The sequence below is a fragment of the Artemia franciscana genome, chromosome 3 (assembly GCF_032884065.1).
Source record: "Artemia franciscana chromosome 3, ASM3288406v1, whole genome shotgun sequence".
Lineage (NCBI taxonomy): Eukaryota > Metazoa > Arthropoda > Branchiopoda > Anostraca > Artemiidae > Artemia > Artemia franciscana.
In genome coordinates, this window is record NC_088865.1 from 43,149,933 (window position 1) to 43,284,543 (window position 134,611).

General features: G+C 35.4%; 3 protein-coding genes across 3 annotated transcripts; 1 reads left to right on the forward strand and 2 right to left on the reverse strand.

The window, feature by feature from the left end:
- Positions 1 to 20,601: 20,601 nt before the first annotated feature.
- LOC136025292 (tetraspanin-2A-like) lies at positions 20,602 to 62,040 on the reverse strand. The gene is made up of 5 exons (XM_065701178.1): positions 61,881 to 62,040; positions 52,660 to 52,857; positions 40,825 to 41,004; positions 31,685 to 31,870; positions 20,602 to 20,837 (listed from the first exon to the last, which is right to left on the reverse strand). The coding sequence occupies exons 1-5, from the start codon at positions 61,947 to 61,949 to the stop codon at positions 20,742 to 20,744; spliced, it is 729 nt and encodes a 242-aa protein (XP_065557250.1). The 5' UTR covers positions 61,950 to 62,040; the 3' UTR covers positions 20,602 to 20,741.
- Positions 62,041 to 67,759: 5,719 nt separating this feature from the next.
- On the forward strand, positions 67,760 to 81,406 carry LOC136025541 (uncharacterized). The gene is made up of 3 exons (XM_065701569.1): positions 67,760 to 67,827; positions 71,515 to 71,845; positions 80,842 to 81,406. The coding sequence occupies exons 1-3, from the start codon at positions 67,760 to 67,762 to the stop codon at positions 81,367 to 81,369; spliced, it is 927 nt and encodes a 308-aa protein (XP_065557641.1). The 3' UTR covers positions 81,370 to 81,406.
- An 8,362-nt stretch (positions 81,407 to 89,768) lies between these two features.
- Positions 89,769 to 120,845, reverse strand: LOC136025293 (heterogeneous nuclear ribonucleoprotein H-like). The gene is made up of 10 exons (XM_065701179.1): positions 120,649 to 120,845; positions 118,121 to 118,282; positions 112,120 to 112,254; positions 107,055 to 107,193; positions 103,328 to 103,476; positions 102,204 to 102,269; positions 93,397 to 93,539; positions 92,158 to 92,277; positions 91,202 to 91,278; positions 89,769 to 89,890 (listed from the first exon to the last, which is right to left on the reverse strand). The coding sequence occupies exons 1-10, from the start codon at positions 120,740 to 120,742 to the stop codon at positions 89,848 to 89,850; spliced, it is 1,128 nt and encodes a 375-aa protein (XP_065557251.1). The 5' UTR covers positions 120,743 to 120,845; the 3' UTR covers positions 89,769 to 89,847.
- Between the last annotated feature and the right edge of the window lie 13,766 nt (positions 120,846 to 134,611).

Consider the following 134,611-nt stretch of genomic DNA (forward strand, 5'->3'; position numbering starts at 1 on the left):
TGTCGCAAATTCTCCCTCACAAAACAAATCTTCCTTCACATCCAAGGTGTATCACAAACTTTTTATTTTCATCTATATCTTTTCCTGCAACTGAATCTTGGTTTAGCACATTCTCAAAATGTTCCACCCATCTCTCTTTAACTCTTTTCTTATCACAAATTGTGGCCCCATTCGTATCTTTAACTGGGACTAGCAAGATTGACTAGTCCCTCTCAATTTATTAACATCCCAGTAAAATATTTTACTATTATGTCGTCTAGCTGCATCTGCCAGATCCTCAGCAATTTTATCCATGGCCTTCACTTCACATCTCTTTAGTTCATATTTTAATGCTTTCTGCACTTTCTTTAAATTCCTTGATCGAGCTTAAAATCCCCTTCAACTATCTCTGAATTTTTTTGCTTAATACCCTTACCTTCCATAATAACCATATATGGCCTAAGGGCATAACTTACAATGCCTGCCTTGGGCCATGGGGAGAGGTAGTTTTGACACCGGAGTTTCTTTTTACCTTGGAACTATTTTTAACGAAATGGCCGGCCTAATTTTTTATCAGGAGATTTTGGGGGGAAAGGTTGGGGGGACCTAGTTACCCTCGGATCACCTTTGACTCTTAAAAATGAACTAGAACTTTCAATTTTCAATCAAATGATTACTCTCTGAAGTTCGTAAGAACATCCCTTCCATGAAAACCACATATGCCCCCAGTAAATAACTTACAACGCCTGTCCCCGGGTCTTGGGGGGTTGTGTCAACACCAGAGTTTTATATGATGCATTTGTGGATAAAAAGGCGTTGGGGGAGGGGGTTTAATTGTCCTCTGATCTCTTTTGACACTTTAAAAGCGAGCTAGAACTTTCAATTTCCAATCAAATGAGCCCTCTCTGAGGTTTATACGATCACCCCTTCCATCAGAACCAATTTGCCCTTAGAACATAACTTACACGACCTGTTTTCGGGCCCTTGGGTGCTGTGTTGACACCGGATTTTCTATCATCCGACCTTTGAACTATTTCTAACAAAATAATTATCTATAAAAAATTATCTGATGCATTTGGGGGAAAAAGGGCATGGTGGGGCTAGTTGCCCTCGAATCTCTTTCGACTCTTAAAAGGTGAACTAGAACTTTCAATTTCCAATCAAGCAAGCCCTCTCCCAAGTTTATACGAGCATTCCTTGTATAAGAACCATATATGCCCCCAGGGCATAACCTAAACACCCGCCCTGGACCCTGGGGGGTTGTGTCGACACCACAGTTTTTGTTATATGACCTGTGGATTATTTTCGACATCTCAAATTTTTTATTGCATGCATTTTGGAGACGAGACATAGGGGGGGGGGGGGGGTGGAGATGCCCTCCGATCACTTTCGATGACTCTTAAAAAGGTAACTAGAACTTTCAGTTTCAAATCAAACAAGCCATCTCTGAAGCTTATACGACCAGCCCTTAAACAAAGCCTTATCTTCCCCTGGGGCATAGCTTACAACATTTGCATCCGGGCTATTGGAGGATGTGTAGACCCCGCAGTAATTGTTATTTGATCTTTAAATCATTTTAAACAAAACAGTTATCTAAAAATTTTTATTGGATTTGCATTTGTGGAAAAGGGGCCTTGGGGAGGGGGCTAGCTGCTCTCCGATCACTTTTGACTCTTGAGGAGAGTACTAGATATTTTAATTTACAATCCAATGAACTGCTTCCGAAGTTTAGAAGATCGTCCCTTCCATGAAAATCTTATATGCTCCCAGGGCACATTTTACAACACTTCCCCTGGATTTTTGGGGTCTGTTTTATCCGTGGAGTTTTTGTTATATTATCTTTGGTCTATTTTGAACAAAATGACTATATAAGAAAATTGAGTGGACACATTTGGGGAAAACAAGGTTGGAAGGGGGGCTAGTTGCCAAGAGATCACATTTGACTTTTAAAAGGGGAATTAGAAAATTCGATTTCTAATCATTTGAGTCCCCTCAAAAGTTCGTACAGCAACCCCTTCCATATTAACCTTATATGCCCTCGCGGCATAAATTACCACCCTTCCCCAGGTTCTGGGGGGATTGTTGACAACGACGTTTTTGTTATCTCATCGTTAGACTAATTCAAACAAACTGGCTAATTTTCATTGGATGCAATTGGGGAAAAGAGGCTGTGTGTGTGCGGGGGGGGGGGGGGGTACGTGCTATTCGTTCCCTTTTGACACATAAAAAATAACTAGAGCTTTCAATTTTCAGTCTAATGAGCCACCTTCAAAGCTTATACGACCACTCCTTACATAAAAACCTAATACAACCCCGGGGCAAAACTTAAAACACTTAACCTCGGGCGCTGGGAAGTTGTGTTGACTCCGCAGTTTTTGTTATCCAATGTTTGAATTATTTTTAAAAAATGGCTATCTCAATATTCATATTTGTATGGGAGGGGGCTACCCTCAGATCTCTTTTGTCTCTTTAAGACGTGAACTAGAACTTTCAATCTCTAATCAAATGAGCAATCTTTGATGTTTATACGAGTTTCCCTTCCATAAGAGCAATATATGCCCCCCAAACAACGCCTACCCCAGACCCTGGGGGGTTGTGTCGATACCGGAGTTTTTGTTATCTGACCTTTGAACTATTTTTAACAAAATGGCTATCTCAAAATTTTTAAAGGATGGGTTCGGGAAAATACGGGCATGGGGGAACTAGTTGCCATCGAATCTCTTTGAACCATTAAAAAGTGAACTAGAACTTTCAATTTCCAGCCAAACATGCCTTCTTTGAAGTTTATACGAGCATCCCTTCCATAATAACCATATCTGCAAGGGCATAACTTACAACGCCTGCCGTGGACCAAGGGGGGGGGGGGGTAGTTTCAACACCGGAATCTTTTTTTATCTGACCTTTAAAGTATTTTTAACAAAATGGGCGTCTCAAAATTTTTATCGGATCGGCTTAGAGAAAAAAGGATGTGGGGAGGGGGGAGGAGGCTAGTTGCCCCCAGATCTCTTTCGACTCTTAAAAAGTGAACTAAAACTTTCAATTTCCGATCAAATGAGTCCTGTCTGAAGTTCATGCGAAAATCCCCTCCATAAGAGCCATATATGCCCCCAGGGCACAACTTACAACGTCTACCCCCTGACCCTTCGGGGGTTTTGTCGACACTAGAGTCTTTATCTGATACATTTGGGGGAAAATTAAGTTGGGGGAGGGGTGGGCTAGTTCCCCTTAGATCTCTTTTGACTCTTAAAAGGTGAACTAGAACTTTCAAAGCCGATCAAACAAGTCCTCTCTGAAGTTTATGCAAGCATCTATTCCATATGAACCATATATGCCCCAAAGACACAACTTACAACTTGTGCCCTGGGCCTTGGGGGGTTGTGTTGACAGCAGATTTTTTGTTATCTGAACTTTGGACTATTTTAATAAAATGGGTGTCTCAAAGCTTTTATCGGATGAGTTTGGGGAAAAAAGGGTGTGGGGGGCTAGTCGCCCTCGGATATCTTTTGCCTCTTAAAAACTGAATTAGAACTTTCCATTTCTATTGAAAAGTCCCCTCTCTTAAGTTTTTATGAGCCTTCCTTCCATATGAACCATATATGCCCCCAGGGCATAACTTACAACGCCTGCCCCCAGGCCCTGGGGTTTTGTCGGCACTAGAGGATTTGTTATATGACCTTTGAACTATTTCTAAGAAATTGGCTGTCTCAAATTTTTTTTCTGACGGATTTGGGCAAAAACGAGCGTGGGGGGCTAGTTGCCCTCTGATAACTTTAGACTCTTAAAAAGGGCACTAGAACTTCCAATTTTCGATCGAATGAGCCCCCTTTAAAGCTTATACGACAACCTCTTCGGTATAAAGTACCTCTGGGAAAAAATAAATAATAATAATAACAAAATATTGGAGCCGTATGGCCTTTATAATAGGCAATGCTATAGCGTTGCTTCAGATTTCTCGTCATTTTAAGTTTGAATCATTATAGGACTTTATTTCTGTCGTCTTAAGCTTTAATATGACTCTTTACTTTTCTTTGAGAAGCTTCTTTTCCATTGTTTTTATTATTATTATTATTAACGTAAACTAAATGAGCTCTCTTTTTCGTAGCATTTTTGTGAAAACTTTAAATTTTGATTTAGTAATTCGCACTCGACGGGTTGATAGCATTTAGGGTGATCCTGGGCCTTCTACTAAAAATAAACAGAACATAAATATAAAAAAGAGCGTTTTCATTTGAAAGTACAGAGGCACATTAAAATTTAAACAGAAGTAAAATAACTCCTTATATGAGAGTAGCTTCCCTTTCCTTAACCCCTCGCTCTTTACCATATAGTTTGAATTTTTATCCATATTCTTTACAAAGACTGCTCAAACGCCAGGACAGTTGAAAAAGAATAAGAAGCATTCTTAAAGTACTGTGAATACATAGCGTGAAGAGTGGGGGACTGAGGAGTGAACAACCCCCTTCAAACCTTATTTCATTTCAGTTCGTTTTATTTTTAACTTCACTTCTTTCTTTTATATGAAAAAAAACAACATTTTTTTAATTATATAAGAAGAGGCCCTTACGTTTCAAGCAAACAGATGTATAGAATGTGCTGGAAGGTACCTGGATCAAATACGTACGCTGGAATTTTTAAACCCAATTCTTCTTCGTTCCTCGTCTATTGTTAGAAGTAAAAAAAAGGAATGAAACGTAGTTACCAACACACTATGTAAAACATTGAACCAGGAAACCAGCTAAAAAACAAATTTATATAGGAAATTATTTGTAGGCCTACAGGTAACAGATTGAATGTCCAGTGATATTCCGATAATGAGTCAGCCAGTATCGACCTCAGCATATTGCAATAAATTTCAGGTCTCACCAAGGCTCATTTTTGTTAAACTATACATATGTTTAATGAATGCAGAAATTTTACCATCGATTATGACATGTTAAATGTACTGCTATATTATTCGAGTAATCCTAGAAAAAGATATCGCAGGCTACATATTTCCAGGAGTTATAACGTTGAGAATGATCTTCAAGCCAGATAAAATATTGTGTAGTGTATTACAATATTTATAAGATGAAGTCTTTGATATGTTGCTATCAATGCTGCTTAAGCCACCTCCTATAACTAAAATGGTAAAGCGACCGAATAGAGTCTAAAATGTTGAGAAAGAATTATTGGGTAAAAATAAGGGTCGTTTGGAAAAATCAAATCCAGAAAAATGTACAACACCTGATTCCACATATTAGGCACCAGCATTAATGTTACCTTCACCTATTCGATCAGATGATGGAGCACAGGTAAAATGGCACTTCGAATGGTTCATATGCTTGTTTCTCACTGAAAAGGAATGTATTCTAAGGATGTGAAAAAGTGGATGCAAAAAGTTCAAATGAAACAATGGGTGGCTCTGAAGTATATGATGGCTCTGGGTCACGCCAGCCAAAGGAAGATTCTGCAGCATTCAAAATAATGGCGATTTCTAGTGGCATTTTTTAGAGATTTTCGCCTTCTTTTATCAATGTAAACTTATCTTCAGATTGTCCCCTTCCTTCACGAAGAATCTCTTTCAGTATCCTTGCCAGACAATAATTTGAAGAAAAAGCTGTGATGACAAACTGCATTGTTTTAAAAACTGAACACTATTATTCAAGGCCGTATTCAGGGGGCGAGTCGGTTTGGGGTTTGAACCCTCTCTCTCCCCCTTAAATGTTTTTCTGACTCATAAAAGCGGAACGTAAATGGATATAAACAAGTTTTTTAATGTTTTTTGTTTTTTTTGTGTAAGACCCTCCCCCCAAAAACTTTTTGTTTAAAACACTGCCAAAATAAATCCTAGATACGGCCCTGCTATTATTATTAATTATTTATTTTTGTTCTTACGACAGGCAAGAACAAAACGTGATGTAAGAATGAGAATTCCCTTCTTTTTGGTTGTATCAAGAATTATTTTTACCTTTTTCTTTCTTCGCTTTCCTACCAATAACCAAGGGCTTGATTTAAAGTAGATAATTAGCTATAAAACTTATTTGTTGCTGTTTATTTTTGGATACTGTACAAATTTATGTATTTTTTTCAAAATTATAGTAAGAAGAAGGAAATTCTTCCTCTTCCTTACCGACTTTTTAGTAATGAGAAGGTTAGCCGAACAAGTGTATTTACAGGTTGGCAACCTTACTCACAATGCAGAATAAATAAAAGGATACGTTTGGCAATTCAACTACATTTTTTTCTGTCTTTAATAGACGACTTTTTTCTGGTAAGTATTCCTCGGACAGCTGGTGGTAGCGAACTGTAGTAAGGAGCGACCCGGCTTAATAGTAACTGAAACTCTAAAAAAACGAAACTTCGATACCAATCATTACATCAAAAGAATCGCATTTTAATGCTGATTTTAAATACATAAGTTTTATCAAGTTTAGTCACACTCATCAAAACATTTTCATAAAATTTTAACAAATATCACACCACCAGATTCAGCGTATCAGAGAACCCAAGTTTTGAAGTTTCAAGCTCCTATCTATAAAAATGTGGAATTTTGAAATTTTTACCAGAAGACAGGTCACGGATGCGTTTTTATTTGTTTTTTGCTGTTGTTTTTTCCAGGGGTGATCGTATCGACCCATTGGTCCTGGAATGTCACGAGAGGGCTCATTCTAACGAAAATTAAAAGTTCTAGTACCCTTTTTAAGTGACCAAACAACAACAAGCTCATTTTTTTCGTAGAATCACTGGATCAAAATTTTGACATAGCCATTTTGTTCAACATGGTCTAAAAATTTAACAACAATGTCTTTGAGGACGACTTATTCCCCCACAGTCCCCGGGAAAAGGGCTGCAAGATAATAACTTTGCCAATTGTTTACATATAGCATTGGATATTAGGAAGTACAGTGATGTTGTCAGGGGGATTTTCCTGGTTGGTGGGTTGGGGGGATGGGTCGAGGGGGTTAGGTGAGAAGATCTTTCCATAGAGGAATTTATCGTGGGGGAAGAGCAAATTAAATAAAAAACAAGTGTTTTCATTAGGAGCAACATTAAAACTTAAAACGAATAGAAATTATTATGTATATAAGGGTGTTCTTCCCCTCCTCAATACCTTGCTTTTTACGCTAAAGTATTTTTAGTAATTTCAAAAGATCTATTTATTCTAATTAATCGGCCTTTATGATTCAGGGGTCACTCTTATAGAATTGGCGAAAATTTCAAAATTTAGTGTAAAGAGCGAGGTACTGATGATGGAGCAAACCCCTTCGTCTACGTAAGAAAATACGCGAATATAGAAGTTCGTTAAGTAAGTTAATCATTTCAGTAAGTTACATATATTTATTACTAATAAATACGTTCGTAAATAAAACTAAAAGTTTTAGTGGCCTTTTTAAGCAACCAAAAAATTGGAGGGCAACTAGGCCCTCTTTCCCACCTCCTTTTTCTCAAAATCGTCCGATCAAATGTTTGAAAAAGCCATTTAGCCAAAAAAGTAAAATTAATATGTAAATTTCGTTTTAAATATTCATGTACGGTGAGCCAAAATCAAAACCAGTATTAATTCAAAACCATTCAGATATTAAACTAAAAAACAGGTTTATTCAACTGAAAGTAAGGACCAATATTAAAACTCAAAACGAACAGAAATTATTACGGATATGATGCGGTTCGTCCCCTCCTCAATACCTCACTCTTTACGCTAAAGTATTTTTAGTAATTTCAAAAGAGCTTTTAATTTAATTTAAAAGGGGACAATCCCCTTTCAGATACGGAATAATTTCTGTTCCTTTTAAGTTTTAAAGTCGCTCCTTACTTTCAGTTAAAAAAAAAACGTTTTTTATTTAATTACCCAAAAGAGCTGTTGTGTTTAGTGCTTTTATGCTTATGCTTGCTGCTTATTATTTTCTGATTGCTACTTGCTTATGTAGTTTTGCTGCAGGTCGATTGGCTTAATAAATTAATCTACTTGGAAACAATACATGGTGTCAGAAGCTTCAGAAATGGAAAATCTTCTTCCATGCCCATCATTCAACTGGGAATCAGCCAGTCTACAAGCATGGACAAAGTTTGAACAGCATGTAAATCTCATATTCAGTGGATTACTGAGTGGGAAGAATCCTAAACAACAATGTGCATACCTTCTTCTTTGGCTAGGAGAAAAAGGACGAGATGTCTTTAGTACTTGGACATTAACATCAGAAGAAAAAGACAAACTTGAGGTGTATCTTAAGAAATTTAAAGAGCACATTGCTCCTATGAACAATCCTGTATTCGATCACTATAAATTCCATAAATGGGGCCACTTGGAGCATGAATCAGTTGAACATTACATTATAGCCCTCAATGTGCTTGTCAAAGACTGTGAGTTCACGGACAATTTTGAGAAGGAGATGGTGAGAGACAGATTAATATGTGGACTGAAACAATATAGAATTCGAGAAAAACTGTTATCCCAAGGTGAAACCCTTACTTTTGACACTGCAGTGACAATTTCAAGACCTTTTGAGACAACACAATAGCAGCTCTTGTCCATTTCAGCCATGCCCTTGTCACCTACAACAGTAAAGGAGCCAAATGTAAGACAAGAATTAGACTAGGTAACAAGGCAAAATAAGTATGACCACCCCACAAAAAGTGAGAAGTGTTACTTCTGTGGTGGGGCATATGACCCAAGTCACAAATGTCCAGCAAAAGGGAAGTCTTGCTCCAAGTGTGGAAAGACAAATCATTTTTCTCGTGTCTGCCGTAGCAAGCCAGTAGATAGTATTTATACGGAAGGAACTGATGGAAATCAAGAACAAGAAATCTATATTGATACACTACTTATTGGAGCCATAGCTGATAAATCAAGCCAACTGACTGTGGCTATCAAACTGAATCATTCAGCATGGGATACTCTATTCAAAATTGACAGAGGAGCCAAAGTAAATGTTATCCCAAAATCTATATATGACAGGCTTAAACCCAAACCACAACTAAACAAGACAAGCCAGATCCTTGTATCTTACGGAGGAGCTCACATTCCAATTGCTGGAGTATGCTCTCTAAATTGTAGACATAAAAGAACTGTCAACAAAAAGTACAGTTTCTTGTAGTTGATACACATTTGAACCCAATACTAGGATACCAAGCATCTGTATAAATGGGGCTTGTGAAGGTAGCTACATATATCTCTTCCTTATCTACAAAGAAGAGTGTTCAGAAGAACCCAATTCACTAAGAGTTTGATGACGTCTTTGCTGGGATAGGTAAACTCCCAGGTAAAGTAGAGATCCATGTAAAAAAGAATACAATCCCATCCATTAATCCTCTCAGGAGAAAACCTTTTACCTTACATGAGAGGGTTAAAAGCGAACTGAACCGCCTGGAAAATTTAAACATCATTGAAAGAGTGGTGGCTCCAACCGAGTGGGTTGATTCAATTGTAGCCGTAGAAAAGTCAGACGAATCGTTACGTTTATGCTTGGAACCAAGAGAGCTTAATAAGTCCATACAAAGGCCCTATTATCCAATGCCAACTTTTGAAGATGTGGCAGCCAAAATTCGTAGCCATAATAAGGTCTCTAAGCTTGATGCAACATCCAGGTATTTGATGCTGACATTAACTGAGAAGTCTTCACTTGTCACAAATTTCAACACTCCATTTGGCAGGTACAAATACAAAAGAATACCGTTTGGATTAATAACTGTACAAGACGAATTCCAGCGAAAGATAGAAGAAACCTTTGGCAACTTGAAAGGTGTTTGCGTCGTTGCTGATGATATCCTTGTATCTGTAAAAGATGAAGAACATAATGAGAATTTAAGGAAAGTCCTAGAGAAGGCCACAGATGTTGGAGTAAATTTTAATCCAGAAAAATGCATATTTTGATCAACAAGCGTGCAATATTTTGGACATCTAATCACTGCAGATCAGTTCTGTCACTTACTTGAAGTACTTTTACTGGAAGTACTACTTAAGTAAAATTTTCCATTACTTGTACTTGTACTTAAGTAAAAACTCTAGGGTGTACTTATTACTTGATACTTAAGTAAAATAACGAAATACTTATTACTTAAGATACTGTTAATGCACTTGTTTTTCAAATACTTTACCTTTGACATGAAATTTTTGTGTGTGTGTGCGTTGGCAATGTACAAGAAAACATCACCTTTAGATTTAGAGCAAACTCAGATATAGCTTTTGTGTGTCTGTGCTTTGGCAATGTACAAGAAAACATCACCCTTTAGATTTAGAGTAAACTCAGTTATAGCTCCATGCCCTATTTTTGAATATGAAATAAGGTATTTGTTTTTGAGAAAAAAAATTATAGTATGATTATCACATGGTTTGATTTTTGTTTAAAAGTTGTATAACAAAGAATATTATAATTATTTCACAGTTCACTGGTCGACAGTGAGCTAAAATCCCTTGTTTTATGCTAAATGTTGCATACTGTAGTCCATTTGGGCTTATATTTCTGACATTAGTGTTTAAGTTTTGTCATCGTTAACTGAACCAGATTTCTACCATTTCATCATCTTCAGGAACATATTATTGGTAAAATTACCAAAGCTATGAATCTTTGCCCATCTAAATGTTGTCTGCAATACAAAAGTCTAGGGAATTCTAGCTGGGTCCAATGCAGTGGTATTTTGTCAAATTTGTTCGAGTAAATTCATGTATTCAGAGTATAGCGGGAGAACCGCCAGTCAGATTTGTATTGAAATTGAACTATTCGGATTAAAATTGAGCTTAATTAGGGTGATGGGGCTTTAAGTGTTAAAAAAAATTCGAGTTTAATTTAATTCACTGTAACTTGCATGTAGAGATAAATTTTGATGAAAATTGAATAAAAATGCCTAAGACTATGGTATGCATTGAGTTCTGGGATGGAGACCCAAGCTTAATTAAAAGTTGAGTTTTTCATTTAATTCAGTGTAGCTTGCGAGAGATTGATGGATCTCAGTGAAGCTTTTGGTTTAATTTAGCACTAGCTTGCAAATGGAGCAACGGATCCAAATGAAAGCTAGACCAAAGATGACTAGGATCAGGGCTCATATTGAGCTCTGATATCACAAGCCCTATCTAAAATAGGGCAAGGGAGAGGTGGTTTCAAGCTTTACGAAAATCGAGTTTTCCTTCAGTTTAGTAGGGCCTATAACTACTTCCACCCATGGCTTGCCCAAAGCCCGGAAATAACCCTTTTCCAAAGTAAGTCACACTGAAGCCAACCTTCAACCAAGTATTCCATTCCCAGAGAAAAATTACTTCGTATGGCACTTGGTATTTACCAAGTTGGAAAAATTAGATCGGGTCTTAATTAAATTTGATATTTAAAAGGATATCATGTCTCGGAGCTCTTACTTTAAACTCTGACCGGATCAGGTGACATGGCAGGGGGAAACCTAAAATCTTGGAAAATACTTAGAGTGGAGGGATCGGGATAAAACTTAGTGGGAAAAATAAGCACAAGTCCTAGATACGTGATTGACATAAACAGAACGAATTCACTCTTGTGGGGAGTTGGGGGGAGGGTTAATTCTGAAAAATTAGAAAAAATGAGGTATTCTTAACTTACGAAGGAGTGATCGGATCTTAAATTTCATCGGATGAAAATTCATATTAGAAATACCTCGTAACTCAGATCTCATGTTTTAAATTCCGACCGGATCCAGTGTCATTGGGGGAGGGGGAAATCTTGGAAAACGCTTAGAGTGGAGTGATCAGGATGAAACTTGGTGGGAAGAATAAGTACAAGTCCTAGATACGTGATTGACATAACCGAAATGGATTTGCTCTCTTTGGGGGAGTTGGAGGGGGTGTTAATTCGGAAAATTACAAAAATTGAGGTATTTTTAACTTAAGAGCGGATGACCGTTCGTGAGGTATTTTGAATTTGATATTAAGAAGGAAATCATGTCTCAGACCTCTTATTTTAAACACCGACCAGTTCTGGTGACATTGGGGGAGAGTTGGAGAGGGAAACCGGAAATCTTGGAAAACGCTTAGAGTGGAGAGATTGGGACGAAACTTGGTGGGTAGAATAAGAAAATGTCGTAGATACGTGATGAACGAAACCAGACTGGATCCACTCTCTTTGGGGTAGTATGGGGGGTCCAGTGCTTTGGCGAGTTCAGTACTTCTGGACGTGCTAGGACAATGAAAATTGGTAGGCCTGTCAGGGACCTGCACAAATTGACTTGATAAGGTTGATTTCCCCGATTCAACCATCTGGGGGGGGGGCTGAAGGGAGAGGAAACATTAGAAAAATGAGGTGTTTTTAACTTGTGAGTGGGTGATCGGATCTTAATGAATTTTGATATTTAAAAGGATCTTGTGTTTCAGAGCTCTTATTTTAAATGCCGACCAGCATTAAGCCTCTGATTTTTCTATTAAATTTTATCTGTTGATTCTTATAATTTTGCTAGAGCTCATGCCATATGAGCTCTTAGCTCTTGTTTTATTCCTTTTTTCTCAGAAGATTTTCGACTTAGTCTCATGGTTTTTGCCACTTCATGGTGTGAAAACTGCTGCTAGAAATAGATAGATTGCAACTTCTGCCGTATTGTCTTCTAGTATATGTAAATTTGTGCTTGCATCGTGCCTGCGTCCCCTTAAAAAATCTGTTTCTTACGGTAATATTGGTTTGTCTTCTGTTGCATACGCTGACACCGTTCTTCTTGTTGCCCGGACTCGCCGTGGATTGCTTTTCAATTTTACTATATTAACCAATGAACTATCTAAGATTGGACTGTCAGTTAATGCGTCTAAATGCGAGTATATTTGTTCTAATAGCCCTTATGCGGTCGCTCCATGCGTTGCTGGGACTGCAATTTTGCCGTGTTCTTCTTTAGTTAGTTGGCTTGGTCTGTGTTTCGGTCCAACACTTTCCACTACCTTTTCATCCCTAGTGAATCAAGCCGTGAAAAACTTACGCGTCGCTTACGGAAGAATATCCCACAACAAAATCCGTTACAACCGCAACGGTTTGTGCATGATTTATAACGCTTTTTGCGCCCCTATGCTTTTATTTTTATCACGCATGGCTCATCTGTTTCGTAAGAAAAATCTCCATACTCTACCTGCGGCTTATTTCAGATATTGCAAATTCCCCCTCCGGCTTCCTAGATGGCACCAAAACAGAAAAATAATTGCTCGATTTGGTTCAATAGATATGCCTTCTTGGATTCGGTCTTCCGGTGATGATTTATGTAAAAAGACTATCTATTTTATTCACGTTTACGACCCTCTGCAGCCTTTTTTCCATATTGATACTAGTTAATTAGTCCACGTTGTCTTTTGTTGGTTTGAATTTTTTCTTGCTGTTTATCCTTTTTGTTTTTGTTTATTTATAATACTCCATACTTTGTATTTTTTATACTTTTACGGATAATAAAGTTCATTCATTGATTCATTCATTCATTCTGCAGTTTGACCAGCCGTATGGAATGCGTCTAAGTCAGCGGGCTTGCTGCAGGCCCGTGATTTCAGAATATATGTTTGTAGGGAGTTTTACCGACCATCTGAATTGATTACACAGCTTGCGGCTTGCTTGAGTGAAAACCAGCCAAAGGATATAGATGCCATACTTTTTCATAGCGTGTCTGAAATTTAACTTGAAAACTTGAGGCAGTTTCCTTGTAAAGGTGCCGAGGGCGAGACATGTCATCAATTGATTTTTGATTATTGAGCTTTGATTTCTCTTATTAAAAAAGTCTGCAACTGACTCACTTGGCTCCTTACTTTTAAATTTGAGTTTTTTTGCTGCTAAGGTTTTTACTTATTGAATCAGAGAATGAACTACTTTATTACCTTTTATCTGTTTTAAAGCCAATCCAAAGTTTATTTTTCTATTTTCAATATTTTTTCCACCATTCCGACATGTTTCAGAATAATCCTGTATTTTTTCAAACGTGCCAGATTTGACTGAACACTAATCGACAGAAGTTTAACTCTATGTGCACTGTATTAATCCTGTCATGTGATCTGTCTGATCCAATCAGAAGTTTTTTGACTGCACTTAATTGTTTTGATAGTCTTTTTCTTTCAAGCCGTTGTGTTGAAAATTGGTTCAGATTTTTTTTTTACTTCGTTGGGTGTCTTCCAGCCAAACAAGGGAAAAAAAATTTTTTTTACCTTTGCCACATGTTTCAGAATAACCGTGTATTTTTTCAAACGTGCCAGATTTGACTGAACACTAATCGCCAGAAGTTCAACTCAACATGCACAGTGTTAATCCTGGCATGTGATCTGTCTGATCCAATGAGTAGTTTTTTGACTGCACTTAATTGTTTTGAAAGTCTTTTGCTTTCAAGCTGCTGTGTTGAAAATTGGTTAAGATTATTTTCTTGGACTTCGCTGGGTGTGTACCAACCGAAAAAGGGAAACAGTTAAAAACGATAAAACGGAAATTCTGGTTCTTGATTAAGATTTCCAAGAGAGGAATGACAGGGGACATTTTATAGGCAAGGGAAGGGGCTAAGAAGCCTTCAGAATGGCTTTGAAAAAGGTAGCATGGGCTTTATATTAGAAATATATATATATATATATATATATATATATATATATATATATATATATATATATATATATATATATATATATATATATATATATATATATATATATATATATATATATTTATATAGAATAAATACTTGAAGTAGTACTTGAAGTAATGCTTAAGTACAATTTTGGCAAGTACTTGATATTTGATACTTAAGTAAGAATTTAGAAAGTACTTATTACTTGATATTTAAGTAAAAAAAACAATGAGTACTTAATACTTAATACTTAAGTAAGAATTTGGAGTACTTGTTGCAGAGCTGCTGCAGATGGTATCAAACCAGATCCTTCAAAAGTTCAAGCCATAATTGAGATGCCATATCCATCAAACAAAGACGAACTGGCCACATTCCTTGGAATGACAAACTTTCTTTCAAAATATATTCCAAACTTATGATCTCTAAACTATCCCCTCAGAGAGTTGGGAAAACAAACTGTCTTTGATGGGACCAATGATCATCCAACAGCAATGAATAGAATCAAAACTTTGATCTGTAGTTACCTTGCAACTTTCGATACTAAGGCAAAATCTGTTGAGCTGAAAACCAACGCTTCCAAGCATGGTCTTGGGACAGAGTTGAGCGTAGGTAGAAAAAATGTTACTTTTGGATCAAGGGTTCTCACATCAACAGAAAAAAACTATTCTCAGATTAAAAAAGAGCTATATTCTATCCTCTATGGCCGTAAAAAATTCCATCAATTTGTCTATGGGTGGAGAATCATTGCACATACAGATCATAAGCCACCGGAGGCTATATTGTCGAAACCACTAAGCCAAGACCCTCCTAGGCTCCAAAGAATGATGATTCAGCTGCAGCCATACGATATTACAGTTCTATATGTTAGAGGAAAGGACTTACCAGTTGCAGACATACTGTCAAGACTGCATCCACCCCACGTTGATGAAGAATGCTTCTTGGAGATTGAATTCCATGTTCACTCTGTTATGAAAAGTATCCCAGTTAGTGATAAAAAGATGGGGCTCATCTTGGGAGAAAATAAGAGAGATCCAGTTATGATAGAAATTACCTCAGTCACACAAAAAGGATGGCCGAACCACCGACACCAGTGTTCTGCTAGCATGCAGCCTTACTAGAATGTTTGAGATGAGTTGTCCAACATTGATAGCATCATTTTAAAAGTCAATAGAGTTGTAATTCCGAGAGCATTAAAAAGGGATATTCTGCAGCAATGCAAGTAGCACACCTAGGGATGCAGAAAAGACAGCAAAGAGCCAGAAGCTCCGTTTACTGGCAAAATATGAATTCAGCTATATAAAATCTGATCCGGAACTGCGAAACTTCCGGCAAATTTTCCAGAAATAATCAGAGAGTACCACTTATATCAACACCATTCCCACATCCTTGGGAATACCTGGGTATTGACTTTTGCAAGATCAAGGCAGAGACTTCGTAGTAACCAGTGACTACTATAGTCGTTTAACAGTGATTGAACGAGTCGAACCGGCAACCTCCTCAGAAGTAATAAAGAAGCTCAATGCCCATTTTACTAGATATGGCGTTACAGAAAAAATGCGGTCTGACAACGGACAACTATTTACATCGGATGAATTCCAGTCCTTTTTTCAGAAGTAGGGTATCCAGCATCTGACTTAGAGTCCGAATATCCCACAGTTTAATGTCCATGCTGAGGAGGCCGTGGATATAGCGATTAGGACTATGCTAAAACCTATAGAGTCCAATACAAGCCTCTATCTTGGTCTTTTAGAATATTGGAATACTCCAATAGATGGTGAGGCATCACCTGCCCAGCCTCTTATGAGTAGAAGTTTAAGATCTATCCTTCCCTGTACTCGGCAGCAATTGGAGCCAAATAATGTTCCAAAGACAAAGTCACTCAAAGCCAGAACTAGTCAACAAGAAAGGCAGAAGCAGAACTATGACAAGGCTTCTAAAGATCTAATAGAGTTGAAAGACAACCAACCCACTTGGATCAAGCTATCAAAGGAAGCTACACATTGGACGAAAGGTGTAGTGACGTCGTGTGGGTCTCCAAGATCTTACTTTATACAAGCCGAAAATGGTAGATTTTGTCGCAGAAATCGGGCCCATTTGAAACCACGGTCCAATGCTAAAGGTGACAATGCTCAACAATCTTCAGGATTCACAGGGGATAAGGACCTTCGAGCAGAAATTCACCCTCCTGTGATTCAATCCTCTTCTCCAAAAAATGTTGCTCTAAAGACTCCATATAATTGTAGTACCGGAGAAATCTTCCTAGACAGCCCCTACAGAGCCCCAAGAACTCCAACACCCCCTCCAGAAGCAAGCAGTAAGAGCAGAAACGGAGAGGATTACTCACGACCCTATATGACAAGAACTGGTAGAGTGGTTAAGACAAGGAAGATAATGGACATTTAAATTGTTCGTGTTTTGTTTTTTCTTTTTTTGTGTGTGGTTGCTTTTGCAGAACAATTATTATTGTGAAAGATTGGGGATGTTGTGTTTAGTGCTTTTATGCTTATGCTTGCGGTTTATTATTTTCTGATTGATGCTTGCTTATGTAGTTTTGTTGCAGGTCGATTGGCTTAATAAATTAATCTACTTGGAAACAATACAAGAGCCATTGAATTCTGTAATGAAAATTCTACAAAAAAAAACTGGTTTAAAACTCTTACAAAGTATATGAGGCCAGCAGGTCATGAGAACTTCATATTTGTACCTTGTGCTGAACTAATTTATGCAGTAGACAAAAAACTCCACCTTTTAATATAATATTAAAAATGTAAATTAATTCAACATGTTCGTTTATTAATTCTGCAACGAGTCTCGGTACATAAGTCAAGCATAATAAAGTGCAGCAACTATAATGAATAAAAGGCTAGGTGATCGTTTACTGGAAATTAATTAATCAGTAAACTCTAGAAAATAACTATTTGTGTGAAAACAACACTTTAACAATATTTCAAAACATAAAAAGATGAATGATATTTCCTCATTTTTTTACAAAAACTTCATATGTGTGATGAAATTAAACGGGATTGTTGGGCTACGGTTTAGTAAACACATCATCAGATTTCTTTTACCTGAGTTTTAGGAGAAGATGTGGGGGAGGGGGGGTGGTAAAAAGTATATATTTTTTAATTATGGAATAAAACCTAAATGGTCCTTGACTGCAAGGGTCAATTCTGAGCCTCTTTCCCATTGGTTTTGTGCCCGCTAGTACAGTTGTTCTTCTGAAGTCTAAAATTCACACTGAAGTGATCTTCGAAAATTATTTGGACAGTAATTGTTATAATGATTAAGTTGTGTTTATTTCAAGGCAGTATTAAAATGGGGTTATAAAGGTTTAATCCCCCCACCCTGTGCCACCCCCCCCATTCACCCAAAATGTTTGCTCGGCTCTTAAAAACGTAACAAAAATGCATAAAAACACATTTTTGATGCTTGTTTTAGGTTTTACCCTCCCCCCTGAATAAAAGTGTAGGATATGGCCCTGACTCATTTTGTTTTTACTTTTATTGCCTCATTTACTTTGCTCATTTACTTTCATCGTCTCTTCAACTACTGATCAATGTTAAAAATAGTGCTTCTGTTTTAGGTCAAAAGTTGATTTTCCCATCGTAGGCAAGTTTTCTAATGTTATAATTAGGAGCGAAACGAAAAACAAGTTTCAATTTTCTAAGCAATAGTAGAACTTTAAAATTTGAGATGGCACCTATCATACCGCTTTTCCATCTTAGTGCCAAATGTAAGAAATGAAACAACAAACTCAAGGGAAACCGCAAACAGAAATGACTTTTAATAGTAGATGGAATAACTTTAGACCCATGGAAAGATGTTTTGGTTCGCTAATTTTTCTATTCAATATTATAAGAAAATTGGGTGAAGGGCCTGTCGTTTAGCTTAAGAACGTTTTGATTTTGTTATACCTATAATTTGGAATTTGTGCCTCTTTGTTTGGCAGCTACAACAGAACCTTCCGCTTAGAAGCAGAATCAAGGCTGATGGAAATGGAACATTGACGCAGCAGTGGCAGATGTACCAATGTACCATAGACTATATAACTCGCAGCAATCCACTGGATTCTTGACTGTAGGACAAGCTACAGCCAATTTTTTTGGCTTCAAACAGGATATGCGCACAAATTTATAAATCTTAATTTCATATTCATCAATTCACTCTGAGATATAATATTTCCGTAAAAGCCAGAAGGGCTAGACATTATCATCTTATTACAACACACTAAAATAGGCTAGCAAGGGGTGTTAAACTGTGTAAATCTTAATAGTCACTTATAAAGGAACTAGATCTAAGAAAAAGTGGTCTTTTTTAGTTCTTTTCCAACTTAGGTAAAATATGGCAGGGCTGAAAGAATCTGCATATACGGCATCATGGGACGTCAAGGAGCGTGGCGTCATAGCGTGACATAGGGAATTAGCAGGCCTAAACAGACCGTTGAGGAACCTTACGTAATTTTTTGGTGTGTTGTGCTGCTTCCCAGAAAGGTAGTGTGATGGGGGTGGGAACCATTCACCGGGGCAGCAACACGAAGACCATTGCTTATTACTGTTTCACCATATTTAATTTTTTGCACCAAATGCAAGATTGACTATAAACAAAAATTAATTTAAGGCTCGGGCTGTTTTCTCACTTTATGTTTTTCTGACGCAGAGGACGAGGTGCGGATCAAAAATTTAGCGATTTTTGCATGGTCTGGTCCAAAATCACAGAAATTTCCAGATTTTGGTGTTATTTCCATATAATTTACCTGGGGGCTCTATTTCAACAAACTTGATACTCCTCCCAGAATGTTTCCTTTCATTATCTAAATAAGCTCCTGCATGTGTAATTGACTCATACCTAATTTTATATGGTTTAATTGCTAATTAAAATGAATATTGACATACTGAAAAAGTTGGGAAACTTAAGTTTTGGGAAATACATTTCCCTGAAACAAAGAGGTATTGACTATAAGGCTAGTAAGTTTAGGTCAACTTCCAGCCCCTTTAATCTATTAAAAAAATTTATCTTTATTTGATTAGCATATTTTGCATTGCCTAGCATAAAGGAACCTCCCAGGCAAAATGGCACGGACACTAAAAGCAAAACTCCCATAAATATTATAAATTTTTGACTATCAACTATGTACGTTATCTTTACAATGGATATAAAACAAACAAATTCCTTTTGCTAGTGTCAATACAGATATTAAAGGCGTATTTGTTCAACTGATAAGACCAAAATGCGTCTTACTTTTGCCAGCGATTCAAAATTATTGCGACACAATTTTCGTTATGTGTCATGGTTTCAAAAATTTATCTATTTTCTACCAGGCGTCATCATAAAAGTTCGTAAATGTTCGGCTACTTTTCCCTGATAATTTCAATCATCCAGTCAAGTGCATGTTTAAAAATACATGAAGTATGGGATTGAGAAAGGTTACTCTTATAGAAATTTTCACCATTTGTCGCAATTAATGATACAAAATTTATCTCATTGAAGATATGACATACAGGCTTTAATTATGGCCAAGTAAATCTGTTTCAGTATCTAGCTCAGAACTTTATACCATAATTTCATCTGGTAATTGTATGATATACCCTCTGCAGCTCAAGTTCTTCATGCACTATAAACCGGTTTCTTTCGCTAGTTTCTTTCAACTTAGCGCGAGGAAAGAAAAAAAGAAGGTACAGAATAGATGGGAAATATATAATTTAGGCAATATATCTGCACATTAGGGGGCGGGGTAAAGTATTTGGACAGTGTGATGTCCGAAAACAATTCAAAATGTCAGAAAAATAAATGAAGCAGCTCTTCTCCTTTTCAGATTCTCCTTCGACAATTAAAGTTGTCCGGCGCTTTTTTTAGAAAGCCCTATGGATTCACCATTGATACTAAAACAATAATTTGCTTTGGTTCTAGTTTTATATCTTTATATACTTCTTTGCAGTAAAAAATCTTACATTTCAAAAATTGTTTTGTTTTGTTTATTGATTTGACAATTTCAGCTATTAAAATTTATTCCAATCCAGCTTGGTTAAGTTTTAGATTTGTTTGTGAGTTGAAAGTGAACTGTGACACTTTCAGACAGAAGAAAAACAACAGTTCCTAGTCAAAACTAAAACGAAAAAATTAGATAAAATGACTCAAAATTATTGACACAGTAGTTACCATATATACAAAAATATAGCAAAAGACAAAACCGAGAAGTTTCATAGCCTTAACTTTCAAGGTGCAAAAACCAAATTAAATCAAAGACGGGTGAGACACACTCACCCTTTACTTGAAACTCTTTTGTAATTGGTTTCTCCTCTTTCTACTCTTCTTATTAAACTCCTCATATGAAACGCAGAGAAGGCAGCAATCACCTACAAAGTTAAGATGAATTTGACAAATATGAAAAATTATACAGTTTTATGTAGCAGAAGAGATTAGTATTTGAATTAGATGTCGGTTTGAATTAGTATTGGTGGATAGTTGAAATATTTTTCGTATCACTGGCTTTAAAACTAGTTACTAAACTTCACCTGAATACCCCTTCGTCTTCTTGGAAAGTAAAGTTGAAACATGAATGAACATTGTTGGGTAAACAATGAACGAATTTCCTAACTTACAGCCCTTATCCTTAGGACTTTACGGAGGTCTCTATCATAAATCTAAAAAAAAACTACATAAAATATGAAATGGGAATAAATTTTGCCACTGATTCTAGGGTCTTGGAATCTCATTTGGCGATGCTCATTTTTCCATATTTCTTTATTCATTTTTCTTTACTAGCAGAGGTTGTTGTTTTATAATTTTTGGATTCAAATACAAAAAAAGTGCAAAATTATGAAAAACAATTGAAAATAAAACGATGATATCACAAAAATACTCTCAATAATAATCTAAGAAGTTTTGATGTCCTTTTACTCAACAAATTTATTATTTAAATATGCAATTACTGCTATGTTTTACGCCTGGCTATTCTATTTTTTTTTGCGCACCACTCAGAATCCAACGTTCTGACTAGTGATGATGTGAAGCTATTGCTACTATTTGCAATTTGCAACAAAAACTCAGCAATTAAAAACCAATTACAAAAAAACTGTCGTCCTGACCCAAACCAGAGCAAGCGGTCCCAACCAAAAATCCACCACTATGTCAGGGGGCCATGTGCCCCCCTGACGCCCGCCTGCTACTGTGAAGCTATTCATACAATAATTCAAATAAAATATTAAATATGGATCAGTTTTTCCAACTGATTCTCCGGCTTTAGAATCTGTTTGGTAGTGCTGATATGTTCATCTTTTTTTATTCCTTTTTATTTATTAATCAAAGAAAAAAAATTTCAACTGAAATTAAGGAGCAATATTAATACCTCAAACGAAAAAGAATTATTACTTATATGAGGGGGATTTTCCCCTCCTCAATGCCTATCTTTTTACGCCAAATTTTGACGTTTTGTTCCTATTATTTAAGAATGGATTTTGAAACAAAAAGGCGGTTTAATTAGAACAATAAGCTTCTTCAAAAGCTCTTTCTAAAGAAAAACTTTAGTGTAAAGGGCAAGGTATTGAGGATGAAGGGGGGCCTACCCCCTTTATATGCATAATAATTTTGGTTTGTTTTAAGTTTTAATGTTGTTGCTTCTTACTTTCAGTTAAAAAAAAACTTGTTATTTTTTATTTCATTTCAGATCGTTTCTTAAATAGTCCAGGGGAATCCCACTTTGGGCAATGGAGCATTTCCTTTCCCCAAGAAAGACTTTTTCTTGAAAATATTCTCTCATTTTCATCCCCCCTCCCGTCAAGAAAAACTCCACCGGTCCTTTTGTTTCAAAAGTCATTCTTAAATAGTTGGAACAACAAGTCAAACTTTAGTCTAAGGAGTGAAGTATTGAGTAAGGGACGACTCCCTCATACTCGTAACAAGTTCTGTTCGTTTTAATTTTGCTTTTTACTTTCAGTTTAAAAATAATTCTTTTTAATTCAATTTTCATTAGAGGGCCCTTTATTGTACAAACACACTATTTTCCTTTAAAAAACGTAAAATTTAATCCTGATGTTGCCCTTGCGTTCAAAACCAACAAAACCAGAAACAAACAACACAATGGTGGTATAAAATTTTGCCAGCATTGAAGGTTCCGCTGAAATCACATTTTCCCTGTTAGAGACATTCTCTGTTATGAACCAAATGCGGGAAATTGGAGTTCGGAACATAATCACGAATTTTTAATCATTACAAATTCAAAAACTATGATACCTCAAAAGCAAGAACTAATTTAAAAAAGCGGTTTTAAGATTTGGATTTATCCAAATCTAAAAAAAAAGTAATTTACTCATGAAAAGAAACTTACATATGATCTTAAAATTACAAAAATAAAACTTTTCAGAAAAAGTAAATTGTAGATTTCGCTTCTGTTTTGAAAATTTATCTATGGCCAGCTTTTCGAAATTGAGCTCTTGTACTCTAATTACAATACACCAATGAATACTTAATAAGCAAAAACTTGAAAGGCGTTCTTCACTCATAATGCTCCTCATCCACGTTTGTAATTACCTCAGGGTACTAAAAGATCTCTCCAAAGTAAATACTGTTGGTGGGAAGGTCGGATGGTTAACAAGGGCTCTCATAATTGAAGGGGAAAATGTAGTTTCGGAGATGTACTACAACTACTGCTGAACATAATTTGCACTTTACTGAAAAAAGTAAATATTAAATGTTTTTACATTTTTAACTTTAAAAAATCAATTCATTATTATCATTTTAAGGAATAAAAATCAGCATATACATATTAAACTGATAATGTACATTTATTTGTATTTTTGTCAGTAAAGCGCAAATTTATATTCAAGCCTTAGGAGGCATCCTAAGGCATCCTTACCCTCACAAAATCTAGATTTCCTCTCAAAACCATCAAGGGGGGCCGTCAAGCAAGGACACTGTCTTTGCATCATTCCAATATATGCGCCATTGCATGCAAGCAAATTTGCAGCAATTTTCTATGAGCTGGGCAGTTAGAGAGGCTATTGGTTTTATAGAGCAAAGAATCCCCGTTATTTCTCGAACCCAAATCATCTGAAAAGTTTTCGCTCTTAGAATTCAAATGGTCAATAGTTGAAAATGGTAAAACACACTTGAATAAAATACGTTTTTTAGATTCCTTTTTTTTCCCAAATCTATTAGTAAATTGATTCTGATACAAAAATTGATTCTGATTTTAATATAGTTTCCTCCTCCTCAAACAGCACTTTCCATATCATAAAATGTACGATTTATTAGTATGTAAGGGCATACACTTGTAAGAGGATACATCTCCATCTCGAGGCTAAGGTAGAAAAAATTGCCACCCATAGAAGCGTTTTAAGATTCACTTCACGATCGTTAATGCACCAATGCCGATTATGAATTTGCTAAGAAAGTTTTGGCTAAGGGAGGGTGTAAGAATTGGGGGTATTATCCTAAGATATATCTGGCGAGGGATGCATTGGAGATGTATTGGCGTTGTTGGATACAGTTTGTAACATTGTAAAAACACAAAAAAAATAATGAGGAATTTGGATCGGATTTGTAGCATTATTTTTAAGATCCTCATCTGCTGATGGATTTAATTTCTAAAATCAGTGATGCAAAAATAGGTCTGATCACCGACGTTGATCAGTACTTATTTGTGGAAAGATCTATGGTTCCCAATTTTAAGTGAGCACGTTTTTCACGGAGATCCTCTTCTAGAGACTGACCCGACTGGACAACGTGCCAGTGAAAACTTGAATGCAGTTTTCTTGGATATGAATTCCCTTTATCCGTCAGCAATGTCTCACTTCTCTTTGCCATATGGGATTTACAATTTTCTGGACAATCCTTCTGCTCCAAATTTCTCCACCGTTACTGTTGTTGAGGAGACTGGACCACAAGGATGGTTTTTAAAATTATTGGTGAAATACCAGTGGAACTTCATAACTCGGTAAAGGACTTTGTTTTGGCGTGTATAAACAGACAAGTGCCCAGGGATTAATTAAGTGACTATAATTTATCTTTGGTAGAGGATGGGGGTATACACTGGACACCTTCAAAACAAAAGCTTATTGCCGAACTTCATCCGAAACTGAATATTGTGAAACATCACGTTTTTTGGGGTGGATGCTGGCCAACGGCTTCACAAAGATTCTTGAGTCTCCCCAAATCGATCAAAAGCCATATATGAAGTCTTTTATTAACACTTTTGTCAGTAAACGGTCGGAGGCAAAAACAAAGATCAAAAAAGACATTTTTAACCATATTCTAAATTTGGCCTTTGGTAAGATATGCAAGAGTTTGCGCAATAGGAGTCGTTGCGAAATGTGCCCAAACGAAATTGCTCGCATCATTGCAGATCTAAATTTCAAATCGTTCACGATCATGGATTACAATATGTCCTCAAACATAGAAAAAAAGAAGTGCGAATTTAAATAAAAATATTGCCACTGGCTGTGTCATTTTAGAAATTTCGAAATAACTCATGTTTGAATTTTATTACAATGTGAGTAAGCTCCAATGGCCGGAAGAGAACAAGTTAAATTATATTATGGGGACACCGAATCATTATTGTTAAAGGTTAAAACTGAAAATTTATTAGACGGTTTGGAAAATGGTGTGAATATTAGCCCTTGAATGGATTGAACCAACTTGGACGAGGCCATTTACCTGGAGCTATATGAAGTGCCGGGCCCCAAATAAATTGTTATTTTTAAAAATCTGAGACAGGGAGCACCTTAATAGCCCACGGTGTGTTTGCAGGTCCAAGGTTTTTTTGTGTGCAACACACAATGACGATATCAAGTAGGTCTGGAAAGGGGTGCCATCATACTATAATTCGACATGAGAGTCTATAGGAACTGTGTAGAAAATAAGGTAGTTCCAAGAGCGAAGTTCATGGCAATTCGCTCTTTATAAATTAAAAACTATACAGTTTGAGTAGAAGAAAATACCATGTCGACCATATTGGATAATTTGTGTGTATGGGCAGGTGGTGTGTAGGTATTACCACACAGTCACTATCTTACTTCAGATCGAGACATATGTCTAGCGTAAAGATGGCGTCTCGGTCTGAAGAAAGCCAAATAGTTGGTGGGAAGTGGCCCCCCTTTTTTTCTAGGCTTTTTTGTATATATTTATTTAAATTTGCGCAAAGTGAAATCGTTTAAAAAGTGCTTAATATTATGTTATTGTTTTACATGCTGTCATTCAACCCCGTACCGCGCCTTCTGGCCACCGTTCTGGCCACCATGCCTTCTGAGGCTGTCCCAGCTGCTCCATTCGGTGGCATATTTAAGTATTTTTACTGTAAATATATCCAAGTGCCTATTTTATGTTGTTTTCTCCAAAAAAATTATAGTGTATTTATTTATGTATTAAAGAAACCATGCATTCTATATTTTCACTATTTATTCAATCGATTGAGGTTTGGTTCGGTTAGTTGTCTTTCGAAATTGGAGGAATACTTAGCAATTTTAAACGCCATTCAGATCATTGCTTTCCAACCATCAATATCTAGCAAAGCAATACTTTTAACGAGAATAATACAAAATCGTCTCATAAAATGTTTTTAGGAAATCTGAGAAATTTATGTTATTGCTATAGTGTGCGGCAAGAGTCCTGTGATAAAATAAATATTATTGCACCAGAGATAAAATACATACGGGGAAACAGACATTTTTAATATTATTGAACCATGCTCGTGGCTGATTATTGATAATTTAGCTGAATCCATTGAAGAATGGTCTCAAAATATGTTAAAATTATTCACGGTCCCGTCAAATCATGTAAAACTTCCGTAACTGCTGTAACTCCTGTAACTGCTCAGTAAATGTATGAGAAAACGCTTATTGAGTAGTACTTACTATATCATCTATAGGATTGTTCGCGACTCAAGTTATCTTATAACTTTAAACAAGCAAATAAACACCACAAAATTGAAATTTTTACTTTCGGCAGAAAATCAAGCTACTAATGAACCTTATTGAGACATTCTATTAGACCTTAATCAAAACACAGCCAAAGAGTTACGTGTAGTTACAGATATTTTTGATAATAAAATTACTGTGTATCTACGTGTGAATAGCAAAAAAGGCTATTCATCTTCATCAAGACACTGAAAAAGCTACTTGAAAATAGACATTTATATTTCATCCTAGTTAATTCAAAACCATGGCTTAGGAAAGCAATACTAAAAAATAGTATAGAGAATTGATTCATTAATCTACTATCTGAACTTAGTTTAAATTTAACTGAAGGCAATCTTCAAATGTCAGAAGATGTTAGGCAACAGACAAAGCAATATCTTTCACTTGTACGTGCCCTAGCTTGCAAAAAGAAAAGAAAATATTTTAGAAGTGAACGGCTTATTCAAGAGGATGGTAGTTTCTTTTCATTGTTACTGCCGATAATTGCAGGAGTTGTAAACACTATTCTCTATAAATGGCTAAGCCCCTCTATGGCGATTTGAATGAAACAAGCGATTTTTGGACAAAAACCTCCCCAGCCATCAAGGTCAAGAGAAAGTATGAAGTTGCTCTTATTGATTGCATTCTCAAAAATACGTATGATATCATGAGAAGATCGCACATATGAGATTAAAGTAAGACCTCATGATCAGCAAATCGGCAGTGAGGAATGGGTTGAATCAATGAACTCGGGTGAATATCCATTCATCACATTACCATAAAAGGAATATGGTAGTATGACTGATCTCTGTCGTGTTATCAATAGATAAATCTCTGTTCGTAATAATGGTGCATTCCACTTTAACTATTCAATGGAACAGGGCAAGATTTATATTAGTTCTCCCCTTGGCAATAAGAAGGTTATTCTCAATGATAATCTGTGTTTGTTTCGAAGCAAAATATAATTAATGGTCGAAGCACTGGAAGCCTCAGTGGGATAGAACGTGTTATTTTTGCAGGCTATCCCCCTAGCTTCTCATTATACAATTGTGTATTCCTTTACACTTCCTTTGTCAAAACATAGAGAATTGGTAACACCAATGTCCCTCTTCTAAGTATTCTTGAACAAAAAACCACTTATGAACACATTCACCACTACAGTATAAAGCACCGTCAATATATTTCAGTCAAAGCTTCGCATTTGGGACTCTGTCAGTTAACATTAAGAGGTAGATGGAGTGATCCTCTAGCAATAGCAAACTGTTTTAGGCGTGATTACTTGTTATTTTTGTCCCATTCTATAACGACATGGTTAATAGAAAAAATATTTTTGTTTTTCCTGATATTGATTGCTATGCTGCTACTCTTGGACCACAACAATTGGGTCATGAAATGGACTATTACAGGGCCTGTTTAAATGAATGGATGATCATTAATGAAAAGGACTATTATACGGCCTTGCTAAGAAACATATTGCACTTGTTGCCATGCATTTCGCGTCTTATGCATTGCATGATTGGGGCTCCGGAAAGGATTTTAAAGAAAGTGTTTCACAAAATCTTAAGTTCAGCGCACGATGCCTCTGTGAGTGATTGAAATCAGACAAAGTAGAAAAGGTTTAAAAAGGGCAAGAAAAACCTCATCAATGATCAGTCTTATGTTAAGCCAGAAGCGTAAAACATCACTCTTGCCATCAGCAATGCAAACTCATCGCCAATACTCCATGAACAAAAACAACAAGCTGTGAGCTCTGTTGCTTTGGCAATTGAAAAATTAAGAGCAAGCGGAAATAATGTCAAATACATAGTTCCTCATACAATCACGACTCAACGACATATTGCTACGGTTACTCGTACCTACACTGATTCATCATTTATCTATGTAAACAATCCTTCAAACTTGCCATGTTTTTGTACATAGTACCAGTGCCGTTGGATCAGGGGCAAATTCTTCACATAAATTTAAATTCTGCTCTACAACTTATCTTTTAATAAATCCTACAGGACCTTATATAAATTGACCATGCAATCTCTAGGCCGATATCCACAATTATTTGACAGTATATGTCAGCATAAACAGTAAAACTTAGATATTTTTGCAAAAACTCACGATATTGGATTTGTCCGGTACTCAATATTTGACCACTGTTGAAACGGGGACTTTATTCTTAGAGTGTACCTTTGCCGAACCCTTTGAGAGAGTATTGCATTAATCTCATTAAATTAATTTGAAACCAGTTGGAGAATTACCCCTGAAGGTAGTATTCTATTAGACTTGGCACCATGAACACAAATCAAATAATCAATGTATTTAATTTGGATCCTTACATGTCCAAATACAAATCCTATTGTATACTCTCGGATTTCCTTGACCATATTCAAAGTATTAACAAAAGCCTTTTCATTGTTAACAGTAGCCCTAAAACTCTAAAGGTGGTGCATTGGCTATGCATCTTTCAAAAAGCGAAAAATATTGAATTTTGTTTCTCTTGGCCTACTGTACAGGTTCTATGCGCCTCACATTAAAACCTTTCTTGAGCGAAGTGAAAAATTTATTATTCAAAATTGAATTCGAGTACAAGGTTTATCAACCAAAAGCTGTGGTTTTCATGCACTATTATATTTTATTTTTCGACGTTGCTTGTATACTTATAGTGAATTTCTTAGCACTTATGGTGACGATCCTCGATTGAACGACTTTCCAGTTGAAAATAATCTTTTCTACCTGTATAATATAAATTTTAGTGCCCCAAAATTAGAGTGATTTAAAAACTTTTTAAATTTATTTAATAATAAAACTTGTGTGTAACAAAAGCTTTGTGTCCTTTAGATTTCTACTTCCATGCATAGGTAATCGTCTGAAAAGATAAGTAGCGGCAGCTCGTCAGGATTCAACTTGTATTCATCTTGGCATGCAAAGTCAGGGTAACATTTTCTAAAACATACTGTAATGGCATGCAAAGTCAGGGTCACATTTTCAACAACATATTGTAACTTTGTTTTTATTATATCTCTTCGTAAATTCAATAATATTATTTTGATTCATAATATAGAATTGACCTGTTTCAGTTTGGCCATTGAATAGATGTCAAATACAAAATTATCATATGAAGAATCGCTTTTTGTATGCATATGAAGAATCACTTTTGAAGAACAGCCAAATAAAAGTCTATAGGTTTATAATAATTGTAGCCTGTATCTTCACAGCTATGTTGTAATAGCCAGACTCGTTTATTATTCAAGCAATTGAACCGTAGACCAGGTTTGCCTACGAAAACAATTTAAAACTACGATACCAGTCTCTTAGAAATGAACTGGAATCATATTTAGGGTTTTTTTTCAATCGTGCGAGGGTAAATATTTTCCCATTGGTCACATTTATCATAGTGAAAATTTTAGCATAGGAAACCTCTAGTGCGAGAGTCACAAACCTCTTCAAGACAGGAATTACAGTCTTTAATTGGAATTGCGTATCTTCTATGCAATTTACATGGAATACATAATCCACACTTTTCAATATAGTCATCAACAAAAGTACGATTCTCACAGGTTGACCAGCTGGCCAATGTATACAAACATAATGGACATGTGTAAAATATTATCAATTTTGACTGTCTCACTTCCAAAAAGAAACAGACTGGGGAAAATAAAAGTCTTCTAGGAGGAGGAAGAGTGACGTCACAAAACCGTTTGTTGTTGCCTTGCAAAATTGCCACCTAGGTAGTGGTTAAAAGCAAAATCACATTTTGTTTTGTTTCAATTAATATATCAAAGAATTAAATAAATATATCTGGGCCACGATGTAAAAGTTTCATACAATAGTCCAATGATGGAGACTCATTTCTTATAATATCGTTAACCATTCTTTGAGAGAATATTTTACTTTGAAGAAATAACTCTAGAAAATCATCATCTAAAATCAAACATTTTCCAATTTTATTAGATTCCGTATAATTTGGTGTTTCTCAAATTTACTCATTTTTAATCATGACACTCTCACCGCCGATTATAGACTAAAAATAGATTTCGCATGTAACAAACTTACTCCTTCTTAATAGATTGAATCAGGTTGTCATCAATATAATTCACTAATGTATTTAATTAATCTTGCAATCTTTGTATATGCATCATATCCACTTTTCCTGCAAAGCATGACTGTCCTTCCAACTAGAATTTGTTTAATGATATAAAATATCGCGCAAACATTTCGTCCCATTCTACGGTTAGCTGGCAGCTCCTTGTAATTTTCACTGTAGCATTAGCTCTCTAGACTTCTTTTTGCTACTTTTAGCACCTTCAATGTGCAATTGAGTAAAAGCATCCATTACTAAGGTATCCTTGATACTGACACACTGAACTCTTTTTCAATACTGAAGCAAAGTCACGCAAGATTGTGTCACCCTTAACTCCAATGACGTAAGAGCCACCTGAAAATGTTCCTTATGACACACACTTGCGTCTTGAGGGGCTAGTAGTTCTAATATTTTACTCCCTATCTGGCTTGTTAAAATCATTGAGGGAATACTACTAACTTGTATAATTTAATCATTGGTATTGCAGTTTAGGAAACTATTATCAGAAGGGTATATTGCCAAAGGTGAGTATTTTAATTATTTATTAGTTTATTGAAGACATCTTCTTTTGTGTTCAATAAGTGTTAACTAGGACATTCAACCAAAAGTAAAGAAATTAAAATTTTGAAAAAGTCCCAGAAAGGCATGTGGGCTATTTTTTGTGAATGGTTTTTGGTGTTATTTCGTCTATTTTTGGTATTATAGTTCGACTAAAAGGCTTTAATTATATTATACTAGGGCTGGAGAGGATATTAAATAATATTTGTAAATTTAAAGAGATGTACAATGAAATCATGTGTCAGTAATAATTAATTGAATAGGTTTTCTTGGATTAATAAGAGGTTGCAAAAGGTTGACAAACAACCAAAACGAAAACAGAATCTATTACATTTTATCAACTGGCTTTTATTCTCAAAATGGAGCTATAGAGCTAAACAGCAAGGTTTTGTTCTGTTAAAAAAAATTATTTGCTGATTAGTTTTTAAATAAAATTAAAGTAAAACGAGTATTCAACGACTGAGAACCATCTTTTTTCCGTCGAATTTGAATTCGATGTACGACTTCTATCAAAACTCACCTTTCGTTCTTATTAGCTTAGTGAGTTACTGCTTACAAAATAAACAATCCAAATTATATAGAAGAAGTAAATTACTTTTCTGGAAGAGAAGTACACCCTTAAGAAATTGGGTGTGACGTACCTGACTTCGGGTATATGAGTAAGATTTAAAATTAAAAATACCTGTAAGATGAATAGTGCTAAGGCTACACCAGCCAGGGGTCCTGATCTTGTTGAAAGGTAGTGGGAGAAGATTTCATGGCATCCATATTTATGAACGTTACCTGTGATTTGATTTCTGCATTCATTTGGGATTGGAATATGCACATCCGAGTAATCGTAATACTTATACGAGCCGCAACATTGAACCTAAGGTAAATAACGCTCATTTAAGAAATTTAGCTAGGTTAACTCCTATTGTAACCACAAATTCAAAATAATAAGTTTATTAATCAGAAGAACATAGCGCCATCTATTTTGATTTTTATTTCAAATATTCTCCTTTCCAATTAAACCATCGCTGGAGTTAATTTCTAATTGGCCAACTTATGAAGTCAAAATACCCGAGGGAGACAAGAAAAAGAGAGTAACCATACTAACCAATGAAGTCAAGCCTAAGCAACCAAAACGTATTGTTTTTGCTGAACCTTCAAAATTATCAATGCTGTACCTTCAAGTCCATGAAAACCAAACCGAGGCTATTCTAAATTTTATGAAATGAAAAACAGCTTCTGCATATGTTTTTATTCAAATTTGTGAATATTTTATCTTAAAATGCATACAAAAAAGCAGGGTTATTTTGTGACCTTGCTTTTCATACAATAACTGAGTAATCAACACTCTGAGAAACTGCTAAAATATTCTGACAATACTGCTGGAAAGGTTATAACAAAGAAAATAATAATACATTGTCAAAACAATGAAACTGAATGTGAAAAAAAGATTTAGGTTTTCAGGCAGACGTGAAGAATGGTAGTAATATTTGGTTCAGATTTTTGAATAAAATGATGCAGAAGCAGAGCTTTTCCTCAACTTTTAGGCTACCATTTTAACGCCTTAGTTGGCAACCCCTCGAACCTATTAAAATGGTTTATGCTCCAAAATATTATTTCTTCCAAAAAATGAAGAATGCAAAGTCACGATATACATTGTTTCTGCTTAATCCCCAGTTTATTTTTCTACTTCCTGACACCCAAAATATTGTTGCTTCAAATATACCATATATACAGGCTAAGGCTTTGATACTGTGCCTAAAAACATAAAAACGCAACTTACACTGTGATTTGCAAAATGTAAAAGGCTGAGGTCATGTTACTTTCCCCCCCCCCCAAAAGAATAACATTTATTATAGGCTATATTTTCCGATATTTTCGATAATTCGATAGTTGGAACAAATTGGCTCTGTGTCTCACACAAAAAGACTACCATATAAGCAGTGATTTCCACAAAAACAATGCCTCATTACTAAATGAAAAACTCCACCATTAGAGACATTATGATTTATGATCTCAGTATCAAGGCATAACTTGACCCTACTAAAAAATTAAAGATTACACCATGTTCTTTTTCATATCTTTTAAACTAAAGGATGGATGATTTTAATTACGACATTGCAACTGACACAGCCAACCTGTTCATCATATCTTTTTTTTCTTTGTAATATTTTTTGAAAAAACTCAAGCAGTCCCAAAAAATTCAATTTCACTAATGACCATAATTACTTCATAATTTCTGATCTTGATTCTGCTGAATCTTCTTAGCAGTTCAATGCCACGCTGGTTAAATTTGCCTTTGACCATTAGACAACAAATGAGCATCGCCCAATTGCAACTGTGATTATTCAAGTAGAATTGGCTTTAATAAAGATAATAAAACAATAAAACACAGTCTCCCAATCGCAATTTCGAATATTTTAATTGAAATCAGCTTTAATAAAGACAATAAAACGGCCAACCACCGTCTTCCAATTGCAATTTCAATTCTATTAGGTGGAATCGGCTTTAATAAAGACTATAAAACAAGATACCACCGTCTCCTAATCGCAATTACGATTCTTCAAAGTGGTATCACCTTTAATAAAGACAATAAAACAACCAACCATCGTGTCCCAATCACAATTTCGATTCTTTCAAGTGGAATCGGATCTAATGAAAACTATAAAACAACAGACCACTGTTTCCAAATCAAAATTTCGATTCTTTCAAGTGAAATCGGCTTTAATAAAAACTATAAAACAACAGACCAGCGTCTTCCAATCACAGTTTCGATTCTTTCAAGTGGAATCAGCGTTAATAAAGACTATAAAAAAACAGACTACCGTCTCCCAATTGCAATTTTGATCCTTTTAGGTGGAATCGGCTTTAATAAGAAATATAAATCATCAGACTACCATCTCAGAATCGTAATTTCGATTCTTTCAAGTGGGATTGGCTTTAATAAAGACTATAAAACAACAAACCATTGTCTAGCAATTGCAATTTCGATTCTTTCAAATGATATCAACTTTAATAAAGGCAATAAAACAACCGACCAACGTCTCCCAATCACAATTTAGATTCTTTCAAGTAGAATTCGCTTTAATAAAGACTATAAAACAACAGACCACCGTATCCAAATCACAATTTCGATTCTTTCAAGTGGAATCAGCTTTACTAAAGATTATAAAACAACAGACCAACGTCTCCCAATCGCAGTTTCGATTCTTTCAAGTGGAATCGGTTATAATAAAGACTATAAAACAGCAGACAACAATCTCAGAATCGTAATTTCGATTATTTCAAGTGGAATTGGCTTTAATAAAAACTAAAAAACAACAAACCATCGTCTCTCAATCATAATTTCGATTCTTTTAAGTAGAATCGGCTTTAATAAAGATTAAATAAAAAAAACTAATTTTTTTAGCTGAAAGTAAGGAGCGACATTAAAACTTAAAACGAACAGAAATTACTCCGTATATGAAATGAGTTGTCCCCTCCACAATCCCTCGCTCTTTACGCTAAAGCTTTTAATTGTTTTAAAAAGTAGAATTGTGGCAAAGAGTTAAACTTTAGCGTAAAGAGCGAGGGATTGTGGAGGGGACAACTCATTTCATATACGGAGTAATTTCTGTTCGTTTTAAGTTTTAATGTCGCTCCTTACTTTCAGCTAAAAAAATTAGTTTTTTTTATTTAATTTCTGAACGTTTTTGAATTAATGCATGTTTGGTTTTGGCTCTCCGCACATAAATTATTAAAATGAAATTTGTATATTAATTCTTTTTTTGGCTAAATGGCTTTCTCTTAGTTTTGATCAGACGATTTTGAGAAATAAGGGGTGGAGAAGGAGGCCTAGTTGCCCTCCAATTTTTCGGTTACTTAAAAAGGCAACTAGAACTTTTAATTTTTAATGAACGTTTTTATTAGTAAAAAATATACGTAACTTAAGAATTAACTTACGTAACAAACTTTCATAACCTTATATTTTTATTATGTATACGAGGGGGTTTGTACCCTCGTTAATACCTCGCTCTTTACACTAAATCGCAAGTTTTGTCCCAATTCTTTAAGAATGACCCCTGAATCAGAAAGGCCGTAGAATAAATAGTTGAAATTACTAAAAATACTTTAGCATAAAGAGCAAGGTATTTATCTCCTCCTAAATACCTCGCTCTTTATGCTAAAGTATTTTTAGAACCCCTCGTATGCGTAATAATCTCTGTTCGTTTTAAGTTTCAATGCTACTTCTTCCTTTCATTTGAAAAAACGTTTTCATGTTTATTTTTCATTGTTTTCTTATAGTAATGCTAGAGAATCCTGCGCCCTTGTCATTGAATTTTTCTTCCCCCATGACAGATTCCTCCAAGGAAAGATCCTCCAACATAGCCCACCCCCCTCAGCCCCACCCCCAAAGAAAATAAAATCCCCCTAAAAACGTCTGTACACTTCCCAATAACCATTACTATATGTAAACACTGGTCAAAGTTTTGTAACTTGCAGCCCCTCCCCCAGGGACTGTGGGGGAGTAAGTCATCCCCAAAGACATAGTTATTATGGTTTTCGACTATTCTGAACAAAATGGCTATCTCAAAATTTTGATCCGTTGACTTTGGGAAAAAATGAGCGTGGGAGGGGGCCTAGATGCCCTCCAATTTTTTTGGTCACTTAAAAAGGGCACTAGAACTTTTCATTTCCGTTAGAATGAGCTCTCTTGCGACATTCTAGGAACACTTGGTCGATACGATGACCCCTGGGGAAAAGAAAAAAAAACAAAACAAACAAACAAACAAATAAACACGCACCCGTGATTTCTGGCAAAAAATACAAAATTCCACATTTTTGTAGGTAGGAGCTTGAAACTTCTACAGTAGGGTTCTCTGATACGCTGAATCTGATGGCGTCATTTTCGTTAAGATCCTACCACTTTTAGGGGGTGTTTCCCCATATTTTCCTAAATAATTTTCTCAGGCTCGTAACTTTTGATGGGTAAGACTAAACTTGATGAAACTTATATATTTAAAATCAGCATTAAAATGCGATTCTTTTGATGTAGCTATTGATATCAAAGTTCAATTTTTTAGAGTTTTGGTTACTATTGAGCCGGGTCGCTCCTTACTACAGTTCGTTACCACGAACTGTTTGACTATAAAACCATAGACTACCATCTCTCCATCAAAACTTCGATTCTTTCAAGTAGAATCATCTTTAATAAAGACTATAAAAAAACAAACCACCGTCTCCCAATTGCATTTTCGATAAATTTCAAGTAGAATCATCTTTAATAAAGACTATAAAAAAACAAACCACCGTCTCCCAATTGCAATTTTGATTCTTTCAAGTGAAATATTTCATAAAAACTAAAAAACAACAAACCACCGTCTCCCAATCCCATTTTCGATACTTTCAAGTAGAATCAGCTTTAATAAAGACTATAAAACAACAGACCACCGGCTTCTAATCATGATTTTGATTCTTTCAAGGAAATATTTCATAAAGACTATAAAACAACAGACCACTGTGTTACAGTCGTAATTTCGATTCTTTCAAGTGGAATCAGCTTTAATAAAGACATTAAAACAACAAACCACCGTCTCCCAATCCCATTTTCGATACTTTCAAGTAGAATCGGCTTTAATAAAGACTATAAAACAACGGACCACCGTCTCCCAATCGCAATTTCGTTTTTTTTTACAAGAAGAATCGGCTTTAATAGAGACTACAGTCAAAACAGACCACCGAATCTCAATTGCAATTTCGATCCTTTAAGTGGAATTGGCATTAAAAAAGGCTATAAAACAACAGACCACCATCTCCCAATCGTAATTTTGATTCTTTCAAGTGGAGCGGGCCTTAATAAAGACTATAAAACAACAGACCACCGTCTCCCAATTGATATTTCGATTCTTTTAAGGGAATTGGCTTTAATAAAGACCATTAAACAACAGACCACCGTCTCCTAATTTCAATTTCGGTTCTTTCAATGAGAATTGGTTTTATTAAAGACTATATAACAACAGACCACCGTCTCACAATCGTAATATTGATTCTTTCAAGGGGAATCAGTTTTAATAAAGACTATAAACAACAGACCACTGTTTTCCAATCGCAATTTCGATTCTTTCAAGTTGAATCGGCTTGAATAAAGACTATAGAACAACATACCACCGTCTCCAAATTGCAATTTCAATACTTTCAAGTAGAATCAGCTTAAATAAAGACTTCAAAACAACAGACCACCGTCTTCCAATCGCAATTTTAATTCTTTCGGGTGGAACCATTAATAAAGACTATAAAACAATGGACCACCGTCCCCCAATAGCAATTTCGATACTTTCAAGTAGAATAAGGTTTCATAAAGAGTATAAGACAACAGACCACCGTCTCCCAATCGCAATTTCGATTTTTTCAAGTAGAATCGGCTTTAATAAAGACTATAAAACAACAGACCACCGTCTTCAAATCGCAATTTTGATTTTTTCAAGTTGAATCAGCTTTAATAGACCACCGTCTTCCAATCGCAATTTTGATTCTTTCAGGTGGAACCATTAATAAAGACTATAAAACAATAGACCACCATCCCCCAATAGCAATTTCGATACTTTCAAGTAGAATATGATTTCATAAAGACGTCCCCCAATAGCAATTTCGATACTTTCAAGTAGAATATGATTTCATAAAGACTATAAAACAACAGACCACCGTCTCCCAATCGCAATTTCGATTTTTTTCAAGTAGAATCGGCTTTAATAAAGACTATAAAACAAAAGACCACCCTCTTCCAATCGTGATTTTGATTCCTTCAAGGGAAATATTGACTATAAAACAACAGAACACTGAAACAACAGAAACTAATAAAGACTATAAAACAACAGACCACCGTCTCCCAATCGCAATTTCGATTTTTTCAAGTAGAATCGGCTTTAATAAAGACTATAAAACAAAAGACCACCGTCTTCCAATCGTGATTTCGATTCCTTCAAGGGAAATATTGACTATAAAACAACAGAACACTGGTTTCCAATCGCAATTTTGATTCTTTTAAGTTGAATCAGCTTTAATAGAGTCTATAAAACAAAAGACCACCGCCTCCCAATCGCAATTTCGATTCTTTTAAAGGGAATTGGCTTTAATAAAGACTATAAAACAACATACCACCGCCTCCCAATCGCAATTTCGATTCTTTTAAAGGGAATTGGCTTTAATAAAGACTCTAAAACAATAGAACACCACCTCCCAATCGCCCTTTTGATTCTTTTAAAGGGAATCGGATTTAATAAAGACTATGAAACAACAGACCACCGTCTCCCAATCGCAATTTCGATTCTTTTAAGGGGAATCAGATTTAATAAAGACTATAAAACAATCAGATGACTGTTTTCCAATCGCAATTTCAATACTTTCAAATACAGTCAGCTTAAATAAAGACTTTAAAACAACAGACTACCGTTTCCCAATCACAATTTTGATTCTTTCTGGTGAAACCTTTAATAAAGACTATAAAACAACAGACCACCGTCTCCCAATCGCAATATTGATTCTTTCAAGCAGAACCTTTAATAAAGACTATAAAACAGCAGACCACAGTCTCCAAATCACAATTTCGATTCTTACAAATGGACTTGGCTTTAATAAAGACTATAAAACAACACATCACCATCTGACAATCACAATTTCGATTCTTTCAAGCGGAATTGGCTTTAATAAAGACTATAAAACAACAGACCACCATCTCCTAATCACAATTTCGATTCTTTCAAATAGACTTGGCTTTAATAAAGACTATAAAACAACATATCACCATCCGACAATCTCAATTTCGATTCTTCCAAGCGGAATTTGCTTTAATAAAAACTATAAAACAACAGACCACCGTCTCCTAATCGCAACTTCGATACTTTAAAGTAGAATCAGCTTTTATAAAGACTATAAAACAACAGACCACCGTCTCCCAACCGCAATTTCGATACTTTCAAGTAAAATCAGATTTCATAAAGACTGTAAAACAAAAGGCCACCGTCTCCCAATCGCAATTTCGATTCATTCAAGTCGAATCGGCTTTTATAAAAACTATAAAACAACAGACCATCGTCTCCCAATCGCAATTTTGATTCTTTCAAGCAGAACCTTTAATAAAGACTGTAAAACAACAGACCACCGTCTCCTGATCACAATTTCGATTCTTTCAAATGGACTTGGCTTTAATAAAGACTATAAAACAACATATCACCATCTGACAATCACAATTTCGATTCTTTCAAGCGGAATTGGCTTTAATAAACACTATAAAACAACAACTTCGATAAAAAAGCAACTTCGATTCTTTCAAATGGAATCGACTTTAATAAAGACTGTACAACAACAGACCAGTTTCTCCAATCACATTTTCAATTCTTTCAAGGCTTTAATAAATCTTCTATTGTTCCTCCTTACCATAACTTTCAAGGTAATGGTTCAAGATTGGTAGTGTACTTACTTCATTCATAAGAATTCAAATCATTGCGAAAATTTAAATCTCTCTTCATGTTACCGCCTTGAATGAGTCTTCGTCAGAATCAGAAGTTAATCTTCTTTTGGACGTCCATTGCAGAGGAACTTGTGAGGCAATTGTGATGAAGAAAGCTTCCCTCCTAATAAATTTTTTGTAAACTCTGTCCATGGTCGTCCTTAGAATTCTTCCTAAGCTTAATATTATGCAAAGTAGGAGCTCAGCCGAGATTACAATTTTGGGAGCTAAAATATTGACAGTGGTCAAGAAAGGTTCTCAAATATGAGAACTTTCAACCGCAAAAGACACTGGTTTTTACGGGAATTGTCTAAAGATTCTTAAGGTACCTGCATATTAACTCTATTTCAGAAAGTAAGCTATACAAAAATATTTTCTTATCTGAATTACCAGGGCTATACTGAGAGAAAATCTGAGATAGCCAGGACACGTTCAACGGATGAAAGATAATATATTGTCGAAAATCGTCATTTTTGATGAAACGAAAAGTAGGTCATCTCCGAATGGGAAGGGAAGAAATCATAAGAAAGAATTCAAAGTCAGCCTCCGTTTCGTATTCAAAGGAAGCTGGGGGATGTAAAGAGAAAAGCTATAAACAGATTCGGATGGAGAGGAGCGTCCATTTATGTGCTGGTCTATGGTGGCTTGTTCCTACAGTTATATACTAGTAGTAGTTATAGTAATAGTAGTAGTAGCAGTAATAGTAGTGGTAGTAGTAGTAGCAGTGGTAGTAATAATAGTAGTAGCAGCAACAGTAGAAGTAGTAGTAGCAGTATTTGTAGTATTAGTAGTAGTAGTAGTAGATCGAAAAAAGGAATAACAATGGAAAATACTTTGCATCTTTTTTCAAAACATAATTTCTCCTGTCATATCTGTTACAAGAAATTCCGCCTCTAAATTGAGGGTTCATTTGGGTCTTTCTTACATTAAGGGACTATAATTGTTCTCATTTTTATAATTTGAGCACTTCCAAATAATTTACCCAGTTTATATTTAATATTGTTCAATGACTACAGCTCCGCTTTAACTCTAACTTTATAAAACTGTAACTAGAATATATTGCAACAATATTTTAACACAATAAGGAATGAGCAGATTCTTTTTAATAAAATGAATGTCCTCGAATTTTTTTTCCCCCTTTGTGCCTCTCTCTCTCTCTCTCTCTCTCTCTCTCTCTCTCTCTCTCTCTCTCTCTCTCTCTCTCTCTCTCTCTCTCTCTCTCTCTCTCTCTCTCTCTCTCTCTCTCTCTCTCTCTCTCTTTTTCTCTCTCTCTCTTTCTCTCGCTCTCTTTCACACTCTAAAGTCTTTAACAAACCAATGTCCAAAAAAGATTGAAAATAACTTGCATGTTCTTGTATGACTCTCATTATTTCATAGGCTCTGTTATCCCTCTGTGTCTCATATATTAGCTGATAGAATCTGTCTTTCAACCAAAATGTTCCCTTTGACCAAATAGTGCTATTGTCCAAAATATAAGCAGCGCCAGCCAATTCGAAAATACAAGCAACAATGCAGAGAATACCGTACTAGAATGGATATTATTTATATAGAGATGTTTGGCTTTAAAACACCAAATTAATTTAGTCAGTTTAATCCACAATTAATGAGTAATAATACTAACGAAACAAATAAATCAGCAATAATTAATAGAACTAAACAAAGACATAAATTGGTTATAATATTCAATACTAAACAAATGCGAAAGGATTAATGATAATAACTAAATGAACTATCCAATAAAATTAGTTTACGCGGTAATTACGTTCTAAGACCATACTGGCTATACAAGACATTTGACAAAAAAAGAACGAGAAAATACAATTAAAAAATAACCGAGAACGCGAGGGTATTTTCGGCTGTTGAAAAAACGAAGCGAAAAGACAAACGCAAATATTTCGCACACTTCCCCCAACCTGTCCTTTGAGCGTTGTAATACTGCAGAGGATTAAGTCACACTTAGGAACTTTCCTGCTGAAGTTCGCAGCTCAAATTTAACATAATTTATTTCATTAATTTTTTCTTAAATAGAGCCTGGCTTTTCAACACTTATTGAATAACACTGTCTTGGGTGCATAGTTTGATTTTTCTGCATCTTGTTTTCTCCATGGTGTCAGCATAGCGTTTATTTCAAATGATAATAATATCAGTTCAGTCAGTTCAGTTCACTCGGGTTGAATAAAAAAAAAAATATAAATAGTCATACTCATATACATACAAATATAAGTCAAACTGTAGAGCATGATCAGGAAATTTTTCATTTCCTTTCTGATGAACACTGTAATTTCAGCCTTAAATTTTATTCACAAAAACTAGAAGTTGTTCTTTTAATCGACAAATCGAATATTTATCAAAGGCCATGTCCCTTGGCACCACCTTTTTACTCCTTCACCTCTTTCAGTCACCCATATTTTTCCACCAAAAATCCGTTTTCTACGCTTTGACTTTTTCTGAGAGACTCAGCTACGGAAATTTCCTTCTCACCGCCCTTTACAAAGCTGTCGCTCTGCTTTATACTCTGTAGGCTATACGTTTTCATAAGATTTTCAACATCTTATTTCGTAAGATATAAGATTTAGACTGTTAAAACAAAAACCTGTTCAGCATTTTCAAGCCAAGTCCTGACTAAATGTAAAAAAAAAAATTAAGTTCTGTCTCAGCATACAAACAAGATAATCTAAACTGCAAATTGAATAAATGCAAAAGCGGGTGAAGTTTTGACTTAGTTTTAAAACAACCTAACTGTGTATTCAGTACAAAAACGAGTCATTTCCAGACTTGTTCTAAAAGTGAGCCAAGTCAAAGTAAGCAGTGACTTCCCCCTTAATTTTTAAGGGTAAACTCCAACCGTTGTGGTGGTCCATTCACGCATTATTCTGATTTCAAATGCTTTGTCATTATAGTATGAACACTGCACTATTTTTCAGAGCCGTATTAAATACCAAATGATGGTTTTATTGGAGCATTTGAAGTTTATTTAAAGTTCATTTGAAGTTATACATTATTTGGCTCTTTTTCTGTAATTTAATAGATGGCGCCTATGAAGTATCTTGAATTACATTTCTTCATATACGATCAGCAGTTTATCCTACAAACCTAACTTTTCGATTGTAATTCTCTTCAATATATTGTTAAATCAAAAGTAGTTTAATGTAATATTACAAAATATAATTTTAGTGGAAACGTAAAATTTGGGAGCCAGAATTCTTTAACTCGCCAAATGTCATAAGACCGTTCTGATGTGCAGAAACTATCCAGATATTTCATACATTTTGTTATTAAAATGTAAATACTGCTCCATTTTCCTTTACCATGTTTAAATGTCGAGGGACTGTTTTCGTGTAGAAGTGTATCTGAAATTCACTTAAGATCCCCTTTGTTTCCTAAAGATAAAAACATTTCTCGGGCCGTTGTTTCTAACTCAATAGACAGCGTTTAAGCATTGTCTGAAATTGCAATCTTTCACATACTACTGACAATCAAAAGAAATTTAATTCAATTTTGCTACACTATGTTACATAATATTTAAATACAAATACGTTCTAAGACCTTATGCTTCAAAAGATTAGTTTTTGTTTTTAGCATTCAAATTTCTTCTTTTTCTTTCTCTCCTCTTTTTTTCTGAGCGCTGAGGGCGGCCTGGCAAAGGTCTTTGCTGAAAGTCTTCTTTGTCTTTTTGTTATTCTTTTTTATTTTCATTCACTGAAAATCGCTCTCGGTTTGGTTTCTGAATCATTTTTTCTTCATATTTTTGTCTTGTTTTCTGTCAAACGTTATAGAACATTTTTACATATATCATATTTTATGTAATATATTAAAATAGTATAATATACGATATGGTAGGCTATAATAAAGTCTTATATGCTGGGCTTCGCTTGGGTCCTAGCACTCGGTATGCAGCGGGCTTGTGTATGTTTAATTTTAGCTGTCGCTTTTCTTCTAACCAGAGATTAATATTAACTTCTGCATGATGTTATAGTGTTACCATGGGTTAGATATGACCACCATAGTAAAAAAGAAAAACAAATTTTTACTGAAACTCGTGATTTATCTAGATCTTTTTTTAGGCCAAAAATGTGAGTATGCGAGTTTTCACGAAAAAAAAATATGATTCCAGGGAAAAACACATATTAGATCGTTTAATTAATAAAAAATAAATATGAAGTAATAGAAAAAGGTTCATGGTCGTCAAAAATGCCGGTCAAAGTGGAAATTGATTAACTGTACTAGCAAACTGCAAGTGAAGAGCGACCCTTGTCAATGGCAACCGAAACTTTAGAAATCGAAATTTGGATTACAATTTATCCAACAAATAAATATATTATTTATTTCTTTTATCGATGATTTACATATGCACAAAGCATTAATTATAAAGTTGCTCATTATAAATTAATAGCTCATGAAAGTTCGTATAATTTCTGAAATAGGAATTAGACTGCCCCAGTAAGTGGTACGATTTTGGTGGGAACTTTCTCATAGAATTCAATATGCACAAGAAGAACTTTAAAGGCGCCATACACAAAATGTTATACTTATCATTGTTTCTTATGAAGTGAATAATTATTCATGGGATAATACATTTAATTTCTGATATAGGCTGAAGTGTGCATTATGAAGCCTAAAGAGGCGACAGCTGCTTTGTTTATTTCGAATAAAAAAACTAAGTACGGCTTTTTTCGAAATGTTACTGTGAAAAGGCTAAATTACTATTAAAAAACTGTGTTTAAGTTTGGTGTATTTAGTGGTATTTAGTGTATTTAGTGGTGTATTTCTTGTATTTAGAGTAGCCGTGGTATGCTATTGAAAATGAACAGAAGTTGAATGAAACTAAAACAAGTTTTTAAAATGAAAGCAAAAACGACATTAAGACCTAAATCAGACAGAAATTATCCTGCAAATGAGAGGTTCCTCTCCCTCTTCGATCCCTCGTACTCCACGCTACAATTTCACTTTTGGCCTTCTTCTTCAAAAACGACAGCTCAAACGCAAGCTTGTGTGTAGAGAGCGAGGGTATAGGAAGGGGTAGCCCACTTCATTTACGTGTGAATTACTGTCCGATTTACGAATTAATGTCACACTTTATTTCTATTTGAAAGAGATTGTTTTTTTATGTAATTGCGGAAACAAAGGGACTTTTCCGGTTGATATTTTCACTTCGTTATGTATTTTTTATTTTTCCTGTATGCTAATAATTCGGATACCGTATGTTAATATTTACTAGCAATTTGGTATCGGGCTTATCAGCTTTTACATTTTATGTTTAGAAACGTCTGATGAAGCACAACAGGATACAAATGTATCTGTAGAAAGTGGCACAACAATATTCTATATTTGAGGGTTTCCAATAACAGAGCGCTAAGCCAGGGAGCAGGTGCGTAATTTGCTATGGGGCATGTTTGCTATGGGAAATGTTGAAGTAAAACAACGGTAAAGACTAAATGTTTTATTATCAAGTTTAAGAACAAAAAATCTTCGCGCTATAGAAAAAAGCAGAAAGGCACATCGTAACATTTTAATACTAGTTGGCTAAAATCGTTAATGTACTTGAAAAAAATATTTGTGGTTTTTCCCATACAATATCTTATTTGCCAAACAAAAGGAAAAAACTCGTTTTTCCGTTTGTTAAGAATAAGAGATGGATATTAAGCTTAAGGTATCAAACCCCCCTCAATGCGCATATAGTTATTTGAATTAGTAAGTGAATTACCATCGCTACTCAAACTTAAAAATAATTAAATAAGATGGCTCGTTCAAACAGTTCGTGATAAGGTACTGTAAAAAAGCGGCGACTCGACTAAATAGTAACCGAAATTCTAAACAACGGAATTTTGACAAAAAATAGATCCATGAAAAGAATCAACTTTTAATCTAATTCCAAGTACTATTAAATAATAAAAAAACAATTTTTTTTAACTGAAAGTAAGGAGCGACATTAAAACTTATAACGAATAGAAATTATTCCGTATAGGAAAGGGGATGTCTCCTCCTCAACACCCCACTCTTTACGCTAAAGTTGTTTTTTAAGTAGAGCTGTGACAAAGAGTCAAACTTTAGCGTAAAGAGCGGGGCGGTGAAGAGGGGACTGTTCCTTTCGTATAAGGAATTATTTCTGTTCATTTTAAGTTTTAATGTCGCTCCTTACCTTTAGTTTTAAAAAATGTTTTTTTTTTAATTTAATTTCTGAACGTTTTTGGATTAATGCAGGTTTTGATTTTGGCTCATCGTACATGAATAATTAAAACAAAGTTTTGCGTATTAATTTTTGCTTCTTTTTTTTGCTAAATGGCTTTCTCTAAGTTTTGACCGGATTATTTTGAGAAAAAAGGTAGGGGAGAGAGGCTAGTTACCCTCCAATTTTTTTTAGCTACTTAAAAAGGCCACTTGAACTTTTAATTTTATTTACGAATGTTTTATTAGTAATAAATATACGTAGCTTACAATTAACTTACGTAACGAACTTCTATATTCGTATTTTTTTTCCTATATGAGGGGGTTCACCCCTCCCCCCGTTAATACCTCGCTCTTTACACTAAAGTTCGAATTTTGCTCCAACTCTTTAATAATAACACCTGAATCACAAAGGTTGTTTAATTAAAATAAATAGCTCTTTTGAAATTCTTTGAAATACTTTTGCGTGAAGAGCGAGGTATTGAGGAGGGGACGAACCGTCACGTATATGTAATAATTTCTATTCGTTTTAAGTTTTAACGTTACTTTTTACTTTCAGTTGAAAAAGCTTGTTTTTTTATTTAATTTCTCACTGTCTTTTTAAATAAGGCTGGAAAATCAAGCACCCCTTCATGGAAATTTTCTTCAGCCATGATAAATTCCTCCATGGAAAGATAATCCCACGTAACCCCCTTCCCGTAAACCCCCAACCCCCCATCCCCCACCCACCCACCAGAAGAGATCCCCCTGATAACGTCTGAATACTCCCCAAAAACCAATACTATATGTGAACAATGGGCAAAGTTCATAACTTGCAGCCCTTCCCCCGGGAGCTGTGGGGGATTAAGTTGTCCTCAAAGACATAGTTATTAAATTTTTCGACTATGTTGAACAAAATGGCTATCTCAAAATATTATTTCGGTGACTTTGGGAAAAAATGAGCGTGGGAGGGGGCCTAGTTGCCCTCCAAGTTTTGGTCCTTAAAAAGGGAAATAGGACTTTTGATTCCCATTAGAATGAGCCTTGAACCCTCTTGTGACATTCTAGGACCACTGAATGGATACGATCATCCCTGGAAAAAAATACAAATAAACACGCATCCGTGATCTTTCTTCTGGCAAAAAATACAAAATTCCATATTTTTGCAGATAGGAGCTTGAAACCTCTACAGTAGGGTTCTCTTGAAACGCTGAATCTGATGGTGTGATTTTCATTAAGATTTTATGACTTTTAGGGAGTTTTCCCCCTTTTTTTAAATAAGGCAAGTTTTCTCAGGCTTGTAACTTTTGATGGGTAAGACTATGCTTGATAAAACTGATATATTTAAAATTAGCATGATTATCCAACTTTCATTGTAATTTAAACGCTTTTTCCCTCCTATAAAACTTGTTGAACTTTGGCGTTGACAAGTCCCCCCATAGTTTCAGGGGATAGCGTTATAAGCTACGCATCTTCTCCTTTATTCACATATAGTGTTTGTTATGGGAAATGTGCGGATTTTTTTTGGGGGGGGGGATTTTTTGCAGAAGATTTATTCCACGGGAAGAGTTTTTCAAAGAGAGGGAAGTTTCGGGGGGGGGTCCCCATCTAAATTTTAAACGGGTTGAGAGTAGAGGATTTCCTGGTATTATTTGAGAAACTATCAGAAATTAAATAAATAAAGTTATTTTTTAAATGATATTTAGTTGTAGAAAGCCCCAAAATCCAAGTTGTTTAATATTTAACTGCTCAACTTTAACTACAAATTAATTTGGTAAATGTTTTATATTTTTTTTTTTATGTCTAGATGGTAAGTAAATATAGTTGTTAGTTTTTGGACTCGAAGATGTAGAAATACTCAGAGGAGAGGAGATGAGCCTATTAGAAATTAAATATAAAAAAACAAGTTTTTTTAACTACAAGTAAGGAGCGACATTAAAACTTAAAATAAACAGAAATTGTTCCGTATATTAAAGGGATTGTCCCCTCTTCAACGCCTCGCTCTTTACACTAAATTGTTTTTTATTGTTTCAAAAAGTAGAGTTGTGAGAAAGAGTCAAACTTTAGCGTAAAGAGTGAGGCGTTGAGAAGGGGACAACCCCTTTCATATACGGAACAATTTCTGTTCGTTTTAAGTTCTAATGTCACTCCTTACTTGCAATTTAATTTAATTTCTTATTTAAGTTCTGAACGTTTTTGAATTAATGCATGTTTTGATTTTGGCTCACCGCACAGGAATAATTAAACAAAATTTACCTATTAATTTTTTTTTTGCTAAATAGCCTTCCCACATTTTTGGGACGATTTTGATAAAAAAAGAGGTGGGGGAGGAAGCCTAGTTGTCCTCCAATTTTTGGCTACTTAAAAATACAACTAAAATTTTTTATTTTTTTTTACGAACGTTTTTGTTAGTAATAAATATGCGTAATTTATGAATAAACTTACGTAATGAACTTCTATATTTGTGTGTTTTCATTACGTATATGAGGGGGTTCACTCCCTCGTCCTCGGTCTTTACACTAGAGCTTGAATTTTGTCCCAGTTCTTTAAGAATGACCCCTGAATCACAAAGGTCATAGAATAAATAGTTGGAATTACTAAAAACACTTTAGCGTAAAGAACAAGGTATTATGGAGGAGACAAACCACCTTTTATGGGTAATATTTTCAGCTTGTTTTACGTTTTAATGCTGCTCATTACTTCCAATTGAAAAAAAAATATTCTCTCCCTGCTTTTCTTCTGGAAATTCCTTCACGGAAAAATCCTCCTAGTAGCCCCCTCCCTCCGGCCCATCCCACCCCAATTTGAAAAAATCCTCATGAAAACGTCTGTGCACTTCATAATAACCATTATTGTATGTAAACAATGGTCAAAGTTTTTAACTTGCAGCACCTCCCCTGGGGACTGTGGGGGATAAAGTCGTCCCCAAACAGCCCGTTTTTAGATTTTCGGCTATTATTGTGCCGGGTCGCTCCTGACTACAGTTCGTTTGAAAAATGACTGTTTGAAAAACCTCTTGAATCATTCAAGTCCATTTACACTGAAACGTTCTAAGGTGCAGCTGGACTTGACTTCTTCCCAGCTTTTGATATGATGTATTGGCAATGATTTTATATTGGCTGTATTTGAATATTCATTTTAACTTTAACTCTGCAGTATTTTATATTAAATTATAGGTAAAGAAAAAGCGTAATATAGTGAAAAAAATATATATTTTTGTTAAGCACTAGACAAAGCTAACCACCGAACGAAACTATCAAACTGGAAAGTCATTGGTGGAGAGCTACTCATATTTGCCTAATACTTAAAGCTTTTTTCGTTTTTTCTTAGAAAAAATATTTGTATTATGGATCTGTTCGATAATGCTGTTTTATATTAAGTGGAGATTTACTTGTGTTTGCACAGTGCTTAAATTTTCACAATTTTTTCTAGAAAAAAAAAATAATTTATTTGAGCATCATGGCTGCAACGGTCTATTTTTACTAAACACTAAAACATCAAGAATGTAAAAAGAACATATCAGTGGGCAATTTGTTAATGAAAACAACCAGTTAAATGTAATATTATTGGGCAATATTACTACTACATAATTGCTATGATAATTTATACTAGAATACAAAGAAAACAAATAGCTCTTATTAGGAAATACGCATAAGCTTGACAGTAAACAATTGCAAAAAATTGTCAGATATGCTGTGATAAAATTAGCTTAGCAAATAATTACGAATTTGTTGTTTTTTAAAACAAAATAAAATGAAAGTATTGTACAATAAAAATTATTTCAGGATTTATGCAAGCTGGTTATTCTCTTTAATATTTTAAGTGTTAAAATACTAGAGTTGGATTATCAATTCTTGATATATTGTAAAAACACTATCTATACTTAATAGTTAGAATAGAGTGCAAAAGAAAAACATTCGGACCAGTATCGGTCTCAGGTGGCTTACTGATGTGATGAGTTATTAGTAGTCATAGCTAGTAATGAAAAAATACTTACTACAGGAGGGGATCTAGAGTAAACTTATAGGGAGGAAGCAACGTAAAAAGGGTGCCAATAATTGACCAAACTGAGAAAATTACTTAAAAAAGAGGAAGACACAGAAAAAAGTAAGGAATGAGAGTGCCAGAAAAATTCTTGGGTGATCGAGGTTTCCCTGGATCCGCCAGTAGCTTACTATATCAATTTTCTCCTAAAGGGAATCCCTCTGTTCAAGCTTAAACGAAAGGGGAATCAATATTTGGTATTTGAACATGCTTTTTGTTCTATTTAAAATTTGAATACAATCATGCTAGGATATACCGCTCTAAAGTTAAGTTTGCTAATTGTAAATAGTAGCAAGTCATATCAAAATAGTGGGAAATATTATTACTACGTAACAGACAGAACAAACAGAAGTTAGATTGACGTTTTTAATTAATTTTGAAATTACATTTGTCTTTTCTTTTTATTTAATTTCCAACTTGCATTATATTTTGAATTTACCTTTGAGTTAGAGGTGTCTTAAAACTAAAAGGCTAACCATGGATCCCTTCGAAAACTGAATTAGTATTTTAGCAACACTAATATATTATTGCAAAGGTTGGGATAAAGTTGTTGCAAAATTTTTCTCTTTGCAATGTTCTTAGAATCCCAAAAAAAGATCTTGAAGCAGTTCAAAACTTTTTCTTTCTTTTTTTGGTATACTTAACTAAAAAAAAAATCTACGAATTAGAGTTCCATGTAGAGATAGTTGCTGTTATATGTACATCTATCAAACAGTTCGTGGTAATGAACTGTAGTAAGGGGCGACCAAGCTCAATAGTAACCGAAACTCTAAAAAACGGAGTTTTGATACCAATATAGCATATGCATCAGAAGAATTTAAATTGTATGTTAATTTTAAATATATGTATGTTTCATTAAGTTTAGTTTTACCTATCAAGCTACGATTACCTATTAAGTTACGAGCCGGCGAAAATTGCCCTTTTTTCCCAAAAAAAAAAGGGAAAAGACCCCTAAAAAGTCATAGAATCTTAACGAAAATTAAACCATCAGATTCAAAAGCGAACCCTACTATTGAAGTTTCAAGCTCCTATCGGCAAAAATGTGTCATGTTGTATTATGTGCCAGAAGAAAGATCACGACTGTATGTTTTTTTTCCAGGGATGATGTTATCAACCCGGTGGTCCTAGAATGTTGCAAGGGGGCTCATTTTAACGGAAATAAAAGTTTCAAGTGCCCTTTTTAAGTTACCAAAAACTGGAGGGTAACTAGGCCCCCTCCCATGCTCATTTTTTCCCAACGTCACCGGATAAAAATTTTGAGACATCCATTTTGTTCAACACAGTCAAAAAATGTAATAAATGTGTCTTTAAGGACCACTTAATCATCCACAGTCCCCGGGACAAGGGATACAAGCTATGCAAGTTATATACTGACATTTTCAGGGGGGTTTCTGGTGGTGGATGGTTAGGGAAGGGGGTTACGTGAGAGGATCTTTCCATGGAGGAAGAGAGTTTTCATATAATTCCATGTCTAATTACCCATGATAGGGGAAGAGAGTTTTCATGAAGGGGGCGCTGGATTTTCCAGCGCTATTTAATAAAAACAACGACAAATTAAATAAAAAAGCAATTTTTTTTAGCTTAAAGTAAAGGAGCAACATTAAAATTTAGGACTAACAGAAATTATTACGTAAATGCTGGGGTTCGCCCCCTCCTCAATACTCGTTCTTTACGCTATAGTATTTTTTAGTAATTTCAAAAGAGTTATTTATTCTAATTAAACGGCCTTTGTGATTCAGGGGTCATTCTGATAGAATTAGAAACAAAAATCAAACTACAGTGTAAAGAGTAAGGTATTAACGAGGGGGCGAACCCCCCCTCATATAGGTAAAAAATATACGAGGGGGTGAACCCCCTCATATACGTAATAAAAATATACGAATATAGAAGATCGTTATGTGCGTTAATTTGTAAATTACGTATATTTATTACTAATAAAAACGTCCGTAAACAAAATTTAAAATTCTAGTGGCCTTTTTAAGTAGCCAAGAAATTGAAAGGCAACTAGTCCCCCTCACCTGTCCCTTTTTTCCCAAAATCGTCCGATCAAAACTTTGAAAAAGCCATTTATCCAAAGAAGCAAAATTAATATGCAAATTTCCTTTCAATTATTCAAGTACGGTGGCTCCACCTCCACGCAAAAATCCTGCCCTCCCATGGAAATGTCTTCTAGATAAATAAATCATGCAGAAAATTTACCCTGGACAATGACCATTAACATCTGAACGCGCAGAATTGAGTCGGCAAAGAGAAAGAAAGACACCTCACACCCAAAAAATGTAGTCATACTTCCCAGTAACAAATACTATACGTAAACAATGGGCAAATTTTAAAACTTAAGGAACTTTCTCCAGGGTCTGGGGGGTCTTTTTATCCCCAGAGATAGTTAGTGGTTTTTTTTAACTATACTGAACAGGATGGCTAACTCAAAATTTTGATCAGACGATTTTGAGACAAAAGGCATGGGAAGAGACCTAGTTACCCTTCAATTTTTGGTTTCTTAAGAAGGGCACTAGAACTTCTAATTTCTGTTCCAATGAGCCCTCTCGATATTTTAGGACAACTGGGTTGGCACGATCAGCCCTGGGGAAAATAAAGAAATAAACGCGCATCCGTGATCTTTCTTCTGGCAGAAAATACAGAATTCCATATTTTTGCAGATAGGACCTTGAAAGCTCTACAGTAGGGTTTTCTAATGCTTTGTTTCTGATGGTGTAATTTTCGTTACGATTATGTGACTTTGGGGGTGTTTCCCTCTTTTATTGAAAATCAGGGAAATTTTCTCAGGCTCTCTGCCTTTGTAGGTAGACAAAACTTAATGAAACTTATATATTTGGAACCGGTATAATAATCCGATTCTTTTAATTGGAATACCGTTCTTTAGAGGTACGGTTACTATTGAGCCGCGTCACTCCTTGCTTACACTTCGTTACCACGAACTGTTTGATTTGGTTTTGCTGTTTTAAAAGGACTAATAAGAAAAAAAAACTTACTACGAGAAGAGCACCTCTGCTCTCTCCCATTGCACCCAAGCAACCTATAAGTGGAGCAAGAGCTGCTAAAATAGCTGCTGTAAGCAAAACTGCCGTTCCATCGTGAAAATGACGCATTTCTAGAGTATTTATAAAATACTTGAAGTCCCAATCGGCGTATGCCCAGCATGCCAAGCCAAAAAGGGCCACACCAAGTATCTAAGAGAGAAACTCTTTTAAATAGTAGATTTCTAGATTAGGCAAGCATTTATAACGTAAATGGATTGAAATAGTGAATTTCCTTAATCAATTAATTATTATTTTTTCTAGTTTCATTTGTGGTACCGTTTAAGTTGGGAATACAAAGTTTTTCTGTTAGTTAAAAATTCAGATTTAGTGTACTCGTTGCAGGTTGTATTGGATGGCGAAGCAGATGGATTCTGTGGAGAAATGTTAGTAAAATCTTCCAGGCACCGATCAGCCTTTTTCTCAAGTAATAAGTCACAGAGGTGTCCTTTCTCGGGGAATAGGAGAAAACTATGGTTTTAAGAATGCAGGAAACTTGAGAGAATGGAAACGGTTCTTATCATGAACAAAAATCTCCACGGCCTCCAAGAGTTTGGCGGTTTAGTTTGGACCCATTGGAGCCGTTATGGAGGGCAAAGGGGAACAGCTTTCTCTCCCCAATAATTTTGAGAACAAATTATTATATGGCCCATGCCCCTTGACTCTCCATATGGAGACCCCTCTTGCCCCCCATCCCCAATAAAAATCTGGACCTACGCCAATGGGTAGGCCTGCCCATTCGAATTTAACTATCCGACATAGCCTTCCAAGATTGTTCAAAGCTAACCTAGGCCTACACTTTACAAACTAGATTTGGAATAAGAAATTCTTGAAAACAAAAAATGCCGATTAATTGTCGCTTATAGGGGAATTTTAGCTTTAATTTTGTAATATTGCAGATTAGTCCTGTCAATTATCCAATTTTCTTTGAATATTTCTACTTTTATTAACAAAGTCGCTAGACGTTACTCTGTTAGTGACTTAGTGGTTTTAAATATCTTTCTGTCTCTGGAGATACAACTCTTACAAGATTCTATTCTCTGTGGCCCTGGAGGAGACAGTAGCATAAAAGGAGATTTGATATACAAGACTCATACAAAACTGTGGAAATTATTTTTCTCAATTTAAGTCATGGGGTGACAAAGCTGCACTGTCAAGTGAATTGTGGAAGTCTGGTGTGAATTTAGATACTCCTTTCCCCCTTTTCTTTTACAGAATGATGACTTTTGTAAGATTTGTATTATCTTGGGAGATGATCGACGATTTTTTGCATTTATTTTACTAGCTTCTTTGTTTAGCGAAGCTAAAATAACGTGATCCTTCACTAAATTGAAATTATGATTTGACAGGATTCTCCAAATAACTCTATTAAACTACCACTTGAAGTTATATCTTCCGTTAATTTGATTTCATCGAAGTCATTTTTGTGAGGATTTCCATTTCCCAGGTCTACGATGTACTTCGTAAATGCTTCCTGTTCGGGATCGACCATATATTTTTTCTAAGGGAATATGTTTGAAATACATCCAGAGAAGACCTTTTTTTATTGACATTTCAAGTGTCTCCCTGCAGTTTTTGGGAGTTGGACTGGCAAATGCTATAGGAAATCACCTCCAGCAACTAAAATTTTCCCTCCAAATGGCAAGTTTGGATTTGCAATGGACCGCAACAATTGATCCATATTTTTAAGCCATACTTGAGTAACATCGGTGCTTCGTCAAGCAGAAAAACTTCCAAATGTTTGTCATTTTCATGGGTCTTCATGTTGTCCATTCTATATGGTTCCACCCAAAAACTAAAATTACGACCTTCTATTGCCATCGTATTTAACTTGGATGCAATGCTATGATATGCACGCTTAATTGTAGTGTCTTCAGATATATTAATTCTTTGCGCTTGCCGAATAAAAGTCCCTGCCAACTGATTTTTCAGCTTCGTCCAAAGATCTCATGGATCTGCAGGATTTCCGAAAAAAAATCATTACGAAGAGTATTCGCAATAAAAAAGGCTCCCAAATACACTTTACTATGTTCCTAAATACATATCTTGTCACATATCTTGTAGCATTTCTTATAAAGAATGTGAGGCATGTTTGACTTTTAGTTTCCAAAAGCCCGAAGGCCATTCAAGTGAACCTTTCAGAGAATATTGAGTGGAGTGTTGAACTAAATCAAAACACGTTGTGTACATACGGGTTATCAAAAGGGTGTAACTCAGGAATGACTGAGTATATTAATTTGAACTTCAAGGAAATGAGAAGGGATATGATAAATTGACCAAAAAGACATTATTTGCACGTCGTAACTACTACTACTATTACTACTACTGCTACTATAACCACTGCTACTGTCGTTACTACTACTCTGCCACTAATGCTGCTACTATTACTACTTCAACTACTACTACTACTACTACTTCACTACTACTACTCAGACTGGTGGCTGGCACAAGCCCCCAGAAAATAATCCTTATCCCCCGAAAATACGAAAATTCCCCCGCAGAAAAAAAACCCACGGAAAATTATCCACCACGGAAAATTTTCCCCGGGAAATACCCCACCACCACAAATACCCCCAGCGAAAATCCTCCCTCGGAAAATACCTCCCTGGAAAATAATCCCCCACCCCGTGGCTGGTTGGTCTCCAATCTCTTACGACTTCTAAAAAAGCACTTGAAGTCTCAATTTCTGATCTAATGAGCAGGAAGTTTCTACGACCACGAGGTGTAGGTGTGGATGAGAAAGGGCCATTCCCCCTCCTATATGGAATAAATTCTGCATTTTGGGGTTTAATATTACTCTTTACTTTCATAATAACATGAGAGGGTATTTTATGCGGGAGAGGGGTATTTTCCGCGGGGGTATTATCGGGGAGATACTTTCCACGGGGGGAGTATTTTCCGCACGGGAGGTATTTTCCCGGGAGATTTTACGAGGGGATATTTTCAAGGGGATTTACAAAGGGGAATATTTTCCGTGGGGGGAGGTATTTTCTAGAAGGGGGCATTTTCCGAGCGGGTATATGAACGCCTTAGTATGGGGGTGAACGCCTAGAACCATGGGTGAACGCCTAGAACCATGAAAACTCCTGCTTTTGTACCGAGCGCTACCAAGGCTGAGGGCATTGAAGTCAACATCTGAGGATATTTTGAGGAGAAATCTGAACTAAATCAAAACATATGTGCATACAGATTGTCAAAAAGGCGTATCAGCAATATTTTTGGAATGGCTTACCATATCAAGACTTCCGGGGCATCAGGAAGGGGATCTTCAACTAAACAAAAGGCAGCATGTAGATACTACAACTGCTATTAATATTGCTATTACTACTAATAAAAGACTACCATTGCTACTACTGCTCCTACCACTACCACTACTACTTTGATACCAGTACTATAAAAACTATAAAGGCTAAGGGTATGCAGGTGAAAATCTGACAGAATATTAAGGGTAAATTTGAACTATATCAAAACACACTATAAGCATGCAGATTGTCGAAAGGGCATTTCTCAGGAATTACTATTAAAGGTATTAAGGGTATTAAGTTAGAAATTGCAGAGAATGCTTAAAGGGAAGATCAATTGACCAAAGTGCAAATTTCATGCTATGTAAATTTTACTACTAATGGCACTACCACTGTGACATTTACTACAACACTGCAGCTACCATTACTACTGCCACTGCTACTGCTCAAAACTACTACTTCTATTGCAACTACTTTAAGGCTAGGAGGATTAAGATGAAAACGCCGTCAAACGGGTGTATGAGCAGTATTTTTGTAATGGCTTTCCGTATCATCATGGAACTTTCGCGGCATCATAAGGAGGATGTTCAAATGATCAAAATGCAACATGTAAATGACACTACAGTTGCTAGTACTGCTGCTACTACTGGTACTACTACTACTAATACGACACTAGTACTCCTAATACTTCTTCTTCGACTACCTATAACACCATGATGCTAATAACATCCGGACTAAGATTACGAAGGCGAAAATTTGAGAGATTATTAAAGAGAAAATTTCAACTAAATCAGAACTCACTATCAATAATAGTTTATTTTTGGTCCCCAGGCATTATAATAAAGTGCAGTAACAAAAAAAAATCTTCGAATAATCTTTCGGTTCATATACCTACGAGGCAGATATAAAATGTATTTATAGTAACGGAAATACAGTACTCTGATATCCAACATATTATTAGAATTAAAAAATAGGCTGTTTTTACTGACAGTAAAAGAAAGGAAAGGGTCACAATATATTGAGTAAAGTCTAGCCAAAGCCTTAAGTGAATGTCGGCCATGATTTGGGATAGTTTTAGCATAACATGCTTTAATTTTATTCTTAATGTCTAAAAGTAGACTAGAACGGATAAGTTTAAGAGAGGAGCAAATACTAATCCTAAGCCAACGCAACGCAGCAACTAGCTTAAATGAAAAAGAACCACAACTCAGATCATTACTTCGGTGTTTGGCATTTAAAACTAAATATTCACGCTTTTCACCATTAAATATAAAGACAATTTTTTCGAACAGCTCATAAGCAAACTGAGTCGACTTGACTAGGCTAAAGTTTGAACCTTAACAGATTATCTGAGTGTGCAAAATAACACACATTAATTAGGCCCTTAAGACATGATGAAAAAACATTAGTTAGCACAGGGTATAAATAAATATTTATGCAATAAGCAGAGATTAATGAAAATCTGTACAGTATTTTCGATATTGTATGTCTTGCTTAGCATCTTTTAAGTGAAAATAATGTGTCATTGTTAGTGTTCGCCTAATCCTTACTTTTTTCTTAGGCCAGCAAATATTACAACTGGCAGACCTTGGGTTGGTTTAGTCATTGCGATATATAAAAAGTTTGCCACTTCTTTGTTAGATTTGAGTGACATTTGCCAAACAGTTCACGGTTACGAACTGTAAGTAAGGAGCGACCCAGCTCAATAGTAACGAAAACTCTAAAAAACGAAATTTTGATACCAATAGTTACATAAAAAGAATCGCTTTTTAATGCTGATTTTGAATATATGCGTTTCATCAAGTTTCATTTGCAATGGCATATTTGCCTCAAATTTTCAGGGAATATTGAGGGGAGTAGTTTAACTGATTAATAGTGCTATCTGTATGCAGGCTGTCAAAAGGGCGTGTCTCAGGAACGGATTAGGATATCAAGTAGAAATTTTCAGGGAATGCTAAAAAGGGAAGATCAACTGACCAAAAGGCAATATTTGAATGCCACTACTACTGCCACTAATACTAATACTAATGCTACTACTACTGCTACTACAACTCCCACTACAACTATTACTGCTACCACTACTTTCACTATCACCACTACGAGTACTGCTTCTGCAGCGAGTTCTACCAAGGCTGACAATAATGAAGTGAAAACTGGAGGAAATGTTGAGGGGAAGTTTAAATAAATCAGAATATAATATGTGCTTACAGATTTTCAAAAGAGCATATTAGTAATATCTTTGGAACGGTTCACTATATCAAGCTGAAACTTCCGGGGCATCATGAGGGGGATGTTGAACTGGCCGAAAGGCTTACTGCTATCGATACTGCTCCAACTGTTGTTACTACTACTACTAATAGAACACCACTACTGCTACTACTTATCTTACTACTATCACTATTACTAAGATATTATTAATATTAGGTCTAAGGGTTTAAAAGCGAAAATTTTAGAGAATATACAGGGGAGATTTGAACTATTTAAAAACACACTATATACATGCAGATTATCAAAAAGCGTATTTCAGGAATGTATTACGGAATTAAGTTGGGACTTCCAAGGAATGCTTAAAGGGGAAGGTCAGTTGACCAAAAGGCAATATGTACGCAGTACTACTAATACTATTACCACTGCTACTGCTACTACTACAACTAGTCCAACAACAACTTCGATTGCAACTACTACTAAGACTTAGAGTAGTAAGAGGAAAATATCAGGAAGTGATGAAAGGGAACTTCAACTACATTAAAGCACACTATGGACGTATAAATAATCAAAAGGGCATACCGACCATAGCAATGACTATTTGTATTAAGTTGAAACTCCATGGATTGATGGGGGGATGTTCAACTGATGAAAAAGCAACATTTTAATGCTACTGGTGCTAGTGCTATTGCTACTAATAACACGGCTAGTCCTAAAGCTAGTAACACTAGTAGTCCTACTATTAATACTGTGACTACTATTACAACTATGACTAAATTTGTGAAGGTGAAAAGTTCAGGAAATAATGAGGGGGGAGATTTAAATGAATCAGACCACGTCTTCTGCATGTAGTTTGTCCAAAGGGCGTATCGGCAATATCCAACAACCTTGTGTGTGAAGTCGAAATTTACTGGGTTTGTTGTGGGGGATGTTGAACTAGCCGATAGGCAATATTTGCACCCTACTACTACTACTACCTCTGCTGCTGCAAGTGCTACCACCACTACTACTGCTACTACCGCTACTAATGCTACTGCTACTACTAGTAATGCTGCTAAAGTTGAGGCTACTATTGAATTTAATACTACTAATAAAAATCAAATTAAATTTTTATTTAATTGCAAAAAAAATAAGATAACTGAAAACTATAATTTCATTAACAACCAAGATCATGCAAAAAATTAAAATATCTAAAAAAAAACAATTTTGTCTATGTTCTTCTTTTTCAGTCTACTTCATGCAAACATATGAACGTATGAATTTCTAGACTTTTCGAGAATCTGTTTATTTCTCAGTATTATAATGATGAAAGAGAAATCCCCTAAAATACATTTTGCTTTCAGTAAAGCGCAAATAACAATCGTGCTAGAATTGGGGCACAAAGGGGACGACTTCCCAGTTCAGATACCTATTAATTTCTGTTCGTTTTTGGTTGAATACCAGTTATATTTTTGTACATAATAAATTCGTTATTATTTTCATTTTATATTAAGTCTAATATCTGTTTCTTTTAATTTTCACTTCATTATTCATTATGATTAATATTAGTTTTTTTTGGTTCGACTCAAGAAATATCTTCTTTCTTTACTTTCGTTAAAAAAAAATTGCTTTCTTTTTTATTTAATACTTAAAAAGGACACAAGAACTCCTGATTTCTTTTTTAATTAGCCTTCTACATGATTTTGTTGGACCGTTAGTTCAACATGATCACCCTTGAAAAAAAACCACATAAGACCACATCCGTGATATTTTTTCTGTGAAGAAAAAAATGCAAAATTTCACACTTTTGTGAAATTTGTTCATTAAAGTTTTCATTACACCCTGAATTTAGGCATAACTTTAAGTGGCTCCGGCGCCGTTTTTGTGAATGCTTTGCCCTTCTTTCGAGTATCAGGAAAATCTCTTCAGGTTCTTAGCTTTGGGTGGGTAACTCTAATCTTAAAACATTTTATGTTTTTTAAAGTGACAAAAGTAACAATTAAACATATTAAAAGTACCATAGAAAGTTCATTGTTTTTGTTTATTTATTTTATCAAAACTTTTTTTTACAGCTATGCTTATTATTACCCGATAGTTTTAATTAACAAAAAATTTAGGGGGGGATGTAAAATCTAATTTTCAATTTGTAGTTAGGCGGGCAAATTTGTATTTTTTCAAATTTTTCAAAGAAAAAACCGAAAAAAAGGCATTTTGAGCGAAAATACCCCTGAGAAGAGTATTCGAAGAGTCTACCGAGTAAGGAAATCTAGGGGCTGGGTATGTATCCCCGGTCCCCAAACTGACGCCAATGCCATTAGTATGAGCTGCTTCTTGATTGTCGTTCGTTACCACGAACTGTTTGATTATAATGGGTCGCATCATTTCAAAAGCTTCTTTGGTTCAATCGACTGTAGATAAATTTGAAGTGTCGATAGGTGTATTTAGGATTTAGATATAGTTAAAGTTAAATTCTTACTAAATTTTTAATTAACTTATTTTCAATATCAACACGTTGATGTGTTTGCATTTAAGGAAAAAAGGAATATTAGTAAAAATTTCGCTTTCAAGCCAATGCAGGGAAAACATCAAATTATGAGTACTTCTATCTCAAGAGTTTCCACTTTTGATCTTGAAAATTAGGGAAATTGTCAAGATTTTCAGGAATATGAAATAGATTACCGATAAAGAGCATTTGGGACAAGGAAATGGAGACATTCTTAACTTAAGAACATCAAAGACACTTTTTAATTAAAGGGAGCAGCGCATTGCAAGTGATTTCTGACAAGATTTGTTGAGATTCCTGGCCAACACATTCTATACTTGACATGTTCAATTGATTGGTTAAATTTGCTACTTGCACCTTATTTCGTTCACTACTTAACTCCGTAATATTTTTTTTTAATAATAAGTTTTGTAGCCCCTTTTATGGCTTTTTAATTAGTTGACCCTACAATCCTGCTGACATCTAGTTCGCGCTATCAGTAGCCTACTTTTTTTAGGTAATTGTCAAAATAAATATATTTAGAAAAATGTATAATTAATGTGATTGTGACAAATGATGCTTAAAGCAGACCGCGCACTTCAGCTAATCCAGCCTTAGCAAAATGTCAATCAAATTTCACTTTTGACCAGGTTGACTCTACAGTTCTGCTGACATATACTTCGCGCTATTAATACTTTTTTTATAAAACCAAAAAAGATATTTTTCAAATCTTGGGGGGATCTCCCTTCCCTCCTTGTCCTCCAATTAGTGCCAGCTAAAAATATCACCTTTAGAATACCGAAACCGCTTTATATTATTATGTGTTATGTTTCCATTCGTGTTTTACGTTTAATTCTTTTATATTAAAGAATTATTTTATTCGGGTTCATAAACTTATTGGTCTCATGTTAATCAAACAGCAATAAATTTGGAGGTTATTTAAAAGCATGCAATATCTATAACTTGACTTTCCATTAGGTTGTTTCTACAGTTCCACTGTTCTAGACTTTACGCCATCATTACCTTTTTCGATGATTGAAAATTTAATTTCCAAGACCCCAATAGTGTAATTCAAAATTTAGTGTATTATTTATGTATAAATATTACACTAATATTTAATATTTTTTAGTGTTTATAAGGTGATACTTGGTGTAATTTAATATTAGTATAATTAATATATACAACAGCGCTTAATATTGTAATGAGTCAACTCATCTCAGCTCTTTCTTTGATTAATTGAAGCAGATTAAAAATATATTATTACTTACCACTCCCAAGAAATTATAAAAAAACAAAGCATATTTGATATAGGTCAGTCGACTTTCTGGGGTCGCCATGACTATGCCTGAATTCTAAAGTGTAACTGATCGCTATGTTCTCAGTCTTTCACTTGAGAAACGAATAATAATGCCAATCATTTCCTGGGTGAAGTGTACTTTTCCTTATCGGCGCTTTTTTTGTATAAACTGATTAATGAGGTGGTAAAAATTGCGAAATATGAGGGTTTTATCAAAATGTTAGTTTATGGGGCTTACATTACGAAAGCAGAGATACTGCGTTTTACTACGAATGATTGTGACATAGGCACTAGGTTTGTTTGTTTTATTTTTGTTTATCATCATTTGAAAAGTAGATTTTCTGTCTCGAATGTTTTGAAAGTTAAAAAAAAAACTTTGGTACTTATTTGTTAAGGATGCCCTAGACGGTCAATCATTTTGATCAAAAATTTCTGTCAATCGATTGCGTTTGCTTTAATCAACCTTCAATCAATACTTCAATCAGACAGTTCGTGATAACAAACTGTCGCAAGGAGCGACCCGACTCAATAGTAACCGAAACTCTGAAAAACAGAATTTTGATATACATCAAAAGAATTCAATTTTTATGCTAATTTTAAATATATATGTTTCATCAAGTGTAATTTTACCCATCAAAAGTTACGAGTTACGAGCCTGAGAAAATTTGTCTTATTTTCGAAAAAAGGGGGAGACATCCCCTAAAAGTCATAGAATCTTATTGAAAATCACATCATCAGATTCACCGTATCACAGAATCCCACTGTATGGGTTTCAAGTTCCTATCTGCAAAAATGTGGAATTTTGTATTTTTGCCAGAAGAAAGATCGCAGATGTGTGTTTATTTGTTTTTTTGTTGTTTTTTTTGTTTTGTTTTTTTTCCTAGGGGTGACCATGTCGACCCATTGGTCCTAAAATGTCGTGAAAGGCCTCATTTTAACAGAAATTAAAGGGTCTAGTGCCCTTTTTAAGTGACAAAAATAATTGGAGGGCTACTAGGCCCTCTCACACGCTCATTTTTTCCCCAAGTCACTGCATCAAAATTTGATATAGCCATTTCGTTCAGCATAGTCGAAAAATCTATTAACTATGTCTTTGAGGACGACTTAATACCCCACAGTCCTCGGGGGAAGGGCTGCATGTTACGAACTTTGCCCATTGTTTGCATATTGTATTTGTTATAGGGAAGTATACTGTCGTTTTCAGGGGGGATTTTTTCTGGTGGTTAAGGGGTCAGTGAGAGGGGGCTACGTGAGAGTATCCTTCTATGGAGGAATTTATCATGGGGAAGAGAATTTCCATGAAGGAGTGCTGGATTTTCCAGCGTTGTTTAAAAAAAAATAATGAGAAAATAAATAAAAAACAAGTTTTTCAACTGAAAGTAAGGAACACGTTAAAAGTTAGAGCAAACATAAATTATTACGTATATTAGGGGGCTCCTCCACTCCTCAATACTTCGCTCTTTACGCTAAAGTATTTATAATAATTTCAAGAGAGCTATTTATTCTAATTACACGGCCTTTGTGATTCAGGGGTCATTCTTAAAGATTTGGAACAAAATCCAAACTTTAGTCTAAGAGTGAGGCGTTGACGAGGGGGCGAACCCCCCTCATATACATGATAAAAATGTACGAATATAGAAGTTCGTTACGTAAGTTAATTTGTAAGCTATGTATATTTATTACTAATAAAAACGTTCGTAAATAAAATTAAGAATTCTAGCGGCTTTTTTAAGTAACCAAATTGGAGGGCAACTAGGCCCCCTCCCAGACCCCTTTTTCTGAAAATCGTTCGATTAAAACATTGAGAAAACCATTAAGCCAAGAAAGTAAAGTTAATATGCATATTTTGTTTTAATTCTACATGTACGGTGAGCCAAAATCAAAACCTGGATTAATTCAAAACCGTTCTGAAATCAAACAGTTCGTGGTAACGAACTGTGTAGAAAGGAGCGACCCGGCTCAATAGTAACCAAAACTCTAAAAAATTTTGATACCAATAGCTACATCACAAGAATCGCATATTAATGCTGATTTTAAATATATACGTTTCATCAAGTTTAGTCTTACCCATCAAAAGTTACGAGCCTGAGAAAATTTGCCGTATTTTAGAAAACATGGGGAAACACCCCCTAAAAATCATAGAATCTTACCAAAAATTACACCATCACATTCAGCGTATTAGAGAACCGTATTTTAGAAGCTTCAAGCTCTTATCTACAAAAAATGTGGAATTTTATATTTTTTGCCAGAAGGCAAATCACGGATGCGTGTTTATTTGTGTTTTTTTCCCCAGGGGTGATCGAATCGACCCAGTGGTCCTAGAATGTTGTGAGAGGGCTCATTCTAACGGAAACGAAAAGTTCTAGTGCCCTTTCTAAGTGACCAAAAAAATTAGAGGGCACCTAGGCCCCCTCCCACGCTAATTATTTTCTCAAATTCAACGGATCAAAATTCTGAGATATCCATTTTATTCAACATAGTCGAAAAACCTTATAATTATGTCTTTGGGGACGACTTACTCCCACACAGTCCCCGTGGGAGGGGCTACAAGTTACAAACTTTGACCAGTGCTTACATGTAGTAATGGTTATTGGGAAGTGTACAGACATTTTCAGGGGGATTTTTTGGTTTTTTGATTTTTTTAATATCTGGGGAAGGGGTTGAGAAGAGGGGGATATGTTGGGGGAAATTTCCATCGAGGAATTTTTGTCATGGGGGAAGAAAACTTCCATGAAGGGAGCGCAGGATTTTCTAGCATTATTAAAAAAAATGACAAAATAAATATGGAAAAGCTTTTTCAACTGGAAGTAAGGAGCAGCATTAAAACTTGAAACGAACAGAATTTATTACGCATATGAGGGGCTCACCTCCTCCTAATACCTCGCTCTTTACGCTAAAGTATTTTTAGTAATTTCACCTATTTATTCTACGGCTTTTGTGATTCACGGGTCATTCTTAATGAATTGGGACAAAATTTAAGCTTTAGTGTAAAGGGCGAGGTACTGACAAGGGGGTGAACCCCCTCATATATGTAATAAAAACATGAGAATACAAAAGTTCGTTACGTAAGCTAATTTATAAGTTACGTATATCTTTTACTAATAAAAATATTCGTAAAAAATTAAAAGTTCTAGTTGCCTTTTTAAGTAACCAAAAAATTGGAGGGCAACGAGGCTTCCTCCCCTGCTCTTTTTTCTCAAAATCGATCAAAACTATGAGAAAGCCATTTAGCCAAAAAAATATACACATTTCTTTTGAATTATTTCTCTGCGGAGAGCCAAAATCAAAACATGCATTGATTCAAAAATGTTCAGAAATTGAATTAAAAAAAAAGTTTTTTTTTTTAACTGAAAGTAAGGAGCGACATTAAAACTTAAAACGAACAGAAATTACTTCGTATATGAAAGGGGCTGCTTCCTCGTCAACGCCCCGCTCTTTACGCTAAAGTTTTTTTATTGTTTTAGAAAGAAGAGTTGAGAGAAAGAGTCAAACTTTAGCATTAAGAGCGGGGCGTTGATGAGGAAGCAGCCCTTTTCATATACGAAGTAATTTCTGTTCGTTTTAAGTTGTAATGTCGCTCCCTACTTTCAGTTTAAAAAAACAAGTTTTTTTTATTTAAATTAAATTAGAAAAACAAGTTTTTTTAAACTGAAAGCCAAGAGTGACATTGAAACTTAAAACGAACAGAAATTATTTCGTATATGAAGGGGCTGTCCCGTCCTGAACGCCCCGTTCTTTAGTTTCCCATAGCGAGAATTATGTCTTTTTTTTGGAATAGAGTTGGTGAGGCTTCGGCGTAGGCTGTAAAATTCTTCTGAGTCTTCGTCGCTAATAAAAGAATCTGGTGCATAAACCTGGATGTTGCTCCGGTTCGCAGTCGAACCATTGAGCTGGATAGCAATGATACGTCCGAAGACTGGAGTTGTGGAGATAAGTGATTTCTTTGCTTTCTTTGAAAGAATAATCCTACTCCCTGGCGACGAATTCCATCGTTACGAACTGACAAAAGTAGTGTTGTATTCCCAATCCTTTCAACACCAGTTACTGAGGGATGGGTTTCTGACAGACCAATGATGTCCCATTTATACCTATTGATTTCTGGTACAAGAAGATCCTATTTTCCTTCCTTTGCCAGGGTCCTTACATCTAAAGCTCCTATTGCCAATGTTGTTTTAGGGGTAAAAAGGGGTGAAGGGCGGTCCGATTCAGGATTTATTACATTGGAATTGTAGTTGTGGCGTAGCCGGTCGTCAGGCCATCAGTAATCTTTCCAGTGGAGCCGGTCGTCACTTTGTCGGCTATCCCTTTATCTGGTGACGATAAAAGTACCTGGCAAAATGTGCTTTATCTTAACATCTGCTAGCTAATTTATTATTATTGGTGATATCACGTATAAAAGTACCTGGCGACAACAAAAGTACCTGGCGATATGTGCTTTATCCTAACAACTGCCAGCTAATTTACTATTATTGGTGACATTACGTATAAAAGTATCTGATGACAATAAAAGTACCTGGCGACATGTGCTTTATCCAAACAATTGCTAGCCAATTTATTATTTTTAGTGTCATTACGTATGACAGAGACAAAATCGAATGCAAAAATTACCGTGGAATAAGTCTCATAGACATTGCAGTCAAAATATTTGGGATCATACTCAAGCCGGCTTTCGACCAGGTAGAGGCTGTACTGATAATATCTTCGCCTTTCGCCTCATCATCCAGCAGTTTGAAAGGTACACAATACCCCTGATCTTGATGTTCCTGGACTTCATTGCCGCCTTCGACTCTGTCACTCGCCAGAAACTTTGGAAGATCCTAGAGAATGACGGAATGCCGTTGAAGTTTGTTGAACTGATGAAGGCATACTATGACGCGTCAGTGAGCCGAGTTAGAGTCTATGGCGATGAAACCGAAGAATTTTTGGTTGAGTTCGGAGTAAAACAAGGGTGTGTCCTCTTTCCGACTCTGTTCAATTATTGCATCGATTGGGTGCTTGAAAATGCTCTATCGTCTTATCCAGGAGCGCAGATTGGACAGAATCTCTCACTGACTGACCTCGATTATGTGGATGATGTTGGCCTCCTGTCAGACCCTGTAGAAGCCCAAAACATGCTTGACAGCGTTGTGGCCTGGGCAGACGTGATCGGCTTGAAAGTCAGCACAGAGAAAACGAAATTCATGGCTATTAACCACGACACAGGACCATTCCCACTAACTGTCAACCAAGTTCAGGTGGGAAAAGTCAACCATTTCACATACCTATGCTCCCAGCTTTGTACTGACGGATCTATCGACGCTGATATCCAGCAGAGAATACAGAAAGCGCAGACAGTATTTGCCTCTCTTCGGAAACCCTTATGGAATCGCCGCGAAATCAGTGTCCGAACGAAAGTTCGAATTTACATGGCACTAGTCCGCACCGTTCTCCTTTACGGGTGCGAAACATGGTCGGTAAAACTACAGCAAGAGAATACACTTAAGGTGTTTGAGCATACTTGTCTGCGAAGAATTCTCAGAGTACAGCTACGTGACCGTACCTCCAACGCAAATATACGTCGAATGTGCAATATTCAGTGAGATGTTGTGCTCACTATTAAAGAACGCCGTTTGAAATGGTTGGGCCATGCATTACAGAAACCACCAGAGTACCTGCCTCGCCAAATACTTCTAGTTGAGCCTATTAGCTACTGGAAGAAACGCCAAGGAGGACAGAGGAAGAACTGGTGGAACCTGGCCAAGTTAGACCTTGAAACAATCGGCGGTTTTAGAAAATTTGGTCACAGATGGTCAACACAGTGGCTCACTTTTGCAGAGCAGCTAGCACAAGATCGAACAACATGGTCCAAGAATGTCTCTAAGATCATCGATGCCGGGCGAGGTAGAAACGCCTGATTCCCCCAACAAGTACAAGTACAAGTAAGTAAGCATCTCATTTAAGGAGCATATGGACATGTGTGTATGGACAAATAGTCCCTAACCATCCTTCATTTTATTTTTATTTAAAATCTTACATCTCTTTTAAGTTAAATTAACTAAAAACAAACTACATGTCAAAAAACTATTGTGTTTGATAAATTTAATAAATCTTTTGCGTTTCGTAACAAGTTTATTGACTTTTTCAGCTTTTGTTTTATCTTACATTTTGATTTGCAAAAATTTTTGAATTTTATTTACTATTAAAAGTATATAAGGCTTCAGCCTGTGTAATTTCTTAAATTATTTTAAATTAGATTTGATCAATATGCACATTCGCTTCTATTTGTACTAACTCTGTTATACATATTTTTTTATTTAATTTCAATTATTTCACGAATACTTTGTATTACCCCAGTAGAGTTATTAATTAATTTTGCTGAATGAAACATAATCTTATGGTGTGGAAGATCAAACAGACATTCCACAACTGCTAAATCTGAACTTTCTGATATTTTCTTTTTAAGTCGTAATTCAAGGAACAATATATTTGAATTTTGCAGTGTTGGAGTTTGCTTTTTAGATTTTTGCTGGTTCCTCCCAACAAAATATTTCTACAAGAGCAAGGTATTCTATTTGCACCAATTTGTACGCTTATTTTTTGGAATTGCATATTTGCCTGAATTTACAACAGATCTTGTAGCTAGGTTGGGTTTGAAAGCAAATTTATTTATGTTTTTATTCCTTTTTTACTAGCCTTTGTTAATTTTTTTGTTAAAAATAAGAAAAAAATGTTAAAGATATTTGATTTATTTTCAGTTCCTTATCAATTTTCAATTAATTATTAATTTTCTTGATATTTTACAAAACCAAAATAATTTCATAAGCCATTTACGATTATCAGAAATGAAATTGAAGATACCGACACTCTCAATATCAAACATTGCAAACCATTACTTTCAGACAACACGCTTATAAATGGGTAGGAAACCAAACTCGAAAAAGGCGAAATTATCGGTTACGAACAAGTCACACTACAAAATACCAAAACTTAATTTAACGATTTTTCCAAAGTAACAAGAGTTTGTTTGATTTCTTGTCTGTCGACTTCGTTCATTTTTAACAAAAAACGAGAGTAAAACCCCTTATTTCATCTATGCTTGAAAAATTTACAAGTTGTTGTTACAATGGTACACAATGTCTTTTAAGGATATAGAAAAAAAAGTTTAAAAAAAAGTCCAAGTGTCCGAACGTCCAAGTGTCCAAATATCCGGGTGTCCAAGTGTCCGGTTGCCCGAGTTTCAGAGTGTCCAAGCGGGTGACGACGGAAAGTCAGTGCGTACGGGGACTCCCCGCTTATCCCAATCGGCTAAACCGGTTAAACGCAATTTAGGGCAGTTAAACACATTTGTATCGGATAAACACGACTGGACGCTGAAACACGTTTGAACGGATTTTAATTTTGCATAGAAACCAATTTGGCGCTTTGTTGGACCCGATTTTTGGCTACCCAGTATTTTGTATATACATATATATATATATATATATATATATATATATATATATATATATATATATATATATATATATATATATATATATACATATATATATTAATTGAGCCATTAAACATCTATCCACTATGGTGTGGTAGCCTGCTAACGTTTCAGTAGCTTGCTGGTGAGCAGACGATTTGTAAGACTTTAATAAGGGGGAGACTTTAATGTTAGAATTGAAAAAAGCAGACATGAGCAAAACTGTCAAATCTGTAGATGATAGAATTTGAAAAAACCTATTAAATATAACCAATAGCTTTTTAATTGAGCCATTAAACATCTATCCACTATGGTGTGGTAGCCTGCTAACTTTTCAGTAGCTTACTGGTGAGCAGACGATTTATAAGACTTTAATCAGGGGGCTGGGAGGGGGAGTGTATGGGAGGGGTTCTTGTAAACCTCCAGTTAAGGGTTCTGGAATATAAATATTACAATAGTACCTGTTTTTTACTTCAGAGCTCTTCCACTTCAAAAGTGGCACCAAAAGTGTTGTTTGTAGTGCTAGATCGCGCTTACGAATGGTAGAATTGAAAAAAAGCAGGTAGATATGAGCAATAGCTTTCAAGTGAGCCATTAAACATAACTCTTATAAGTTGTGCAAGCCCAATAGCTCAGCTTCTCCAATTGAGACATGACACCAAAAGTGCCATTCTTAGTTCCATTTGGAACTTGCAAATTGTGGAATTTATAGGAAGAAGGTAGACATGAGCAATATTTTTTATATGAGACATAAAAAATCTGTGTACTGTATTCTGGTAGCCTGTTAGTACCACCCCTTGAGAAATGGCACAAAAAGTGCGATTTTAGTGCCATATAGGACTTGCAGATGACGGAATTTATAAAAAGCGCGTAGATATGAGAAATTGATTTTGAATGAGCCATTAAGCATATTTCTATGATGTTCTAGTAACCCGCTAGGCCTGGGAAAAAAAGAAAAAAAAACGGAAGACAGATCAGTACTACCGATGGAAAAAAGTGATTTTCCTTATTGTTCGAGGCGCGGGACTGTAATTTCCTTGTAAAAGGTCTTCGACCATGCTAATTCCAATAGTACACTTTTCATTTTGATCTGACGCCATTTCTGAGGGGTTTCAGGCTTTTTTCGAAATCATCATAATTTTTTTTCGCAATAGTCTTTTACTTTTAAGACGAAACAAAATAACAGTTAAAATCCTAAACCAGTGTCAGACGGCAATTTTTTTTTCACTAGGGAGTCTTTTCAATATGTATTTTTTTAAATTTAGTTACTAAATTTAACAACTGATAAAGCATCAAAACAAGTGATAGTACACAAACAGCTATGACATCAAAATATTCGTCTTATAAACTGATAAAGACATCAAGTGATAGTACACAAACAACTATGACATTAAAACATTTGTCCAACTTCAGATAACGTCAATCAATTACTACCGAAATCCAATTAAACAATTTTCAATAAATTGCCCATCTTAGTACTAAATTTGAACAAAATTAAAGTTCAGCAAAATTGCAATGAATTACTTCTTTATTTCCAGTGTTTTTTATTGTACACAAAACTTTATTTTTAGAGTTTTAGTTTCTATTGACAAGCGTCGTTCTAATGGCATTTTCTTAAATGCCAAAGATACTGCCACTCCCTCCTTCACCCCCCCATTTTTACATAAAAGTGTAATATTAATATAATAATACGTCAAGAGTTATAATCATTCTTGATAAAACGGATCACTTCAAATATCTCTCAATGAGAGGGGTGAGGGGTCTGAAGTATAAAAAAATTGATTATAAGTTATTTTACCTTGATATGATTAGTTTTTGTTTTGCTTAAGTAATTGCTCATAATAATTTTCTATGACATAAATAAAAGTATAAAATAATAATAACACTTCTTTAATTATAGTAGAACCTAAACCAAACTGCAAAATGTTAAATGATTTTCTATGCTTGATCTAACTTCAAAAAAGATATTACTACTACTAACAAGTCCCTTCAAAAAATCATAAAAAATAATTTTTCATAACAGACGATTTTTAAGCTTCTTTGAAAACCTGTATACAGTGTGAAACATCTGTCTTATAATTTGTTTTTCATTATTAAACTATCTGGCTTTATTGTTAAGAGAAATGCGTTGAAAAATATAAACCGTTATTTTTAGACACATCTCATTGGCGGATATTGATCATTTCGTCAAAACGACTCACTTAGTACAAATGTTATTAAGAAAGTATATTAAATGCGTTTTACTTATATTTTTTGTATTTGTGCTGCTAATTTCTATTTTAAACATCAAACTTGTTATTTTAGATTGTTCATCTGTGAATGTTTTTGTGTCAGATATTTTGGAAGACGATGAGTGTTTACTTGAAAGGATTCGATCAATGATGATTATACCCTCGGAAAAGCCGTATAATTTAACTAGTAACGATTTATATTTCAACCCGTCTCAAGGTCAATCTCAAGCAGTCTTACATTATTTAAGGAATCAGGTAGGTTTGATCACATTAATTAAATTACTAAATGCATTGTTGTCATTATCTTTTCTGCATTGATATTACGAAGAGTTTCTGGCAAAGAGTTATAAATAGGCAGAGGAAACTCTTAAAAAAGGGGTCTTAAAATCAATAGATATATCAAACGAATTGGCTTTTTATGTTAATTAATTTGTAGAACTGTTTCCACGAAAATAAGCTTTTCAAAGAAACATAAAAAGAGTCATATTAAACCATAAACGAGCAGAAATAAAGTCAAATAATTTTCCAAGCATGAAACTACTCTAAAATAATCATACATAATTAGGAGAAACCCAAAACGAACAAAAATTACAAACAATGACCATGTCAAGCTTAAAACGAGCGATGAGCGGGGCGGACACCGATATAGTACGAGGGAGAGAGGCAAGGGCTTAGCTCCAGAATTTTTTTGGGGGAGGGCTAAGAGGGGTCCATATCTGGATAATAAAGTAACATGGGCTATATAATGATTCTCATCCTGCTCCCCCAGATTATTGGGGTGCTGCCACCCTTTAACCCCTCCTCCTCCGAACAACGCCCCTTGAGAGAGGGCATTTGATATGTTGGAACTCTATTTGATACTGTATTACTGTGCTTATTTATGTATTTATTTGATACTGGATTACTCTATTCGATATTAATACTGTATTTGATATTCGGAGAGAGGGTATATTGCCATCTGAAGACCAGAGAACAATTTGCACTTTACTGAAAACAAAAGACATTTTAAGTGTTTTCAACTTTTTAACTTTAATAAACCCAAATTCTTAACACTTTAAGAAGTTAGCGTCATTATATACATATTAAACTTTCATTCCACATATATTTGTTGTTTTGCTCAATAGTCTTCGTTATGATTTTTTTTTTTTTTCGATATTACGAGAAACAGGAACACTCAGCTTGAAAAAGGATTGTTTTAAGTCAAGTGCCGGTCTGCAGAAGGCAACATGCCCCCTCTCCCAACATCAAGTACTATACATAAATAATAGTCAAATTGCATAATTTACAGCCCTTCCTCTATGGCTGTGGGGGGTGGTATTCCTGAGATTCCAAGAGAAAGTTTATCGGACCATTCAACTATGCTGAACAAAAGGGTTGTCTAAAAATTTTGATTGGGTTGTGTTTGGAGAAGTAATTGGTTCGGGAAAGGGCTGCCAGCTCTCCAATTTAATTGGACTCTAAAAAAGGCCATTAGAACTTTTCATTTCTAATCGAATGAGTTCCTTTGAAAGTTTTTATGATAGTGCTGCGCTCCCTATGACGTTACTTAGATGTCCTTTGGAAAACATGCATGCATGTAGTGTTTTTCAATCAATTGACCCCTAAACGTTTCCTAAAAACTTTAAACTTAATGCCCTTAGTCTTATTAATTGCATCAATCTTAGCAGCAGTATTATTAGTACTCACATGATGCCCTTTGGTTAGTTCAAAATCCACCACAACATACCCTGGAAGTTCTGACTTAATAAGTTAAACCGTTCCTGAGGTATTACCGTTACACCTTTTTGACAGTCTAGATGCTCATAGTTCATTTTGACTTAATTCATCATGCACCAAAACGCTCTTTGAAAGCTTCACCTTCAGTAGTAGTAGTAGTAGTAGTAGTAGTAGTAGTGGTAGTAGTAGTAGTAGTAGTAGTAGTAGTAGTAGTAGTAGTAGTAGCAGTAGTAGTAGTAATAGTAGTAGTCAGTAGTTGTAGATAGGAGCACTAGCAATACTAGCTGTAGGACTAGTAGCAGTATTAACACCAATAGCCCTAGCACAAGTAGCAGCATTAGTATTAACACGTTACCTTTTCATCAATTCAACATCTCCCTCATTAAATCCTTGGAGTTTCAACTTAATGCAATCAGATTTGATAACCCGTTTGTCCATATCGTGTTTTAATTTAGTTATACTTGCACCTCAAAACTTGCAAAAATTTTCATCTTAATACTCATAGTGATAGTGTTGGTTGCAATAGAAGTAGCACGGACAAAAAAAAAAATTGTCCGAATGCGGACAAAAACAACCCTTTAGATTATAAAGGTTCCCTGAAAAAAAAGGGCATTGAAAGAATAAATCCCAGAAAGTATTATGTAACACCAACGTGTGCGTCCTCCTCAATTAAGTTGGGATCCTCCATGGGCCCCTGAAATCTAGAATGTCATGCGAGATCCCGTCATCCTTAACATAGGCAAACATTCTCCTATAACATAACATGCGAAAAAATCTTCAAACATCTTGAAAAACGTCTTGTCGGTAAAATTGGTTGCTAGGGGACCCCCCCGTCTGAATTGACTGTTAGGGCCCCCCTTTGGAATTGGATACTAGGGGTCCCGTCGGAATTGGTTGCTATGGGGTTTGATGAAATTGGGTACAAGGGGCCCCAGCGGAATTGGATGCTAGGGTCCTCGTTGGAATTGAATGCTAGGGCCTCCCGTTAAAATTGGTTGCTAGAGGTTCCATTGGAATTGACTTCTAGGGCCCCTCTCCTTTAAAATTGGTTGCTAGGGGCTCTCATGGAATTGACTGCTAGCCCCCCTCGTGGAATTAGATGCTAGGTTCCCGTTGGAATTGGATGCTAGGGTATAGTAATCTCCTCGGAGGCATTGAATATTATTTCCGTGCGTACTGAATCAGCGCCATCTTCAGTGTCGTAAAGTTCAGTGAAGAGAAGTGTGTTCAGTGCCCAGTCAGTGAGTATGTCCCACGGTACAGCTCAGGAATAGGCTTTCCCAGAAATGATGTGTAGAACTGCATTTAACACTTGCATTATTTCAAACGGGTGTTGAGATCCAGAACCTTCCCTAATCTGTCCAACAGTCCCAAGTAACTCTTGAGTGTGCTGAAGCCACCCAGCCGTAAGAGGATCTATTTCTTCAAGGACATGTATCTGTCTCGGGAGCAATAGTGGTAAGAGCTTTCCAGTAAAGTGGCTGATCAATGATCAGTACTGAATTCACACTCCATTTGGGGCACTGTTCTCAAACGACTCTGAATATGGAGTAGATACAAATGGGATCACTTTGTCTCATATCTATCATGGGCATGAAGAGAATGGAGGCTTTCCCTGAGTAAGAGCCTCAACATACATCAACATATCAACATACGGATAATTTATAGATCTCTTCCAGCTAGGTAAGGGTGGAAAAAAAAGTATGGATGTCTTTCGTAGCAATTTGTGACACTTTGAGGGATCCAGAATCGAAGCACATGGTAGCGTATTGTACAGAAGGTTAGGTTATCCTAGTGTCTGTCTGAGATACTTATTGAGAATTCGGTTTGGTCCAGTTATCAGCCTTGACATAACAAAATTTCTCCTCTCAAGTACTGTTGAAGACCTCAACAGTGGCGTCACAGAAACAATTATGCCCATGCGTGAAAAGTGTTGTTACCATCAAGGGTTCGGACGTCATCGTCGACGTTATCAGATATGTGCTGCATACAAAAATTCCTTCCAGGCCTTCTATGTTTGTGCTGTTAGAAACCACGGCGGTACGCTTGAAGAGCTTCGTCTTGTAATATGATGAGCTGAAACCCATAGCACTGAGCATGTCAATTAGAAAGTGGCTGATAAAAAGATGATCCAGCTGGACAGCTAATACAGTCTGAAGAGGTGATCTGACTGCCTTTGACCGACAGACTTGTAACATGCACTGAACTATTTACACAGCCTTCCTGTCTGTTTGTCCCCAACGCAGAGAGAGTTGAGAAAAAGCCGCAAAGATGACAGTAGGTATTCGAGGTTGTCTGTTATCTGCCCAAAGTTTTTAGAATTGGGATATACATCCGTTTGTTGTTTAATACCTTTGGCATCACTTTTGATTCTAGCTACTGCAGCTCGTACGATAGCTTTCTTCTCTTGTTTCACGTCAACAATTTTCGGCTTTAGGTAATACACGCTGGGAATGGCATGAGCCGGGACTCTTAGCATAATAACGTCCTGTCAGCCGTCTATCAGTGCAAATACTGCACTTTCACCCATTTTCTTTTTCATGCATCTTCCACTTCATCCAGAATCCTCTGAATCGTCCACGAGCTCATTCTTCATACTAACAAGATCATTCAGTGTAAGTTACTCATCATCGTTAGCCTGAAAAAAACTGGACAACTTTCTCGTACTCCTCGTTCTGATTCAAGTTTTTTTTGTTTTCAGACTGTGAAAGAATTCCGCTTTACCTGTTGGGGATATAACGTTGCGTTATAAACTTTGAGTTGCAGGATTTGTGGTAAACTACATCAGTAGCGATTAGATCGACAGTGGCAGCAAGAATTCTAGCCATCACTGCTCCTGACCAGTCGTCATTTCTCTTTGCGCAAAACCTTCAGAGTATATTTTCAAACTCTTTTGTTCTAACCTTGAAACTGTATTCTTTCTTCTTCGGTATGTCAAAGGTAAATGGTTTAGAGCAAAAGAGACAATCGGATTTAAAGTTGAAGTTGCCTAATAAACGGGAATATTCTCGCCTCTGACCTTGATTCACCTGTGTCAACGACGACAAGTACTCTGATTTTTCTAACATTTTTCATTCCACAGACCTCTATTATTGTGTTTTCAAATTCACTCGTTCTAATCATGAAACTGTATTCTTTCTTCTTTGTTCCGTCAAAGGTAACTGGCTTAGAGGCAAAAGAGACAATTTGAATTAAAGTTTCCTGATAAAGGGGAAGATTCTCGCCTCTGACTTTGTTTCAACTGCGACAACTATGACTGGTACCCTTCGACAGATTTCTTGTTTGTGAAGCTAGACCTGCATGACCTGGGACAAGATACCCAATGACTGCCTTGACACCTTCACGCTTCCTTGATCGAAATACTTTATCCACCAAGTCTGCAACTTTCGATCCCAAAACGACTTTTCCCGACTTTTTCACTATTTCTTCTTTGGAAATGATACAATCCATATCGACCGTTTGATTTTAAATTCAAATAAAGGAGATTTTCATAATCACTGTGACCTAGTACCCAATTTTAGGCATCAATTTTGTTGTTGTACGCCTTTATATGGGAACACGAATTTCATCTCCTAAATATCAACCTCAACCTTAAAAAAAAAACATACTTGCTGGGTCGGGTAGTGAAAGTATCATACCTATTGTAAGTTGTTCTGGGTCAAACCATTCTCTTCCTGGACTTTATAATACTCAAGGTTTTTTTTAACACAAAGAGGATACATCTGAACACAATGCTATGCGTGCATAAAATTTTAGAGTACTAGGTTAAAATTTTCAAAGCATGTTGAGGGGTATGTAGCAATGGTGCTACTACCGCTATTAGCACTAATATTACTAAGGATATTGGTAATCTTATGGAACTTCTAGGGACTGTTGAAGGGGATGTTGGGCTAAATCAAAACACATTATGTGCATGCTCGTTATCCGAAGGACGTAGGGTATGCCCTATACCATAGAATACGGTATATATTTAAAATTTTCACAGAAAGTTTATGTTGCATTAAAGCTAAATCAAAAGGCACTACGTGTATGCTGGTTGTCAATCTGACATCTAAGCAATATCTCAAGAACAACTTGGCTGAAATTTTCAGGGCTTCTACTTGTACAATTGAACAAAATCAAGAGTCTAAGTGCATCCAAGTTGTCAAAATAGCAGAGATACAATGTTTTGGGAATGGTATTAAGTCAAATTTTCCATGAAAATTTGAGGAGGTGTAAAACTAAATTAAAAAAATACTATGCGCGTCAAGATCTTTAAAAGGGCGTATGCTTTTAAAAATTGTTAGAAAATTTCCCGACATATAAGTAGCGAGCCAGACTACGAATTCTTATAAAAAAAAGGTTTAAAATATTTTTTTCTTTTTTCAATGAAAAAACCATGTCAATAACTAGAGCTAAGAGCTCATATGGCACTTGTGACGAAGTTGGAAGAGCTAAGAGCCAAGAGCTCATAAGGCATGAGCTCAAGCAAAATTCTAAGAATCAATAGATTGATTTAAAAGGAAAATCAGAGGCTTAATGCCGGTCGGGATTTAAAATCTCGACTTTGCTCTGAGAAATGAGGTCCATCTAAATATCAAAATTCATTTAGATATGATCCGAGCCCTGACACAAGAGGTCCTTCTAAATATCAAAATTCATTAAGATCCGATCACCCACTCGTTAGTTAAAAATACCTCTTTTCTTCTAATTTTGTCTCTCACTTTCAGCCCTCCACATAGTCGAATCGGGGAAAACGACTTTATCAAGTCAATTTGTGCAGGTCCCTGACACGCCTACCAATTTTCATCGTTCTAGCACGTCCAGAAGCACCGAACTCGCCAAAGTACTGGACCCCCCTAACTCCCCCAAAGATAGCGGATCCAGTCCTGGTACGTCAATCCCGTATCTATTTGCTACTCACCAAGTTTCATAGTTTCATTCCGATCTCTGAGATATGAGTTCCTTCTAAATATCAAATTTCATTAAGATCTTGTCACCCGTTCGTAAGTTAAAAATAACTCATTTTTTCTAATTTTTCCGAATTAACTCCCCCAAAGAGAGTGGATTCAGTCCGATTATGTCAATCACGCATCTAAGACTCATACTTATTCTTCCCATCAAGTTTCATCCCGATCTCTCCACTCTAGGCGTTTTCCAAGATTTCCCGTTGCCCCCCGTCCAACTCCCACCAATACCACCGGATACTGTCATGATTTAAAATAAGAGCTCTGAGACACGAGGTCCTTCTAAATATAGAATTTCATTAAGATCTGATCAACCATTCGTAAGTTAAAAATACCCCATTTTTTTCGTTTTTTCTTCTCCCTCCAGCCCCTCGATGGTCAAACCGGGGAAACGACTGTTATCAAGTTAATTTGTGCAGATCCTTGACACGCCTACCAATTTTCATCGTACTAGCACGTCTTCTGAGACATAAAGATCTTTCTATATATCAAGTTTCATTAACATGCTATCGCCCATTCGGAAGATAAAGATATCTCAATTTTCTCGTTTTCCAAGATTTCCGGTTTCCCCCTCCAAATCCCTCCAATGTCACCGAATCTGGTTGGGATTTAAAATAAGATCTCTGAAGTACAAGATCCTTTTAAATATCAAAATGTCATTAAGATCTGATCACCCGTTCGTAAGTTACAAATAGGCCTACCTCAATTTTTTCAGAATTAACCACCACCATCTCCCGCAACTCCCCCAAAGAGAGCCAACCCGGTCGGGTTATGTCAATCACGTATCTAGGACTTTTGCTTATTCTTCCCACCAAGTATCATCACGATCTCTCTACTCTAAGCGTTTTCCAAGATTTCCGCTTTCGTCCTCCAGCTCCCCCCAATGTCACCGGATCCAGTCAGGATTTAAAATAAGCTCTGAGACACAAAGTCCTTTTAAATATCAAATTTCATTACGATCCAAACACCCGTTCGTAAGTTAAAAATACCTCATTTTTTCTAATTTTTTTCTGAATTAGCCCCCCCCCCCCAACTCCCCCAAAGAGAGCGGATCCGGTCCGGTTGTGTCAATGATGTATCTAGGACACGTATCTTGAGAATGATGTGTCTGTAGGATGATGTATCTTGTGCTTATTCTTCCCAACAAGTTTCATCCCGATCTTTCTACACTAAGCCTTTTCCAAGATTTCCAGTTCCCCTCCCCCCCAATGATACTAGATCTTGTCGGGATTTAAAATAAGATATTTGAGTTGCGAGGTCCTTCTAAATATCAAATTTTATTAAGATCCGATCACTCCTTCGTAAGTTAAAAATACCTCTTTTTTCCAATTTTTCAGAATTAACCCTCCACCCCTCCCCCAACTCTCCCAAAGAGAATGGATCTGTTCCGGTTATGTCAATCACGTATCAAGGACTTGTGCTTATTTTTTCCGCCAAGTTTCATCCGATCCCTCCACTCTAAGCGTTTTCCAAGATTTCAGGTTTCCCCCTCTAACTCCTCTCAATGTCACTGGATCTGATCGGGATTTAAAATAAGAGCTCTGAGACACGAGATCTTTCTAAATATCAAATTTCATTGAGATCCGATCAGCCGTTCGTAAATTAAAATACCTAATTTTTTTCTGATTGGTAAATACCAAATGCCATAAAAAACTAGCAAAAATCAGTTTAAACACTTTTGCACGTAAAAAGTTTTTCTAAGGAAAGAAAAGAGCTGCACTAAGCCAAAATTGGGCAGATATATAGTCAAATAATTTTCCAAGCGTATTTCCATTAAAATACGTTCTAAAATTACCAAGCTACGCAGTGCCATCAGCCATCCTCTGCTTTCGCATATCCTTCCTGTTTACCTTCCAGATTTCTTCAAGTACCAATATAAATCTGGGTCTACTCTGGCTGGGCTTGCAGTCATGCCATTAACCCCCGTTGTAAAACAAATAACCAGCGACACTAGTAGTCGATACTCGAACCCCTGTACTCATGGAAAAAAAAATTCAATTCTAGTATGCTAAGCTAACCTTAGTGATCCTTCCTTACAAAATTGACGACGTCTTGGTTGATCATTTCTAACAAAATTGGATTGACAAAATGGATAAGGAATGGAAAAAGCAGAAGATAAAAATGGATCTAAACCTATGTCTTCCAAGGAATCTTCAAAAAATCGAAAAGTATAAAATTTCAAACCGTCAGTTGGGGTACACGGGAATTTCAGTGGAAGGCTCAAAAATGTTCTCAAAAGGACAGGAAGGCCCATATAGTTTATAATTTTACTCGCAGTTGAGATCTCATTGTTGCTAAATGTATATTTATTACACTTTTCAGGAACAAGGGTTCTTCGTGGAAGCTGGAGCATTTCAAAAATGTTCTCAAAAGGACAGGAAGGCCCAGATAGTTTATAATTTTACTCGCAGTTGAGATATCATTGTTGATAAATTTATATTTATTACACTTTTCAGGAACAAGGGTTCTTCGTGGAAGCTGGAGCATTTCAAAAATGTTCTCAAAGGACAGGAAGGCCCATATAGTTTATAATTTTACTCGCAGTTGAGATATCATTGTTGATAAATTTATATTTATTACACTTTTCAGGAACAAGGGTTCTTCGTGGAAGCTGGAGCATTTGATGGTGAATTTTCCTCAAACACCCTATATATGGAGCGAGCTTTAAACTGGACTGGGATACTCATAGAGCCAGATCCTTTCAATTTCTCATTGCTAAAGCAGAAACAAAGAAAGTCATGGTTACTGCCTGCATGCCTCAGTCCTTTCAAGTATCCTGTAAAATCGAAATTCATTAAAGATTTGTTGAACAGCAGACTTGGTGAACTTGAGGATTCGATCACTGTTCAATGTTTTCCTCTGACTTCAATACTCCTTGCGTTAAATGCGACTCAAGTAGATTTTTTAAGTTTGGATGTAGAAGGGGCAGAGATGGGAATACTAAGCAACCTCAACTGGAATCTGCTAAAAATTAAATCAATGACGGTTGAACATCGATATATAAAAGAGGGAACTCAAGCACTTAAAGATTTCATGCAAACTAAAGGATTCATGATGATGAAAAGATTGCGTGGCAGATTCGTTGATGATTATATTTTCATCAACTATTTGTATTAAGTATGTTTATACTTAATGAATCCTTTAATTAAATTTATGACTATCTTTCGCTTAACAATTGTTTTAATTATCTTTATACTTGATAAAATGGTTTATTGAGATCTCATTCTTTCTATCGCTACAGAAGCCACTTTTAAAATAATTTATTGTAAAGCAAGGGCTATTGTCAGAATACTAACCGTTCTTCGTTTAAAACCTTGCTTAATATCAATTCTCCTCATCTTATTTCGCGTGCTTATTCACTTTTGCACTTGCATGGTCATCTTCCCGCTCCCCTTTGTAATAATTTATATTTTATTTCCGACCAATAAACTTACAATTTCCGCAGTTCCAACTAGTAGCGTCAGTTGGGCGGGGGCTGTGTTCTCACTCATTAATTTTGAAAAGTACCTTTTTGGGGACATTTCCACCTAAAAATGCCTTTTTCTAGTACTTTCAGTCAGAAATTGAAAATACGACAAATTCGACTCCCCCCAAGGTATTGAAAAATATATTTGCCCCCTCCTTCAATTCTGTGAAATGACACCATTGCTTCCAATAATTTACAGAGCCCTCGCGGTCCATCAGTGCGATCTGACTTCAACTCTTTGATAGCTTGTAACATGGTCTGGAACACACTCCCAGAGTCTGCATGATGCTGCCATTCCTTTGGCATCTTCAAAAATAATGTGGGAGTACTTCCAGTTAATAATTGAATTTTTTTTTTGGCTTCCCTTAGAGTTGATTATAAGCGGTTATTATTTGATATTTTAATGCTTAAAATTTTTTCCGGATTTTTATATTAGGAATACATGCCAGATTTATTGATCATCTATTTGGTATTTTTATTGTTAATACAATGTTTTTTGTTGTTAAATGCAATACAATTTTTATATCAAGATTGCATGACAGCCTCATTGATTATATCTTTGCTATTTTAATTACCAGTAAGTATTTTTTATTGTTAATTCTTTTTTTTTAACAATTTATGTTCAAAAATGGAATTGTATATATACTTTTATTAAGTATATTTAGTAATACTTTTATTAAGTCGTTAAAATTCTTCGATCCATCTAGTATTTATTGTTATTTTTCTTTGACAAAGGTATAAAAAAATAATTCTCAGTATTAACGAAATATTTACGAGGGAATTAGGACGAGATTAGGATATGATAGTTAGATTGCGACATATTTTATTCTGCTTGCAACGCCCTCTAAATTGTCTTGTATTCTTTTTCTCTTTCTTTAAGAAATAATATTTTACTATCAGATAAGGAAACAAAAATACCAGTCGTTTACAAGAATTACAAGCGGGAGTGAACATACCTTTAGGATACAAGAAATAGATTTAAAGGGGAGGGGGTAATTTTAGCAAGCACCTAGAAATTATTTTTAAATGAGTACCTTTAATGTGATATTTAAAAAAAAACCTTGCGCCTTTTATGTCACAGATGGGGTTCGTATATTAATAACTTCGTAGCTTCGCTCAATATTTTAGTTTTCCTTGCAGGTTTTGTCATTTCCCCCAACAGGGAATATAATAAAGCATAATTTGAGCATATGCTGATTGACCAAATTAATTTTAGGTCCCCTTTTTTAAAGTCTGGGCCACGAATGCTGAAGGACAAGTCTAAACTGATGAGAAAATGCAATTTTTGGACAGACGAATAATTCCGTCTTTTGTATATCTGATTGGTTCTTTTGTGAGAAGTGTTCAGCCAGTTTAACGAACGAAGTTTTTAAGTCACAAAACTTTTCACAATTAATTTTTCTGTTTCTTTGTAGTTTGTCTTTCTGATAACTTGTCTTTCTTCAAACTCCTTAAAAGGATTGAGACCTCCTTTTTCCGATCGTATAGAAAAGAAAAATAGGAAGATAAATGCCAAGACTATAAGCCTATCAGACATACCTATCCATATTCCTATGAATCCCATGTTCATGAATCCTTCAATCTTGCTTTAAGAACGTTAGTTTTAGCGCCGGTTGACTGTCTCAAAGACAAAGGGCCTATTATCAATTTTCCAAGCATCACAGGGAATTTCCGAAGCAATTTTGATAAAAATTGATAGGGGATCTTAGAGGCGTCAAACAGTTCGAAAACCTAACGAGAAGCTAGTTTTAAACAAAGGAAATGTATAGTCTCTTGCTAATTGTTAAGCAAAACACTGTCTAATCAATGCACATACAGCTTGAATATTGTACATCCTGTATCCTAAGATTTCGATCAAGGCAGTTAGCACTGCAGGAAACTTCTGAAGCTGTAGCATTATCCAGAGACTTCTTTTGAGCTGCTTTTTAATGTTTTCCAAGCAGATATATTAAAATTTTTCCTTTTTAGGGACTGTCCTTTCCTGAATTTTAAAAAGAAAATCCTGCTCCGCTAAAAAAAAAAAAAAAAAAAAAAAAAAAAAAAAAAAATTATGCTTTCTAATGATGTAAGAACTTTAAAAAGAAAATTCTGCTCCGTTTGATAATAAAAAGAAATGTTATGTTTTCAGATTATTTAAGTTTCATTAGATCTAAAGAACTCTATCTTTGGCACAAAACGGGATAAGTTAAACTTTTTTTTTTAATCTCCAGGAAAGTAGGTGTCGGTTTTTAGTTTTGTGTCGCTTATTCGCATCTCTTGTTAGAGCTATACAAGGTATGCCAAGACCTCCCAGTCACTTCTGAATAGTTTGGCCACACAAACTTAAAAAGCTTGTAATAGACGAGATATGGTGATCCTTTAAAGTATCGAAAGACCCAAAAAATCTAAAGTAATTTCAAAATTAAAACTTAACCCAGCCCAATTAGAAGACATCACGGCTGGAAGGAAAAAAAATATTTTAAGCAAAAGGAACATAGTAACCAGACCGTATACGCTGCAAGTAGACAGTGAATGAGGGCAAAGCTGACCATGAAGGGGTTCTCGGAACCTCAGCTTGCGCGTAGAAAAATTTCAACTCTTCAGGAGGAAAACGATAATTTTAAGATTTTCTATTGGTTGTGAATATTAATAATGTACGGGGAAAAATGGAAACTATTCCATAAATATGTCATTTAAAAGCTGGTGGAAGAAAAGTAGACAGATTTTAAGGAATTGCTCAAGCTTTATGTACAAATATTTCTTAGACCAAGCAGTTCGTGGGCGCAAACTGTAAGTAAGGAGTGACTTGTGATAATAGTAACCAAACTCTAAAAGAAAAAGAAATATAACAATAAATGTATTAAAAGAATTTGCATTTTAATTGTTACAAATAAATAAAATTCGTAGATTATAAAATCTCTTCAAATGCTATGAGGCTGGGAAATCTTTCCAAATTTTAGAAAAGAAGGATAACCCCTAAGAAAAGATGATTATGTTAAGAATTACACCATCAATTTTGCATTTCAGAGAACCTCATACGGATATTTTGCACCATTACCTACAAAAATTGCGGAATTTTATATCAACATTCTTTTTAAGATGATTGATCGAGAAGCTTGTTTATTTGTTTATAGTACTGGACTTTATTGTATAAACACCGTACAAAATATATAAACTTTTAACAAAGGAAGACAGAGAAGCAGACACTCGAAGAACCTCTTTTCTTAAAAAAGAAGAAGAAAAGAACAAAAACTTCCCAAAAAGAGAAAAAACAGGAAGAAAGCAAGTAACTAAAGATAAGGACGGAAATCACCGAATAATTTACAGCTTTTTAGGATAGCCCGTCGCTGTTAGATAATAGGGCTAACTCGTTTAACCTATTTTAAGCGTGAGCAACGACGGTGATTCATTTATTAGTTCAGATAATTGGTACTTATCACACCAAGAACGAGTTGATACGTAATGCTTAATCTCGATTTCTTATACTTTATTAACCAAAAAATTCAATTCTTCACAGCTATTGATGAATGACATGGTTGATTCGAACCAGTGGTCCTCGGATATGCGAGGAGGGCTCATTGGAATAAAAATCGCTGTCGTCTTCGAGTAGCGAGAACAATCGCACCAGAGGTGTTTTTTGCTATTTTGTGGTGCAAAAAAAAATTGGGGCCAAATGCAATTGAGCAAAAATTACGCGATGGGCACTCGATTTTGAATTATTGAAAAGCTTAATAATTAGAATCCCGGCTTTAGAGGCCAAAATGCTGATACAGTCAATATGAAATGAACGGCCAATTTACAGATATTCTAAAGCTTCATAAAAGTAAATGAATTCATTTGATGAGTTCATAGATATTATTTACAGCGGTACATAGGTTCATATGACCAATTCGGGAAGAGATTCAATGGATACTTCTGTGAGTGAGGGGGGGGGGGAGGGTTGAAGCCCGCAAAAAGGATTTTTAGGCATAAAACTTCGAACTTTCACTGGGCATTCACATAAATCTAGACGAGGGGGTAGAATTATTTCCTCCTAATCTCTCTTCGTTTTAAGGGTTATTTTCGCATTAAGCCTATAATTTGGTTGTTACGTGGATATTAACTGTAAGATAAAAGATTCCATTCATATGGTTCAGATATGCAAGAAGAGGAAGAGATCCCATAAAAAAATCTGGTGCAAGGACAACACAGAACTTACTAAAATAAGATTTGCTGATCAAAACCTAATAGCATACGAAGATTTTCATAATTTTAGAAAAGAGGCTAAACAGCCCAAAATGGCAAAATCGGCAGCAATCTTGGTGAAATTTGTACAATGAAACTCAAATCCTATGAGAACTCTAAAGCTAGTATCTACAAAAAAACAGCCATTTTAGCCTGTGCAAGTAATGTCATTCAGAATTTTATGGGAACACCTCAGTCTTTATTAATAGGTCATTTGAGATTACAATCGTTGGCTGATAGATAATCAAGCTTCTTAAGTGAAGTCATATAATATAGATTCAGTGTATTGCTTTTCGACCCCATTGTATGAACGAGTTGGTGGTTGGAATGAGCGCAGAAAAAACTCACTCTATTGGAAACTGAAAGCAGGTCCGGATCCAGGGTGAAAAGCTAAAATTGTAATATTTACCATATTGATGGTGCAGCAGGGGGCGGCAAAGTCGGCATTTGCCCTCCCCTGAAAAAACCTAACTCCGGCACTGACTATAAGTTCTAGTACGATTTTGAGAGTTGAAAGGGATTGGGGGTAGACGCTTTTATACGCTCATGTACGTTTTTGCTATCACGCCCTAATCAGGTTTTATAATTTAAAAACGAGCAGCTTCTGTGATGTCGTGAGTCAGCTCGAAACTTTCATGGATCGCTTTCTGGGTTAAAAGAATCGAAGCATTTTGTTGCGATCGGTTTGGGAGCCAGAAAAGTTTTTACCCTCTCATCAAGAAACATGAGAAGGTCTGACAAGTATACCTCGAGGGTCAAAATCCCACCAGGAGCAATGGCCTTAAGTTATAGAAATTACCCATTAACAGAGATTTTAGTAAAAGGCGACCGTATTTAGTCTTGGTTATCCAATCAGCTAGTTGTTATGGATCGTTTGTAGGACAAGAATCCTAGTTCCCTGAGGGTATACTCTGGAAACAACGCCCGTACCTGAATAAATCAAAGTACGCTATGTGCACCCGAGTTTTCAAATCCTCTTCAGAATCACGGGGATGGTTTGGGGGATCGAGCAGTGTTTGGGGAGAGAGTGGCCTTCAGATGTTGACTTGGGCAAGAGAGGAGGTAAATCAAATTCAGGTTATCGAACTAGCATATTTGCAATATCTCGGGAACATATTGAGGGATGGTTAAAACTTCAGAGAGTGATGGGGAGAGGTTGAGGCATAGCGAATAATGAAACAGTTTGTTTCTTTTTTTTAATTTTTGCTCAGCACTTCCTCCAGAAAAATTTACATAAAAAACAGCAGATAAATTAATAGCAACAAATACGATTACCAATCAATTATATTTTTTTGCGATCCAATAGTCAATAAGTTTATTTAAAAACGATCAAACTAATTATTTTCAATGATGAGCATATTCCCGATGCCTTTCAATAGTTCAGATCCATGACTTAGGAAAACTTTTATGCAAGGAAAACATTCTTTTACTCCCAGAAAATATTTATATATCGAAATTCTAGGAAATATTTCCTGCATCTTTAACCTGACTGCCGGCATAGATATAGGCAGCGATCTAATTAAACTACCTTTGTGTTTGAGAAGTCGTTCTTAAAGAATTTGGACAGAGTCCAAACTGTAGCGTAACGGGCGAGGTGTTGAGGGGGCAATCTCCTTCATGCACGCAACAATTTCTGTTCGTTTAAAGTTTTTATGTAGCTCGTTACTTTCAATTTTAAAAAACTTGTTTTTTTATTTGATTTCTGATTGTTTTTAAGTGATGCCAGGAAATCTGGTCCCACCTCCACGGAGAAATGCCCCTTCCCATGGAAATATCCTCTAGATACTTTAATCCCGGTGAAAATTTACTCCGGACAATTACCCTTAACAACTCCACACACAAAAATTGAGACGCAAAGAGAAAGCAAGACATTTAAAAATAATCTTGTATAAAAATTCAGGCAAATTCGCCCACTGTATAGTTTCCCCTGACAATTTCACCCCCTACAAAAATCCTCAGCAGAAAATTCGCCCGTCACCCGAAAATGTATACATACTTTACAATAACAAATACTATGAGTAAAAAATGGTATAAATTTTCTGACTTAAATATCTTTCCCCCGAGACTGTGGGGGATCATTTTGGATCCAAAGGCATAGTTATTGAGTCTTTCAACTACGATGAGCAAAATGGTTCTCAAAATTTTGGTCGGACAACTTTTTGAAAAAAAGGGCGTGGGAGGGGGCTAGGTTGCCCTCCAATCTTTTTTGTCACTTAAAAAGGGCACTAGAACTTTTAATTTCCGTTCGAATGAGACCTCTCACGATATTCTAGGACAACTGGATCGATACGATCACCCCTGAGAAAAATAAACAAATAAACACGCATCCGTGATCTTACTTCTGGCAAAAAATACAAAATTCGGCATTTTCCCACAGAAACTTGAACCCACTACAGTAGGGTTTTCTGATCTAATGGTATGATTTTCACTGATTGTAACACTTTTAGAGGATGTCTCCCCGTTTCTCGGAAATCAGGCAACTTTATTAGGCTCGAAGTCTTTAATCGGTAGGAATAAACTTAATGAAACTTATATACTTAAATCAACATAACAAGCTGATTCTTTTAATATATCTATTGGTATCAAAATTCCGTTTTTTAGTTTCGGTTATTATTGAGCCGAGTCACCCCTTACATACAATTCGTAACCACGAACTGTTTGATCACCCTACCTCGTCTATTGATTTTGTTTTAGTTCGTCACGCCAAACTACTTAAAATTGATCAGGTGGTCTCACCATAACTTATAGAGGTTGGATATGAGATTTGAATAAACAACAGAAAATTAATATTCTGCACCTACTATCTCAAAAATATTAGAATAACCATTTAACTTCTCCAGTTTCGAGCCAGAAATATTCAGTAGTAATGGAGTTTAAATCATTAGTGTGAATTTTCTTTTTTCGATTAAACGGAGAGAATGTTCTTTTTAAATTTCAGGATAGGACAGTCCCTAAAATGATCTAGCACACCTGCTAGGAAAAGTCTAAAATCACCTCAAAGGCAATATCTTTTTTTCAATTTTGAAGCTTTGGGAGTTCCCTGTGGTTCTACCACTTTGATTAAAAACTTAAAACATAAAATTACATCGTCTTTTCATTCAAATTTCATAGTCAAACCGCAGATTCTCAATAACTATCGATAGTGGCTAGCCCCCCCCCCCCCCCTCCAACGGGACAATTTACGCAAGTCCTTTGTCTTTGAGACGGTCTGCAGACTCACAGGATCGCAAAATGATTTTAAGATATTGAATCCCCCAAACTTCTTGGTCACATAAATATTTACCGTGTTTCAAAATTACCTTATACGTTGACTTTAACCGGAAAATCATTAATGGTAATTTTTATGAAAATTTTCTAGTCAGATTAGTAACAATTCTTTTTTTTTACAAAACGCAAGTTTGACTGCCTGGAGAAAACCCAACTGAGAGCAGACACATAACTTCAACCCATCGTTTGGTTAGGGTGAAGAAATTCCTTTATACCTAATATTGAGAAGGGGCTAAATACATTTTAGTGTTTAGGTTATTCAAACTGACCTTTAGAAATAAGCATTCAATATATAATAGCCCCCTTTTTGCTATTTTTGGTTATTACTCATCATTTTGATAAAACATTCTTATAAAGCTACAACACATAATTAAATAAGGTGTTAACAATATGTAAAGCTGAGAAGTCAGTTTGATTTCATATACTCCTGAACGCTAGACTAAAAAACGAATTAAATTTAGAAGTTTCGACCACTTTTATAGCGACAAATCCTGCCTGTCAACATGGCACAATCCAGCACTGGTTAGAAAACTAGGTTCCAGAAAACTCTGATCTGAAGTTCATAGATAGGTGAAAAGAATTAAGGGCATGTGAATTTATATAAAAAAGAACTTGAGTCATACAAAAGGGTCTTTTGAGTCATACGAATCTCTTCGCTCTTAACGCCTTCCCATTCCTCCGAACTTCTTCTCACTTCTGAATCTGGAAATACAATAAAAAGCGATAAGTTATATGATTAGTCAATGATAATATATTAAAATGGTAGAACTTTCTAGTCTTTTTTATACCTGATCCTGCAAATTAAACACGATCTTATATTACCTCCACAATACATGTCAAATAAATATAAGTAATAATATTTTCTTTTTTACGCATTCATTATTTACGGTGGTACAAGTTTCTCTTTCACTTGCCACGTTCTTACCGGAATAGAAAATCAATAGCTCGGTTTGGAGTTAATGATATTATGCGCACTCTGTACTATCATCAACAAGAAATTGCTACTGAGGCTTTCGTAACGCTAAGCCCGCATAACTGTTTAAATATTTCCGGTTGCTTTATGCTGTTTGATATTTGGCAAACCCCCAATTTCGTAAGAAAAAAGGCAAGTCTTCAAGCAGATTCTTTACAGACGTGGAAATGACTAAGAGAGTGGGGTCCCTTAGACCTTAGATCACTCTTTTTTAGTAAAAAAAATAAATAAAAAATAGTATGACACTGCAGAAATTTTGTTTTGTTTTTAGAATATAACTTTTGACAATACAACAACAGTACAAACATAACACAAACTCTTTGATAATACAAACAATGAATCACGCTATTTTATTGTTTCCGCAGGATTTAATTTATTTGTTTACTTTTCCTTAAGCAAATTTTTTTCTTTAAGCAAATTTACAGACTTTCAAGTACATTACCAAAATAATAATGATAAATATGTTGTAGATGAATCAGCTCGGTATCATAACTGATTTTAAAAAAAACTTCATTTAATAGTTGGAATAGAAACAAAAACAAATCCTCGTGACAAGTATCAGGATGAACTGAAACATTCACAATAGTTATCATTAAATGTTCTCGACTAAGACATACGTGCAAACGACCCCCCCCCCCTCACCTCAGAAGTCCAATGTATCTGCACCTATTAATCAGGGCATCAGCTAAAGCTTGATTAATTGCTGTACTGGTCCTTGAAAACACTGGAAAGCTAGTTGAAGCTGAATAAGTTAAGCTAGATTCAACAACTCCATTAGTCTCGATTAAATCTGCCTAGTTATGTCACATAAAACCCCCTTTAATTCGATTCCTTATCAATCTGTGCGCGTAGAATAGTCTAATATCTATTTTCCATTCCATTAGTGAAATTTTTACCCAACTATAGTCACATTCCCAAAATGTAATTTCAACCTATTATAGAAAAAAACTCACTAAATGTGGTTTTGCCTGCTCATGAATAATTTACGAAGTCTAGTAACGAAACAAAAATTCTTTAAGAAAAATCAGAAAAACCCTTACCTTCCTCCACCAGCACCAGCAGACCCTGGCCCTTCCATGAAGAGTTCAATGTACCGATTTTGCATATTTGCCTTATCCTAGAAATGAAAGATAGAAAATAGTGATGCAAACAAATAGACTACTTGATTTCATGTCAAAACATTTGGACACATAATTTTTGTGCTGTTTAATTATGGGATGAAAAACAATATAAAAACAAGAATATCAACTGTAACATATCATTTTTTCAAGGGTATTACACTAATTTTAGTATCAACTCAAATCTTGTGTGAAAGCTCCTGTCTTCCCTAGTCTGATTCACTCGGAATTATTTTAAATAGTCGCTTTGTCCACTCATTTACTGATTACCGGTTATTCTCGAATAAGAGTCCTTGGGGCAGTACTTTGGATGTCGACCTCGTAGCAGCCGGCCCTCAACTTTGGTGATATAGAGGCCCCAAACATCAAAGCAGGCTTTTTCAACCCTTTAATAAAATAGCAGTGACACATATTCCTGGTCATGGGCTGATCAGCCCGGCACAGAGCTTAAAAACAGTAGAAAATATAATAAATTACCACCTCAATCAGGCCCTTAAAAATCGTTTTATCCTCGTTAGAACGAAGGCAAGATTTCAAAATTGCATTGACGTTTCAAAAATATCTAGTGACAGATGCTTGAAAAACACGTTTTTGTTTTGCTGATAGACGGAAAGGCAGTGAGTTCTCAAAAATTATTTATCTTCTTCGGGGAGGAAAAGGGGTTCAAAATAGTAGTCAAGGGTATTTTTAAACTAAGAGTTTAAACCAACAGGGAGCAATAAATATATTCTAATTGTGTTGTGAATGAGTGTCAATTTGTACCTCCGTTTCCAGCGGAGGATCCAACTTGATAACCACAAGGACGCTGCCTTGCGACAGCAAAAGTACGAAAGACAAGGGCAGAACACTAGTCAGAAGAGGGTGAAAGGAATACTAACCAGATCCATCGCTCGTATGGCTTCATCGTATGTTGCAAACTCGACGTAAGCTTCGCCAGATGGTTTGCCCTGGTCGTTATAGCTGATGTTGATGTAAACAGGACGGAGTGGGCGGAAAAACTGCAAGTATAACATTAATATTCATTGACAAAATAATAATAAAAGATATGAATACACGTAACTGATTCAAGGGTTAGACTCGCTACAGGATTCTTCCAGTCATGTACAAGTACTGATAAATGAATAAAAATGCGATAACCTGAATACAAACCCAATCCCATACATCTCAGCCATTAAGTTAGCTGTTTTTCATTTGGTTTGGCCAAAAAATCTAAGCTCTTATGACAAACTCTGTTATTTTGTCGTAGTAATTAAACTTGTTAAGCTTGCAAACATGAAGCAAAAGAATCTATAGAGATGGTCTCATCATTAGGTTACGCCTATGAGTATTATGCACAATTTTTTTTTTAACAAAAGTATAACAGCTGACACAACTGCTGTTTTCTCTCGTTTGTTTGTCAATAATAAATAAGCCCTTTACCTCTTACAATACAATGAATTATTCTCACATCACAAAACTCAGAATTCAAATTCCCTTTACTCTACCCATAAAAATCCTTTCCGGAAAGTTTAGACTTGACTTCCTAAGCCTGGGAGAAAGAACAGTAGAATTACTAAACACTTTTCGTTACCATTTCAGCTAAACCTAATTCAGGATGAAATACTCAGCCTAAAACAAACAGCAGGCAGTTTGCTACTCCCACAACACATCATATATCCCCTGGTCTCACACATCAGTTCAATTGTTGGTCTCCCTCTCGTATTATACAAGCCTGACTAGGAAAAACTATTTTCAATAAATAATATCAAGTGATTTAAAATATTATCCGAAACCTCCTTTCCTCTGAAAAAATGAAGCCAGCTTTGCTACTCATAGAGACTATTTGTCTCGGTTTGACTCTCTCAAGTCTTTCATCAGTTCCACAAAGTTGACCAAATCCTTCCACCAAGTTGGCCAAATTCCGTAGATTAGAGGGAAAATGACGAAAGACCCCATCTGCCTGAAGGCATCTCCTTTTCTTTTCTTCTGCAAAAACCATTAAATATTTTCATCTATTCCCGTCGGAAGTTAATACTATAATTTTCAAAGTGATTACGAATCCTCTATAAATTAAGTAAAAAAGGGTAGCTCTGAAAGCACCAACAATATTTTTAAAAATTAAACAAAAATCAAATTACCGCAGCTATGTCGGCTTCCGAAGCCTTGTATGGGAGTCCTCTCATCTGTATTCTGAAGCTTCCGCCTCCTACTGGTCCCATTCGTCCGGGTGGTCCTAGTGGACTACCGAAACCACCATAACTACTGAACGGGGCACCAAATCCTAAAGAAAAGATTAAAAATCCTATAAAATTCACAAAAATAGGGAATTCAGGAAAATATGTTCACTATCCGGGTATTTGTGAATATAGATCTCAAATTCGCATGGCAAAAGTATAACTTGGCAAGTCTTTCATGGGAAAGTTTTTTTTCCAAGATTCAAATATGAAGAAAATGTGCTAAGGCGTTACAGTAATTGAGGGCCCCTACTCTTTACATCAATGTTTAGCTTGTTATCACTGTGGTTTCCATGATGAAAGTGCTTTTAGCTGTAGCTTTGAATCGTTGGATTTTTTGTAAAACCTTTAAATATTTTGAAACACACTCAATGAATGAAAACACAAACAATTAACTGACAATATTCGTTGCATTTTTGAATGCCTCCACAGAAGTAAAAGCAAACTTTAAGGATAAAAAAAGGTGGACTGAAAAGAACGGACAACCCCATCATATTTGGAGATGATTTGAGTTAGCAGCCCCTCTCATGAGCTAATCATGGCAAATCCTAACTATGTCTCCCCAAGATATTAGAGTGAACAATTGAATTGAAAATAAAGATATGAAACTGCACAGTAAAACTGAAGTACCAGTGATAGTGAAAAAGAAATCAGTCAACTGAAAACTTATACAGCAAAATACATCCCTGATTACTAACATGGAGTGAAGGTCCCACCGGTGGGGTGTGGCAATATTTTCACGTGTCGTGGGCAGGACGTGCTCCCCTCGGCTGAATAATCTTCAAACCTTTAATATGAAAGAAAAACATTTTTGCGTGAACGATGCCATATTCATATGCATTTAAAGAGCCAATAAATACATAGTAGCATCGCAATAAGGTCATATATTGTATAAAAGATGTTGCATTTATACAATAGTTTTCATTAGTATAAAATCAAACAGTTCGTGGTAACGAGCTGTAGTAAGGAGCGACCCGGCTCAATAGTAACTGAAACAAAAAAAAAATGGAATTTTGATACCCATAGCTACATCAAAAGAATAATAGGGGGAAACACCCCCTAAAAGTCATACAATCTAAACGAAAATCACACCATCAGATTCAGCGTATCAGAGAACCATATTGTAGAAGTTTCAAGCTCTTATCTACAAAAATATAGAATTTTCGCATTTTTTGCAAGAAGACAGATCGCGGATGCGTTTTTATTTGTTTTTTGTTGTTGCTGGTTTTTTCCAGGGGTGATCGTATCGACTGAGTGGTCCTAGAATGTCGCGAGAGGGCTCAATCTAACGGAAATTAACAAGCTCTAGTTCCCTTTTTAAGTAACCAAAAAATTGGGGGGCACCTAGGCCCCCTCCCATGCCCATTTTGTCCCAAAGGTCACCGGATCAAAATTCTGAGACAGCCATTTTATTCACCATAGTCGAAAAACCTAATAACTAAGTCTTTGGGGATGACGTACTCCCCCCGCAGTCCCCGTGGGAGGGGCTGCAAGTTACAAACTTTGACCTGTGTTTACATATTGTAATGGTTACTGGCAGTGCTGCAACAAGTACTCCAAATTCTTACTTAAGTATCAAATATCAAGTACTTGCCAAAATTGTACTTAAGCAATACTTGAAGTATTTATTCTATATATATATATATATATATATATATATATATATATATATATATATATATATATATATATTTTCTGATATAAAGCCTGCGCTATCTTTTTTAAAGGCCATTCTGAAGGTTTCTTAGCCCCTTTCCTTGCCTATAAAATGTCCCCTGTCATTCCACTCTTGGAAATCTTAATCAAGAACCAGAATTTCCGTTTTATCGTTTTTAACCGTTTCCCTTGTTCGGCTGGTACACACCCAATGAAGTCCAAGAAAATAATCTGAACCAATTTTCAACACAACGGCTTGAAAGCAAAAGACTTTCAAAACCATTAAGTGAAGTCAAAAAACTCCTGATTGGATCAGACAGATCACATGACAGGATTGACACAGTGCACGTAGGGTTGAACTTCTAGTGATTAGTATTCAGTCAAATCTGGCACGTTTGAAAAGATACACGGTTATTCTGAAACATGCGGGAATGACAAAAAAAAAATATATTGAAAATATTTTCCCTTGTTTGGCTGGTAGACACCCAACAAAGTCCAAAAAATAATCTGAATCAATTTTCAACACAACGGCTTGAAAGAAAAAGACTATCAAAACAATTAAGTGCAGTCAAAAAACTTCTGATTGTATCAGACAGATCACATGACAGGATTAATACAGTGCACATAGAGTTGAACTTCTGGCGATTAGTGTTCAGTCAAATCTGGCACGTTTGAAAAAATACAGGGTTATTCTGAAACATGTCGGAATGGTGGAAAAAATATTGAAAATAGAAAAATAAACTTTTGATTGGCTTTAAAATAGATAAAACATAAAAAAGTAGTTCATTCTCTGATTCAATAAGTAAAAACCTTAGCAACAAAAAAACTCAAATTTAAAAGTAAGGAGCCAAGTGAGTCAGTTGCAGACTTTTTTAATAAGAGAAATTAAAGCTCAATAATCAAAAGCCGAAAATCAATTGATGGCAAGTCTCGCCCTCGGCACCTTTACAAGGAAACTGCCTCAAGTTTTCAAGTTAAATTTCAGACACGCTATGAAAATGCATGGCATCTATGTCCTTTGGCTGGTTTTCACTCAAGCAAACCGCATGGTGTGTAGTCGATTCAGATGATGGGTAAAACTCCCTACAAACATATATTATAAAATCACGGGCCTGCAGCAAGCCCGCTGATTCAGACGCATTCCATACGGCTGGTCAAACTGCAGAATGAATGAATGAATCAATGAATGAACTTGACTATCCGTAAAAGTATAAAAAAAACGAAGTACGGAGTTTTATAAATAAACAAAAACGATGAACAGCAAGAAAAAAAAAATCAAACTAACAAAAGACAACATGGATTAATTAACCAGTATCAATATAAAAAGGCTGCAGAGGGTCGTAAACGTGAATAAAGTCTTTTTACATAAATCATCACTGGAAGACCGAATCCAAGAAGGCATGTCTATCAAACGGAATCGAGCAATTATTTTTCTGTTTTGGTGCCATCTAGGAAGCCAGAGGAGGCTTTTGCAATATCTGAAATAAGCCGCACGTAGAGTATGGGGATTTTTCTTACGAAACAGATGAGCCATGCCTGATAAAAACAAAAGCACAGGGGCGCAATAAGCGTTATAAATCATGCACAAACCGTTGCGGTTGTAACGGTTTTTGTCTGGGGATACGTATGCGACGCGTAGATTTTTTATGGCTTGATTTACTAGGGATGAAAAGGTAGGATTTTTATGGCTTGATTTACTAGGGATGAAAAGGTAGTGGAAAGTGCTGGACCGAAACACAGACCAAGCCAACTAACTAAAGAAGAACATGGCAGAATTGCAGTCCCAGCAACGAATGGAGCGATCACATAAAGGCTATTAAAACAAATAAACTCGCATTTAGACGCATTAACTGACAGTCCAATCTTTGATAGCCCATTGGTTAATATGGTAAATTTGGAAAGCAATCCACGGTGAGTTCGGGCAACAAGAAGAACGTCGTGTGCATATGCAACAGAAGACAAACCAATATTACCGTAAGAAACAGAACTTTTAAGGGGACGCAGGCACGATGCAAGCACACATTTAAATATACTAGAAGACAATACGGCAGAAGTTGCAACCTATCTATTTCTAGCAGCAGTTTTCACACCATGAAGTGGCAAAAACCATGAGACTAAGTCAAAAATCTTCTGAGAAAAAAGGAATAAAACAAGAGCTAAGAGCTCATATGGCACTTTTGACGAGGTCGTAAGAGCCAAGAGCTCATATGGCATGAGCTCTAGCAAAATTATAAGAATCGATAGATTCTTTTAAAAGAAAAATCAGAGGCTTAATGTTGGTCGGCATTTAAAATAAGAGCTCAGAGACACAAGGCCCTTTTAAATATCAAAATTCATTAAGATCCGATCACCCACTCACAAGTTAAAATACCTCATTTTTCTAATTTTTCCTCTCCATTCACCCCCCCCCCAGATGATTGAATCGGGGAAATCAACTTTATCAAGTCAATTTGTGCAGGTCCCTGACACGCCTACCAATTTTCATTGTCCTGGCACGTCCAGAAGTACTGAACTCGCCAAAGCACTGGACCACCCTAACTACCCCAAAGAGAGTGGATCCAGTCCGCTTTCGTCAATCACCTATCTACGACATTTGCTTATTCTACCCACCAAGTTTCATCCCGATCTCTCCATTCTAAACATTTTCCAAGATTTCCGGTTTCTCCCTCCAACCCTCACCTAATGTCACCAGAACTGATCGGGGTTTAAAATAAGAGATCTCAGACATGAGTTCCTTCTTAACATCAAATTCAAAATACCTCACGAACGGTCATCCGCTCTTAAGTTAAAAATATCTCAATTTTTGTGATTTTTCCGAATTAACACCCAACTCCCCCCCCCCCAGATGGTAGAATCGGGGAAAACTATTTCAAACTTAATCTGGTCTGGTCTCTGATACGCCTGCCAAATTTCATCGTCCTAGCTTATCTGGAAGTGCCTAAACTAGCAAGACCAGGACTGAAAGACCGACAGACCTACAGAGTTTGCGATCACTGTATGTCACTTGGTAAATACCAAGTGCCATACAAAGTAATTTTTCTCTGGGAATGGAATATTTGGTTGAAGGTTGGCTTCAGTATGACATATTTTGGAAAAGGGTTATTTCCAGGCTTTGGGCAAGCCATGGGTGGAACTAGTTATAGGCCCTACTAAACTGAAGGAAAACTCGACTTTCTTAAAACTTGAAACCCCCTCCTCCTCGCCCTATTTTAGATAGGGCTTGTGGTATCAAAGCTCGATGAGCCCTGATCCTAGTCATCTTTGGTCTAGCTCTCATTTGGATCCGTTGCTCCATTCGCAAGTTATACTAAATTAAACAAACAACTTCACCGAGATCCATCAATCTCTCGCAAGCTACACTATCCCAGAACTCAATGCATACCATACTCTTAGGCATCTTTATTCAATTTTCATCGAAATTCAACTCCATATGCAAGTTACAGTGAATTAAATAAAAAGATCGAATTTTTTTTAACACTTAAAGCCACATCGCCCTAATTAAGCTCAATTTTAAATCCAAATAGTTCAATTTCAATACAAATCTGACTGGCGGTTCTCCCGCTATACTCGATTGCACAGACGGGCGGACAGACAGAAAGATCGCAAAAACCCATCTTGATGGATATTTTCCACTATCCAAATAGGTGATGATACCTGGATGATGATATGTCACTGTTTTCTTTTTTTGGATCCAATTAGCCAACATGGCTACCTAAGACGTTGAAAAATCCGTCCGTCCGTCTGTGTAATGACGTATAGGGGGAGAAACGCTGGTTGGATTTGGGTGAAAATTTTGATGGCCTGATTTGGTGCCAAGGATCATGAGAGACATTTAGTTGAAAGATGAAGACCCTAGCTCAAATAAAACAGGGGGGAGAGGGCTTTACCTGCTAAAAACAGTTTATCGTTTAATTCAGAGTAACTTGCAACTGGAGTAATGGGTCTGAATGAAAATTAAACCACAGAGGCTTAAGACCATGACACATATCAAGTTTTGAGATAAAGACCCTAGCTCAAATTTAACAAGGGGGAGCGGGTTTAATTTCTGAAAAATTTAAGTTTTCTGTATAATTTAGTATAACTTTCAAATGGAGTAACGGATCCGAATGAAAACTAGACCAAAGATGCCTAAGATCAGGGCTCATATCACGTTCTGGTATCACAAACCCAATCTCAAATAGGGCGAGGGGGTGAGAGTTTCAAGTATTAAGAAAGTTGAGTTTTCCTTTAATTTAGTATGGTCTATAACTTATGAATGGAGTGACAAATCTGAAGTCAGATTCGTCTGAATACCTGAATTTGCTGGAACGAATTTGACAAAATACCACTGCATTGGATCCAGCTAGAATTGCCTAGACTTGTTTATTGCAGACAACATTTAGAGGGGCAAAGATTCATAGCTTCAGTAGTTTTACCAATAATATGGTCCTGAAGATGGTGAAATGGTAGAAATCTGGTTCAGTTGACGAGATGACAAAACTTAAACACTAATGTCAGAAATTTAAGCCCAAATGGACTAGGGTATGCAACATTTAGCGCCAACAAGGGATTTTAGCTCACTGTAGACCAGTGAACTGTGAAATAATTTCAATTTTCTTTGTTATATAACTTTTAAACAAAAATTAAACCAAGTGTTAATCATACTATTATTTTTTTTTGTCAAAAACAAATACCTTATTTCATATTCAAAAATAGAGCATGGAGCTATATCTGAGTTTACTCTAAATCTCAAGGATGATGTTTTATTGTACATTGCCAAAGCACAGACACACAAAAGCTATATCTGAGTTTGCTCTAAATCTAAAGGTGATGTTTTCTTGTACATTGCCAAAGCACACACACACAAAATGTTCGTGTCAAAGGTAAAGTATTTCGTAATCTTACTTAAGTATCAAGTAATAAGTACACCCTAGAGTTTTTACTTAAGTACAAGTAATGGAAAATTTTTCTTAAGTAGTACTTCAAGTAAGTGACAGCACTGGTTACTGGAAAGTGTACAGACGTTTTCAGGGGATTTTTTAGTTTAGGGGGAGAGTTTAGGGGGGGGGGGGTTACGTGGGAGAATATTTCCATGAAGGAACTTCTCATGGGGGAAGAAAATTTCAATGAAGGGGGCGCAGGATTTTCTAGCATTTTTTGAAAAAACAATGAACAAATAAATATGAAAAGTTTTTTCTACTGAAAGTAAGGAGCAGCATTGAAACTTAAAACAAACAAAACTTATTACGCATATGAGGGGTTTACCTCCTCGTAATACCTCACTCTTTACGCTAAAGTATTTTTACTAATCTCAACTATTTATTCTACGGCCTTTGTGATTCAGAGGTCATTCTTAAGAAATTGGGACAAAATTTTAGCTGTAGTGTAAAGAGCGACGTATCGACGAGGAGTGAACCCCCCATATACGCAATAAAAACATACGAATATAGAAGTTCATTATGTAAGTTAATTCGTAACATACGTATATTTTTTACCAATGAAAATGTTCGTAAAAAATTAAAATTTCTAATTGCCTTTTTAAGTAATCAAGAAATTAGAGGGAAACTAGGCCTCCTCCCTCGCTCCTTTTTTCTCAAAATCTTCCGATTAATTGCAATTAATTAATATGCAATTTCGTTTTGATTATTTATGTGCGGAGAGCCAAGATCAAAACATGCATTAATGCACAATTACCGAGCTTCATACACCAAGAGGCTCCATAAGTCGTCCCCCGAATCGATATGTGCGATTCCTGGGAGTTCTTTTGGATTAAAATTTATCATTTAAGTGGCATGTTCAAATAATAAGTGAAAATTTCCCGTGGACGTGGGATCATCCGAAAATTAAAGTGTCTATTTCCTTTCCCTATCCTCCGTCTTTTATACTTCTCTCTGATTTACCCTTATATATGTTACTGTTTGTCTGTGTGGATGTCCACATTTCCCTCGGTACTTGCTCCTATTCACTATCTTTATGAGAAAGCGGCAAGAATTCTCCAGTCAGCTACACACACTCCTCTTGACCTCCTCAAAATTTAAGATATCCTCGTTGGCATATCAATACTTCCAGGGAGATCTCCCATGTTGCTTTTCGGGACTGCTTAAACTAGTAGGGGAAGTAAATTTGTATATGGTTCGTAACCGGGAGGATGTGATGATTCCAGCTAGTCCCTCGGTTCGTTCAGACTTCGGCCTGGCTGTGACTGTGGGGCGTGCTTGGAACTTGGTTCCCATTGAGATCCGGCAGTCACGAACACTTGGCTTCTTTAAGAGACAGATGAAAAGTTTCTTATGAAAGGCTTCTTATTAAATGTTTCTTATGGTTTATTTATAATTATTTTTTCTTTTTTGGGTTGTTCTTTGTTGGTGTTGTATCCTCGATGACACGAGAATTTTAATTTGTATTTTATTCTCGGGTGATGTGAGGGTCGCTGTTTCGTGGGGACTGCCGGTGAGTTGATTTCTTTTCCTTATATATTTATATTTAGATGTTAGTATGTTTATGACAAGTTTTATGATTCTTTATTTATTGTATGCCGTTTCCCAAATACCGGGCCATTGAGCCCTTTGGGATATTGTTTTTGTTATAGTTATTTTATGAAAATAAATAGAATTTGAACTTCAAAAATGTCCAGAAATTAAAAAAAAGTTTTTTAAATGAAAGTAAGGAGCAACATTAAAACTTAAAACGAACAGAAATTACTCCTTATATGAAATGGACTTTTCCTCCTCAACGCCCCGCTCTTTACGCTAAAGTTTCTTACTGTTTTAAAAAGTAGAATTAAGAGAAAGAATCAAAGCCTAAAAGCTTTGTTATTTTTAATACCAGCAAAATCAAAAATCCTAGAAAATCCTGGTTTTCTGGTAAAAATATACCTAAAATAGATCCAGGGGCAAAATGCGTATGTATTTTGATGTCATTGGTACTTCAAAAGAAATATAAAACTCTTAAGTAGAGTCAAGTGTATGAAAACAAAACTTTATCCTTTTCCTGTTTTGGGTTAATGTCTTTTTTCAGGAGTCTAGGAGAAATGACGAAAAAAATCAAGCTTTCTTTTTAATATTAATATAACTTACCACCATAGTTGCTGGGTGCGCTTCCACCGAAGCCTCCATAACCAACATCATCGAAGTCACTATAGCCTAAAGAGAAAAAAGGAAATTATAAGTTGGATACATAATTCTCTTTTTTACATTATTTGAGCAATGAATGGTTGAATCAGGAACCTTGAAAAACAAAGCTTGAATTAGGATCACATCAGGAAGAATGAATAAAAATCAATCTTTTTTAAGCTTCAACACAAATGAACGGCGAGGCAATGAAAGTGATATTAATCAAGACGATACTTGTAATTTAATTTTTTTCAAATCCTTACAAACGACTAAGGGCAACAGCTTTTTTTTCTGTTTTATAACGGTGATTTTACTGAGTAGAGCCCTTGAACAACTTTTCATTTCGGTTAGCAGACAATTAACAACTTGAGCTAAACTCCAAGGAGTCGAATTATGTTTCGTCCCCTGGCAATCCTGATCTGAAAAACATGATAAGATATTAAACAATATATGCATTATTTAATTTTTGAGGATAGTGTAAATACATACGCTTTTCCAAAATCCCAAGCTCAGGACCGAAACTTCAAGATCCGGGGGAAAATCATAATGAGTGATAGCCTTGATAAGAACTTGGTACTAATTTAGGAATGCGTCAAAAAGCATTAAATTTCAACTCTGTCTTAGTAGACCTACTGGTGCTTTTAAAGTATAAAATGGTAAATCACTCCACTTTGATATCAAACTATCGAAGTGCAAACCTTACAATTTGGTCAGTTGGTATAAACAAAACTAATTTTTTTAATTAGAAACCGAACTTTACGGTCCACCCTCCCCAAATCTTGGTCATTGCGATTTATCTAACTTTTTTATGTTTACCATAGAACTCAACGTGACATGGCAACCTTTTTTTCCAAGGTGTAAACAAAACCCTCTGTATGTCCAGGGTCGGATCTAGGAGAGGCTAGGGGGGAAGGAGGCGTACCACGCGGCCAAAAAAAGCGAAATTGTAATATTTTTCAGCAAAACTTGCAACATTAACAATATTGATGTGTGGCAGGGGCGGCAAAGTCTACATTTGCCCCCTCCCCTGAGAAAAAACCTAACTCTAGCTCTGTATATGGCTCTCTTTGACCCATTTCAAAACTTACCTGAGGAGAATCCTCCGCTTCTCATGCCCATGCCACCGCCAATACGGTCATAAGGGGTTGGTCTACCCCTTCCCATTCGCATTCCCATCAATCGTGGAGCTATTGCGCTGTTCATTTCATCAATTGAACAACGGAAAATTTCAATGTATCTAACAAGAACAACAGAATATGAATATAATTACAAGTAATCACAAATAAATATTTCAAGAAACAACTATTCCTATTTCAAAATTGGTATTATTAAGCTTCATATAAGAAATAGAAAATTTGCTCTTTTATCCTGAAATAAAATCTAATGGAACTGAGGGTTTTAAGACCAATCCAATAACAGCCTAATATTGAACTTCAAATAATTTCCGTATAATTGTTGTACACATAGATAAAAAAGGACATGAATCAATTAGCTAAGAGTATAGAACCAATGGAAGAAAAGAGTTTCATCATTAATTTTATTCGTTAAACTAATCAAAATATTTACGTTTGATTTTAACTTTTTGGCTATGTACTTTGGACATATTGGGCGAACAAATGGACATCTTGGTCCATTCATTTTTTTCAATAACCGTGGTATCATTTTCGCCAAAAGATTTAAGCCTTTAATACTTTGCTGTCAAACTAGTCTCCTATGTCAAAGTACATGTGACTAAAGAAAGGATATATGATGGCAAATTAAACCCTAAAAATAGCTATTCTTCCAAAAATTGTTTTACTTTTTTAAAAAGCCTATTTTATTTTTACTAATAACTCAGTCTACTCATTAAGTACCCAAAAAAAGGAATTTTAAATACTGTACCTTAATCAATTATTTTTTTTGCTATTCTTAATGAAAGATTAAAAACTATTCATTTTGTAAGGCAAAATCATTAGAGCCCAGCTCACCCTAAACAGCCTACAAATGTTTTCTTTTAGTGTCCGTTCTAGAGTTTACAAAATGCTTCGAACTTTCGATTTATTTATACTCACATCTAATATATATACTCACGGTTTCGATAGCCTAGATTCAATAATAATTTTTTTACAAGCAAGGAAATCCTACTTGTAACGCACACAATTTCTAATGGGAATAGGACCCAAATTTGAAATAACAGCCAAGAAAGCACAATAAATGAAAAAGCACTTTTGAATTTTTTTTTAGATTGTTCTAGACAAGGTCCCAAAAATTGCTTTACCGTTTCGTAATGAAAAGAAGGTCCAGGATTCAATCATTCAAAATCTAAGGTACTTAATCACAAAAAAACATATGGGACAGCATTAGCATAATAGGCACTGGTCAATTGCTATACCCTCTATCAAGATGGGCACAACTATCGCAGTGATATTGTACACCCGTTTATAATTGATTCACGAGCAAGGTTAGTCCCAAGTCTAATTTGAGCCTGCCATTAATTCAAAACATTGATATCTGATGCCCAAATGTGTCTGAAAGGAGCCTTTGATCTGAGAACCTAATTGTAAGCTACCCTAAGAGCTTACATGAAATACCTAACAGAACCTTCAAGCCCGGTCTTATTTGGTGGAATAAGGGTTACTAGGGTTTTTCATCATAAGAGTTGTATACATGAATTGCAAACAGTAACATTACTCTTTCCTTGTTTTCATTTCGCTTCTTACTTTTATATTTAATACAGTTACAACGACCATGCCTTTTTCTCCTGAATAACCAATAATCATTCCAAACTTGTATCAGGGTATTGCCTTACTAAAGTGAATGAAGAAAAATAGAACAGCGTATATTGTTGGTGCTATTCATCTTATTCACCCAAAAATAAAGGAGTCTTACTACCGTTATTCACAAATTAAGACCAAACTATTTCACTAATTAAGATTGGGCTTTACTGAATGATTTGCATCCTATTTGTGTTTCTGTCTGGTCAATTGTCACTTTTGTTTACAAATAGTACTTTACCTATTTATTTTTAACTTATAATTTAATTCTGCTCCTAGTTTTATAACTTATTTACAATATTGAACTCATTGTAGAACATTACCGACAATTTTTTGCCAGATTTTTCAATAAGAATTTTTTACCATGCATTGAATACATCATGGTAAGTAAATAAATAACACGATTAATTGTATCAATAGCAAAAAATGACTTAATTACAATTAAAATCACAAGCTCTTATAAGGGTGATGTTATAGAAAAATTATGTATTTAAAGAAATTAACAACCAAATCTGAATGTTTAATTATAATTGCTACTCTAAATTTCCCAGGAATATTGGCAAAAAATTTGAATATTGTTGTTGTTTTTTCTTCCAGATTTCAAAGTTTGAAGGAAAATAATCGTAGTGTAGCTTCACTGCTTAAAGATTTTTTTTTAAATCATTATTTTATTATTTTAGCATTGTAATTCTTTATTAATTATTTTAATCAATATATATTTAATATAATTAAATAATTATTTAGATATAGAATTTAATTAATCATTTTAATTATAGCTATTTTATTATTATTATTTTAATTGTTCTGTAAAATATTACAAAATTTTATTCAATTATTTTATTATAGAATTTGTTTTAATGAAATGTTATAATATATTTACTGCTTAATAAAATCATTTAACTTCTTGTCAGATGTTATGTTACAGATATAAAACATAGAGAGAAAATAAAAACCAGTTTGCATATGTTGTATCATAATTTCTATCCTAAATTCCTCGGCACTTTTCGCAAAACCCTGAATATTTCTGATTTGCTTTTCCCCAAAATTTTCAGAAGTTTAAAGTAAATAATTAAGCTGAACGAAGTATGTTCTATGCAGCAAAGCATAGGAAAACTGGTCTGAAGATACTAAGTTCCTCTTCGAGTCATGCGTAAAAGAACAAGTTTTGTTAGAAGGCATGATATATGTGTATTTTTAAATAAGTCGCGTTACGTATACTGGTCAAGTCGTAATTATCCTATAATCAGTGAAATAAGTAAAAAAAAAAAAATTATCTGCCAAATTTCAGAATATTTCAAAAGAAACATGGACCTTCAATTACAATTCTAATTTTAGTTAACGGAAATTATTTTTCTAGTTCTTCTGGGTAACGCTGCACTCTCGGTGGCGCTCGAGGACTTTATTTCATATTAAACTCGTTTCTAATGGGTCATCACATCGGTTTTTATGAGTAGCAACTTTGGATCTTTTAATTTCCATAAATGCCCTTCCCCTCTTAAGGTCTTCTTAACATTTTCTCCCTTTTTCAAAAATTTTCCCAGACTTGTAACCTATTATGAACAACTATAAACTCAAAGAACTTTACAGCCTATATTTGAAACCACTAAAAAGCAGATTCTTTTGGTGTAGGAAATTTATCATTTTTTAAACAAGTTCATTTAGATGAGATAAGAATTAATAAAATATTTCCAAAAATTGGCATCACAAGCCCCCAAGAGCCGAACTCAAATTTCGGAATCAACAAGTAAAAGTAGTTGTTTAACAGCTTGTTGAAAAATGAATTGATACAAAGGATTATCACATAATCATCCACACGAGTATTGTATGGATAATTATCCATACAAAACTACATGTACAATTATTAATACTACGACATAGTTTCTTAGCAAGTGTTCTTACTATAACCTTATGGGTAAGCCAATACACTTTTATGCACTTTTATCACAGTAAAGCAGCTTTTGGAACCCTCTGTATAATACTAAAATACATAAAAGAAGCGGATGTCTAATAAACGGAACCAATAAAACCACAGGGGACCAAACCACTGATCCACCATCCCCACCTGTGCCCAATCTTCTCCTTGTGTTTTTCCAACGCTTTATCCACTGCCTCTGGTGTTGTAAACTGTACGTATGCTTCCCCACTTGCCCTCCCTTGAGCGTCGAGAGGCAAATTGATACCGTTCGGTACTATCGGCAACCCTGCCCAAAGAATAATTATCCCTTTAGAAAGCAAATGGACAAACATTAAACGGCAACAATTATAAACACTTAAATATAAACATATTCTTTATCAAACTTAAAAAATTGAAATATAATCTCAAACAAAAGCACTTAAAAATTTCTATAGTTATAGACTTTTGCAAATAAAATATTATATGAATTATATATTAAGAAATATAAAGGTTTGCATATATATACATTTTTACTATTTTTTAACTATCAGCCAAATGAAATAGAACAACACACAATAAACCAGAATATTTGAACTCGTATATATTTTAGTTTATCTTTAAACGAAGCATTACAATTAAGAATGAACTGAGAAATTCCTCCTCAAAAAGAATAACAAGTCCGAGTCAATTTCCTTGTATGAGTTTGCCCAGTTTATTTGGTTAATCATTTATACATATTAGGTTGATGACACACACAGAATATCTGAAGGAGAGATATTTAAGAGAAGGGTAATTTTTTCATATCTTCTAAAGCTAAACCAATCAAAAGTTATGTTGAATTATTTGGTGCATTCTGTTTAGCAATTATCATTGTAAGACACAACGTACAAGTATTGTGTCAAAGACCTTTAGGCTGAACCATCTAAATAGAAAGAAAGCAGTCAAAACAAAAGTTCACTTAGATTTTAATGACTTGCCTGACACCAGTGCAACACACAAAATATCTTCTATCGATGTCTTTAAATTTATTTATTGGGTTGAGTAGAACCTCAATACTCATAGAGTGCCTAATCTTCGACAAAAACATTTTTGGTTTGAGAAAATGTTTCCTGAAGACAAGACTGTTAAGACAGCTAATTTTGAACATGATATAGTTTGAATAAGACTAGGTTAGTTTGGATTGGCTGATTAGCTGATGGAAAACGTTTTTTTTAAAAATTTCAAGGTGTGATAAAAGTTACCCTTGTGATAGCCTAGTGACAATGTAGCAGACACGATCGCAGCTGTAAGTGATATACTCGCCACAGAAATTTTGTCATAGTTGAACGCCGCCAATCCTACGTATGTTCAAAAATAGAATACTGGCCAATAGTGGTTCGCTGATAAAGCAATATACCTTTTATAGATATTGGCTCGTGTTGATTGTTGCTACCTCTATGCGATGTGTAAATGATTCGATACAATGTTAATTGTCTAAATTTGCTCTCCCTCCCTCGGAGGGTCGCACCTTACCCTTTAAGAATATCGGGTCTAGCCTATTTAAATACAATTATTTTCCTTCACAGCACGTGTCTGTGATTGTGATGCTTTGTTTAAACTTAAGGATCATTGTGCCAAAACTCGGCAATATTTTCCAAAAGTAGACTCGAGCTAAAAATGGCTTAGACTATTAAACTAATAAAATACTTAAATAAGAAATTTTATACAAATCCAGTGGTGTAGGGAACTTAATTTTTAAGTTAGCACAATAGTTTTATTGAGACTTGACCATTGAGATGATTAGTTGTCCAACTATATGGTATCTCGCCCTACGTATAATTTAATATACACAGACATTATGATATATACTTCGCTTAATCTAATGCATTAATACAGACAAATTGAACCAAACATATAAAAAAACTTAGCAAATATGTTAACATGCCATGGGCTCTGGAAGCTTACATTATTCGGTAAATACCCACATCACGTTTGATTTCCGCTTTCTATTAATTATTTATATTGACACTTACGGCGATTTTGCATAACAGGAGCAGCCTAAGGGAATAACTCTTTCATATACACTTATTATAATAGAAAAGCAGGTGGGACATCAACAGATTTGAAGATGGCCGGTGGTTATCCCCCGGAAAATACCACCCCCAAGCGTCTGGTTGGTCTCCAATCCCTTTGGACCTTAAAAAAGGGCTAGAACTCTCAATTTCTGTTCTAATGAGAACAACCCGAAGTTTCTGCGACCATCAGGTAGTAGTACGGATGAGGAAGGAGCAAAACGGCCTAGAGGGGTGGACGAGGAAGGGGCTGTAAACACGTATAACCAAATGGGATGTGGCAATTTAGCAACACTTGCATGATATTAGTACCGTCTTGCTTTGCTCAATATGAAACTGAAGGAGTTTTAACAGTATTTCCAAAATATAAATGCCAGATTTCCTGGCAATTGGTATTTAGGATATGCTAGGATAAGCCTCTAAAGTACTTTGAATGCATTGTCAATGACTTATTTTTTTAGATCACTTTCTGTCAATTTTTTTCAGCAATATCATGTTTACCCTTTTCATAGGGACCCACTTTAAAGTGGACGTAAGTTTTGCAATTTCTTTTCCTGTTTAAAGGTAAAAGATCTTAAACATAAATAATAAAATTGATGGAGAACCTTACAATACCGTCATTATGAAGGACAATTAGCCTATAGAGAATAATAGCTTAAATATGAAGTATTACAAAATCTTTCCCGTACAGTCGTCATGTTTCTTTTTATCATATTAGCGCAGAAGTCGACCATTTTTTTTTAGTTCTAAGCGCCAGTGTTTCAAAATAATGACGATTTTAGGGTATCACATGTAGCCCTATGTGTGGAGAGATGGATGAGCCTGCACAATTTTTTAGGGGAATGTAAGAAGTTGTGCTTGGAAATATTTGGTAGGGAGGTTGGGAGGAAAAATTGTATGTTGAAAATTTTGAGAAGTGGGTGTTACTCAAAAATAAATAACATTGGAAAGTTCGTCCGCGTAGGTATGAGGTATCGTGATGATTTTCTTGAATAATTATTTTGTGTCTGTTCAGTCTCTGTTTTTTTGCCTTTATTTTTTCGCTAGTTTTGTGTATGTCACCATTGCCCAATTCGGCTTTCGTGTGAACAAATCTATCCATCAGTCTATCTATCATGCTTGTCAGTATCACAACGTTGAGCACAAAGGACAATAACTCAGTAGAGCCATTGATGGCATACAAGGCGTTGAATCTTTCACTTGTTGTCTTTTTTAAATGTATAGGTAGCAGGCCTGTCACCCGGCCTTAGGGTAGCAGGAATCGAGCCCCTAACTCCATATTGGCAAAGAGAGCATCAAGCCACCGTGATACAGGGTGTTGCCACGTTGAACCGTTAAAACAAATAAGCAACACTAGTTAGCTGAACTTAACAACGCTTTTCATCTTTAAAAATTCTATCAATTACTATCTGTTGATTCCCAGAGGCAACTAATCCTTCAAAGGAAGGCTACACCTCAAGCAGTATGCTACCATCGGTTTTTGGCTTATATATTTCTTTATTTTTTCTTTTTAATTTGGTACCCAATACCACCAGAAACTGCATATAGAGGTCTTTTTAATTAAAACTGAATTTCCAACTACATTTATGTATGGTTGTTGAAGTTTTCAATTAACCAATTCCAATCGGACTTCAATGTCACTGTCCTTAGTGCTTCAATATGCCACATTCAGTTTTTCAAACCATACTGACGAAAACTAACTCAACCTAGCAGCATCGAGGTTGATCGTGCAGCTCTAATTGGACCAGCAAAATGCTACTGTATGTTAGAGGGTATACATTGTGAGGCATATTATATATTGAAAGATGGATTTAAAAAAAATTCAGTTACCATGGTTATTCAAAAGACATCATATGACGCATTTTGCCATACAAAAATTAGCTTGTAAAAATGAAAAAAATTGCAACAAGCCGGTTGACATCTCATATAATAACTGACACTGATTTTGTATTCTGTTAATCTCTTTTCAGTTTGTACACAACCTTCGAATTTGAGTTTTAAGGTTATGCCCTTCCTCCCTCCCCATGTCCCGAAATAAAAAATATTCTGGGAACTTGTTGTTTTTTTAAGAATAACAGGGAAATACTCTAAGTAGAATATATTCCAAATTAAGACACATTCAAAAAAAAATTTCAATCAGGCAAAGTGTATCCTCAACGTCTTTAAGATGGTCAAACTAAAAGAAACTCAGTCTATTTATCATCACTATACAGCAATGGAAAAGTTTTTATGAAAACACACAAATCAAATATGTTATTGACTGCCAAACCAATAATAAGGACGAAGCTTTTAAAGGTTATTTTGGAGATTTTTATAGGTGGTTAGTAAATTATTCTTTACTTTACTTATTTCTTACTACTCTCAATTTTATGGTAAGGCAAACTCATAAACTATGGGTCCAGACTCAAGCCTAAAATACCCACCACTTTCTCACCTCCCCCACCCCAAAAAAAGAAAAATCAACCAAAAAAAAAAAGGTTTTCGAATTTACAACAGAAGCCAATTAAAGTTAGTCGACTCCAACCTTCTAATATACCTGACTCAATAAAATTGCATCTTGAATTAAATAATAAGACTCAGTAATAATAAATTGCATCTTGAATTGAATCATAAGCCTCAGTAATAATAAATTGCATCTTGAATTGAATCATAAGCCTCAGTAATAGTAACCGAAGACAGGAGTAGATAATAAGACAGTAACAATAAACAGCATTAACTGTTAAGAGCAAAACAAAAAGGAAGAGAGCTTGGTCTTGGGTAAGCTTCTAAAAAGTAAGGAACAACAGCTTATGCAGTTAGAATTACCATTCCTCCAATATTTATAAAATGAAGTCAAAAGATTTTGCTTAGCTTCTTCTCACTCAACCCCTTCGCTTCATTGTCTACTCAGATATAAAATAATATTTTATATAATCACACAACTCTAGAACTAGAGAAGCAAAAGGACAAAAAATATCCATCCTTTTGAACTCTAGGAATTGTTATAAGTGTTCTAAGAACGTTGTGCTTTCAAGTAAAACTAAAGAACTACTTGGGACATTTAAAAAAGACAAGTTTTTCCACTGTAGCCTATCACACGGATTTTTTATTTGTTTCCAGAAACGGATTAACAGCAAGTATTTAAAGAGAAAATAAGGTGTTACTGAAGTATTCAGGCAGTTAAAATTCAATTCAAGACTTACCATTTAGAAATTCAATAACATCTTCTTTGGTTGCACCAAATGGTAGTCCTCGGAGCCTGACACAGAACTCGTCAAAGCTGGTTTTGTTGCTTTTATTTAGCACCCATTGCATCTCGGACTTCGATGACTTGAAAACTGTAATAAAGTTGCTTTAAAACAGACATACATCACTTTTGAAACAGAACAAGGTGCTACCACTTGAAAATGGAAAGGGGACAGTTAGAAACCTCAGACTCAATTTTTTTTTCTCTTGATGGTGGCTGAAATTTTCAGGTCAGAACCCATCAGGTAGAATTTTATTAGTACCAATTGCAACCATTAGCACCATTTTATTTAGCACCCATTGCATCTCAGACTTGGATGACTTGAAAACTGTAATAAAGTTGCTTTAAAACAGACATACATCACTTTTGAAACAGAACAAGGTGCTACCACTTGAAAATGGAAAGGGGACAGTTAGAAACCTCAGACTCAATTTTTTTTCTCTTGATGGTGGCTGAAATTTTCAGGTCAGAACCCATCAGGTAGAATTTTATTAGTACCAATTGCAACCATTAGCACCATTTTATTTAGCACCCATTGCATCTCAGACTTGGATGACTTGAAAACTGTAATAAAGTTGCTTTAAAACAGACATACATCACTTTTGAAACAGAACAAGGTGCTACCACTTGAAAATGGAAAGGGGACAGTTAGAAACCTCAGACTCAGTTTTTTTTTCTCTTGATGGTGGCTGAAATTTTCAGGTCAGAACCCATCATGTAGAATTTTATTAGCACCCATTGCACCCATTAGCACCATTTTATTTAGCACCCATTGCATCTCGGACTTGGATGACTTGAAAACTGTAATAAAGTTGCTTTAAAACAGACATACATCACTTTTGAAACAGAACAAGGTGCTACCACTTGAAAATGCAAAGGGGACAGTTAGAAACCTCAAAGACTCAATTTTTTCTCTCCTGATGGTGGCTGAAATTTTCAGGTCAGAACCCATCAGGTAAAATTTTAATTAATTATGCGATACTAAATATTAATTAAGTTAACAAATTTAATGGGCAATAAAATTAATCTTATAACTAATTTTAATTTAAGTAAGTAAAATTTATATTATACTTAAGTTTCAATTAATTAATTATACTGGCTTAAGTTTTCAAATAGAATTTCAACTAACTACATTAAGCTAAGTTTTAATTGATCTAATTATTCAATTTCTGTTTAATTACCTAAATTTATATCACACTAGAATTCAAATTCATTCATTAAATTGGCATAAAATTTTACACTCGGGGTTGTAAAACCAATCAAGCTTTGAAAAGGCAAGAGAATAATAGAAAAACCAATCAGGCCAATCTTAACTGTTTCTTCTTTTTGCTGAAATTAAATAAACAATTAAGTTCTACTGAAAGTAAGAAGCAATATTAAAACTTAAAATGAGCAGAAATAATTCTTTATGAGGGGGACTGCTCCCTCCTCTAAGCCCCCCCCTCTCTATGCTATTTTTTAGTACTTTTAAACCAATTATATTCAAAAGCTATTTTTAAACCGGTTCTGATTCTAAGTAAATGGCCTTTGGGTTTCAAGAACTGAGACAAAATGTTGAATTTAAGTGTAAAGAGCAGGGTATAGAGAAGGGGATAGCCATCCTCCTTATCCATGGGAAATTCATCCCAAAAAAAAACTCCTTCATAGTAGTTCCCTCAAAGTTCATCCATCAAAGTAAAATCCTTCCTCCGGGAAATTACCCCATGATAATTCCATCCTTGCTGAGAACACCCCTAAGGAGATTTCATACAGACCATTCCACCTAAAAAAAAACTCCTTAGCATACTTTCATTTAAAAACTTGTTTTTATTCAATTTCTGATCGTTTTTAGGAAAATTTCGTTTTTGAGCAGAAAATTTCTCTAAAACAAAAAAAAATGTCTGTACACTTTTCAATAGCAAATACTATATGTAAACAACAGACAAATTTCATAAATTTTAACCCATCATCCAGGGTATATAGGAAGGCATGTCATTCAGAACGATACTGCTAATGGGTCTCTCAACTATACAAAACAAAATGGTTATTTTAAAATACTGACTGAACAACTTTGGAGAAAAAAAAGAGCATGAGAGGGGGGCTAGCTGCCCTCCAATTTTTCGGTCACTTAAAAAGACCATTAGAACTTCTAATTTCTGTTCGAATGGGCCCTTCCCCAATCTTATAGAACCACTGATTTGATACAATTACACCTGGGAAGAACAAAAATAAAATCCTTAACATTTGAGGAATGTTTTCTCTTTTCGAAAATCGGGCAATCTTTCTTAAACCTGTAGCTTTTGACGGGTAGCATTGAAATTAATTAATCTTATGTAGTTGGAATCCGCATAAAAAACCAATTATGTTGATATATCTATTGTTGTCAAAATTCTGTCTTTTAGAGTCCCTGTTTCTTTTTAGTTTTTTTTTTTACCAAAAACTGTTTGACATCATGGTGAATACCCTTGATGTATAAGAAAAACAATCTTATAAGTTTTATCTCATATTTATAATTTAACTCAAGTTATTACCAATCATCATAAAAAGGCATGGCTATTGGCTCCTTTCTGGGGTACAATTAACTGCTATGTTGTTACTGAATTAAATATCAAAAGGAACAAACAAACCCATGCGCTACTGTTCATATTCAAGTTTTAAAAATTGGTGGGTCAAGAAGGCCTACCAGGTCTAGAAGAGTTTGGGCACTGGACCACAAAGTACCGCCATCAAAATACTAAGAGGGCATTAAACCCAAATGGTTAAGTTTCTCTTTCAAATCATCCCAGCAGTCAGATCCAGAAAGTCATTTACCCAAAAAACACATGAATAGAAGTTCAATCAGCTTTTTAGATTCCAAATTTATAAATACAAACTAGAAACTATACCTCTCTTGCAGATAACCACAGCTAAGAGCTCATATGGAACTTTTGATGAGGCCAGAAGAGCCACGAGCCTGGTTCTCATATGGTATGAGCTCTAGCAAAATCATAAGAATCAATAGATTCATTTAAAAGGAAAATCAGGGACTTAATGCTGGTCAGGATTTAAAATAATAGCTCTGAGTCACGAAATCCTCCTAAATATCAAAATTCATTAAGATCTGACCACCCACTTGTAAGTTATAAATACCTCATTTTTTCTCTCCCTTCAGTCCCCCAGATGATCGAATCGGGGAAAACGACTTTATCAAGTCAATTTGTGCAGCTCCCTGACACGCCTACCAATTTTCATTGTCCTAGCACGTCCAGAAGCACCAAACTCACCAAAGCACAGAACCCCACCTCCTAACTCCCCCAAAGAGACCAAATCCAATCCGGTTACGTCAATAACGTATCTACAACATTTGCTTATTCTACTTAAGTTTCAACCCAATCTCTCTACTCTAAGCATTTTCCAAGATTTCCAGTTTCCCCCTCCAACTCCCCCCACTGTCAACAGATCTGGTCGGGATTTGAAATAAGAGCTCTGGGACATGAGTTCCTTCTAAATATCTAATTTCATTAAGATCTGGTTACCCATTCTAAGTTAAAATTACCTCAATTTTTCTGTTTTTTTTTTTCAAGTTAACACTTCCCAGCTACCCCAAAGAGAATGGATCCGTTCCAATTATGTCAATCATGTATCCATAGCTTGTGCTTATTCTTCCCATAAAGTTTCATCCCTATCTCTCCACTCTAAGCATTTTCCAAGATTTGTTTCCCCCCTCCAGCTCCCTATGTCCCCGAATCCGATTCGGATTGAAAATGGAGCATCTGAGACATAAGATCCTTCCATATATCAAGTTTCATTAAGATTAAATCACCCATTCATAAGACAAAGATACCTCAATGTTCACATTTTTGAAGAATTCCAGTTTCCCCCTCCAACTCCCCCCAATGTCACCAGACCTGGTCAGGATTTAAAAATAGGACTCTAAAGCACAGGATCTTTTTAAATATTGAATTTCATTCAGATCTGATCACCCATTCATAAGTTACAAATACCTTGTTTTTTCTAAGTTTTCTGAATTACCCCCCCCCCCTAATTCACCCAAAGAGAGTGGATCCGGTAATGTCAGTCATGTATCTTGGACTTGTACTTATTCTTCCCACCCATTCTCATCCTGATCTCTCTGCTTTAAGCATTTTCCAAGATTTCTGCCCCCCCCCCCAATGACACTGGATCTGGTCAGTATTTAAAATAAGAGATCCGAGTTACGAAGTCCTTCTAAATATTAAATTTCATTAAGATCTGATCACTCTCCTGTAAATTAAAAATACCTCATTTTTTGAGAATTAAACCCCCCCCAACTCCCCCAAAGAGAGCAGATCCATTCCAGTCATGTCAATCATGTATCTAGGACTTGTGCTTGTTTTTCCCACGAAGTTTCATCCTGATCTCTCCATTCTAAGCATTTTCCAAGATTTTAGGTTTCCCCACCCCACTCCCCCCAGTGGATCTGGTCAGGATTTAAAATAAGAGCTCTGAGACACGATATCCTTCTAAATATCAAATTTCATTAAGATCCAATCAGTTAAAAATACCTCATATTTTCTTATTTAAACATCCCCCCACTCCCCCCCCAGATAGTCGAATTGGGGAAACAACAATTTCTAATTTAATATGGTCTGGTTCCTGATATGCTTGCCAAATTTCATTGTCCTAGCTTACCTGGAAGTGCCTAAAATAGCAAAACTGGGAAAAACAGACCAACCAAATTTGCAATCTCTATATGTCACTTGGTAGATACTAAGTGCCATAAAAATGGTAACTAGCATAAAAACGTCTATTATACATGAGATTGCAATGAACTAGTTCACTCCTAAGGTCACCAAAAAGGCCAATGACTGGTCAATAATGAGACTAACTAATCCTCAGACCTGGAATTTTCCCCACTCTGATGGATGATACCAATACCACCAACATCCTTTTCCTCATGAGCTAACATTCAAAGTGAATTATAACTATTACTATTTTGTAATCCAGTCTAAATGTAGATTATAACCCAAAATGATGGTAAGTGTTGCTACTATTTTGCAAAACCCCACTAAGGATAACATGGGACACAATTTAGAAAGTCCAAGGCTGTTGCCATGGCTCTCACTGTAACTAATTAAATGAACAGGTTGAAGGGATGTACTATAATCAAAACCCTTTAGATTTTATTAAGACATTATCTTTCTCAGGAAACCAGACTCATTTTCATCTTAAATATGCTCCCAATGAGAACAAAGTCATATTGCCATAGGAACCGGAACAAACTTTCTTAAAATTGCAAACTGGTATATCAAAAAGACATTCATTAACTATGAAAGAGTAGAAAGGATCCCAACAGCAGTACAAGGGCCAATACCTTACCTGGTCTTCTAGAACAACAATGATAATCTTTTAAGAATTACCACCAAGCTAAGGCTTTGTTTAAATTTATTGAAAAAAAAACTCATTCAAGGTTATTACACACCAAATAATACTTAGTATAAGTATACCTGTAAAAGTATGCCACTTGGTAAATACCAAGTGCCATAATAATTGGAATATTGGTATCATTTGCTTTGTAAATTTAAATGGAAACAGCCAAAAAGTTTTTTTTTCATGAAATACTACACTTCATATTTACCCCCACATTTCCTTTGTTTGAGTTCTCCACCCATACCACAAGATAGTTGCCAGCTCAATAGAGCCTAATCTAAAATACAACCTAAATTTAAACTATAATGGGGAAGGTTATAACCTGAAAAACCCCATGTTTCCCCCCTTTTTTCATGATGAGTTTAAGCCTTCTATCCCATTAGCAAATATGATCTCATTGGAAGAGTAACTTTTCCTGTATAAGCATGCTTAGTATAGGTATAAGTATAATACACAGTATACAAATAATACCATGCTTGTCATAAAAAAAGGACAAGCACATCATGCTTATCATTTTATCAGACAATATCAGAAAAGAAACAGCTTTCAATTGAATGTTCTTTTAATGTTTCTGCAAAAAAAGACAATACCTTCAATGTATCTATTGCCCATATGCTCCTTGTTTTTCTTCAGAGCATGATCTAGGTCTTCTTGGGTTTCCAACTCAACATATGCTTCACCAGTTGCCCTTCCTTCTCTTGTTGTTGTTAAATGAACACCTTCTTCAGCTCCTCCAGCTATGTTCATGTCACCTAGAAAAGAGGTCATTGAAGGATTTATCATGTAGTTGGATTACCCAGGTGAGCTAAAAATTATTACAATAAAGGTCTTATTCCATTATACTCAGCAGTATTTGAATCATAGTTATAAGAGCTTTTAGTTATATTTAGTGTAATCTATCAGAGAAGAAGGGTTTAATCTGTTGCTTGACTTGCCATTGTAAACAACATCTTGAAAAATGTAGTTCAATCCCACTTTCAAGGGACATACTAAAGGAAAGATTAGATGGCTAGACCATATTTTATAAATGAAGGATGACATATCACCTGAAAATGAATCTCAGATTCAGGTTGAAATTATGATTGTAGAGGAAGTTTATTTCTTGGCTATCTTAATATTCTGTTAACATAAATATTTACCAGGAATTTCTTCTTATATAATTAGCCTACTGAATTGTCAATTAGCATAAGAAAAGGGACCAAGTGATGTATTCACCTTAGCTAAATTATGATGAAAACAGTAAATTCGCCTAAAATTCAGAAGGTAAGTCTATTTCTTAAACATCTGAATTAAGAAATAACCAACAACTCTTCTGAAGGACTTGATAATTTAATTATGTGAGAAAGATAATATCACTCAATTTCCTAAATTGATGCCCTTTAGAAATACATTTGATACTTTCATTGCACTCCCTTCCCTCTAATAATTATATCCTAATAGTATTACATAAAAACAAATCTATACAAACTATACTAATGAAGTTCAGCAAAATTCTAATTCAGCTATTTTTCACTATTTCAGAAAGGGGCCACATTAGGAGAATGGAACTTTCAGGGATGGGTCTACAGGCTAAAATTATGTTCCAGGAAGGTAGGGTTCCCAAAAAGACCTATTTTTGGGAAAGACTGCTATTCTTTAACATTCCAGAAAAATAAAGATGCTGGACCATCCCTATTTTACTGAAGCATGATGCAAAGTAAGGTTAATAACAAGGGCCCTGTCTTCTTGGTGAAATTTCACCAATGATTTGACAACATAAATAAAAATATGGTCTCTCTTTTGACAAGCAATATAAAAGAAAAATTATATTCAAAATTTGTTACTTATGGGAAAAATATCAAGCAACAAAAGTTATATTTTTGGAAATAGAAGAAAATTATCTTTCTGTTAATATGTAAATAAAAGTGAAACACTGAAAGGATATATACATCAAAATAGGATAATTGGTATTTCCAAAGAGATGTCCTTGTAGGAAAGTTAATAAACTAATACTTTTAAGTGTTTGATCTTAAATAATTTTAAGGTAAAATTCTAGTTGAGTGACTTCTAGCTATCTCAGATAGGGGTTAGGTTAAGAAAATGAAACTTTCAGGGATGGGTCTATAGGCTAAAGTATATCCTGGGAAGGTATTTTAACATACCCACTTCCACTACTTCTCCCTCTAGAGAACCCTGAAATTCATCTACATAACAGGTCTACAGGCCTACCTATTGAAATTTTGGCAAAACAACATTTTATCTTAATTTTCAGTTACCAGTTGTTTTTTCTCTGCCTTTACTTCTTTGCATGTCTTTAGAACCTTATAAATTGGGATTGAGCAAAGTTGTGAAGCTTAAAATAATTTTGTTGTACTTCATTTGAGCATAAGATTTAGGCTATATTGCAAGATTTCATTTTTGTAGGCTAACACATATTTTTGAAGGTTATAAAAGGTCAGGGTCCTCTAGAGGGATAACAAGTGGAGATGGGTACTTTAAAATACCTTCCCATGATATACTTTAGCCTGTAGACCCATCCCTGAAAGTTTCATTTCCCTAACCTAAACCCTTTCCAAGATTGAAAGAAGTCAATTAACTAGAATTTTACCTTATAAAGTTTTAAATATGTGCTAATAGCCTACATATCCTAAATTTTGAAACAAATGACAAGGCTCAAAATTTTACATAAATAGGCCAACACAAATAGCCCTAAGAATTGCATTAAGGTAAAATGTAGTTTTGTTGAAAATTTCAATAGGTAAAACTGGGCAAATTTCTAAGGCTTAGAATTCAGAAATGGTTTAACATAGAAGCTTGGGATAACTTCCCAGAGTATGTTTTGGGACTTGGATTCATTACTGAAAGTTTTATTTTTCTAACCTCAACCCTTTCCAAGATAATGAAAAGAAGCTAACTTAAACTATAATTTTAATAGGCTAAAAACATTCTTGCTTAAGACAAGCAACTCAGAAATTGAGCCTAAGATTTTTCCAAGACGAAAATTTTTGTCATCAGTCTATAGTAAAAGGCCATAGTGCTATCTTTTATCAAGCTCCACTGCTCATTATATAGATAAGTTCTGGACTAGGCTACAGCATAATCAGCCTAGCCTGGATAAGTTAGGTTTCAAAGACCTTACCAAGAAAATTGGCTATTTCATCTTTTGTAGCAGACCATGGTAGTCCTCTCAACCGACAAACGTAGCCATCATCATTTCCATTTTCGGAACCCATTTTGTAATGATTTTTAGTAAGTTCACGACCAGCAGTCTAAGCGAAGCTATAAAATGGCGGAGAAATCGGTGATGAGAATGAAGTAAGAAAAAGAGCAGTGTTTCCGCCCATTGTCCGCCGAAATGGGGTAATATTCTTTAACAAATCGATAGATGGCAACCGAATATAGTATATTATGAACCAAATTACAAATCATACAGGTCTCGGTCACATAGAAAAGGCACGTGACACAGACATCCAAGTGAGCAATTTGTTTCTGGTAGCCAGTAATTTTGTTGCTTGTGATCATCTTGCTCCGTTTTATTCCAATAAAATTATTTGAGAAATATGCTGTTAAAACCGAAATACTGTTAATAATTGATTTTTACCAAAGAAATTCACGATAATTTAAGATGGCTTACTTTGTCTTGAATAAAAAACTTGCAATTGTCTGTGGACATAGTTTAGAATCCTACCATTCACTTTTTTCTTTATTAACTGCAACCATAGGGCTAACCAGTGACGTACTTAATGTGATCAGCTAATCCAGAACAAGTTTTACAAGGCAAACGTTTTTTATTATAGAATGGCTATTTAGAGGTTACAGAACCGCTATAAAAATTTCTATATTATAAAAGAGGAGAACAATTAATTGAATGAGAGAAAACAAATCTTGAAATTAATTTGTGTAATTGTTCTTAATACGGATGCACATCGTAGTTTCGTAACGTAAGCTACTTAGTGGAAGAATATAAAATGTTATGTGGTTTGTCAGCAAAAATAATTCACTAACAAGAATAGATTTTACATATTTACGGTCCTACAATAGGCCAATGTGAACGAGACGAAAACGACAGAGAGCCCATGATAAGTTTTGTTGCAGCTTGTGTTGCGAGGCATAGTTTAAAGGTTTCGGTAAAAATGAATAGGACAAATACCAGGATTGCTGGATTGTTTCATTCTCTTATAATCGGTTGGGATCTTCCAATAAAAAGGGTAGAACATTCTAAATGTCGCAAATGGTTTAGAATGAACAATTTTAAGCTTTACAAGAAATATTTATAATACAATCCTATTATTAGTACTGAAAACTAATTCATAGCAGTTTGTAAATCTAGTAGCTTAAAATTTTGACGGATGACACGCGTACACTGTTCGCTATTAATTACTCTCCCATAATAGGCTTTTTGAATAGTCAACCAGGGATCCTAGTGGGGATGGGGTGGGGTTGGAGATTTTTGTCACCTTGGATTTGTATTCCCATCCGACTACTAGCTTTTGGATAGATATATATTTTTTTTCATTTTCATTTAAAAAAAATTATATTCCTCCTAATTGTTAAATATATAGTTTTTTCAAACAGTTCGTGGTAACGAACTGTAGTAAGGAGCGACCCGGCTCAATAGTAACCAAAACTCTAAAAAATGGAATTTTGATACCAATAGCTACATCAAAAGAATCGCATTTTAATGCTGGTTTTAAATATATAAGTTTCATCAAGTTTAGTCTTACCCATCAAAAGTTACGAGCCTGAGAAAATTTGCTTTATTTTAGAAAATAGGGGGAAACGCCCCCTAAAAGTCATAGAATCTTAACGAAAATCACACCATCAGATTCAGCGTATCAGATAACCCTACTGTAGAAGTTTCGAGCTCCTATCTACAAAAATGTGGAATTTTGCATTTTTTGCCAGAAGGCAGATCACGGATGCGTGTTCATTTGTTTTTTTGTTTTTTTGTTTTTTTGTTTTTTGTTTTTTTTTCCCCAGGGGTGATCGTATCGACCCAGTTGTCCTAGAATGTTGCAAGAGGGCTCATTCTAACGGAAATGAAAAGTTCTAGTGCCCTTTTTAAGTGACCAAAAAAATTGGAGGGCACCTAGGCCCCCTCCCACGCTAATTATTTTCCCAAAGTCAACGGATCAAAATTCTGAGATAGCCATTTTATTCAACGTAGTCGAAAAACCTTATAACTATGTCTTTGGGGACGACTTACTCCCCCACAGTCCCAGTGGGAGGGGCAACAAGTTACAAACTTTGACCTGTGCTTACATATAGTAATGGTTATTGGGAAGTATACAGGCGTTTTCAGGAGGATTTTTTTGGTTTGGGGGAGGGGTTGAGAAGAGGGGGATATGCTGGGGGAACTTTCCTTCGAGAATTTGTAATGGGAGAAGAAAATTTCCATGAAGGGAGAGCAGAATTTACTAGCATTATTAAAAAAAAAAACAATTAAAAAATAAAAGTGAAAAAGCTTTTTCAGCTGGAAGTAAGGAACAGCAATAAAACTGAAAACAAACAGAAATTATTACCCATATGAGGGGCTCACCTCCTTCTAATACCTCGCTCTTTATGCTAAAGTATTTTCGGTAATTTCAACTACTTATTCTACGGCTTTTGTGATTCAGGGGGTCATTCTTAATGAATTGGGATAAAATTTAAGCTTTAGTGTAAAGAGCGAGGTACTGACGATGGGGCGAATCCCCTCATGTATGTAATAAAAACATGAGAATACAAAAGTTCTTTACGTAAGCTAATTTATAAATTACGTAAATCTTTTACCAATAAAAAGATTCGTAAAAAATTAAAAGTTCTAGTTGCCTTTTTAATTAACCAAAAAATCGTGGGGCAACTAGGCTTCGTCCCCCGCTCTTTTTTTCTCAAAATCATTCGATCAAAATTATGAGAAAGCTATTGAGCCAAAAAAAAAATATACAAATTTCGTTTTGATCATTCCTCTGCGGAGAGCCAAAATCAAAACATGCATTGATTCAAAAACGTTCAGAAATTAAATAAAAAAAACAAGTTTTTTCAACTGAAAGTAGGGAGTGACATCAAAACTTAAAACGCACAGAAATTACTTCGTATATGAAAGAGGCTGCTTCCTCATCAACGCCCCGCTCTTTACGCTAAAGTTTTTTACTGTTTTAGAAAGAAGAATTGAGAGAAAGAGTCAAACTTTAGCGTAAAGAGCGGGGCGTTGATGAGGAAGCAGCCTCTTTCATATACGAAGTAATTTCTGTGCGTTTTAAGTTTTGATGTCACTCCTTACTTTCAGTTGAAAAAACTTGTTTTTTTTTATTTAATCACTTCCAAAGATTGAATAGAAATAAATTATCCACTCCTATATTTTCGTGAATTAGAGCCTCTTTGGTCCATCCAATACATTTCTGTGAGCGTGAGGCTAAGTGTTTTCACAACAACATCTAGATTCCTCTTTAATCCTAAAAACAGCACCAGAGGGAGACCTATCACAAGCTATCAAAAGATAGAAATAGGGATAGATGGTATCCTAGCCTAGGTAAATTTGGTGTAGGAAAAGAAAACAGTAATGGCTATAGGCTTTTGCAATTTTGTAGGTATAACAACCTAGTTATAACCAATACGGTGTTTGGTCACAAAATGGCCCATAAGTTGACATGGTATTCACGTGATGGTAAGACAGCAAACCTTATTGTAAACAGAAGACTAGCAGGATCAATACAAGAAACTAGGGTGTATAGGAGTGCTGTTATTGATGTTAAAAGTAAAGATCACCATCTAGTAGTGTCTAAGGTTAATTTAAAGCCGAAATTTCGGAAGGGTAACTCCCTCCCGGAAAGTTATAATGTTGGTAGACTTCAGGATGAAAATTTTAGAAAAAATTCCAGGAACAGTTGAGTACTAAACTTGAGGGTTTAAAATTTGACAATGTGGAAGATGGATGGAATAATTTCAGAAAAACAATTTGTGAAGTTGCTGATGGTGTCCTAGGGAAGAGTGCTAAGACTGCAACTAGGAATATTAGTGAAAAAGCTTTAGGTTTAATAGAGAGTAGAAGGGGTTTGTATAAGTATTATCTGAGTGATAGGTCGTATGAAAACAAAAGGAATGTAAAGAAAGTGGAGAAGGCATTAAAATATGAACTAAGGAGATGTGAAGTGGAGGCCATGGATAAAATTGCTGAGGATCTGGAAGATGCGGCTAGACGGCATAATAGTAAAATATTATGCTGGCATGTTAATAAATTGAAAGGGAGTAGCCAATCCGGACTAGTCCCAGTTAAAGATAGAAATGGGGCCACACTTAGTGATAAGGAAAAAGTTAAAGAAAGATGGGTGGAACATTTTGAGAATGTGCTAAACCGAGATACAGTTGCAGGAAAAGATATAGATGAAAATGAAAAAGTTTGTGATACCTTGGATGTGAAGGAAGATTTGTTTAGTGAGGAAGAATTAGCGACAGTACTAAATGGATTAAAAAATAATAAGGCCCCAGGTGCTGATAATATGATTAATGAGTTTCTTAAATATGGTGGCTCTGAGGTTAGGAAGAAGCTACTGAAGATTATGAACATGATTTTTGAAAAAGGGTCAGTACCCAATGATGTTAGGAAAACCTTAATCAAACCACTGTATAAGAAAGGTGACAGAAGTGAGTGTCGTAATTATCGAGGCATTAGTCTGGTCTCTGTAGGTAGCAAATTACTGAGTAATATGATACTTTTTAGACTGAGACATGCTGTAGACAAAGTTTTAAGGGAAGAACAATGCGGTTATAGAAAAGGTAGAGGATGTGTCGACCATGTTTTCACTCTTAGGTTAATAATTGAGAAGTCCCTTCGTTGTCAAACACCTTTGGTCCTTAGTTTTATCGATTATGAGCAAGCTTTCCATTCTGTTGATAGAACAGCGTAAACAAAGGTCTTATCGTTATATGGTATACCAGAAAAATACATTAAAGTGATTTCCGCTATGTACGAGAATAATACTGCTTCGGTTAAGGTAGGAAATGAGGTTAGCAACTGGTTTTGTATTAAATCAGGAGTTAAGCAGGGTTGTGTTCTATCCCCCTTTATATGGATCATTTTGATGGACTTCGTCTTAAGGAGCACAGGAAAGGCAATTGGAGACCATGGAATCAAATGGGGAGGAAGAACGCTCCTGGACTTAGATTATGCTGATGATTTAAGCATATTAGATGAAAGTGTGAGCAAAATGAATGAATTTTTAGAGGTTTTACGAGTTCGGGGTGCTAAAATAGGCTTGAAAATTAATGTTAAGAAGACTAAGTCACTAAGGCTAGGAATAAGTGAAGATGAACAGGTGACATTAGGTAACGAAAAGATTGATCAGGTTGGGAGCTTCAGTTACCTTGGTAGTATTATTAGCAAAGATGGTGGGAGCAGTGAAGATGTTAAAAGTAGAATAGCTAAAGCTCAGGGTGTTTTTTCACAGTTAAAAAAAGTTTGGAAGAATAGAAAGATAAGTCTACAAACCAAGATTAGAATATTGGAAGCTACAGTGATGACAGTGGTCAAATATGGCTCTGAAGCGTGGGCACTCCGAAAAGCAGATGAAAATTTACTAGATGTTTTCCAGAGAAATTGCCTACGGATTATTCTGGGTACCCGGCTGACTGACCGTATTTCAAACGGTAGGTTGTACGAAAAGTGTGGTTCAATCCCGCTTTCTGGGGCTATAATGACAGAAAGGTTGAGATGGCTAGGCCACGTTCTACGGATGAAGGATGACAGATTACCGAAGATTGTCCTTTTTGGCCAACCGTCTGGGGCTACACGGAAAGCAGGTCGTCCTTGTCTGGGTTGGGAGGATGTCATAAATAAAGATTTAAAGGAAATGGGAACTTCCTGGGAGGGTGTAAAGAGGGAGGCTTTAAATAGATTAGGTTGGAGGAGGAGTGTGCGTAGCTGTGTTGGCCTCAGGCGGCTTGGTGCTGCAGTGAGTTATTAGTAGTAGTAGTAGTAGTAGTAGTAGTAGTATAACAGGAGTATTAATGCATAGAGGATTACTAAAACGTTTCCAATTATATTTATTTAGTTACTTTGTCTTGAATAAAAAACTTGCTATTGTCTGTGGACATAGTTTAGAATCATACCATTCACTTTTTCTTTATTAACTGCAACCATAGGGCTAACCGGTGACGTACTTAATGTGATCAGCTAATCCAAATGGATATGTCTAACAGCCGTTGACTCTACAGAAATGCTTGTAACGTAAGCTACTAGGTGGAAGAATATAAAATGATCTGTGGCTTGTCAGCAAAAAATAATCCACTAATAAGAATTGATTTTACATATTTGCGGTCCTTTAGTAAGCCAATGTGAAAGGGACAAAAAATGACTAAGATTCCGACATAAGTTCTGCTACAGCTTGTATTGTGAGGCATAGTTTAAGGATTTTGGTAAAAATGAATGGAACAAATGTCATGACTGTTAGGATTGCTGCATCGTTCCAATCTCTTATGCACGTTTGGGATATCTTCCGTTGCAATGGGTGGAAGATCAGAACGTCGCAAATGGTTTAGAATGAGCGATAAAAATGTTTTAGTACTAAAGCTAATTCATAGCAGTTTTAAAATCTAATAACTTAAAATTCTAATGTGTGAAACGCATATGCTGTTCATAAAAAGCCTTTTGCTTAGTCAACCAGTGATGTCAGTGAGGGGGGGGGGTGTAGGAAGCATTTGTCACCTTAGATTTTTATCCCCATCAGACTAAAAGGTCTTGAACAGATACAAGCTTCGCATTTTCACTGAAATAAAACAAAAAATTGGTCTTTCCCTGATTATTAAACATAGTTTTTATCCTATTACGAAGATTGAAAAAAAATATCCACTCCTACGTTTTCGCTATTTAGAGCCTCTGTGGTCCATTCAACACATTTCAGAGAGCGTGAGGCTAAGTGTTTTCATAACGATGTCTAAATATCCTAAAAATGGCACCAGAGGGAGGCCTATCACAAACGATCAAAAGGCGCAGCCGAAACCAAATTTACTCAACGAGCACATGAGCTAAGGCAACAGTTTTTAAACGAGCGCGTTAGGTAATATTGAAAAATTCAATTAATGTGGCTTGCCTGAACGAAGATAGAAGCTAAGGACAAATGGCAAGACACTTTTATTAAAAATAACTGCATAATAAGAGCCTCAGTCCATAGAGGGACACAGAAATGTTTCCAATTATATTTGTTTATCTGCTTTGTCTTGAATAGATAAGTTGCAATTGTCAGTGGACATACTTTGGATTCATACCGTTCACTTTTTTTTTTATTCATAGCAACAATAGGGCCAATCAATGACGCACTTAATGTGATCAGGTAATCCAAATTAGATTTAGATTCACTTTTATTGTTGATATATGCTATCGATTGTTTTATCGACGTCATATGATATCCAATGGGATGTGATATTAGAAAAGTACATCTATCCAAAATATATGTTACAGTTAATGTCGTCAGCTTTGTCTTTGTAAGTTTCTTAGAATTGAAATGTCTAACAGCCGTTGATTCTACAGAAATGCTTGGTAGATGCAGTCAGACAGGCGATGGTGCAGCGGTGAAAAGAAAGTTAAATATTTAATTAAAATAAAAGTGACACACTTACTAGCGGAAACATTATGGTTAGGTGTAACACAGATGGGGTCAACAAATATCTCATAAAAATAGCCAGAACACTGGACGGACATCCTTCTGTTTTATGTTCTTTGTAGGCTAACAGGTATCCACCAAGATACCTCTTAAGACGAGAATATTAACTTTTATTAGGAGACGACCTTTCAGAAAAGTAATATCTTGGGATAACAGATCACAAACAGGAATAGTTTATTCTTTGCATCACAAACGTTTAAATTCAAAGCTTGCAAAAGTAAGGTGAGCGATTTTGAGTTATTAGACATACATTTTTTATAGCACTTCACATTTAAAGTTGTAGGACATATTTTATTATCTGCAATTTGCACATTTTGTAAACTATTACATAGGTTGTTGTTAGTTTTTTTCATGGGGGACTGAATATCACTAACACTTCAATAATTTCTGTTTAATTTCTTAATTGGGATATTATTTTGTAACTGCAAACTTTAGAAATGTTTTTAAAGCTTTTCAACGTTTCTTTTTAAAAACTAAAAAGTCAGAATATAATTTATATTTAAGAAAAAATTTGAATATTTAGTCAAAATGATCAAGCAGCCATAGTTTTGTGCCGGAATTCTTTCACATTACTCTTACTAAAAAATTTGGGGGAGTGTGATTTTCATTTAATTTTATAAGTAATACTCATCATCTTTTCCATTATTTTATTCATTACCCATCACAAAAAAGCTGGACAGGTCCTCGAAAAGACGGAAGAAAAATCAAGAAAAACAAAAAGAAGCAACAGAAGGAAAAATATGTTTCAACAGCTACAAACACACCACAAACAGAAATGACTAAAGATGGGAAGACTCCTGGAACTTGAGCAGAAAAAATCACGAAAACCCTTCTTATCAACTCTAGCTGGGCTTATGGACCGATGCTTTCTCTGCAAAATAGAGTTACTTGTCTTTGTTGGCAATTCCAACAAATACTTTCCAAATTTAAAATAAAGGCTGTGAATTTGATTTCTCTTATCACACTTATAAGAGACTACCGAACACGAAAAGATCATGTTGGTGAGGAACTATTAGGCTGTTAGATAACCAAGAAAGGTGTACTCTACTCAGATACGAAACCTTTGAAGCCACAGATGTATACGCAGACCGAATCTTACAAGCACAATTTTCAACTGTCAATTTTGTAGTTTCTTTCAGATCAGCTCCAAGAGGCATACCAAGGTAAGTAAGGCTGCTAGCAAAAGAAACTTCAAACCAATACAGACTTGTTGAATTTTCTATTACCTTTATAGTTAAATGATAGAACAACTGCATTATCGGTGTTAAAACCAAAACCAATATGCTCAGTAACACAAATATTGAACACAACTTGGAGAAGTCAAAGCTCCTTGGCGTACCGACCTTTCAAGATCGGAAAAAGTAGACTGTCCATCTTTAATTATACCCTGTCTTAGCAAAGTGGATTGATGCACTGCTCGGCAATACGGACCCGGGCTCGATCTCTGCTGCAGCAAGGTTGGGCGACTAGCCTGCTACTTGTGCCTGTAGAAAAGACCCAACAGCTCAAACGTCGATTTGACACCTTATGTGCCAGCAATGGCCCTTGAAAATCTTTATTCTTTTTCTTTTTATCTTTGGTTTTAGCTTTCATCTTTCGGTACATATATAGCCCTGGTGCATACCATAACGAGGATAGGCTGGCATACAAGATTGGAGCTTTTCAGGTGCTCTGAGACGATTTGGGGTCTGCGCTACGTCTAAAGTTCTTTTCTCCGTCACTAGTCCTGACAAGGAATCCTTATTTCAGTGGCCTCTCAGTGGCATTAGGAGGGACCTCTCACTATTTTTTCTAGCCAAAACTGCATATATTAACAGCACTGTAGGATGACCCTGAAGAGTGATACTCCTCGAGCAAATTGTAGCCTAATAAATAACATTGATTTGTACTGGTTTTTCGTTAATGTGTAACTGTTCTGGGTGTGGTATATTTTGGTAGGGTTTTCTGGCCGATAAGCCTAATTCTAGCTAATTTATCCATTATGGGTTGCCTACCCACTGTAGAATAATATTTTAAATCATGGATATATATATATATATATATATATATATATATATATATATATATATATATATATATATATATATATATATATATATATATATATCTATATATATATAAATAAGTTGTCTGTCTGTGGATCTGTGGATCAGGTGACGTCATGTTTCTGTGTCGGCTAACGTCATGAAATTAGTTGTCAGGTGACGTCATGTTTCTGTGTCGGCTGACGTCATGAAATTAGTTGTCGTCATTTTTGCTTTGACGGTGACGTCATTCAAGTTATATAAGACATATGTTCACGTAGAAATCTATTAATGTTTAAGTTTACAATGGCTGATGAAGATGCTCAAAGAGTCTATGCCAAAAAACTTGCTGCTGATAGTTCCTCGGCACGCTTTCTTTTCTGACTTTCTCTATCAGCAGCAAGTTTTTTGGCATAGACTCTTTGAGCATCTTCATCAGTCATTGTAAACTTAAACATTAATAGATTTCTACGTGAACATATGTCTTATATAACTTGAATGACGTCACTGTCAAAGCAAAAATGACGGCAACTAATTTCATGACTTAATTTCAGAACTTAATTTCTGTGTTGACTGACGTCATGAAATTAGTTGTCGTCATTTTTGTTATGCCGATGCTTAGTATATTGTAAAACACATTAATTTGGTTAATAATATACCATTTAAAACACCAAAATGAACATCCTGGAGTAGTCACTCGGTGAGAGAGGGTGTCAGAACGGAGAATGAAGGTCCCAGGTTCAAATCCTGGTTAGGCTAAAAAAGGTAAAAATCTAAAAACTAAAAAAAAAACTGAAAAAACTAAAAAAGGCAAAAACTACAAAAAAAACTAAAAACTAATAAAAAAAAAATTAAGAATAAAAATAAAAAAAATAAAAAAGATAAAAACTAAAAAAAAGTAAAAAGAAAAAACGAAAAAAAACTAAAAAAGCTAAAAAAAAGGTAAAAACCAATAAAAAACTGAAAAGAAAAAAAGGAATAAAACTAAAAAAATTTTCATCTAAAAAACTAAAAAAAAACTAAAAAAGGTAAAAACTAAAAGAACTAAAAAGAAAAAAAAACTAAAAAAAGGAAAAAAACTGAAAAATAAAGGAGAAAAAGAAAACTAAAAAAATATAAATAAAAATAAAAAAACTAAAAAGATAAAAACTTCAAAAAAAACTAAAAAGAAAAAAGAAAAAAAACTAAAAAACCTAAAAAAAGGTCAAAACCAATAAAAAAAAAAAAACTAAAAGGAAAAAAAGGGAAAAAATTAAAAATTTATTTCATCATATACCAATTCAAAAACGAATATATACCGGGATGACGACCGGGACACAGGGAATATAAATGACACAACTACAACGGGGACGCCGGGGGGCACAGGGGGATATAAATGACGACCGGGACACCGGGACACAAGGAATATAAATGACGCCCGGGACACTCAAAGAGAAATCAGAGACTGGAACACCGGGACACAAATGACGACCGGGACACAGGGAATATAAATGACGACCGGGACACAGGGACATAACTACAAAGGGGACGCCGGGGTGCACAGGGGGATATATAAATGACGATGGCGACTCAGGGAATGGTCGATTAGCAATCACCATCAACAAAGGTCAAGGGCAATCATTAGAATCATGAGGTATAGATCTGAATACGGATTGTTTTCCCATTGACCATTATATGTTGCATGTTCAAGAGTCGGTAAACCTGACAATCTATTTATATGCACAGACAATGGGACAGCAAAGAATGTTGTATATTCGCAAGTTTTACGTAGTTAAAAACATATATATATATATATATATATATATATATATATATATATATATATATATATATATATATATATCTATCTATATTCACAGGTGGGACATATGGACACAACTACAATGGCGCGTAACTAATATGGCGCGTAACGACTTACGCGCGCGGGGGGGCTTGGGGGGGGCGCGAAGCGCCCCCACCAACTAGGTGTTGGGGTGGCGCGAAGCGCCACCCCAACAGCTAGTATATACATATATATATATATATATATATATATATATATATATATATATATATATATATGAGTCGGAGGTAAAAGGTTTGCGATTGTCTGTGCAGAGTTTCGACTCTTCTTAATAGAAAAGCATTACCAAATGCTGAAAATTATATTGTGACAAAGATAAGTCCAGGATTGCACAAAGTCTCCATTAAACTGGAGGTCACAGGGAATTGTCGCTGTCCAATTCTAAGCCAGCTTAAGTGCTTCTGTGTAGATTTGAGAAGATGTGTTGGTCCCCGTCGTGCATTAATTCTGAGATCATTGTTTTTCCTCTGGCAAAAATAATTTCAATTATTTAAAGAATATGGAAGTTACAGCGTCGAGTGTTATGACGTTAAAAAACAGTTATCGTATCTACATTTTGACTGACAAACTCAGACGCATAAAATTGGACTTAATAGAGGTTTAATAGAGGTTTCAGAAACTCATATCCCAGGAGTAGAAAGTGTGAAAATGAGTGGTGTAGAATTTCTTTACCTAGGCAGGAAGCTTGGAACCATAAGGAATAGAGCTCAATATGATTAAGGTAGCGACTAAGTCATGTTTAAGTTCGGGAGGTATTCCAAACTTAAACATTATATTTTATTATATTATATATTAACATTATATTAAAACTTAAACTCATATTTTTGACAAAAAAAAGCAGAATATCAGTCACAGTTGTATTTTAAACTGTAGAACCGACTGATGGAGATACTTGTGACTCAGATGAGTTTTATTAAGGCTACAGAAACAAAAAGACACGGTTCCATGTAGAAATATGGTATTTTTATTAAGAGACTTTAACGCTCAGGTTGGTAGAAATAGGGATAGATGTCATCCGAGCCTAGGTAAATTTGGTGCGGTAAAATATTTACCGACATAGTGCAATTTTTTAGGCATAACATTGTAGTTATTAGCATGACAGTATTTGGCTATAAAATGGCCCCTAACTTAACATGGTATTCATATGATAGTAAGAAAGCTGACCAAACTGATTATGTAATTGTAAACCGGAGAATGGAAGGATCAATAAAATATACTAGGGTATGTGGGAGTGCTGTTATTGATGGTAAGTATAAAGAACACAATCTAGTTGTGTCTAGGGTTAATTTAAAGCTGAAATTTTGGAAGGGTAACTATCTTCCAGGAAGTTTTGACATTGATAGACTCCAAGATGAGAATTTGGAGGAACAGTTAGTTGCTAAACTGGAGAGTTTAAAATTTGATAATGTAGAAAGAATAGTTTTACGAAAATAATATGTGAAGTCGCTGAAGGTGTCTTAATAAAGAAAGTTAGGCACGCACTAGCAAAAATAGTTATAAATGCCTTATGTTTAATAGAGAAGAAGAGGGTGTTGTAAGAAAATTCTTTGAGTGATAGATCATATGAAAATAAGAATAATGTAAAGAAAGTAGAGAAAGCATTAAGACATGAGCTAAGGATGCGTAGGTGTGAAGTTGAGGCCATGAATAAAATTGCCCAAGATCTGGAAGATTCAGCCAGACGGCATAATAGTAAAATATTGTACTGGCACGATAATAAATTGAGAAGGAACACTCAATCTGGACCTGTCCATGTTAAATATAGGAACGGCGTCATTATTAGTAACAAACAAAAAGTTAAAGAGAGACTTGGTAAAGCTTTTTGAGAATGTGCAAAACTGTAATAGAGTTACAGGAAAAGATATGGAGAAGAACAAAAAGTTTGTGACACTTTGAATGGGAAAAGAAAAATAATTTCTATGGAAGAATTAGTACCAGTACTAGAAAAAATTAAAAATGAGGCACTAGGTGCTGATAATGTGGTAAATATGGTTTTTTGAAGTATGGTTGCTGTAAGGTTAGAGATATGTCACTGAAGACTATAAACATGATTTTTGGAAAGAACGGGAAGAACCTAGTGATTTTAGGAAATCTTCAGTAAAACTCTTCCTTAAGAAAGGTGATAATAGTGAGTGTAGTATTGTAGATGTATTGGCCTGGTTTCCGTAGGTAGAAACTTATTTTGAAAAATAATGCCTTTTAGGCTTAGAGATACTGTAGATAAAGTTTGGAGAGACGAACACTCCAAAACACGAACATTACGTTAATGATCTAAGTATCTTAGGTAAAAGTGTTAGCAAAATTAAAGGACTTTTAGAATTTTTGCGAATTCAGAAGGCTAGGAATAAGTGAAGATGAAAAGGTGATATTGGGTATCAAGAAAATAGATCAAGTGGACAGTTTTCACTTATCTAGGTAATATTATTGGGAAAGACGCTGGGTGCCGTGAACATGATAAAAGTAGAAAAGCCAAGGCCCATTATATTTCTTCACGGTTTAGAAAAGTTTGGAAGAATGGAAGGATGAGTTTACAAACTAAGATTAGAATATTGGAGGCTAGAATGATGACAGTGGTCTATCATGGTTCTGAAGCATGGG

Bases quoted from the DNA above. Each gene is read 5' to 3' on its own strand.
- LOC136025292 (XM_065701178.1), bottom strand. From the start codon at position 61,949: ATGGCGACCCCAGAAAGTCGACTGACCTATATCAAATATGCTTTGTTT. The intron at 41,005-52,659 runs GTAAGTTTTTTT...TATCCATTCTAG, and splicing joins GCAGAGGTGCTCTTCTCGTA to TACGGTATTCTCTGCATTGT. The intron at 31,871-40,824 runs GCAAGTTATTTT...TATTTACCTTAG, and splicing joins TGAGAGTCATACAAGAACAT to GTTCAATGTTGCGGCTCGTA.
- LOC136025541 (XM_065701569.1), top strand. From the start codon at position 67,760: ATGTCTCTAAGATCATCGATGCCGGGCGAGGTAGAAACGCCTGATTCC. The intron at 67,828-71,514 runs GTAAGTAAGCAT...CGTTATTTTTAG, and splicing joins CCCAACAAGTACAAGTACAA to ACACATCTCATTGGCGGATA. The intron at 71,846-80,841 runs GTAGGTTTGATC...TACACTTTTCAG, and splicing joins TACATTATTTAAGGAATCAG to GAACAAGGGTTCTTCGTGGA.
- LOC136025293 (XM_065701179.1), bottom strand. From the start codon at position 120,742: ATGGGTTCCGAAAATGGAAATGATGATGGCTACGTTTGTCGGTTGAGA. The intron at 112,255-118,120 runs GTATTGTCTTTT...ACTTTATTACAG, and splicing joins GGGCAATAGATACATTGAAG to TTTTCAAGTCATCGAAGTCC. The intron at 91,279-92,157 runs GTTAGTATTCCT...TTTCATTTCTAG, and splicing joins CCATACGAGCGATGGATCTG to GATAAGGCAAATATGCAAAA.